Raw genomic sequence first — 144,179 nt, forward strand, 5'->3', positions numbered from 1 at the left:
GTGCGCCATTTTGCGCTATCGCGTTTGTATTTACACTGCCGAGCAAAGGCATCCGTAATAGAAACCTGACGGGAAGACCCCTCTCCAGCTCGGGAAGACCCCTCTCCAGCTGAAGTTTTTGTTTTCAGCTCGGAAAATTGGGCTGGATGGTTGTGCTTTAAATGTGACCTCAGGTAAGTTGTATTGCCAGCTTTCGTTTACACCGTTTTGAAACAAAGTCGACATACTGGCTCATTCACATTGATGGGTTCTCCACGCTCATTTGGCTTAAAGCCAAAATACTCCCACACCGGAGCCGTGGAATGTGGCTTTGAAACAAAGTCCATCTGGACTGGACGACTCTAAACGTTCTTGCTGGAGCTGTTTAGTTTTAAGAAAGTCCTATTAGCCTCGCATACGTTCGCGAGCTAACACATCTCCACCTGTGTGTGTGGAGGCACTGTTATTGACGCATACGCTCGCCGTGTACTGCACTCATTTCCTAACATGTAGATGTCGCTCTCTGATCACAGATTCGTCTTCCCTTCCCAAATTAGTGTTAGGGGGGGGGGGGGGAGGGGTGCGAGAGAGCAGCACTGCGTGACTTTCTGAAATCTAACATAGTTGTGGTTTATTCTCATGTAAACAAATTTGCGCGGAAACCCAATGGCCAATTATCGACATCGGCAAAAAAATGATCGCGGTTAAAAATATTATCGTACGATAAGTCGCTAATGTAATTATCGCGACAGGCCTACCCTCAGTACCTCTTAGTGCTTGACTACTTTTCCCGTTATGTGGAAGTGGCTAAACTGTCCAATACAACATCAGCAGCAATCACTAACCACCTCAAATCAATTTTCTCCCGTCATGGGATCCCTTCTACTGTAAGGAGTGACAACGGACCGCAGTTTTCCTCTGACCTTTTCAGCCAGTTTGCAAAAGAATGGACATTTGAACATATAACATCAAGCCCAAGGTTTCCCCAAAGCAAGGGAGAAGCTGAGCGCGCAGTCAGAACAGTCAAAAGACTGCTACAGAAAGAGCCAGACCCATACTTGGCCCTTATGGCCTATCGTGCGACCCCCCTCTCCAATGGGCACAGCCCAGCTGAACTACTCATGGGAAGACGCATCCGAACAACACTCCCTACCATCCCATCCTCACTTCAACCAGAGTGGACTGACCTGGGGCGACTGAGACGGGAAGAGAAAGAAAACAGAAGAAAACAAGAACTGAGCTACAACAAACGACACAATACTTACCCTCTGCCTTACCTCCACGCAGGAGATCAAGTCTGGGTGTCAGACATAAAAGAGAGAGGAACAGTATTGAAACCAGCTAACACACCAAGACCTGATTGAAACCCCTAGTGGGGTGCTCAGTTGAAATTGATACCATCTCACAAATACACCTGTGGCTCCAGATGCATCAGGAAACTCAACTGAGACCCCACCTGGCCGACTGCATCAGAGCCACCGACAGCAGTTCCCAAGTCCGCTGGACCTATTGCTGGGCAGCCTAGTCCTGAGCCAAGAAGATACCCAGCGAGAGAGAGAACAGTGCCAGAGTACCTGAAGGACTTTGTTATTAGTTAGCAGGTACTCCTTGGCTGTCTGAGTGGCACAAGGGGCAGAATACACCCCTCACTCGGCTGAAGGATTGGGGAATCTACCCCACCTTCTTAGAAAAAAAAAAAGAAGAAGAAATGTGATGTGATTGTGAATTCATGGTAAAGTGTTCATGTTATAGTGTTAAACAACTTCTATGTGTTATTGTTACTGAGAAGCCTGAGTTACCCGTAACCACAGACAGGGATGATTTTATTAGAAACAGCATGATTGTATCTCATCTTTTGAACAGTTACAGTAGTTAAAATTTGCTAATGGACAGTTCATATAGACAACTTTACAATACAAAGAGACATGTTAATTTCAGAACTTAAAAAGGGGGATGTTGTGTTAGGAAGTAACCGATAGGATATTTGTTGCTGCCCCCTGGAAGTTAGAGAAGGGAATGAGGATGTTGACTTGTATGGAGGTCCGGACACGCTTCAGTAAAGCTCCGAGTCAACCTACTTAATGTGTAGTCTGCTTCTGTTCCACTTACCATCAGTCTGCATCAGGTAACATAACATCCCCTTCCCCTTTAGCCTGGCAGCCCCTCCCACCTTATTCTGGGTCATACCATTAGCCAGTCTAGGGGTGACAATGGAACAAACAATCCACACATTAATCACTTACAGACATACAATGGCCATTTCCTTTATATATACACATGCATGTTTAATTGTTAAGCTAGCTGTATTTAACATTACATTTTCTTCTGTCTCCCACCTTGCCTGGATCCCCCTGGACCTTGGGTAAGCAGAAGTTTAAATTAATACCATTAAGTGGTGGTCATAATAAAAGTCACCACAGTATTTATTGAGGAAGGGTGAATTGGTGACATGTGTGTGTATATATATATATATATATATATATATATATATATATATATATATAGCCTAACACAGGGGTATATTAGGATATATATGAATTTATTTGTATTTGTAGTTTATATTTTTCAATTATATGTAATTTTAATAAAGGTTAAATATGTAATTAACTATACACGAACTGAATGAACGGTACTGATTTCACTATTTTGCTTGTACCTTGTGTCACATGTGAAGTAAGACACTAACACAAAATGTATGTCAAATAATAAAACAACAAGATATCAAATCGTCAAACTACGTTTTCACAATGTTTAAAGTCAATTTACCAACGTTTATAATTAGGATACTGGAGTACAAATTTATTTTAAAAGATACAAATTCATTTCAAAAGGTTTCCAAACAGTAAACTGCGTTAGACAAAGTATTTTGGCAATACTTCATAAATACATTTACATACATGGATTTTTATATAGTACATATTTCCCCATAAATTTTAACATAGATGCATATAAAAAATATATTTACTAATATTATTAACATACGCTCAATTCTCCATTTCAGTAGGTGGCAGTAATGGAACCGTCAGCTGGTTTGTCAATCCTATTAAACGCCGAATAAGAATAAGGAGCCTAACAGGAGAAAAGGGGCTAATGTAGCTGTTCTTCTGCTCACTGACTGTAACGTCCAGAAAAAGAAGAGGAGAAGGAAGAAAAGACCCTTCAGAAAGAATCGAAGGCTAAAGGTCCGACTTTCTCGTACAAATGTTTGAGGATACGCATCTGTATGATGTCTAAAGTCAGTGGAACAGTAGACTTAATTTCTCTATAGCATCTATTAGCTAGCTAGCTAGCTGACTGAAGTAAATTACTGTTCATGTGAGATGATGAACCATGTTTCGCTGTTCCGGTAACGGAAGTGCCGTTTGATACCGCGGTGTCAAATAAAAGATGCTATTTTTTTAATTTATATTTTGGTCACATTAAATGTGTCTTGGGACAAAATCCAAAAAAAAAAACCCACAAAATGTGACTGTGAGTACAGCCGAGTGAAGATGAAATTACAGCAAGAACAGCAATACTTGTAAGCATAACTAACGTTTACACAGCAGGTAAAAGTGGCCCAAATCCGATTTTTTTCCTCATATGTGACACAGATGTGTCATCTGTGTGTCTGTGTGAACAGCAAAAAAACGCAATTTTCAATTCCGATTTGAGATGCTTTCATATGTGGTACTGAAATCCGATCCGTATCCGATCTGCGGCGATGCGACTCAGTCTGAGCAGCCAGATCGGAATTCATGCTGAGACTCAGAAAAGACCGGCTGCAGCGCCGGAGAACAGCTTAAAGTATCCGAGGACACGAACAAAGAAGTGACCGAATAACGCCCCCTTTTTACGGCCAACTCGAGCACATTGTGGGTGATGAGTCCAGCTGTCAACCACTGGAACTTCATAATAGCTCAAGTGATGCTGGCGAAGATCCGGGAGTGACAGTTGTTCACTGGCCTTCATGACTGTTTACCTCTGGATGAGCCGCCTCGTGTTAGTATTGCTCTTTTGTGCATCCGGGTGAGTTTAGGAGCTGCTCTCTACAGACATGTCGCATACAGGTCACATTTAAAAAATAATGTGAACAGTCAAACAAAAAATCGGATTTGGTAAGGGAATCAGATTCGGTCCACTTTTACCTGCTGTGTAAACGTAGCCTAAGTAACGTTAACGCAGACCTTCAGCAGACATGTTTCATAGTGACTCCTTGAAAAAGACCAGTTGGAAATCTGCCCATAAAATGCAACTAAATAAAGAGCTACCCCAGTAAAGTTAGCTAGTTTTGTTATCGATATTTGTCTTTCGGCCCTAATAACATTTGAATGGACTATGGAAGCTAGTAAAGATTTACATTCACGATAGTACGACCCCAAAGAGTGATGCACACCTTTTCTTTTGTGGTGGGACATTTATCATACCGTTCTTTTGTGTTAATACAAAAAATAAGAGACAATATTTCCAGTAACCAGTGTGTGTATACAGTGCTGTTTTCTTACTTACTATTTTCTATTTTTTGTAAGGACTTTAAAAGTTTAAATGAATGTAAAATGTTATAATGTTATTCATTCCAAGAGAACTGCAAATGTGCTATTATATTTTCAAGCTGTCTATTTGAAGACTGCATCTAACTTGACACAATGAGTCTTTTGTGGATTTCTAAAACTTAAATTCCACAAGACATTTTCTCATCTGCACTCTCATGATTGAAAACAACCTTTTTAAATATAAACATTCTAAACAGTTAAGCGTCTGTTTAACCTTAAAGACTGTGAAAGTCATCATCAAGCCAACTGTATATCAGTATACAGGTAACATCACTTTTTAGAGGACTTTCAGTATGCTCACTGTTAGAATAAATATGGGCAAGTACATGTTTTTAAAAACACTGCAATGATCTGGAGGAAAACATGGGTGTGCACAGTATGTGTGGTCTGGAAGTGCATGCATTTTATTCCGATTGGAAGTCTTGTCTCAGTTTTTCAGTAAAAACACAAAAAAGGGCTGTGACAAATGACACCCAAACCACAAAGAAAAGGCGTGCATCATTCTTTGTGGTTGTATTGTCATGAATATGTAAATCTTTACTATCTTCTATAGTCTGTTTGCGTGTTATTAACACCAAAAAATGAATACAAAAATACGACTAACTACATCAAGTTTTGATGAACTGACAGTTGAACATCACTGTTTGCTACTAAGAGACTTGAATTAACTTTTTTTTAAAGGAACTTTTTATTTTAAAGCAAAATACTACAATGACAACATATGAAATGTTGAAACTGAGAATTTTAATGTTTTTTGAAAAATATATGACCATTTTGAATTTGAAACAACATATTCCAGAAACGTTGGGAAGGGCGCATGTTTACCACTGTGTTTTGTCACTTCTTCATTTAACAGTTCTCTGTAAGCATTTTGGGAAATGAGGAGACCAACCGCTGTAGTTTTAAAAGTGAAATGTTTTTCTGTTCTTGTTTGATATGGGATTTCAACTGCTCATCAGTTCAGGGTCTTCTTTGTCGTATTTTCTATTTCATAATGCGGCAAATGTTATCAGTGGCTGGCAGGTCTGGACTGCAGGCAGATCAGTTTTAATTGTTGTAATTTGTGTAGAATGTGGTCTGACATTGTCTTGCTGAAATAAGCAAGGCCTTGTTTGAAAAGATGTCTGGACGGCAGCATATGTTGCCAAAACATGTATATATCGTTAAGCATTAATGGTGCCTTCACAAATGTGCATGTCACCCATGCTATGTTCACTAATGCACCCCTACACCATCATGAATACTGACCTTTGAACCCAGAGAAGATGATCATGGCCATCAAATACTGGTTTTTGGCCTCGTCTTTTGCATACAGAGATTTTCCCCAGATTTTCAGAATCTTTTAATGTTACTAAGTACTGTAGAGGTTTAAAAGCAAAAGTTCTTTATTTTATGTTGAGATGTTAATCTTGAATTGTTGAACTATTTGCTCACATAGTTTTTCACAGAGTGGTGAACCCCTCCTCATCTTTACTTTTGAATGACTCTGTCTTTCTGGGATGCTTTTTTAAATACCCAGACATTTTACGGACCTGTTGCCAATCAACCACCAGGTATTTTTTTTTGTTTTGTTTTTTGCAATACACAACTTTACCAGCCTTATTTTGCCCCCATCCCAACTATTTTGGAATGTGTTGTTGGCATCCAATTCAGTATGGGCACATGTAAACAAAATGTGTCCGTTTTAACGTTTGATGTGTTGTCTTTGTACTATTCGCAATGAAATATAGGGTTTAAATGACGTAATTGTATTTTGTTTTTATTTACATTTTACACAACCTCCCAACTTATTTGGAGATGGGGTTGTAAATAAATACTGGAAGATGAAACTGAAATAAACAAGGATAGAAACTTGGAGAATGGAAAGAATGACTGATGTGGAGGTAGATGGGGCTGATGTGCAGAGATGAGAGATGGAGGACAGCAGTGTTAAGGCAGCCCCAATTCGTTAGGGATACCCCATACTCATCTGTCCCTCCTCATGCACTGATGTCAGCATGAATAGAACATGAAAGAGTAGATTCACCTGGTTACCAGTTCGCTAACAGAATATTTAGAGAGACTTTTAATTAAATTTTTATTAAGGGAATAGCAGGCTGTTCCAGAAATGTTACTGTCTTATTTATTTATTTATTTATTTCCTTTTTGCTGTAGGTATCACCACATGAGAAACAGGAAAAAGATTGCTGAGCACAGAAGTGGGGTCCAGCTCTTAACTGGGAGGATCAGGAAAGCAATGGCAGTGTACCATTTTTGTCTAAGTAGGTAAGCAGAAGGCAAATAAATAACTTATTAAATAACTATTTACATAGACCACTAGTAAACATTTATTCATTTTTTGGTCTATATTCATTCTTGTTCATTGTTCAGGGTGATGGCACTATATTCAGTATATAGGATTGTAAACTTTAAATTTATTTCCAGAAGAGATACAAGTAAAAAAGAGCAAGGCAAGCACCAAAACGTCTGGAACAGTGTGATATGGATGAGTCAAATATAGAATGGATAGAGCCACAGTACCATAAGTCATGTTTGGCAAAACCCGAACAAAGCAGAAGAACCTTATACCAGCTATGAAAAGCATGGTCGGGGAAATGTTAACAGGCTGCTTTGATTTTTTTTTTTTCCATACCAGAGAGGACTTGAAGTTAATGTGAGCCCATCTGCCAAAATGTTAAAGCTGAAGAAATGCACCTTCAAAGTAAATCCACTAAGGATTGTCCCTAGTCATTACAGAGCTGAATCCCACTGAAATGTTGTTGGGGACTTGAAATGGGCTGTACATTCAAGAAACTCTCAAATATAGCAAATCTGAAAGAACCGAAATGGTAAGCAAAAATTCTTTCCTGTAGACACAAAGCTGTTTTTCTCTAAGGGGGCAATACCAGTTACTGTATCCAATGGTGTACTTACTTTTTCAACAGAAAAAAACGACCTCACGTTTTTTTAAATTAATAATTCCAAAGTCAATTTTTTTTGTGTATATTATAGGTTAACTAAAGAGCAAATACTTATGTCCATGTGTTTTAAAAAATGTGTTCATATGCGTTCATATGCACTCATATGCGTGCGTTGCAGTCAGGACCATTAGAGGCAAGCCTGAGTCAAGTCTGGAGACTGTATACTATCAAGAGCAAAGATGGTGCCGGTGTGTGGTGACATCTCAGGTGTTCTTCTACCTGTTGTGTATATGTTTTTATTGTTTGTGTCGCTGTTTTGTCAAGTGTATATGGCCATAACTCATCAGGGAACTCTGCTTTATATTATATCTGCTTAATCTTATGTTAATCTTATGTTTATCCATCTGCACATATGCACACCTTGCTGCACATATTGCACTTTCTGCACACCTTATTGCGCATCTGACCACTCTAGCAAGCAAGCAAGCAAAATTTATTTATATAGCGCTTTTTACAACAGGTGTTGTCACAAAGCAGCTTTACAGAGCAATCAGTATTACAGAGAGAAGAGAAAAGAAAAGAAAAGAAAATCCGGGTCCGAGCCCCCATGAGCAAGCCAGCGGCGACGGTGGCAAGGAAAAACTCCCTAAAGAGGAAGAAACCTTGAGAGGAACCAAGACTCAGAAGGGGAACCCATCCTCCTGTGGTCGACACCGGCTAGCAAACATTATTAGTATGAAGAATTATAGTACAAAGTGGGAAAAGAAAAGATCTGAGGGTGAGGACTGCACAGCATTGTAAGGCAAGAAACTCAGTAGTGGTCAAACCGGTCCAGAAGGCTGGTGAGCTGCGGCACCAATCAAGGCAGAAGAGGCAACAGCATCAGACGCACAGGATCAGCTCAGCAGAGAAAGGAAAGAAGAACACAGAGTCAGTTCTGTAAAGAGTGGCTGACCACAGATTACAGTATAACAGAGCAGCAGAGACTCCAGCAGGTCTAGACCTGATAGGGAAGACTAATCACCAAAGGCTTGACTGTACAAGTAAGTTTTTAGCCTAGACTTAAAAACTGAGGCTGGGTCTGATTCCTGAACATTAACAGGAAGATTATTCCAGAGCTGGGGGGCTTTGTATGAGAAAGCTCATCCCCCTGATGTAACTTTATTAATTCTAGGTACCAGTAGTAAGCCCTTGTGATCTAAGTAGACGTGATGGTTCATAGTAGGAGAGAAGTTCACTCAGGTACTGAGGGGCGAGTCTGTTTACAGCTTTATAGGTCAGTAATAGGATTTTATAATCATTGCGAAATATAACTGGTAACCAGTGCAGGGCTGATAAAACTGGGCTAATATGGTCGAACTTTCTTTTTCTTGTGAGGACTCTGGCTGCAGCGTTCTGGACTAGATGAAGCTTGTTGAGGCTTTTGCTGGGACATCCAGACAGCAGGGCATTACAGTAATCTAGCCTTGAAGTAATGAATGCATGAACTAACTTTTCTGCATCCTGTAGAGATAATGCATTTCTTAATTTAGTGATATTGTGGAGATGCAGGAAGGCTGTTCTAGTGATATTAGTTATATATGCATCGAAGGACAGATCAGCGTCTATCACGACACCAAGATTTTTAACAGATAAGCTTGATGCAACTGAGAAATTGTTAAGTGTTAAGTTAGACAGTTTGTTTCTATCTGATTTTGGACCAAGAAGCAGGACCTCTGTTTTATCTGAGTTAAGTAAGAGGAGGTTACTCGACATCCAGTCTTTTAATTTTATCATCCGGTTTGATATATATATAATGGAGTGTCATCGGCATAGCAGTGGAAATGTATGCCATGTTTACTGATAATGGTGCCTAATTGTAGCATATATATATATATATATATATATATATATATATATATATATATAATGAATAATATAGGCCCTAAAACAGAGCCTTGTGGAACACCATACATTACTTTTGCAAGGACAGATGATTCGCCCTTTACATTAACAAACTGATAGCGATCAGTGAGGTAGGACCTGAACCAGGAAAGAGCTGTTCCTGTTACCTCTACAAGGTTTTCCAGTCTATCTAGTAAGATAGTGCAGCATTTGACACAATAGACCACTCTAAGATCAAGGAGAACTAGCAAAGACACATTTCCTTGGTCCGTGAATAATAAAAGATCATTTACAATTTTTACTAGTGCTGTTTCTGTACTGTGATGTGGCCTAAAACCAGACTGAAATTTTTCATGTAGATTATTCCTATGCAAATAAGAGCTTAATTGTTTGGCTACCACTTTTTCCAGGATCTTAGATATAAAGGGGAGATTCGAGATGGGTCTATAGTTTGATAGTTCACAGGGATCGAGGTTAGCTTTCTTAATCAGCGGTCTAATTACTGCAAGTTTATTATTGATAGAATAGGCTTGGTTATTTCTGGTAAGATTTCCTTGAGTAGACCTGTAGGAAGTGGGTTCAAAATACAGGTAGATGGTTTTGCAGAAGAAATTGTTTTAACTAGTTCATTTTCTTGAAGTAAGGTAAACGATTCCAGCCTATCTGCAGTGACTGTAATATTCTAGATTCTAGGGTCTAGACTGGCATTATAAGCCAGCAGGTTTGTGGAGTTTAACTGTGTGTTCAGAATTTTCTGTCTAATTTTTGCGATTTTATCACTAAAGAAATTCATAAAATCATTGCTGCTATAGGCTAATGGCATCTGGGGTTCAGTGACTGTTTTGTTCTCTGTTAGTTTAGAAATTGTGCTAAATAGTAGTCTAGGATTGTTCTTATTGTTTTCTATGAGAGAGGAGAGATAGACTGAGCATGCTGTAGTAAGAGCTCTTCTATAGTCTATAAGGCTCTCCTTCCAGGCGGACTGGAACACTTCTAATTTAGTCAGACGCCATTTTCGCTCTAGTTGTCTGGCAGTCTGATTTAAAGCTCGAGTGTGATCATTATACCAAGGGGCGAGTTTTTTCTGCCGTACTATTTTGCTTTTTAATGGAGCTACACTATCTAAAGTAGTTCGAAGAGGTGGTCATAGTATCTAACTCAGTAGGGTTAGATGGACAGCTGACAGAAGCTCATAACTGCAGGAGGTTTCTGATAAAGCTGCCAACTTGGAGGAAGTTATAGTCCTCTTAACCTGATAACATGGTGATGAATGCACATTACCACTAAATTGGATTTCATAGTGGTAATGTGGATAATGTGGTAGTGGAGATTAAGTAATGGTCTGAGACGGCTGTGCTCTGGGGGAGAACGGCTAAGTTAACTATGTCTACACCAAAGGTCAGTATTAAGTCTAAAGTGTGGTTGAGGTAGTGTGTGGGCCCTTTTATAATTTGTGTGAATCCCATGGAGTCTATGATAGATAAGCCTTACTTAATGCGTCGTGAGGGTTGTCAATGTGGATATTAAAATCTCAGATAATTATTATTTTACTTGAAAACATCATTAAGTCTGATAGAATTCTTGTAAGAACTGAGAATATAGAGAGAATAGTGGCCTGTAAATTGTAATTAATAAAAATGAATTTTTATTTGTTCCTTGATCAAGTATATTTATTAAAAGAACTTCAAAAGAATGTATATCCTACTTTCTGGCTCTCGCCTAAAGTTTTAGTATGGATGGTTGCTATTCCTCCACCCCGGCCGCTTAAATGAAGGCTATGCACATAGCTGTAGCCTGTGGGAGTGGCTTCATTTAGAGCATCGAAATCGTGATCTGTAATAATTTCATTTACAATAATGGCTTTAGATGTCAGGGATCTTATGTTAAGCAGTCCTAGTTTTAGACCAAAGGTGCGGTCGTTGTAAACTGGTGTAACTGGTCTGATATGAATGAGGTTACTAAGGCAAACTTTTCAAGGCTTTTTGATGTGTTGTTTTATTCGAGGAACAGACACAGTCTCAATTATATTTATACAATAAGCATTTGTAGAAGTGCTAGCAATCGGCTAATGTCTAGCAGTAACACTAGCATGATGAGCTGTAGCGATTTTATTTTTGACGCTACTTATGTGACCGCTTTGAAGTCAGTGGATGGCCCTCTCGATGTTCCGTGAGAAGACGATGGATCCCAGAGGACTAGGGTGAAGCCCATCCCTCCGGTAGAGTCTGGCTGCTCCCAAAACGAGGACCAGTTGTCCACGTAGGCCAAACCGTTGCAGGCGCACCAGTCGCGGAGCCAGGACTGCAGCACGAAGAGCCTGCTGAACCGCTCAGATCCCCGCAGGCAGGTGGGAAGAGGGCTGGAGATGACGATCCTGGCATCCGTCTTCTTCCTGGCGGTATCCAGTAGCGTCTGGAAGTGCTCCTTCAGAACCTCACTGCGTCGGTCGGAGATGTCGTTGGTCCCGACGTGGATAACCACGGTCCCGAAGGCGTCGCGTTTGGGGCTGGCGACGGGGCCTGAGGCCAGCGTCTTCAGCGCTGGCGTTCCCAGGGACCAGGTGGGGCTGGGGCTGGCATGAGAACGGCGTCTCCCGGTGTTCGAAGAGTTGAAGCTGGCACGACCACCGAGGGGGAAACTTCCCGGGAGGCTTCGAGCTGTGACCTCTGCTGAAGGAACTCGTCCTGCCTCTTCAGGAGGGCGGTGATCTGCCGGTCCAGCCGGGCCAACTCAAAGCTCAGGGCCTGGAGAGCTCAGTCCTGGGAAGACGCCATGTTGAATGGGCTGAGGAGAATCTGTGTAAGAGACAGAGAAATTGAAAGAGAGAGGGAGAAAACAAAAAGAGGGAAGAGGCGTGAGGGGTTAGCGGTCTGGAAGTAATTATTTAAGTGAAAGTTGAACGCTGCTCAATCTGAAGTTCTAAGCTGTGGTGCTCTCTGTCGCTCGCAGTGACGTGCTCCACTCTACTCTGACGTGCTACTCTAGACACTTTATTTACCAATATCTGCACATATTTATTTATTCAGTATTGTCATTATATGCCGTTACCTGTGCCTCCTTGTACAGTCAGTGTACTGCGTCTTTCATCTCAGGTTATAGATCTTATTCCAGATTGTTGGATTTTTCTATTTGTATGCATGCATGTAGATCTTTTTATATTTATTCTTCCTGTTTATATTGTTTACATCCTTATTACTATTACTGTCCTTTGTTGTGTGACTGCTACTGGCTGCTAAATTTCCTTCGGGATCAATAAAGCATCCATCCATCCATCCATCCATCCATCTGTCCATTCATCCTTACATTGATCCTACCATCCATCCATATCTGTCCTTTCATCCTTACATTGGTCCTACCATCTATCCATATCCATCCATTCATCCATCCATCCGTCTTTTCATCCTTACAATGATCATACCATCTATCCATATCTGTCTGTCCATCCATTCATCCATCCTCCATCCATCCATCCATTTGTCCTTTCATCCATCCATCCAGTTGCGTTGTTATACAGTTGAGCGCATGGGATTAAAGTCATGGATGTTCTTTGAATTTGGCCGATTTGCTATCTCTGTCGGCGTGTTCAGGCAGCTTGGCCGCTTGATTCTCTGGCGTTCTCTAGAGGCCTGGTATGTTTGGTTGCGTCCCGTTCGGTCTGATCTACATCCCTGCATTTCTTCTTCAGATCTGGAAGTATTAACTGGAATAATTTGCGAAATATCTCCTATGTGTCTCCATTGGAGCTGAAGTATTGCTCTGCTATGAAAATTTTTTCATCATTTTCAAATAAGAGATTTATGCTGAATGACTTTATATCCTCAAAAAAATATCCTGAAAAAAACGGTGCTTTGTCCTGTTATCTAACATCTTCCTATTTCATATGGTTGTTTTTTAATCTAAGATTTCAGACTCGTCATCTGTTGTACTTGATTTTGACAGTGTTTCTCAGTGGGGGATTTTAGGGGATGTAGGTGATGCTACTGATGGGTTTACATCAGAATTTTTATATATTGTTGAATCTTTTAATTTTGTGCAACCTGTTTCTGACCCGACACATAATCGAGGGCATACTTTGGATTTATTCTTTACTCTGGGGCTTACTCTTCATTCTCTTCATTTGGAAGACATGTGTTTCTGATCATGAAGATATTATTTTTCAGTCTGTCTTTCAATCTAAAGACATCTGTAAACCTAAACATATTAGACACTTTTGGTTTCTTAAGAGTCAGCTGCGGAATTTTCAATAATTTTTAATGGTTTATCTGCACAGATGTCACAGTTTGCAGATGTTACTGATTTTCCAGCTGTTTTAATAATTTATGCACAACTTTAGTAGATGATGTGGATGAAGAAGATTCATCTCAGTAAGATGGCTGTGCTAGTGAGCTAGTTTGCTAATGTTAAGGTTCAAAGCCATCCTACTTCATGTTATGAGCTGAACTATAACATTTTTTGTTTAGACATGCATATTCTCTGGAACCATTATTGGGCTTGGAACAAAGAATCAAATAACTATTATTCACAGTAGCCCTGTTCAGATTCCAGAAAACATTTACAGTTTTAAATACTGCACCATTGTCTTAACATCAAGGACACAATGTTCAAAGTCGGCCAACATGGGAAAGTATTTGCTAATAGTTGCCAACAGTTTTCTGTTTGCCTTGAGTTCTCCGCAAACATTTGTGAACAGCTGCAGTTTCAGGAGGTAGTTCTTCGTGAACACATAGGAGAACTGGACTGAGGATTAATGTTGAAATTGTTTACACAATAACATTCAACTGTTCATAGAGAACAAGTTTGCCACAAACGCTCGCCCCTTTCCCCTCCCCTCTATCAGAGCTCATCTTCTCTGCAGCGGAATATCTGCTCTGAGAGGAGAGTAAGCCTCTCACAAGCGCACAGAGAGATGCAAGTTTCAATTAAGACCTGTGATTGAAAAATTTAGTTGCAGCAGAATGTAGACAGAGCAGAATGCACAAAGCACAGACTGCACTGTTAATTTTAATTTACATTGATTTTTTTTTTTTACATTTACTTAAGGGAAAACTGATTTTGGTTTTGGTGTTTACATTTACAGCATTTAGCAGATGCTCTTATCCAGAGCAACTTACAAGAAGTGCTTTGTCTATCTAGAGAAAGTATCTTTGCTAGTTACCAATAGGTTAGAGAGAAAGACAGTCCTGTGCTCAGGTACTGCTAGACACAAAAAGTCACTGTGGATACCAAGAGAAAAGGAGCAGAGTTGAACACAGAACTCTGTGCAACACAATGCAATAAAATACAATACAGTAAACTACAATACACAGTGCAATACAATAAAATATAATATCTAAGTGCAACAAAATTAATTAATTCAATGCTCATTTAAGTGCTGTGTAAAGAGATGTGTCTGCAGTCTGCGTTTGAAGACGGCAAGATACTCTGCTGTATGGACAGCCAGTGGGAGTTCATTCCACCACCTGGGTGCCAGTATGGAGAGCATTCTTGATGCTTGTCTTCCTTGAAGTGCCTTGAAGGATGGCAGGTCAAGCCAAGCTGTACTCGAAGCTCGAAGGGCTCGTGGTACAGTTCAAGATTTCACTGTTGCCATCAAGTAGGTAGGGGCAGGTCCATTTTTGGCTTTGTAGGCAAGAATTAGGGTTTTGAATTTGATGCATCCTGCTAGCGCCGCAGTGGGCTGACATGGCTGAACTTGGGGAGATTGAAGACGTTATTTTATGTAAGAAGTTATGTTATTGCTGTTACTTTGCACATCCTTGGGTTTAAATTTTGACAGGAAAAAGATATTGGACTTTCATTTATATGTGGCATTAACAGGAAAGTTCATGAAATTAGTGTATTTTTCCATGGGTTATTCATATTTGTTGTCTTCATTGTTAGTTAGCAAATGCATAAAACAATCTCTAGTACTGGTTCTTATTTACAAGGTTCTTACTTGCAAGGCTCTACACAGTGAAGCGCCTGAATACATTTGTGAACTGTTAGTTTCACATACAAGTACCAGGTTGCTGAGAGCCTCTAATAAAAGGTTTTTTATTGTTGCTAGAACTAAACTGAAGCGAAGGGGAGCCTGTGCATTTGCTCAGTGTGCTCTTAAATTAGACTAAAGACTCATTTATTCTCTAGCTTTTTTGAGTTGTTACCATAGTTAATGTGTTTACGTGTGTCTGTGTTTAATTTCTTTTTAAACATGTGCTGTTGAAATCCTTGGCCAGCTACCAATGACATATGGTCGAAGGTCCTGGCATACTAAATCTACACAGTTTGTTTTTCATTTTGAAGTGCAATTTTGTTTTCTCAGCAGTTTGTGTAATTCATTTCTTCTGGTGATATTTCAAAATTTAAATACCTGAACTGTGGACTAAAAATGTCTTTAGCATCTATTACTCTGAGCATATGACTCTTTGCTGACTCTTGCTACAACATAAAACAGCTCCCAGACTAAATGATATGTCCACTACAATTTATGCAGCTCTGCCCAATGCCCAAGATGAAGATTTGAACCCATGACCTTAGTCGTCAAAGGCAGATGTTCTCATGGTGAACCATGGCTGTTGATTGAGCCAGTTCACAGTAGAACATATCAGATGTTTGAAGTGAGACATTTTACCATTGCTTGAAATATATTACCTGGTTTATAACTTTATCGCAACAGCGTATCCCAAAAATGTTGAGACAGGGTCGTGTCTACCCTTGTGTAGCATCCCCTCTTTTAACAACAGTCTGTAAACGTCTGGGAAGTGAGACCACTTGATGGACTTGATGCTGTCTCATTTTTGTTCTAGCTACTCAGAAGTACTGGGTGTTTTTTGCCAGATTTTTTGTTTCATGATGCTCAACAAATGTTTTTTGTTGGTGAAAGGTCTGGATTGCAGGCAGGCCACTTCAGCACCCGGACTCTTCTTCTGAAAAGCCATGCTGTTGTGATGGATGCACAATGTGATTTAGCATTATCTTGCTGAAAAATGCATGGCCTTCTCTGAAAGAGACGTGGTCTGGATGGGAGCATGTGTTGTTCTAAAACCTCTATATACTGTTCAGCATTGATACTGCTTTTCCACATGTGTAAGCTGCTCACGCAGGCACTAATGCAACCCCATAACATCAGAGATGCAGGCTTTTGAATTGTGCACTGATAACAAGCTGGATGGTCCCTCTCCTCTTGAGTCCACAGGACATGGCCAACTGTGTTTTCCAAAAAAAATTTAAATTTTGATTAATCTGACCAAAGAACACTTCAATTTTGCCTCAGCCCATTTTAAAAGGGAAGACAGCGGCATTTCTAGATCTTGTTGACATATGGCTTCTTTGTTGCATGATACAGCTTTAACTTGGATTTGTGGATTGCACGGCAAACTTTGTTCACAGACAATGATTTCCGGAAAGTATTCCTGAGCCCATGCAGTGACTTCTAGTACAGAATCGTGTCTGTTTTTACTGCAGTGCTGCCTGAGGTCCCAAAGATTCTGAGCATCCAATATTGACTGTCGGTCTTGCATACAGAGATTTCTCCAGATTCTCTGAATCTTTTGGTGATATTATATACTCTAGCTGGTGGGATATTCAAAGTATTTGCAATTTCACATGAAACATTTTTTTTTGTTCCACAATTTTTCAGACGCAGTTTTTTGCAGATTGGTGAGCCTCTGCCCAACTTTGCTTCTGATAGACTCTGCCTCTCTAAAATGCTCTTTTTATACCTAGTCATATGAGTTAGTTGCATATTGCTCCTCCAGCTGTTTTTTATTAGTACCACTTCCAGCCTTTTGTTTCCCCTGTCATTGCATTGCTGGCAGTTCTAAATGAGTTAATGTTTTTCATGAAAGGGTAAAATGTCTCACTTTCTCATTTTAGATTATTAAGAGCATATTAAGCATTGTAAGAGCCAACTTAAGTTGATTCAGGTGTCATATACTTGCTCAGCAGATTGTCAATGTACATATCAATTTTGTTCAGTCTAAGCATGACTGATAGTTTTGTGGTCCCTCGTTTCAGAATAGGCCAGATTGAACTGATTGATCCATAACTTGCAATAACACTAATTAAAAGTTGTTTGTTTTTTTCCATGGTTGTTTTGCGACCAAGTTTGAGACAACGCAAAAACATTTCAGGAAGGAGTATGAAAACATCAGATTTCCATCTCTGATGATTTAGAGAAAAACAACAGGGTTTTTAAAAAGGCTTGTATTTTCAAAATTGCCAGGCTCAGTGGAAAGCATAACACTTTAGAAACTTTCTTTGCCACAGGATAGATGTTGTAAAGCCTATGACTATGGTGTTTGGACCCCTAATAATAGCATTTCCAGTATAAAATGTAAAGTGGACCATAGTATGGTAGGCATGGCATCTTAAGGCTCTCACAACTGAAACTCTGTAGGCTGTTACTCCTAATATCAAGTTAGTTGCATTACTAGCTTCGCACAGCTGATGTAATGACTCTAACGTAATGACTCTCTGGTCTCACGTTCAAGCTACTGTTCATATGACACATGCCGCTCATCTGTCTTGTAACTAGGGCTGTCAGACTTGGTCTAAAATTAATAACACTTAGGTTTGAACTATTTGAATATCTATTTTGCAGTTTTTGTCCATGAGATGGCAAACCAATACAAGTGTTTAATCCCATTCAGTTGTTCTCTTTCATGTCCTCAGAAGCTCACATTTATTGAGTAGAAAATAACACTGAACACTGCAACTACAGAATGTAAAAAAGGTTCAGAAAGGTGTGAATATTCACTTTGCTGTTGATGGGCTTTTTAAACTGAGCTTTCACCCATTTCGGTTTATATTGTTTCAGGGCTGTGTGTATGCACATGCCTGTCACCATGATTTATCAGGAAGAACACTTTGAGGATGAACTGAATCAGATTAATTTGTATGCATGCATTTGAGATGTTCCTTCAGGTTGCTAGTGGTGGAATAATAATAATCTGTAGCTTACATAGTTTCCATACAACTTTATCTGGAGTTTATTTTTAAAACATGCAAGTGATATGTGACTCCTTTCTGTCATGCAGCACAATTAGTGTGCTGGCCCTGGCTCACGAGGCAGACAGCCATGGTAATGTTGCTTCAATATTCATTTTCACAATCGAATGTCTGGGTTTTTGTTTAGTTATTTATTTAATTTAGCAATTCAATTATATTGAATTTAGAGTATTTGCTGACACAGTTGTGACAGAGCTCACTGAAAGTTTAGTTAAGTTTGTGGTGAATATCGCCACATCATTTGACGATAGAATATTTTGGCAAGTCAATTTAGCAAACACTGTCGCTATATGCACAAATATGAGTTAAGCCTGTGCTATGCATTGGAAATTGTATGTCAACAATGTCCAGAAACACTGCTGACTTCTCTGAGCTTAAACTCGTCTGAAAAGGGCTGATGCACAGTTCAAATGTGCATTGTCATCTAATGAGTCAGCCTTTCAGATTATTTATGGAAATAGTGTATGTTACGTTCTTTGGGCCAAAGAAGTAAAGGAAAAAAGCAAAGATTGGTCATGGCATGGAGGTGTATTAGTGCCAGTGGCATAGAAAACCCCAGGCCCCTTGTAGATGCCGTCTTTTTCAGGGATCTCCTTGTTTATTTCAACATGACGATGGCAAAAAAATATTTTGAAAGTGTTCCAACAGCATGGCTGCATAATTGAAGACTGTGAGTAATAGACTGGCCTGCCTGTTACCTATTGAAAATATGGAATATTATGAAGTGCAAAAAGGTAAACAGAGGCCCTATATGGTTGTGGGCCTTGTATAACTGAAAAATCCTACTTTCAAAACTGGATCAGTTAATGTGTTCAGTCCACAAATGTTTATTAAATGCTGTTAAAAGGAAATGCAATGTATCACAGTGGTGAATGTGCTCCCAGTTTTTTTTGGAATGTGTTGCAGATATCATATTTGGAATGAGTATATATTTACAAAAAAACAAGAAAGTAAAACATTAAGCATTGTGTTTTTGTACTGTGTTCATTTTAGTTCAGGTCAACCTGAACGAATCACGGTTTATTGGCATTTCACATAAATTTCCAGCTTTTTGGGAATTGGTTTTGTATTTATTTAAAGAAAAATCATAAACGTAAAATGGGAATGCTGGATGATTAGTTATTTTCTGATGTTTTCTGCCTTGAGTTTTGAACACTACTTTTGACAGTGTGTTCTAGACATAAATTAATTATAGCTTCATTCTTGATGTTATAGAGATTTGGCAGTCTACACTTCTGTTCATCCTTCCAGACAAACCACATTTTGATTTTTGTTTTATTGAAAATTTATTCCAAACTTGTAAATATGAATGCATTTTGTAGCTAATCCTGTAACATAAGGTTCAAAACATCAGAAATGTCTGCTCTGCTGCTTCAAAAACACAAATGCTAGTTTCTGAAGGACTCTACTGCATCTCTGTGCACATATTAAATGGTAGACTATTCTTAGTTTGATGATGAAGTCAGTGAACAGCATTACAGTGGCGGCATTGCATTTCCTTCTGAGACCTCACCCCTTTGAAAGCTGGACCAGTCATGAAATACAAAAGCTGAGCTTCCAGTGAGTTGAATTTCAAGTATTTTCAGCAAGGATGCCAAATTCCACTAGTTCTATTTGGCTCCACCTAAATTTTCCATCATAATTGGTGAAATATGTGTCATCTACATTTTTCTGCTAGTCTGAGGTTTTTCCAGATATCTACTTATCTATGGTCTCAAATTGTTCAGGGAAGTCTGAAGGTAAAGAATTATTAAAAATTTTGATATTTGTGAACAGTATGGCTGCCATGTGCCAATTAAACCTGAGATTTTAAGGAAGTACGCCAAGGTTGACACCAATTATTTAATAGGGGGCGCTATAACATCCAAAGCAACTGTTTCTTAGGACCCGCTTGAACGATTTTACATGCTGAATTGTGTTATTACAATGCTCAATATACTGCCAACAGTTCAAAATGTAATTATTATTGTCTAAGACTATAATAAAGACATGACAGTTGTTTCAAATTATACATCCTGATGAGCATTAACACTTTGCAAATATATGTATGTTGCTTAAGATTACAAGAAATCTTGTAATTTGATTTCCTCAAATATTTTTAACATTGTCAGATGTTATTTTTTCGGGCCACTAGATGGAGCCAATGTTGAATTAATGAATGAATGAAGGAAATATACAATTACTTGAAAGCTTTACACTCTTTGTCTTTGGCAAAGAGCATTTCTGAATGTTATGCATTCCACCGAGCCAACTGTGCAAATACAAGTTGAAAAAAAAATTTGCACAGTTGAAAAAAGATCCTGTAATTATCTAACATTTTGAAACAAGCGTACAAAATGACAAACTGAGAGTTTATTAGGATTTAATTTTCAATTATAGTACCAGATAATCACAATTTCCCCAATTGGTGCTTTGCTAAACTACATGGTAGTCAGGGCTGTATGTACACAAATGTCTTTTAATTTCTTCTCTGCATTGTAGCCTCATGTCCACATGAAAATGGAGCTTTAAGTCACTGAGACCTGGATGGGTAAGAATGTATATATTTGAGAACGCTGACATTGCGTGCATATTTATTGCCATTTTACTTAATGAGCTTTTTTAGCTTTCTCTATCTGACAATGATGACTGGACTGTCAGTTCACAGTCAGTGATCTGTGATCTGACCACACAGAAGCTTTGTAATTTATTATTACTTTATTATTAGAGGAGAAAAACAGCATGTCTTGACTACTATGACTACTATGCAAGATCAGTTTGTGCTGTTTCTGCTCAAGAAAACATTTTTAGTTACAATGCAGAAAATCTGTTACTGTGATATAAAAAGCTCCTTTTAGAAAAGATCTGTTAAAATGTTTTTAGAAAATTTTAAAAGATTTGGAGTGTTTAATAAAAATAAAGGAATGCAAACTGTTTTTCCTCACTTGTATGATTACAAAGGTAATTTTTTACATCAACTTAAAACACAATTTTAAATCAATCTCTGTTCTTGAGAAACTTGAGAAATTGCTCATTTTCTGCTGCCCATATGACTTTTATTGGTGAGCTGTAAGTAGACATGCACTTTATTTTTAGTGCAAATAGCTGTACTGTGACAAAAACTCTTGCACTTGGGTATAAGTAGACACAGAAATATTTCATTTTTCTTTGCTTAAAATGGAACCCAAGCCTGGCACTAAGTAATAATGTGGAATGATGTTTTTATTCCTGCAGAAGATTCCTTGTCCTGCTTATGGTTCTAGGACTTATTTCAGTTGGGTTTCGAAAACTGCCTCTGTTCAACACTAATCCGAAACCTGTCATGATATTTGTAGATTCCAGTCATCGAGAGGTAAGATCATTATTTCTATGTGACACAATCATCAACATTTTCATAGAAATTTCTGAATTTTATGAGCATGTTTTACAGCATATTTTACTGTTCAGTACAGTTGCATCATTCTCTTATGCAAGTGAGTTATATTCTATCTGACATTTTTGTCAAAATTGTTGACTGTGCATGACCTTTGTGCCCTCGGACCACATAGCATGAGAAACAGTCATGATACTGTTTTAAATATAGTTACATACTTTTGGGACTTGTGACTTAACACAGTTCATCACTGCATCAAGAAATGCAACTTGAAACTCTATCACACGAAGTCCATAGTTATTTCAGGAAAACAATGCCAGGTCTGCTTGCAGTACAGGTATGTCTCCTATTGAAAATGTATGGCACATCAGGATAGCTGGACAAAGTTGACCACACACCGATCAGAAAAATGCCATGTGCAAAATTATTATTATCCTCAAACATATAAAAAGTGTAATTAAAATGAAAGGTGGTGTAACACAGTAAACATATGGTAAACATACCTCTGACTTTGTAACAGGCATCAAATTCTTAATGTGTTTATATTTATAAAATAGAATCTTTTACAAAATACAATGTTTTTTTTATACTTTTTTCGGTCATATTAACGTTCAAGAACATTTTTAAAAATCACATCATATAATCATATATACATATACATATATAAAAAATAATGTATTGGGTTTTACTGCATTGCTTGAGTCAAACAATGTCAGGTCTGAATACTGATGTCTGCAATTTCAGTATTCTTTTCTCACTCATGCTACACAACTTTGAACAGAGCCTAAAATGTAGAATGTGGACATAGTGTTACATTTATTAAAGAATTAAATAATCAATTTGGAAAAAGAATTTCAATAGTGAGATTAATGAGATTTTATATATGCGCAACGTAAAATGTAATAAATATCCAATTATATAATAAGGCATTAAGTTATCAGTAAAATATAATTACATTGTAAAGTAAGACTTTTTGTTATGTTTCTGAGCAAGGTATTAGATTATTAATTAAATGGTTTAGTAAGAAATCATAGTAGTGGGAGGTAATTTGAAAGGATGGTAGTATTGCCAACTGACCAACTTATTATAGCAAGTGACAGCTAATGTTTGCTAACTTTGGTAGCTTGTTGAGCTTAGTAGCCAGTTAGATAGAACTAAGTAACTAAATTGAGTTCTCTACAAAACAGAGCTAACTATTAAAAGCTGAGTTCAAGAATCAGCCATTGATCAGCTTTGAACTAATATCTAGCTTAATTAGCAACTTATCTAGGCAAAATTGATTAGCAAAGCAGCAAGATATCTAACAGAGTAGCCATATATATTGGCTAACTAAACTAATGTTATAAAAATACATCTAAACATTTAATTTCAGAAGTATTGGGGTTGCAGTGAAAGCCGCAATATCTTAAAACTGCACTCTACGTGGATAGAACCTTATAATTCAAAACTGATTTGTTTTGTTTTTTTATATTACAGCGTGTCCATTCCTATGTCAGAAGTGTGTTAGCCAGAGAATGCAGACCATCTTTTACAAGGAAGAAGATAGAAGCATTGTATCCTACATCATCACCTGTAGCTGAGCCCTTCTTACAAAAGAACAGCAACTTAACAGAACAAATGTTTAAATATCCTCCACCATTTGGATTTCTGGACATGCAGCACAAGCTAAAGAAAGTCTTGAATGTCATGCCTGTTTCTACATCAGAAAAGATTGGAGGACATGGATGCCGCCGTTGTGTTGTGGTTGGCAATGGGGGAATACTTAGAGGATTGGAGCTTGGACCTCTACTGAATAATTTCAGTGTCATCTTAAGGTGAGCCAAAATGTAGCCTCGTTAACAAGTGAATGTGTTTTCATTGTTATAGACTATGTTCACATTACAAGGTTGAAGTGACACAAATACAATTTTTTTCCCTTAATGTGAACCAGATCTGATGTTTTCAGGGCTAAATGGACATGCAAATTTGATCTTTTCAAATCCGACCTGACCCACTTTCATTTCCTAGATCAGATACGTATCCGTGGCCATGTGACCTTAATATAAACGTTGAGATTGATGGGGGAAAAGCACCACATTTCACCTTTTTGCCTTCATTTTGTTCAGACTGTTACTGTTCTGTTATGTTTGCTGTAAAGGCTTTTTTGCTTATGATGCATGTGACGCACGCGAGTCATTCATGTGATCTTACTGAGTAGGATGTGCACATGCGGGTCATTTCAGGACACCAGTTTATTAACATTAATGACAGATTTGAATCACTTACCTAAAGAAGTGTGAACCATCGTGTCAGAGAGGTTGGATTTGAGCAAAAATTCATATTTGAGCAATGAGGCTAGTAATGTGAACGTAACCATAAAGTGTGGCATTTAGTAATCATGTGCATGATATTATTGAATGAAAGCACTGATGTGTTACAGCTTACTAAAGTAACACAGGGAAGGCCAGGTGGAAGGTATTTTGATTATGCTGAGGAAGGATATTATGTGTTCTTAATGTTCAGTAAAATTCATTTTTAATTAAATTTGAGCCTGGTAAATGAAACTGATAATGCAGTCCAGACATCAATGGATTAAAAAACAGCAGAAAATTGTAAATACCCATGTAGTGATATTTGTATTAATACAGTAATGACTGTCATTAATTATGAATTTACAGGGCAGTTCAATCAGTGAATCAATTAAAGCCTGTGACTGGTATTTAGAACATCCAGCAATTGCAGTATCTGTGTGTGAGGTATTGCGTCTATCACTCCATTTTTTGGCACTGTAGGCAAGTATGTGGGGAGGTACAGCAAGCGAGCAAAGGCAGCACAGCAGCGGAGTGACATGAGTGAAGTTAGGAAGACCGCATTCTAGATCAGTTGCAAGGACCTGATGACACACATAGGAAGATCACCTAGGTGCAAGTTGCAGTAGTCAAGCCTTGAGATGCCAAAAGACTGAACACCTGGGTTGCCTCCCAGGAGAAAAAGGGTCAGTGTTGTATAAGAGGTGTTGTACAGGAGAAACCTGTATAACTGAATCAGGTTCACAGTATAAGCTCAGAAAGATAACCAGTATGATAACCTATAATTACACCAAGACTTCTTGCATCTTCATACAGAATGATCAAGGAGTTCTAAAATGAGACAGCAAGATCATTTCAGGTATGAATAGCAGCTCAGTCTTGCTAGGATTGAGCTTATCAAAAGGTGGGAAGGAAAGCATTAGTCGGCTGTCGTCAGCATAGTGGCAATAACAGAAGCTGTGAGTGGATCTTACATCACTGAGAGAAGACATAGACAAGATAAGAATTCTTTATTAGTCCCATAACAGGGAAATTCTCAAATGAGTGAGTGTAGAATGGAAAGAGAGGAGGACCCAAAACTGAACCTTATGGAACATCACTGGAAATCCTACATGGAGTGAATGTGGACCCACTCCATTTTACCCAAGAAGAGTGCCCCTGAACATCGTACTCAAACCACTTCCACACACAGCCAGTAATTCCAAGGCTGGTGAGGACAGACAGGAGGATCTTGTGGCTGACCACATGCTTGAGCTTCTCAGTCACTGTTTTTGTTGCAGTTTTTGTTGAGTGCACTAGTTTGAAGCCAGACTGATTGGGGTCCTGTAGCTGGTTCTTATCTCTTGCTGTTTGTGGAGGATATTTGGAGATTTCTCTCTTCAAATTTGCGAGTCACCTGGAAGGGACTCAAATCAGCCGGCAAAGTATGCAAGTATCAGTGTGGCAGACCGCTAGCTTTTGCTTTTTTTTTTTTTTTTTTGAGTACAGTAGCCGCAGATATTCTAGAATAGTCATTCCTGTAGGTACTAATGATGTCTGCAGCAGTCAGTAATAGCTAAAGAAATATTACAGAGGTGTGTACATTAGCACAGATAATGTCTGATGCTGTACCTTGAGATGCCACATAGGTTCTGTCCAATTGTCTGTTCCCTGAATAAAACAAAAGTTCACAAAGCCTTGTTAAATTCGCTCTACTAATCGAAACAATGTCAGACCAGTTGAACCACTTTACCATGACAGCATCTTTGTTCTAAAACTAGGACTGTTCAACATAAAAGCTCTTGTACATACATCATACATTAAATCATGATTTTGATGGTGTGTGCTTCACAGAAATGTGGATTAGACCTGAAGAACGCTTAGCTCTTCATCAATCATATATATATAATCACTGCTGTCAGAAGAAAACCTTGTATCTCCATTTTTCAGTTTTTGACATAATTTCAAAGGACCTGTTGCCCTTTACATTGTGTGTAAATTTCATGATGATTAGAGCAAAAGAAACAGCCCAAAATGACTTGGAAAGATATCTGGTTCCATTGACTTGCATTAAAACTACAGTTTGTTTTTTCTTTGTCCTGTAAAGTTCCAATTTTGGAGATAAAAGGTTTTCTTCCAAAAACAGCAATATATATATATATATATATATATATATATATATATATATATATATATATATAATCTCACCACCCCCACAGGCTAAAATTATGTTCAGCAACCGGTGTGGAGGCATAGCAGCCATTTGTTCGAAAGCTCTAGGTGTAACACCCAAAACAAGCTACAAATTCTCTTCTTTTGAAATTATTTTATATAAGCAATCCAGCAGCAAATAATCATTCATTTTCACTATATACAATCTATAGGCCACCAGGGCTGCATTCTGAGATCTTAAAGATGTTTTGTGACTTTCTATCAAGTTTAATAACACTCTTGGATAAAATAATAATTGTTGCAGATTTTGACAAACCACAGGATCTACTAAGTAAGGTATTTGAAGCTATATTATGTTTCCAAAAGTATTTGCTCATCTGCCTTCACACACATGTGAACTTGAGTAAGATCCCATTCTTATTCCATAGGGTCTAACATGATGTTGGCCTACTCTTTGCAGCTATAACATCTTCAACCCTTCTGGGAAGGCTTTCCACAATGTTTAGTAGTGGGTTTATGGGAATTTTTGACCATTCTTCCACAAGCACATTTGTGAGGACAGACACTGATGTTGGACGAGAAGGCCTGGCTCGAAGTCTCCGCTCTCATCCCAAAGATGTTCTGTTAGGGTTGAGGTCAGGACTCTGTGCGGGCCAGTCAAGTTCTTCCACACCAAACTTGCTCATCCATGTCTTTATGGACCTTGGTTGGGGCACTCACCATAATCCCCCCTCCACCAAACTTTACACTTGGCACAATGCAGTCAGGCAAGTACCGTTCTCATGGCAACCACCAAATCCATACTCATCCACTGGATTGGCAGCCGGAGAAGCATGTTTTGTCACTCCAGGGAACACATCTCCACTGCTCTAGAGTTCAGTGGTGGTGCGTTACACCACTGCATTCAATGCTTTGCATTGCACCAGGTGATGTAAGGCTAGGATGCAGCTGCTCGACCATGGAAACCCTTTCCATGAAGCTCTCTATGCTGTTCTTGAGCTAATCTGAAGGCCACATGAAGTTTGGAGTTTTGTAGCGATTGACTCTGCAGAAAGTTGGCGACCTTTGTGCACTATGCGCCTCAGCATCTGCTGACCCTGCTCTGCAATTTTACGTGGCCTACCACTTTGTGGATGAGTTGCCGTCGTTCCTACTTTCACTTTGTTATAATACCACTGGCAGTTGACTGTGGAATATTTAGTAGCGAGGAAATTTCATGACTGGACTTGTTGCACAGATTGCATCCTATCATGGTACCATGCTGGAATTCACGTAGATCCTGAGAGCAACCTAATCTTTCACACATTTGTAGAAGCAGTCTGCATGCCTAGGTGCTTGATTTTATACACCTGTGGCTGTGGAAGTGATTGGATCACCTGAATTCAATGATTTGGATGGGTGAGTGAATACTTTTGTAAATATTCTATATCTTAGACTGTTGGTTTGTTGATATAACTCAAAATCCAGTTAAAATTTATTACAGGCAGACTAAACACTAAATATCACTATATATCCTGAATATACCAAACATAGTTCAGGAGCACGAAAAAACTAGTCTCCCCATGTCTTTTGTTGGCTGTCAGTCAAAAGAAAATACATGTCTTGGGTGAGGGCAAAAATGAATGGGATTCTATGGGAGAAACAAGGGATGCAAAATTTACATTTTTTGTGCTTTGGTGGGCCCCCTGAGATAGTGTATGCGAAATGGCCTCTTTCGGTACAGTAGATGGTCATGCAATTTTTCACCCCATTCATTCCTATAGGAAACAATTCCACAAAATTCCATTGCTACACGGAATCCAGGCATCCGATCAAAAAGGTGTAAACAAGCGCGCATCACACAAGCAGACCGGACAATCTGGAATTGGAACAGTGTTGATATCTCAAACTGTGAGACGAGTTACGCGACAAAGAAATGACAGAAAAATAAGAATAATTGCAATATACAGTATGTGGTCTATACTTGTAGATGCTACAGTATACTTAGTTTTTTTGCTATAGGGAGTACATATCAATTTTTCAACCATTAGTGTGACAGTGTTCAAGAAGACATCCAGATATGAGAAGAATCCTGATCAGTGCCACCTCAGTACTCAGTGGCACCAGTTTCATATAAATTTTACCAATTCAATAGATCCATCTAGCCTCTCTGGCGACTAAAGCCGTACCGAGCCCCACTGGTGCCGCCAAATCCATATGGACTTTACCAAAACAACAGATCCATTTTTGCCTACCTTGACTAAAGTCGTACCAAGCCCCACTGGTACTGTTAATGTGTACTCTATGCTGCCAGTTCCATCTGGATTTTACCATAATGCAGACTCCAGATGCGAGAAGAATCCTTGTCTTGGAAGAAATGGCTGTCGGGACAACATTACAACATTTCTTCCTGAATTTGTATTAAGGCCTTTGTCTTAAGACAACTCCCAAACAAGGAGTGCATTACACTTGATGTAATACATTTTTGTTGGCGAGAAGTAAACATGAGGTCAGGGAGCGTGTTCTTCTCTGTTGTTGCTCTGTGTATCAGCTGTGTGTAACCCAGGCCTGATAGTTTTCAGGCGCCACACCGGAATTCCAGCATACCGACGTGTCTGCGAGAAGAAGAAAAAAAAGGTTCGCCTAGTGCAGGGGACGGAGGACTCAGAGCCATAAAAGCAAAAGAATTGGAAATTTATTTCAGTGAGAGCCACATAATATATTGAAACGACGACGACATCTCACTCTAGCGAACGGGGGGCGGGTGACGACGTCGACATGTCAGTCAAGCGAACCGAAACTAAATACCGGACGTTTGTGATATTCCGCCCGAACATTTTTTTTAAGTCTCAAAAATAATATACGTTAATTAAATTAATTATTTTCAAAAGCTGAGCCGCATCAGAGGGATCAAAGGGCCGCATGCGGCTCCGGAGCCGCAGGTTGCCGACCCTTGGCCTAGTGATCTGACCATAGGATCTGACACTTCTCTTGATCTGACATGCGCAGGTTTCACTGTAACCAACACCAAGGCCTAGCCTACTAGCCATTAAGCCAGTCAGAAACAGGGCGGGGCGGGACTTGCTTTGACCAAACAAATTGATAGATTCAGTAGGAAATCCCGGGAAATACACGAGCGATTTTTATTTTTATTTTTTTTTTTCCACTGTCAACGCGAAACGTATAAAATAAGCCATGGAACACAACTATATTAAGCCTGAGGAAAATGGAACTGAATAGTAATTTTAGGGCTGTAGTATTATTTATGAGTTTGTTGCACTGTAACTGTTTCAAAATATTTAAAATAAATGGTGCATAGTTTGCTATTATATTTTTAAAAGAAATGAATGTGTCCTTGTTCATGTCATTTAGTCAATGGTTAGGCTACTAATCAATTCCTAGTTTACTTTGGAGTATTGTCATTGCCACCTGCTGACCGTTCTTGGTATGGCTGTAGTATCTGTAGTCTCCTATGCTATAGAAGCAATAAGGTATGTGACTAGATAAAAACAGGTATGGATTCCTGAACAGGCTTGCTAGTCCCAAGAGTTCTGGTAATCTGCACAAGCTTCTGAAATATAGGCTTATATTGGGTTTGTTTATCTCATGTCTGAATCTTGTTCATGTATTTCAACAAAATTCAACACAATCTATCATTGAAGGGACTAATTCAAAAGCAAAAATTCTTTGACAGTAATGAAGATCAGGGTTATACATAGACATATATCTGCACCCAGGGGCCAACAAGTTATGTCTTAAGTGTGTCGCATACATAGCACCCCCACCCTGCTCACCTCCCGAGCAGAGAAAAAAAGTTCAGGCTCAGGTATTTTTCCCACTATCACCCCTGGTAACCACTGCATGCAAAGTGAATCATGTATGGGCTTTCCAGTTCTTGACAGCTGATTTTCATTCAGATCACCACAGATTATGATGTGGTCAAGATCCATGATTGCAAAAGCTTCTAACAGCTTCTCCATATTTTTCAAGAAATCTGTAATTTTGTAGCTCGGCGGTGTATAAAGAGCAACAATGGTGACTTGGACAGGAGCTCTAATTTTCAGTGTAAGAAATTCCAAATCTCTTAACACATTGAACACATTGATCTTAACACTGCAGCCTTTGAGCCTTTATGTGGCTTTTTACATACACTGCATCACCACCACCTTTCTGATTGCAAAATATCTTCTTTTCATTGAAATCAATTATGTGCATGTCTTGTAAAGAAGTAGTTCTACTAAGAGCTGCATGGCCATACCAGGTTCAGAAACTTTAAGGACACCACTGTGTCAAGTGTCATGGTTAATTGATGACAGACAAATCCCTTTTTTTTTAAACTTCTTTCTTCCAGTCTCTTAATGTACACAAGACCTTCTGCACCCTGAGGAGCTTGATACATCTCTTAGTACCTCTAATAACCTGGGGTTATTCAATTTCAAGCAGATCAGATCTACTACCATCTTTCCATCCTTGCCAGCCTTGCCAGGACAACACATGCGCCCTCTGACAGTGGCAGTACGTCAGGCATATCTCCTTAATGGCCTTGAAATGGAGCAGCTTGCTTTTTCATGTCTCCTTTTCACTCATCTTTCATATAGTCTTCTGCATCAATTTGTGTTATGCTGGGAAATAGTGCAAACATAGTTTCATAGTTGTGACTTTTCACCTCCTTGTTTGTGGAAGTCAGCTTTGTTGATGTAGGTACGAGTGGCCAGTAGATCTCTGTAACAATCGCACAATAACTCACTTTTTTTTTTTTTGACACGGAGCCGGTTGAGCAGTTCAGCAAATACAATGTCTTCATTTTCATAATTTCAGTCAATGTTATGATCTGGAATCGATCTTTCTATATGTCCAGTGTGTTGTCATCAAAAATGCAGAATGCATTTCCTTTTCCAACTGGAGGCAACTGAAAGTCCCCTACAGCAAGCAACTGCTCCAAATGGTGTCTTCAAAATAAACTGCTCCAAGTGGTGTCTTCCTGCCTTTAATCTGCTGAAGTCTCCAGTCATCTATGACTATTGTCTGCACATGAGATAAAATAACTCTTAATTCACTGACTATATTTCCAAGTCCTTGGTAAGGTGGCTTCAAGTTTCTTGGTAGTTTGAATATTGAATACAGAGTGTTTCCCGATAAATGCATCATTTCCTGTGAAAGAGGTCAGTAGCAGTGTTGGCACTGATATATTAGTTTGTGTATATCCAGTAACAGTAGGTTTGCCCTTTGTCCGCTTTTGAATGAAGCCCATGTTGTACTGAAGAGGCAAGACATTTTTGCCATTCTTTTGCAAGATACAAGATGGTAATTTGATGCAAAGTCTGCCATGCACATTGATTCAAATTCTGGGGTTTGTGGCCTGGCTTTGTATTTTTCCGGTAACCCTGTCATCCACACATTTTCAGAATGTCGATCTTTTGGCTTCAGACTCTTCATAGGTAAACTCATTTCCAGTGCATTAACATCAGTTGTAATAAAAACAAAATTTTTGTGGCAACATAAAATCAAACAATACTGTAGGATTTAGAAATTTACTGCTTTTACTTCTTTTAGGTGAACCCATAATTACTGTTAAAGAGTACTTTACTGGTTAAGGTTGATCATTAAGAAGTAGTCATTAAGAAACAGCTAGTGTGAAATTCTAAATCCCAACAAAAAATGAGTGGTCTTACTTCAAACACAGCTGAAGAATCGGTGCAGAGGAACCACGTCTGACCAACCAGCAACAAAGGTTAAAACACTGAATTCTTAACAAGTGTAGGTAATGGACCTGCTAATACCTGTCCTAACCGGGACAGTAAAGGTACAAATGGCTGAAAGCGATATAAAGTGATAGAAGTTCTTGATTTAATTTCTAAAGCCAAGTGACAGCTAGAACTAAAACTAACAAGTGAACAAGGCCTCCCCATTCTACTTAACAGAGCCAACCCTAGGAGATATCATAATGCTAAAACATACTAACCCTAAATTTGCTTGTTTCAAATACAACCAAAATCAATAGCGCAATGTTCACATTTTAACAAAAAAATGATTTTGTCCAGGAACACACATTCTAAAAACTATATTACTTGACCACATTGCTCAAATTATAGCAGAATTACAAATATAACACTAAGTATTTTTACTCATACTGTAAATGACTGGAAGAGAGCAACATGCTGCTCAAATGGAGTAACTTGACTGGAAGATGGGTCAGCTTTTTGCCCAGTAACACAGCAGGCATGGTAGCATGGCACACTCAAATCTTAATGCAGAGAGCATCTCCAACCAAGTCAAAGGCCTCATTTAAAAGCTTTTCATCAGTCGCAAGTCCACTGCATTCAGAGGTACCCAACGGAGAAGTAACAGGATCTATGCACTGGGCAGTCCACTCCACTGCCGTCAGCCTCTGCCCCTGGAAGAAGACCAGGCTCACCTAAAGCAAAACTAGTCTCCTCCGCATTTGGGTCTGCAAGCAGGACTCTATCTCGAACAAATTTCTGAAACTTAGGCTAAAAATTAGGCTAAAATTTCTGAAAATTAGGCTATGGAAAAAAACTACAAATCAGCTGTAACTGCATTTTTTGCATCTCAACCAGGAAAAGCTGAATAATTTCTTGTAAAATGTCTCTGAACATCCGACTTTTTAAAAGGCTGAAGTCAGCTTCTCATTCTCCAGCTATTCATTTGAATTTTTCTGTTCCACCTTAAATGGTGCCTGAGGCAACAAAATATAACTGCTGCACCTTTTTTTAGTCTTTGACGGTTTCCCGTTACCAACTAAACGTATCTATATTTTTTCTATTGCTTAAATACATATGAACTGATCAGAGAAAATAGTAACACCAAGTATAGTGAAATTTATTTTGTACATGATTAATTTAGCTATTACTGTTTTACATTTTGCTCCTAAATAAACTATGGAAAGAACTACGGTCTGTCATTTTTGTACTTTCCAGATATGTTTGCAAATTTGATTCCATTATGTTTTCTGAGTTTTAGAATGCAACTTAAAAAAAAAGTAATGAGGTTTACGATTACTAAAGTAATCCCATTTACAATTTTAGCAATGAGTATTTGGTAATGGATTACTTTTTTTTTTTTTGGACTACTTTGACCACCATGAAGCTTTTTGCTGTACAGTGCTGTGCAAACCTCACATTGACCCTCCTGATGATATTGCTGCAGGCACAGACATGAACCATTTAATCATAGCCATTGCTTTACTTGTTTTTCCCCTTTTCTGTATTTTTAATATTTTATACTACTATACAGTGCTCAATTTGGACATTTAGGGGTGTACTCACTTTTGTTGCTGGTGGTTTAGACATTAATGGCTGTATATTGAGTTATTTTGAGGGAAGAATAAATTTACACTGTTATATAAGCTGCACACAGACTACTTTTCATTGTGTCAAAGTGGCATTTTGTCAGTGTTGTCCCATGAAAAGATATACTTAAATATCTGCAGAAATGTGAGGGGTGTACTCACTTTTGTGATGCACTGTAAAAACTTATTCTCTGTTCATATTCCTCGTGTGTTATTGTTTTGTCTCTGGTATAGACCAGAGGAGGATGGGTTCCCCTCGGGAATCTTCGTTTCTCTCAAGGTTTCTTCCTCTTGCACTTAGGGAGTTTTTCCTTGCCACTGTCACCATTTGCTTGCTCATGGGGGCTTGGACCCGGATTTTTCTGTAAAGCTGCTTTGTGACAACACCTGTTATAAAAAGCTCTATGTAAATAAACTTTGATTTGATTTGAAATAGAGTGGTGAATTTTATTGACCTACTTCTCAAAGAAGGTGACAATGCCCTCTGAGGTAAGAGACAATGGTGATGGGGAGAAGGAACATTGAGGAGATTTTGGAGATTTTTCTCCAGTCCCATTAGTACATCAGGCATTACAGAGAAAATGACAGTAGAGTAAAATTAATTAATTATTTTGTCTGTTGTTGTCTCTGAGTATTTATAATAATTGTTGTGAAGGCATGTATGCTTCTTGTTAGTATGCAAGTTATTTTCACTTTCGCAGACTGATTTTAGTTGGAAGTTGCAGTTGTAATGCATTGATAGCATTGATGCTGTGATTAGCACTTAACATTTTGGTTATGTGTTTAGTTCTTCTTGGTCTTGTAGAGCTGTTAAATGCTGTATAGATAATGTTACTGTAATCTGATCTGTGGCACTGTTAACGTTTTGTTGAGGCCTGTGCCAGGTGATGGTTATGAAGTTAATCTTTTCTTTTGCCAGGTTTCCTGAAATGATTTTATTGTAGACTTGCACTGTACATCTTTTAACAGTCTGAAAACAGAAGCTCAAACAGAGCTTTATACACGGTTTCCAAAAGTATTCGCTCATCTGTCTTCACACTCTTATGAACTTGAGTGACATCCCATTCTTAATCCATAGCTTTTAACATGATACGGAACACCATTTGCAGCATTTGCACCATTTGCATTGTTCAGGAGTGATCACAATGGTCAGGACTCTGAGCAGGCCAGTCAAGTTCTTAAACACCAAACTTGCTCATCCATGTCTTTATGGAGCTCTCTACGCTGTTCTTGAGCTAATCTGAAGGCCACATGAAGTTTGGAGGGCTGTAGCGATTGACTCTGTAGAAAGTTGCGCCTCAGCATCCGCTGACCCCACTCTGTCATTTTACGTGGCCCACCTCTTTGGTCGCTTTCACTTTATAATACCACTGACAGTTGACTGTGGAATATTTAGTAGTGAGGAAATTTCACCACTGCACTTGTTGCACAGGTGGCATCCTATCACGGTACCACGCTGGAATTCACTGAGCTCCTGAGAGCGACCCATTCTTTCACAAATTTTTATAGAAGCATTCTGCATGCTTAGGTGCTTGGTTTTATGCAGTTGTGGCTGTGGGAGTGATTGGAACACCTGCATTCAATGACTCCTCCGCCAAGGCCCTAATTTCAGTCGTAAAAGGCCAAAATTGGTTATAAATCGCATAAAATTGGTTCCTGTCGTAAAACAAATAAATATGGCTTTGTTGGACACTCTGATCCTGTTATATAAACTTTAATGTCATAAACTGTGTTCTCTGAGGAAATCCAAAACCCAATCCTTAGGTGGGGTCGTAAAATGCAGTTTGGACCGTCGTAAATGTGTACTAGGTAGCCAATCTTAAGGGAAAGGAGTAACACTAAAAACTGTAGAAACCTAAGAAAGAGAAAAAAGAATACAATAAAACCTCAAAACTTAACAGAGTCACTATTGGTGTTAAAAACTGGTTTAAAAACTTATTTAGCTTAATGTTGAATTATAACTAAAACTAAACTGTCAAAAAATAGTAAATAGCAATTTTTTATGTATCCTAACATGAAAATAAAAATATCAAACATTTTCACATAGTGGCATGCAAAGGTTTGGGCACCCCTTGTCCATTTTTTTGTTTTTTTGTAAGTAAAACATGACTTGATTTCTAAAAGGCATAAACTTAAAAATGACAAATTTCTTCATTTTAAGCAAGATTACTTTTTTCAGTCTTTTAGAATTTCAAAATAACAAAAAAGGAAAAGGGCTCAAAGCAAACGTTTCAGCACCCTCCATGGTCAGTACCTGGTAACACTCCTTTTGGCAAGTTCTACAGTTTGTAACCACTTTTTTAACCACTTTTTGTAGCCAGCTAAAGCCATAATTGTATGGGATTAGTTTTTCATGGGGAGGTGGGGTAATGCCAGTTTGTTTTAAAGAAGGTAAAAGGTGCCAGAAACTTTACTCACTTGGGCAATTGGTAATGCTTTTATACAAATGGTGTGATGTTTGCTTCTGGAATTTGCCGGCATCCATTCTTCCATCTACCAGTGAAATGTTCCCTGTGCCACTGGCTGCAACATAAGCCCAAGGCATGATTGATCCAACCCCAGGCTTAAAAGTTGGAGAGGTGTTCTTTTCATGAAATTTTGCACCCTTTTTTCTCCAAACATTTCTTTGCTCATTGAAGCCAAGAGGTTCTATTTTTACTTCATCAGGCCAAAGGCCTGTAGGTCATTATTGTCAAGTATCTCGTAGTAGAACAGTGCACCACCACTCCACAGTCTACTCAGTCTTTCTGAAGGTCTTCAGCAGTCAAACATGGGTTTTGATTTGCTTTTCTGGAAGTCCTTCTAGCAGTTCTCTCTGAATGTTTTGTTGGTTTTCCAGACCTCAACTTGACCTCCACCATTCATGTTAACTGTCATTTCTTAATTATATTACAAATTGAGCAAATTGCTACCTGAAAAATATTTTGCTATCTTCTTATAGCCCTCTCCTGCTTTGTGGGCATCAGTTGTTTTAATTTTTAAAGTGCTAAAGATTTTAAATGTTCACATGTCCTTTTATAACAATGATTACAACAAGCCATAGCCCTAACAAGGTAGGGGTGTCAAAACTTTTGCATGGTGCTGCTTTCCTTTTTTTTTTACATTGTAAAATTGCACAAAAAATAATACACTTATCTTGTATAAAGTTAATTTTAACACTTTTTGGAGGTCAGTTTATCTCATACTTACTTAACTATTCATAGTAATAAAATTTCTGACCAGAAGTGCCCAAACTTTTGCATGCTACATTATTTGTTCAAAAATTTAAAAAAACACGCTTTACTGTTCATATAGCAAGAGGTTGTAGCAGTATCAAAATGAATATGCCAATATAACATGATATTGATAATGAAAACATGAACATTTGTGATAAAAACATTTGCTATATAAAATGTAAAAAAATCATCCAGTGAAAAGAAGCATCTATAAAAACTTTTCATTACACAAAATGCACATAAATTTAGTGTTTAGTTTCTTTGCAAACTAACCTCAAAGAACACCTAAACTTTTAGCTCAGCCTTTAAGGAGTTCTCTCTATAAATATAATTTGGTTAGCTTGCTACTAGGCTGACTAAATTTAGCTAACATTAGCAATGAGTACTGCTAACTAAACAACTTGAATAGAAGCCTGTATTTTAATAAATTGGTGCATCTGCCACAAAACAATTCGCAAGTCATTTATAGTTTATTAACTAACTAAGAAAAGGGTGGACTTTTAGCTTGCCTGGTATTCTTGTCAGCTTCTAGATCCCACCACACATGCAGCATAGCATACACTACTGCTATGTAAAAAAAATCTTTTTACACACACAGCATGAATTTAGTTAAATAAAGATTTTAATATAAGTTAGCTTGTTTGGTATCAGCTAGCTAGCTTTTTATAAACTGTAAAATTAAAATACTGAAATACTGAATAAGAACTTGTGCTCCATAACAGCTCCATAAAAAAAATATTTTCAAAAACTATTTTTTAAATTTTTGGGCATTGTACAGTCGTCTTAAAATTCCTACATATGATACACATATGAAGTTAAAAGACTCCTGTCTTGTAATAGCTGGTAAAAACAACAGGGTTAAACAACAAAACTATTGTGAAAACAGTAAACATGAATACTTAAGTCAGCTGTCCCAAGACCTCTGCCACTGTTCGAACCCTCATATGTGGATGGGGAAAGATTAACAAGCATTAAAAAAAGAACACCATGCCCTTCAACCTGAAGCAGCACAATTTTAAAAAAGGCCAAGCCTTTTACACTATATAGAGCTTAATGTGTATGTGTTCCAAAGCTTAACAGCCCACAAGGACAAACCTGTCAACAAGTGATACCCTGACACACCTTCCTTATGAAATCTTTGATGGAGTTCACAAAATGGGGCATATTAGCCTGGAATATGTAAAGCCTTATGAATGCAGCCCTACAGTGCATTATCTGTAAATGGCACAAAACAACATTGTCCAAACATTCAGGGTTATTGCAGTCCAAACCCGTAGTTAAGCCTGGATGTAGAATAGACATTGATCTTATAGGACCATTTCCACAAAACAAGTAATGCAACAAAACTTTACTAGTGATAGCCAAATACTGCAGTAAATAGATGGAACTGTTTTCAATCTGCACAGCCTGAGCACGACAGATAGTAGTTTTGTTAGATACACCTGCATCAGCATGTTTCTTGCATCAACATGTAACTTTAAAATATTTTACAGCTTGGTCAAGGAGGCCAATGAGGTGTGTAGCATTTAGTCACATTTCTCATTCTAATTCCCACTCTGTCCTCTGAGAGGCAGTATGTGAGTGTGTGGTCAGTTTTTACCCATTAAAAGAGAATAAGTAAGGCAGAACAAGGGGAAGTGTTAACATACACGCCTTGCCTCTCTAATCATCAAATTCCTTATTTGAGGAATATGAACTAAGCTTAACGTAAGAACATGTCTACTTGATTTGCTGGTAAACTTTAACTAAACCGGATGTATTGGCAAATTACATCATTTAAACTTGCTCAGCTACATTGCAAACGGGGGTCTCTCTCAGTATACTTTCAAGTTGAAATAAGGGTTGGCTGACTGATAACAAATGTCATATTATAATAGGATCTCTCTTACAAGTTAAACGGTTCTAAAGACATTGCTTCTTTATTCTTTATTTCTGTCTCCGGGAAACTTTGTAGGGAGTTTAAACTATGTGATTAGTTTCCTATTTCTGTTGTACAGTGATATAGAGATACTCTGATAACTACTGAAGTGAATGGAAACAGTGCACAATTTGAGAAGATTTTTTAAGCTGTCCCCTCAAGTATTTTTAGACAGCATTGATATTATTCTTATTATTACAGTTGTTTTTGTTATAACTAATATTGGTTTTCACATTTGTATGAGAGGAGCAAAATGTGGAGGCAAGCAAGATTTTAGAAGAAAGGGGATATACATGTGTGTGTGTGTGTCTTGGGGTTGAATGAGTTGCACTGACCATTTCATGTCAGCATGTGAATAGAAATCATGCTAAAATATCTCTTTTCTACTTGTGAGTGTGAAAATAAAGAATGACTTAAAGTTACACAGAAAATCACATGCTGCAATGCTTCCCAAACATACAGCATAAAGCCTGAATTTATACAGAAATTAAAACAATGATAACTACAGGAGGGGGTTCGAACACAGACATAGACACAAACAGCAGGAAAGTGGCAACACACTAACAGGGGAGCTATTGTTGCATCTAATTGTCATAGATTTACCTCTATAACTAAGCATTGTACATAATCAGTCAGATAAATTTTGAGTTTGTCTATTAAATAAAGCAAACATGCCCTGTTTCCGGAATAGTTGCTGGATTATTTGTGTAAATCAAAATCGTTTGACACCACCAATAACCCAATACATTTCTAAACAAATTCTGTGGGACATTGTTATCAAGCAAATTATGTAATTTTTTGATACCACATGTATTTGGGTGTCTACCATAGAAGCCTTCTTTGGTATGCAGGGTCAAAGATAAAGATTTCTTTGTTTGCATTTAATTTCTTTATTATGTCCAGTAGTGGGGCATGATGACTCCCTATGTAGGGAATACAGCCCCTGGAGGAAATGTGGCATCACATCTTACCTGCTTTTACGAACTAATAATATCAACCATCAATAATAAGTGCGCAAGACAAAACTGTGCCTAGCTGGAAAACATATACAACAGGATGGTTAAAATGTCATGTGTGCTTGTGTCAATCAGCATGCTAACAGATAACACCAATTTAACTATCAGATAAACTACAGTGATTCATTTTTACTGAAAATCTGAAATATTTTGGCGCAGTATGTTTTTTTGTACAGTTGAATAGAAACCCATAGAACTTGCTGTTTGATGCTGATGCACGTTGTGAAACAATACCTGTGGGTAAATGTTTGTTTAACATTTGACAGATTGAACAGTGGTCCTGTGAGAGACTTTAGCAGAGATGTGGGGAACCGTACCACCATCAGAATGAGTTATCCTGAAGGCAGCCCGAAGCATTGGGAAGATGTAGATCCTCAGCTTCAGTTTGTGGCTGTTGTATACAAATCCGTGGACTTCAACTGGCTTCATGCTGTGATCACAAGAACAAGAGTGGTGAGTTTATGATATCCTTTTTATTGTTGTATATATTCTTTTATAAAATATGGTAATATACATAATGCAGTTGTGCACTTCATGTTGTTTAATGATTTAGTTATTTGTTGCACACAGCTAATACATTATGTAACTTAAAACAGTAAGCATATATGTAGTTGAGAATAAACAATTCATAGTCATTTTGAAGAATTAAGAGAATGGGGCAAAACACTGTTATAATTTTTTAAATCATTTGAGCAAAGTTAATGCTTTATTACAATCAAATTAGACATTATGCAAAACAAAAATAATTCTTTACATTTCTATGTTGTTTGAACTAGAAGAGCAAAATACATAAAACAACCACCCAATTTAAAAAAAGGTGGGATGTGGTAATAAATGAAAATAAATAAATAAAAACACAATGCAATTATTTGCAAATGTCATAGACCCATATATTATTCACAATAGAACATAGAACACACATCAGATATTTAAAGTGTGATATTTTACTATGTCATGAAAAAACTAACTTATTTAGAACTTTATGGCAGCAACACACCTCAAAAAATTAGGACAGGACAACCAAAGGCTGGAAAAATTAGTGGTACTAATAAAAAAAACAGCTGAAGGAGCAATTTGTAACTAATTCACATGACTGGGTATAAAAAGCATTTTAGGGAGGCAGAGTCTCTCAGAAACAAAGATGGGCAGAGGTTCACAAATCTGCAAAAAACTGCATCGAAAAATTGTGGAACAATTTCAGAAAAATGTGGGAAAAGATGTTGGACTTACCATCTACAGTACATAATATCATCAAAACATTCAGAGAATCTGGAGAAATCCCTGTATGCAAAGGACAAGTGCACAGTTCAAAAGCCTGCACCTCTGATGGCATGGGGTTTTTGATTAGTGCCTTTGCCGTGGGCAGCTTACAATTCTGGAAAGGCATATCAATGCAGAACAGTATATAGAGGTTTTAGAACAACATATGTTACGATCTAGACAACATCTCTTTCATGGAAGGCCTGGAAACATGTACATTTGTTAACATTTTATACAGCATCCCAACTGTTTTTGGAATTGAGGTTGTATGTTAAACATACCCCCCCGGCCGTATTACGTATTTTGTTCATTTTGTAAAAAGAAAATGAAAAGAATTTAAATAAGTAAATTCAAGCTCTGCAATCATTTTAAAACATTTTTTTCTTCAATTTTTAATGAAAGTGTATTTATGCTTAACTTAAAAAAATAAAAGAACAAAAATAGTTCAATAACAAAGTAGTCAAATAGCAAGTAGTTATTTATCTTTATACTTTGTGGTGCATAAACCTTTTGCTAGTGCTAGGTAAACTTTATTAAATGTTTAGAGGCTGTCAACTTGATTGCTATATATTAAACATTTGATTTGATATGAAAGATATGTGACTAGGTGATTAGTAATTAAAGATTTTAGACTGCAAGGAAAGTGGCCATTGCATAGACATATTAACAATATTAAAACAAGCTCATGGCAGCAGGGTGGTTAGCTTTTTGGTAAATTTTTTGGCTGAAGAATTTGAATCTGTGTGAGCGATTGGGTAACAGAGGAACAGTTATGTTATAAATGGGGTTGAGCATCAGTGTTAGAATTATTACAAAATTTTGCTTACTTTATATGAAAATGTTCTACAGATAAAGCAATAATTGTTTTTTATAATTGCCTAGGGACTATTTGAAAATAAGGCAAACTGGCTAAACTGGCCCATTTACAGAAAAGTTTATTAATGTACACTTTCCCTGTAAGTCTAAATAGAATATCAAATTATAATGGGGCCCTGTCACTACTCTAACCACACCCTTGATTTAATATTGATCTTTGTCAACATGAATGCCATAGCTGGTCTCCTTCAGACCATGATCATTACAAGACATCATGGCATTACATTATCATGAAAATTCATTATTACCCTGTCTCGTGTGAATTCCACCTCATATGTTCATCCCCATGCTATTGTATCAAGTGTGTTGTAGTGTCTTCCACATAGCATGGCAGAACTAAAGCAGGAATAACACAACAGGAGTGTTAGTTATGTTTGGACTGCACAGAACTGGGGAAACCATGACACATGAAAGTATCCTGAGACATCAGCACACCTCAGACCTGAGTTTACCTTACCTTAAACATCATCAGTTTACAACTCCATTTCCAAAAAGGTTGGAACACTGTGGAAAATGCAAATAAAAACTGAATGCAATGATATGCAAAACATTCAAATCATATATTTAGTAGAGAATAGTACAAAGACAACAAATCAAGCATTGAAACTGGGGAAAGCCTGTTTTGCATTTTGATGCCAGCAACACATTTCAAAAAAGTTGTCTCAGGGGCAACAAAAGACCGGTAGTTGTGTAATACTAAAAAAATTGTGGAACATCTCACAACTAATTAAGTAAATTGGCAACAGGTGAGTAACATAATTGGGTGTAAAGAGAGCATCCCAGAGAGGCCAAGTCTTTCAGAAGTAAAGGTGTGGACATGGTTTCACTTCTCTGTAAAAGACTGCACAGGTTAATAGTGCAACCATTTAAGAATAATGTTTCTCAACAAAAAATAGCTTGGTGATTTTATTATCTGCATGACATTATTAAAATATTCAGATAATCTCTGTATGCAAGGCACAGTTTGATTTTCTTTTAGTTAAAACTCTATTGTGCAGTGATTGAAGGAGCTGTGGCAGATCATAAGACACAATAAGGTTGCTCAGATTCTATGGGGCAAGATCATTCAGCTTTATATGTCAGCTTTGTAATCAATGTGGAATCTGATTGACTGTCAGTGTATTGCTGATATTCACCAGGCCTGTAACCATTGTCTGTTCATATAAATGTATATATATATGTAGCGCCCCTTTCCCTCTGCGGTGAATACTTATGTATGTGTTTACGAAATAAGTACAGGGGCTTGGGTTCCAGGAGTAAATGTCAAATTTGTAAAAACTCTTTAGTATTGACTGGATTATGTTGCTAGGTAACCAGTAGCACTTAGTGAATTAAATAGACTGTAAACAAGGCAATATTACCCATTTTAGCTTGATTCAAACTGCAATTTAGTTTATTGTTGTGTATTTGCTCTCTCTGGATTAATTTTTTAGCAGGGATATCAGTTTAAATATTTCTTGTCCCCTTTTTGGTTCTGTTTAACAATGTAGGACAAATGGAGCAATTATGTGAACAATGTACAAGTTACCCTAAACACTCAGCCATACTCCCAAGATGAACAAAATACAAACCTTTACCTGTGTGTGGTACTAGCTCAATGAAACAAATTATTTGTTATCATATAGCTAGCATGCAATGCATATACCTATGCCGGCTGAAACCCAATGTACTTAGTGTCTGAACCGGTTGCAGGCCTGTTTCGTGGCTTGCGTGCGTGGTGGCCTTAAAACAGTAAACACACTGGCCGCTTCACTCCGTTGAGCCAACAAAATGAAATAAAAGGTTGATGATTCGAGCTCTAAGTTATCTTGGTTCAGTAGTTCGGAAGGAAGGTTTGTTACTCACGCCCGGCGGCTCCGACCCTGCTGGAGGTTGCTTGGGCTGTTGAAGGTTCTACCTGTCAGGATTAACGAACGGCTCCGACCCCCTCTTCTCAGTGTGTGACTGTTCTCCCATTGCAGTGATAAGTCCCTCATTAATGGCACAGGATACTGGATACGGACGAACGTCTGACTGTTTTAGTCAACTTCAATGCTAACCAGACTACACAGGAGCTGTACTGGAACTCGCTAGCCTACAACTGGAAAGCTGAGCTACTCACAGACAAAACATACGGCAGTTCTGTGCTGCTTAAATGCCATCTAGCTGACCGCATTTGGCAGATACAGTCACCCACTCACACAGGGCTATCAAACCGACAACCTAGGGCAGGTAATGAACTTATTTTTCTCCAAAAAACCTTGGAAAATGTCGTAGTGCCGTCACTGTTCCACACACTCCCTCTTGGTCTCCCATTCTTTCGCTCTCTCTCTCGTTCGAGTTCTCCTCTCTCCCCCGCCCCCTCCCACAGAACCAATCACTAAAGGCTCGTACAGGCTAAACATTGATCTGTCAAATTGCTTGAGACACAGAGGGTTACTGACAGGCAAGGTAGACTTGGTTGCACTGAGCACATGGCAAACTAGTACCTTCCAATCTAACTTTAAGAAAAACCGGTAATGTCAACTTTTATAAAAACCCAACTATTGTATAATTATTTATTTATCAAACTTATGTACTAGAAGTAAAAAAATGTATACTAGAAACATCTGAGAATTTTGAATTCTTTTTTCATTTTAAGGTCCAATTTCTTACCCTTAAAAGTGTGCACAGGTTGCAATAACAGTTTTATAGTAGCTGGGATCTACAGAACCTCCTTTCATGCCCTTGCAGTATACAATAATACAGCAGATGCATTAGCTGAACTTTAAATCAATACCTCGACTCAAAAATGCTGATCCTAGATGATTTTGATATAAATTGGTTAACGAATGCATCTTACAGAACCTACAGAACAGCTAAAGCCGAATTCTGCCTTCTGATGTTTACAATTTCAGCTACAAACTCAAAATCCTGGAAGACAAAATCAATGCCTATCCCAACCCATTTTGTAATTAATAATTCACCATGTAACAATTTTCAAAAAAATTTTTGTTCCCAGTTGTTAAGTGTGTTTTCCTGATTGTTTGTACCCTAAATGAATAGAAAAAAGTTATTATTCCCTATAAACTTTGCTTTTGTAGTCAGCACAATATTTTGAAATTGATCTATTTTTAAGGATATTCGCCATATTTCAAGATACTTAAGAAGCTTCTGGAATTGTGAGAACTATCAAGAAGTTTCTAGAACTGTCCAGAATTATCTAGAACTTTCTGGGACTGTACAGAATTGTAGGTAGCTGTATAACTACAGTTATATAGGGCCACTATAGCCCTTCCTGAGAGACGGAGAGACATGATCTAATTGATTGGGATTGCATAGTAAGTGGGCAACAGCCATTACAGAGAAAGGGGAATTGAACTAGACAGACAGGTGTGAATTCATTCTCTATTCAGATTCTGATAACGACAGTATTCACACTTCACCCCACACCCATTACAGGAGGAGCTTAGGAAGGACCACTACTTTCAAATGTATATATTGTGTGTTACTCTGTTACCGGGTGATCAGTCTTGCTCTGCTGAATCCTCAGTACACTCTTGTACTTTGATACTGCATGGAATAAAGATTGATCATTTTTATCGAGTTTGGAGAGACATCCTTTTTCCTTACAGTACACAGCAACTTAGTCAATTTAGATGGCATCAAGAGGTTGCATACATCCAGCAGACGCATTTTGCTATGTATGTGGCCATTTTATAAAGACAAATTGCTACTTCTGCATGGTGGACCCTTCCAAACGTTGCACTGGCAAAAATGCAACGCCTGTAACGTATCCTGACATTCCTTCATCTATTGCCCCAGTACCACACTGCCCTGAACTTCCTGTACCAACACCTCCAGACAGAGCAACACCACCTTCAGAAGAAAGCAGCAGGTCAGACACCCAGGAAGATGTTGAAGATCACGATTTCTCTTCATGTGCAGATGAGGAGTGGAAGCCATACTACCCTAACCAAAAAGACCTCAACGATCTGATCAGAGACCTTTGTCTCACCAAGTCCAACGCAATCAAGGCTCAAGCAATGGAACTTATTAGATGAAAGCGTCCAAGTCACAGGTCAGAGGAAGCGTCACCAAGTTTTTTCCACCTTCTTCAGTCATCAAGACGGACTGTGCTTCTGCAACAATGTGGCCGGTCTATTCGAGGCTATAGGTATCACCTGTAACCCGAATGAGTGGCGTCTCTTCATAGACAGCTCATGCAAGAGCCTCAAAGCCGTGCTGCTTCACAATGGGAACAAGTACCCATCTCTTCCTGTAGCTCACTCGGTGCACCTGAAAGAGGAATACACCAGTGTCAAGATGTTGCTAGGTGCCTTGAAGTATGATGAGTACGGCTGGGAAGTTATTGGAGATTTAAAAATGGTGTCATTCCTGATGGGCCTCCAAGGTGGTTTTACTAAGTATCCTTGCTTTATTTGCCTTTGGGACAGCCGGCATACTAAAGCGCACTACCACAGGCGGGACTGGCCTCAGCAGACAGTTCACTGTGGGGAAGAACAATGTAAAGTGGGACCCAGTGGTGGACCCACGCAAGGTGCTGATGCCACCACTACACATCAAGTTGGGGCTCATAAAACAATTTGTCAGGGCTCTAGATAAGGAGTCGAGAGCTTTCAATTACCTCCAAGATCTTTTCCCTAAGCTGTCTGAAGCAAAGATCAAAGCTGGTGTCTTCGTCGGACCACAAATCAAGAAGATCATAGAGTGCAGTGAATTTCCCAAGAAGCTGAATAGGAAGGAGAGAGTGGCTTGGAGCAGTTTTGCTGCAGTGGTTCGCGGCTTCCTAGGCAATCATAAAGATGAAAACTATGTACAACTGGTCCAGACTCTGATAAAGAACTATGCTGCAATGGGCTGCAGGATGTCACTCAAAATCCATATCCTTGATGCTCATCTTGATAAGTTCAAAGAGAACATGGGAGCTTATTCAGAGGAGCAAGGTGAGCGCTTCCACCAGGACATTATGAACTTTGAATGCCGTTACCAAGGACAATATAACGAGAACATGATGGGCGACTATATTTGGGGATTGATTCGTGAATCTGATTTGCAGTATAGTTGTAAATCTCGGAAAACCACACACTTCTGAACAGTTTTTGGTAATCTGTGTAAATTTGCAATGCCTATAGTGTTCTTAGTCTGACTGTATAAATGAGAAGATGCAAAATCGTCTGTTTCTATAATAAAAATTTATAATTTTCGTTGCCGTGGTCACAAAAGCGAAGTTTATGATGAATGTAAGCAATTTTTAATTTGTTTTAGACATAAGCAATTGGAATATAACATTAAAAAGCTGGGAACAAAACTTGTGTTACATAGTGTAATCAATATATTACTGAGAGAGATCTATATTTATTACTTTGACATTTATTTGATAATAATGTTTGTAGAAGACTTCTTGCTGTAAGACATGACCTACTTTAATTTACCCTTTCTCTTTTCATGTAGTAGGAGAAGCTTATAACACCATTAACACAAAAAAACAGTACAGGATAGGATAGTTAATATTTTAAGCCATCTATTTTATCAACCAGAATTGCCCATGTCCATAAAACAGCAGGATTAGAAATAATCTCTCCATTAGACAGCAACTTGTGGCCCCGGGGCAAAGTAAATCAGAGCTACTACTAATAACAAAGGGTGTTCCTCAAGGTTCAATCCTCAGACCAGTATTATTTAATATTTATATTAATGACATTGGCACCTCAATTGTTGAGTACAGTTACACTATATTCCCAAAAGTATTCTGTCACCTGCCTTCACACGCATATGAACTTGAGTGACATCCCATTCTGAAGGAGTTAGTGAGTACAAATACTTTGGCATATGGTAAGACAACAGATGCACTTTATTCACTATATTAGCAAACTTACATGAAGATTGAGGCAGAAAATTTGGCTTCCTGTATCGTATTAAAAAAAAGTATGTTTCCCAGTGCACATAAGGAAAAACAATGTTGAAGCAATACTATTGCCTGTTCTGATGTGACGTATAGAAATGCATGTGCAACTACTTTAAAATCTCTAGACTCCGTATGCCTTAAGATTCATTGCTTGTGACTACATACAGTACCCATCACTGTGTACTGTATGAAAAGATTGTCTCTGACTATGCATTAGAGCACACAGCTTCTTTTTATCTTTTAAGATTAAGTGACCCTTATTAGTCCCACAACGGGGAAATTTCACCTCCGCATTTAACCCATCCATGAAGTGAAACACCACATACACACTAGTGAGCGCACACACTAGGAGGCAGTGAGCACACTTGCCCAGAGTGGTGGGCAGCTCTATCCGCAGTGCCCGGGGAGCAGTTGGGGGTTAGGTGCTTTGCTCAAGGACACCTCAGTCACGTACTGTTGGCTCTGGGGATCAAACTGGCCCTGTGACCGGAAGACCTTTGTTTCCAACAACTTCCAGTCAGCCTGCACTGTTTTACTTGATACTTTACTTTTAATACAATTTTGGTATGTTTTAGCTATTATTTTATAAGCCCATTTGCAAAAAAGTTGGGATGCTGTGCAAAATATAAATAAAAACAAAATACATTTATGTGCAAATCAGTGAAACCCTATAATTGAAAATATTACAAAGACAACATATCAGATGTTGAAATTGAGAAATTTCACTGCTTTTTTGAAAAGCAGTGAAATGTGATGCCAACACCACATTCCAAGCACAATTGGGATAGCGGTTCATCACCTCTTCTTTTAACAACACTCTAAGCATTTGGGAACTGAGCAGACCAACCGCTGTAGTTTAGAAAGTGAAAATGTCCTTGCTTGATATAGGATTTCAGCTGCTCAACAGTTCAGAGTCCTTTTGTCATATTTTTCATAACATAATGCAGCAAATGTTATCAGTGATTGATAGGCCTGGACTGTAGGCAGGCCAGTTTAGCACCTGGACTCTTTTAAGAAGCAGCCATGCTGTTGTAATACATGCAGAATGTAGTTTGGCATTGTGTTGCTGAAATCAGCAACGCCTTCCCTGAAAAAGATGTCTGGATGGCAGCATATGTTGCCAAAATGTTGTATATATCTTTCAACATTAATAATGCCTTCAGAGATATGCACGTTACCCATGCCATGTGCACTAATGCACCCCTATACCATCATGAATACTGACTGAACTGTACACTGATAACAAGCAGAGTGGTCTTCAGAGGACCCAGTGTCCATGATTTCCTTAAAGAAGTTCAAATGTTGATTTGTTCGACCACAGAACAGTTCTTCACTCCCCCTCAATCCATTTTAAACGAGCTCTGGCCCAGAGGCAGCATTTTTGGATCCTGTTTATATATGGTTTCTTCTTTGCATTTTAGAGTTTTAACTTGCATTTGTGGTTGCAGTGATGTGTTTACAGGCAGTGTTTTTCAGAAGTGTTTCTGAGCCCATGCAGTGATTTCTTCTACAGAATCATGTTCGTTTTTAAGGCAGTGCCACCTCAGGGCCTAAAGATCATGGCTAACAAATATTGTTTTTTGGCCTTGTCCCTTGCATAAGGAAATTTCTCCAGATTCTCTCAATCTTTTAATCTTTTAATTTTTGAATTTTTGCATGTCCATAATTTCCCATTTTAAAAAACAGCTGGAGGAGCTATTTGCAGCTAACTTACATGGCTGGGTATTAAAAGAGCATTTTAGAGAGGCAGAGTGTCTCAGAAGCAAAGTTGGACAGAGGTTCACCAGTCTGTGAAAACTGCATCTAAAAATTGTGGAACAATGTCAGAAAAATGTTCCTCAGTGTAAGATTGCAAAGACTTTGGAAATCCCACCATGTACAATACATAATACACTGCTCAAAAAAATAAAGGGAACACGCAAATAACACATCCTAGATCTGAATGAATGAAATATTCTCATTGAATACTTTGTTCTGTATAAAGTTGAATGTGCTGACAACAAAATCACACAAAAATCATCAATGGAAATCAAATTTATTAACCAGTGGAGGCCTGGATTTGGAGTCACACACAGAATTTAAAGTGGAAAAACACACTACAGGCTGATCCAACTTTGATGTAATGTCCTTAAAACAAGTCAAAATGAGGCTCAGTATTGTGTGTGGCCTCCACGTACCTGTATGACCTCCCTACAACGCCTGGGCATGCTCCTGATGAGGTGGCGGATGGTCTCCTGAGGGATCTCCTCCCAGACCTGGACTAAAACATCTGCCAACTCCTGGACAGTCTGTGGTGCAACGTGGCGTTGGTGGATTGAGCGAGACATGATGTCCCAGATGTGCTCAATCGGATTCAGGTCTGAGGAACGGGCGGGCCAGTCAATAGCTTCAATGCGTTCATCTTGCAGGAACTGCTGACACACTCCAGCCACATGAAGTCTAGCATTGTCCTGCATTAGGAGGAACCCAGGGCCAACCGCACCAGCATATGGTCTCACAAGGGGTCTGAGGATCTCATCTCGGTAACTAATGGCAGTCAGGCTACCTCTGGCGAACACATGGTGGGCTGTGTGGCCCTCCAATGAAATGCCACCCCACACCATTACTGACCCACTGCCAAACCGGTCATGGCGTCTGTAATGATGCAAGGTACCCCTTAGCACATTACCACTATAATGACTGTAGACATACTCACCTGTTTTAACATACATTGCTCATACTCACCTTCAGGTCCTAAAAGAGTACTGATTGTGACTCCTTGGCTTTTACTTACCTGGGCGAGTCCACCCTCTGCAGTAGAGGAGGGGAGTGAGAACCGGTAAATACAAAGGAAAAGTGAATCATGCAAACATTGTAAATAACAGTGATTGATTACTGTTTCTATGGCCTTGTATTTTGACGGCCACATATAATGTTGTACCATATTCATTTCAACATGTAAATATGAAATGTATGGTTTATTTTCCTACCTGTGGGGGGAATGGAATAGCTTGGGGGAGGAGCTACCTGTATTTATACGGCTCCGTAACCACAGTTAGGGGGTTCTTCTTCCCCTTTGGTAGCAGTGCTGGACTACACCTGTTTGTAAGGATTATTTGAGTGACTAGACTTATGTGACTTTGCAGTCACAGTCTAATTACCTCTGTTGATTGAGGTCGTGTTTGTTTTTTTCTTTTTGTTTTAAACGTGCACCTGTAAATACACCGTGGTGGCAAAATAAAAGGTGACGGGTTAAAAAAAAGAACTTCTCTACTCCTGCCCCTTTCTTTTTCAGTGCCTAGCTGCTTGCCCTACACTACCCATAAGGCGTACCATTTTTATTCTTTTGGAGGTAATTGTGGCTACGCTTTATCGCAGAGTCGGTTTCTAACTGTTTGTGCAGACACATGCACATTTGTGGCCTGCTGGAGTTCATTTTGCAGGGCTCTGGCAGTGCTCGTCCTGTTCCTCCTTGCATAAAGGCGTAGGTAGCGGTCCTGCTGCTGGGTTGTTGCCCTCCTACAGCCTCCTCCACGTCTCCTGGTGTACTGGCCTGTCTCCTGGTAGCGCCTCCAGCCTCTGGACACTACGCTGACAGACACAGCAAACCTTCTTGCCACAGCTCACATTGATGTCCCATCCTGGATGAGCTGCACTACCTGAGCCACTTGTGTGGGTTGTCCATGAGTGTGAAAGCACCACCAACATTCAAAAGTGACCAAAACATCAGCCAGAAAGCATAGGTACTGAGAAGTGGTCTGTGGTCCCTACCTGCAGAACCACTCCTTTATTGAGTGCCTCCAATAATTTCCACCTGTTGTCTATTCCATTTGCACAACAGCATGTGAAATTGATTGTCAATCAGTGTTGCTTCCTAAGTGGACAGTCTGATTTCACAGAAGTTTGATTTACTTGGAGTTATATTGTGTTGTTTAAGTGTTCCCTTTATTTTTTTGAGCAGTGTATTATCTAAAGATTCAGGGAATCTGGAGAAAGAACGCAAAGGACAAGGCAGACAGCCAATATTGTATGCTCATGATCTTCGGGCCCTCAGGTAGCATTACACTAAACTGCACTGAAACATTGAAATTTTAAATTCTTTTTGGAAACCATGGACACCATGTCCTGCAGTCTCAGGAGAAGAGCTTGTTATCAGTGCACAATTCAAAAGCCTGCATCTCTGATGGTATGTGGCTACATTACATTAGTGCCTATGGCATGGGCAACTTACGCATCTGGAAAGGCACTATCAATGATGAACAGTATATAGAGGTTTTACAACAAAATATGCTCTCATCCAGACAATGTCTCTTTCAGAGAAGGCCTTGCAGATTTTAGCGTAACCGTGGTAAACCCCATACTGCATCCATCACAACAGCATGCCTTTTGAGAAGAAGAGTGGTGAACTGGCCTGCCTGCAGTCCAGACCTTTCACTAATAGGAAATATTTGGCACTTTATGAAACGAAAAATCCGACAAAGTTAATCCAGAAGTGTTGAGCAACCAGAATCCTACATCAACAAAAATGAGATAATATTCCTCTCCCAAAACTCCAGAAATTGGTCTCTTCACTTCCCAGACATTTACTGTTGTTGACTTTTGTTAAAACAAGATTAGATGCTACACAATGGTAGACATGGCCTTTTGAGTTGCTGCCAACTAAAGTTCTAAATGAGTTAATATTTTACATGAAATGGTAACGTGCATCACTTTAAACATCTGATATGTGCTACATGTTCTTTGGGAATACAATTTGGCTCTGTGAGATTTGCAAATCACTGCTTTCTGTTTTTATTTACATGTCCCAACTTTTTAAATGAGTTTGTACTTTCATCCTTTTGTTCTTTTTAATGTCAATGTATTATCTTACATCTTCTATTTCTTTATTTCATTAATTATGCTTTTTAATTGTTTGATCCTTTTCTGATCTTTAAGTTACTATAGTTTTTTTTGTTTTGTTTTTTTTGGGGTTTTTTTTTCCCCCACTAGGCCTGTCGCGATAATTACATTATCGACTTATCATACGATAATTTTTTTAACCGCGATCATTTTTGCCGATGTTGATAATTGGCCATTGGGTTTCCGCGCAAATTTGTTTACATGAGAATAAACCGCAACTATGTTAGATTTCAGAAAGTCACGCAGTGCTGCTCTCTCGCACCCCCCCCCAACACTAATTTGGGAAGGGAAGACGAATCTGTGATCAGAGAGCGACATCTACCGGTTAGGAAATGAGTGCAGTACACGGAGAGCGTATGCGTCAATAACAGTGCCTCCACACACACAGGTGGAGATGTGTTAGCTCGCGAACGTATTCGAGGCTAATAGGACTTTCTTAAAACTAAACAGCTCCAGCAAGAACGTTTAGAGTCGTCCAGTCCAGATGGACTTTGTTTCAAAGCCACATTCCACGGCTCCGGTGTGGGAGTATTTTGGCTTTAAGCCAAATGAGCGTGGAGAACCCATCAATGTGAGTGAGCTGGTATGTCGACTTTGTTTCAAAACGGTGTCAACGAAAGCTGGCAATACAACTAACCTGAGGTCACATTTAAAGCACAACCATCCAGCCCAATTTTCCGAGCTGAAAACAAAAACTTCAGCTGGAGAGGGGTCTTCCCGAGCTGGAGAGGGGTCTTCCCGTCAGGTTTCTATTACGGATGCCTTTGCTCGGCAGTGTAAATACAAACGCGATAGCGCAAAATGGCGCACACTCACAGATAGTGTAACTCGCTATATATCCAAAGAGATGCTGCCGTTAAATACGGTCGAAAAGCAAACATTTATAAACTCGTATCACTGTGTATCACTGTGATTTATAGCATATATATATATATATATATATATATATATGATCAGATAAGAGAGACTCCAAGTACCTTTGTGTTATATTCAGAGTTTAAAAAAGTTGAATTAATGTAAATGTTACTTTAATATTTATGTTGTTACTTAATGTTGCAATGCCATTTTGCACTTTTTGTTAGAGTTTATTTTGTTATAAAGGTCTGTTTAATATTTTGTGCAATTTTCTCAGAATCCACAGAGCCCAAGTGTGGTTGTATTTTATTTTATTTATTTGGGATATTAAAATATTTTCATATTGGAAGCCAAATGTCTGTTCTTAATAATAAAAAAAGTTCATTTCACGTTAAAATGGTGTAATTGTATTATTATGCTACTATATTATTGTTATTGTGGCACATTGTCTTAAAGCTCCTTTGGGGAGCCCAGAAGCAAGAAAAAATTCTATAATGGCACTTTAAAATGACAATATTATCGTTTATCGCAACAATTTCTGGGACAATATATCGTTCTGAAAATTTTGTTATCGTGACAGGCCTATCTCCCACTATTCAATTTTTACTACTATGATCGTTATTACTTTTTTGAGCATTTCGTGTATATTTACTATCCAACAATACTCTGTATTGGCTCAACTGCATTTTAAATGAGGGTCTCCCTCAATGTATTCAGAGTTTAAATAAAGGTTGATTGATTTGATGTATTGATTAAAGTTAATCTGCTGCAGTCTTGTTTGTTTATTTTATTGAAAGCATCGTCTGTAAGTATTTAAGATATCGAGTGTTTCTGGCTCATGTTCACTTTAGTGTTTTAATTGAATGTGCATTGAAAAAGCGCTATGTTGCCTTGTTTCTGTATCCTCCTATCATTAACTTAGACTTTATTCTTTGACCGTGTGTGTTCAACCATATACAGAGAGCCATTTATATACAAGATTTGTAGTTTTTAATGCAGTTTGCATAGTTTTAAATGTTTGTTCAACTAAATGTTGACAGCATGCAAGTTTTTATAATCAAAGTAGCATTCATTCATTCATTCATTCATTGTATTTATTAGCCTTCTGCCTTCTCCAGTCACCTTGTACTGTTGTATATTATTTAGCATGCTATAGCTGTAATAGCAATTCTTATGTAGTATTTTGTTATTCTTTTTTTTCTCCTAAGTTTTACTCCTGTTCACAGTCTATGAGTGTGCAGTTTAGTAAAGCATTGGGGGTTGGAGGCTTTATCCTGACTCCCATGTATTCATTTGATTGGAGTTTGGCTTGCAGTTGAATTGTGTACATATATACACAAGGATAACAGTATACGTATCATTCAGCCAAGCAATTTATATTAACAGTTTTAAACTGCAGCTCCAGTCAGCCAGCACTGCTTATTTTATATGCTAAACTAAAACAATCATCTGTTAAGCTTTATGATGCTTTTTTTTAGCTGTTGACTACAGTTTTATTCACTCATAATACACTCGCTGTAGTCAAGACCTCTAGATCCAAGTCAAGGCCAATACTTTTAATACTCATGTCAAGACTAAGATCAGGAGTGAGCTGAGACCAATATTAACATTTTATTTCAGAATTTAAAAAAATTGTAAATGAACTACATTGTATAAATAATTTTCATTACTAAGTTATAAGCGTAAAACACTACTTACATTACTTGTGCCATACTCGTACTTACTTTACAATGTCATCCACACAAAACAGGTGATAAAGTAAAGAAAGTTGTCTTTGTTATTACTTGTGTTAAACAGAGAAACTTTCACTTTTGATTAGCTTCCAACCCTAGCTGCTTTTGTCTGTATCCTAGCACTGGGTCTGCAGAGGGAGGGTGTGCTTATTACAGAGAGAAAGAGCTCTTTATTAGCGTAGTGCGTAGAACCCTATTGTTTTTGCTCGGATTTTTCTTCTTCTTATTATTATTATTCTTTTTCTCCTACAAAAATGGTTGTGGAGCAGAGACTGTAAGTGGTAGAGAAACCAAACTTGGTGGGTAGGTGTAGTTTGTGTGCATCTCGCCAGCGACAAAAAATGACCCCGATTGGCCAAAGGATGTCGCTATAGAGCAGCAAAACACGTTTTGCTTCATAACTCCTACACCATGAAGTCTAGAGTGAAAATACTTTTTTTGTCTGATTCCTTGCATCAAGACAAACAACTTTGCCATTTGGACCATTTAGCTCCGCCCACTTAATTTTTTTTGCTAATTTGCATAATATGCAAAACTCACTTTTGAAAACTAGTTCAGGGGTTTTCAAGCAATCCTCATGTGTCTATCAAAACGTTCAGAAGAGTCTGCTCATCAATAGTTATTAACAATATGTTGACTTCAATGAACAAGATGGCTGCCATATGCTAATTAACACTTCTGACATAGATCATAATTAATTTAAAACTCTATATGTGGAGAATGCTTCTGCCTTTTACATTGAAACTTGACATGCACATTTGGGACCAGATTATGTGGTTGCTTATCAATTTTGGTGTGCATATGTCATTAGGGGGCGGGGCCATTGCCCATTAACTGTTTCTCAGCATCCGTGCATCCGATTGAGCTGAAACTTGGCAAGTAGGAGCTACTGGACAGAGTATAAGTGGATCTTGAAGGACAATTTTAGAGATTGGAATTTAAGGCCGCCATCAGCCAATCAGGATTCAGAAGGCTTTTGACAGACTTAACAATGATCAATCATCATGAAACTTGAATGTTGGCTCTAGGTTGGCACTTCGTAACAACAGATCAAGTTTCAACGGATTTGGCCACTGGGGGGTGCTATTCACAAAATTATCATGTTATTACATGTTATTACAATACTATTACAATTTTCACCTAGTGTCGAATGTACTGCATCATGACAAATCATTTTGCCAATATATGTTTGTTAAAAAAGTGCATAGTTTTTATGTAGTCGATAACTGTTTGAAAACCCTCCTTTTCAAACTAGTCTCTGGATTTTGATCCACACCTTTCAAATTTGGTCTAGAATGATTCTGGGGCCTCTCTAGGTAAATAATTATTAAAAACAATTTGAGTTTTCTACTCTGGGTCATGTGGATCAGTCAACAAATTACTGGGGTCATGCTATTTGTAGCTCGATTTGCTATAATTCAACAATCATTAGCCAGATCATCTGAAAATGTGAAACATGTTAAAATACTGAGAGCCTTAGGGTGTGTGCTACGTTTGGTCCAGATTGGCCTTTAGATGTCACTTCAGCACTCAAAAACACTTAATAACCAATTAAATTGTTATTACAATGTTATTACAATGTTGATCAATACACACTTGGTGCCATATGACTCAGTTCACTCACCTGAAAAACTTTCTAATTGCATGTCATGTCAAAAATTGTACTGCTTGTCTGCTATTTTGCCTTATTTGTTCAAAGATTTCACTAGACAAAGGCCCATTATACAAAGATCAAAAGGTCATTTTGACCAAAACCTGGTGAATGTCTATGGTTTTAGTCCTTGATCAATACTGATATCATATTGAGGCCTTTTGACTGATTCTGACTCAGTTTCACTGAGCTGCTCTACACCTAAAGGGCCCATTGTGACTGCATTAGGCCTCACTATGGCCTACATCAAGTCAATGGGTTAAATACTGAACCAGTCCACTGTGCAAGTGGTCCTGTGTGAGAAAAGCTGCCAATGGTCAGGTAGTTCTGACATCTATGTTCTACAAACCAGTGTAGCTCAGTACATATGAATGGAAACTTTAATGTGTATGAAGACCTCTGCTTGCTGTTTATGGCAACTGAAGACCTTTTCATGATCTGAGCTCCCTTCAGTTCTATTCACTCTGCCTGCGAACAAACAGCTTGAGGCCTTTTTACGCCTGATGGGCTAAACTGCTGAGGGGCTGGTACTGCTTGTGTGTGCTTGAACCCGCTCATCGCCGCTTGCGGCTATATTTCTGTTTATTTTTGCTTTGTTGACATCTATAATAGTTCAGCTTTTAGCTCTCTGAGGCGGAGGTATCGGACTTGGCTCGTCTCAACAATTTCCAAGTTCACCTTACACCAAAAAAAAGTTGACCAAACAAAATTACTTAGTAACTGCTTGTACAAATTTTTGCGTGTAATCAACTGTTTGTTTAATTTGATCCATGAACTTGATGATAAGCATTGACTGACAAAGAGCTGGTGGAAAAGTGAGTACCTAGGTTGAAAAATTACAGGGTGTTTACAAACAAATTACAAACCAAAGTGGTGTGTGCAGTACACCATTGTGGTTGATTATATGTATACCTTCACACACACCACTTTATTAGGTATATGCCTTGTATCTATGTTCTTTTGTCTTTGATCTGTTTCTCTGCATAATTTGTTCATCAATGATCAGGACTCAAACAGGACCACAAAGCAGCTGTTATTACCATTTCATTTGCAGTACTGCAGTGGTACTGCAATGGTAGTATATGGTACTGGTGTAAGATTATGAGTTTTAAACATCTCAGTGTTACTGCTGGGCTGAGAATAGTCTGCCAACCAAAAACATCCAGCCAACAGTGTCATGTGACCAGAAAACGAGTACTTATGAAGGACTGAAGAATGACTAACACAAACTGTGTAGCAAAATATGAGCTATCATCTTTAATGTTAAATCTACAAGGAGGAGTAACAAGGTAGGTGTGCATAATAAAGTGGATGGTGTCAGTGTCAAAAATGATCCAACACCCAAATAATACCTGCTCTGTGGGGGTCCTGACTATTGAAGAACTGGTTAAAAGGGGATGAACTTCTTCACAACTGCATCTAAAATGAAGAAAAAAGGAAACAAAATTAGAAATAAACACACTCAGAGAAAACATAAAGATAAGAATAATCCTGAAAGTAGACTGTATAAAAAGTCTAAAAAAAAAACAAATTAAAGTGGGGGCATGAGCAACAGAATACCATTAAGTCACTGATTCAAATACATAATGTTGGAGATGTCATAAGCTAAAAGATGTAGTAAAATATATACTGAAATAGACAAAGAGCAATACTAAAAATTGTACTGTAAATGAAAGTACCTAAGACAAGCAGTAAGTCCTGATAAGTTGAGAACCAGAAGGAGAAAATGGATAGCTTTAAGAAGACAAAAGATTGCATAAAGGTTATACATACTAACTTCAAAAACTGAAGTAGATACAGGCAGATTTATGTTGACCAACTGCATTTTTATAAGCATTCAATCACCTTAAGGGTGCAAGACAAGTATTACATAGTTCAGTGAAAGCAGAAATACTTTTGGTTGAGTATAGTAGGTACTTGAGTAAAGGCATTCAGTCAACATTTGACCACATGGGGAGGCTTTGACTGGAGTTGGAGTGACAGAAAAGGAGAAACTAACCAGGTTGTGTGATAGACCAGTTGAAAAGTGTCTGCCAGTGGTCTAATTCCTTATGTGCACTTGATAAGCACAGTTTTTATAGCTAACAGATACACAGTGATGGTAGATAAGAACAACCTGCTTTTAGCTGCCCTAGAAGTTTAGCTAGAATTCTACAGTGTAAACTATGCCGCTATATGTAGTCTGAACGCCCCTCTAGCTGTTATGTTATTAAAGACCTTTAACTGGAACTGGAACATATACCTCCTAGCTCATGGTAAGTCTATTTTGGCAGGATAAAATATTGGGGGTAAAAATATTTCCTGGGATTTTTTTTACTTCCCGGGACCAGACTAAACATTCCTTGGCCATTTTGCATAAAGCCGCCATGTGTTTTGATTGGTACAATGACAGGAACAGCCCCATGAAGTCTCTGAATGACGTTTGACACAAATATTCAGATGTTTATGTGGGGCACATGTGAGACCTGAGAGAGGTTTGTGGAGCAAAAATAATTCTTGTGCACATATAAGTTTTGAATGTGAAGAGCACTACTGAGCACGTATAGGTTCTGAGAGGGAAAGGTATTGTTTTGCAGATTTGCTGCTCATTCAGATGACCATTGTCCTCCCAAAGGCTAACATTCCTTTCACAAACAATCTTTCTCAAATATTTTGGCACAATATTAACTCAGTATTTCAGCCACTCATTATTTTTGCTGTATCAATATCTAATTGAATACTAAATTTTGAGAAATGTTACACCCCTACTTAAAATGAAGTTGAATGAGAAAGCAAACGCCACAGCTATATCTAATAATGTAAATGTTCCTTTTCAGTCACTCTGGGACAAGCTATTTTTCTGGCAGAAAGTGCCAGAGAGCATTCCTCTGGATCCTTCAAAGTTCCTTATTCTTAATCCAGAAATCATCAGGGAGACAGCGTTGGACCTGCTTCATTACCCCAAACCTAAGCAGCGGCTTTGGGGCTGGGATCAGGTAAAGGTTCTCTCCTTACAGTACAGACATACTTGAAGCATCTACATTCTTACACTCTAACAGTCCTACTTTCTACATTCATTACCATATGTGTATTTAATACCTTTTAGTTTACTTCTAAATTTATAACCAGTGATTGGTAAGGCTTTAGTAAATGTAATTTAGATCAAATTTCATCACTCAGCCCTGGACCATTAAGTTAGTCATTGTTAATTAATTTCTTAAAGTCCCTGTGCACTTGTTTTTTATGATTTTTCCTCGAATCAGAGGTCAATGATGTCATTTTATCTGATTTGGGACCATATATTCTTGGGTAAAGATTGGTGCTGAGCTGTCAACTGATCACCATCTGGTGGTGAGCTGGATCAGACAGCAGAGATGACTGGCAGTCAGCGAACAGTGAGGGTGTATTGGGAACAACTGGGAACTGACTTTTTTCATGCGCAGTGTGAGGTAGGGGACAAAAGCTTGTTGGTGCTTGTCAGGATGTCAACCCAAAAACCTGTTGGTGGACTGGTTGGCCTGGAGGACTCCCGATTCAGTAAATGGGTAACAAAAGGCAAAAAAAAGCAGCATTGGTGGCAGTGGCAGAAGCAAAATCCGTAACAAGTGAGAAGTTTAGAGAGGCCTAGGAAAAGACTTTTGGTTGGCTTCAAAGAGGTTCTGGACAACCATTCAGTAAGATAAGATACACCCAGAAATGCTTAAGGCTCTGGATGTTATGGGCTTCTAATGACTGACACACCTCTATTAAGTGAAATATGCTATTAAGTAAAACACATTCTTTACAAATTTGATTGGTAACATGTCAAGACTGCAAGTGGATGGCTTTTGCAGTAGGATGCAACCAAGAAAGTGTCACAAAAGTGCAGCTGAACTTTGAACTCTTTCCTTACATCCTAACAAATTGCGTCTTCTCCTCTCAACTACAGTGCTGTTACAGCACTCGGACAGTCATATTTTAGTATTAGTGTATTCCCAAGCAACGAAGGTGAAAGAAAGAAGTGGGTTTCTGCAAGTTACAGCCTTGATTTAAACAAAAGTAAACTGACGGAGCAGGAGAACGCTAGCTTCCCATGCTAGCTGTTTTAAGCAGCGCTCTGTCACTCGCCCAACACGGCAAAGTGATGATACTGTAAATCAGACAAGACACAAAAGCACCTATTTCAGTTTAAACATACCTAAAAGGAGGATTCTAATTGTCTGGTGTTGATGTATTGCACTCCACCCCTCAAACTACCATAGAGAAATCCAGACGTCTGCTAGCTGGTGCCTGAATACTGCGATCTGCCCTGACATGGATGTTGTAGGAGTGATGGCAGTAAGACAATGTGATCCATCATTGACATACCAAGCCAGCTAATGTTTGCTATTCATATTAACTAAACTTAACATAACTAAACAGTTTAGCACTGTTTTGGCCACTTGTTTAGCATTTGTAACAGGATAGCCTAGCACTCGTCACCAGACAGCTAAAAATATCTTTTCTGTCTAAAATTATGACTATTACAAAAATTGCTGCTATGCTTTTCCAACTCATCAAAAACAGCTAATCAGACACTTTCTCCCACTGTCCCATTACAGACTTGTGAATTGTTCCATTGGTTGGCGAGTGTTTGTCGTGTTCGTATTCATATAGTTTAAAACCACAATTAACCACTCAGGAGCAAAAATCAGCCTTCAAACTTGAAAGAAATAATGATTTGACATTTAGCGCGATATTTATCGAACTATATGAATTTTGTTTAGCATGATAACATTTTGGCCATATCGCCCAGCTCTAATTGATGGCAGATATGTACTAGCTACTAATTAATGAGTTTGATTGTGATGGGTTGATTCCAAACATAGCCACATTCCCAGTTATAAAAGGCAGTGTAACTGGATTATTTTTACTTTTTTTAACCCACAAATATTTCTGATTGTTTTTCACTTTAATTTATAGATTGAAATTTCACATTAAAGTTGGAAAAAATTCTGACATGATTTATCTTGTTTTATCTTTGTTGTTCACATAACCTGCTGTTTTATAAGAGTCTGTAGAGTTTCATATCCCCTTCATTTGTATGCCATTAAGTAAATGGTTTACAATTCATATTTTCTGCATTTTGTAATGCATTTAAAACAATTATATAATTAGGAAACACTTCAGCAATGACTATATAATGACTATTAATGACTAGTTTCTGTTCAGTTGTAATTATAAGATGTTAATTGTTCATGTCAAATTGTGGAATTGTTTTCTTTACAGTGTTATTCTGTTTTTCTTGTTCTCTGTGGTCTTGTGTTTCTCTCTAGAATATTCCTACCTTAGGGGTCTCTGCCCTGAACTTGGCAACGTATTTGTGTGACGAGGTCAGCTTAGCAGGCTTCGGTTACAACCTCAGCCAGAAGGAGACACCACTGCATTACTATGACAATCTACCTATGACCACCATGCTGAAGCAGGCCATGCACAATGTGGACCGTGAGACAGTTTTTCTCCAGAGACTTGTAGCAGAAGGCAGCATTTCAGACCTTACAGGTGGGCTATACTGTAGCTTCTGCTCAAGCTGAAGACACTTTGCAGTGACTAACATCTGTGTGTACAAACACTGTTTATGAAGTCAGAAAATTCAGACAGGAATTTAGGGAGACAATGACCAAATCAAGGATATCTCCACTTTTTGTGGTTATTACCCACCCCTAGCACTATTATAAATTATTTCTTGTCCAGGTTAGGAAGTATTCCTGCCTTTTTCGTGCAGTTGTTTTGCATGAAACCACACAACCACTCAGAATGAAAATAGGGAAGTTTGCTCCAGAAGAAGAAAATCGATTCCTTTCTCATTTACTTTATTACCTTATAGTAGCATATTTCTTTATAAATACAAGGGGTGTAAGTGTTTTGAACCAAAATCCTCGGTTCTGTATGCAATACAATTTTATACATCGTTTTCAGATGGCAGTAAAAATTTAATAGCAAATTTCTAGGGGTTTGTATGGTTTACAGATGTCAGACACATCATGCTCCATTTGCAACATGCCATAAAACATTACAGGCACTGACAAGAGAAAACAGTTGAGCTCAAATTAAAGTTTGGAACAATTTGAAAAAACAATTCTTAAAAAAAAGTCAGATTGGTTGAGTTTGCATTACATTTGACTGGATCATCTAACTATCAGTTATGAAAGGAAGCATACTACATACCTGCTACAGCCTCTCTTTATCTCAGAGATTAAAAAAATAAATAAAAATTGCAGGGGAGATAAACACAGACATAGCTAAGTGGGACCTTTTACAAGGCCAAGCCACAAGACCTGTCTGAGGAGTCAAGATCAAGACTTTTTGTAGTTGAGTCTGATTAAAGGCAGAAACCAGGTTTTTTTTTTTTTTTTTCAGAAAAAACTTTCCAAATGAAATTCGTTTGTAGTTAATTGTACATTCATTAAGTATACATTATATATCTTAATACATTTATTTTATATTTTAATACATCTTGGTATGATCTATTTTGTAATTTTTTTTTATAGTTTTATTTCAAAGCAGGAGCAGCAATCACAATAAAAATAAGATGGTGACATTGATAACATATTCCAGTCCTTGCTTCAGATTTTGTTGTTTTCTCCCAAGTTAACAAACCAAATGCAAAAATACAAGGGAACAAACCAAAAAGCCCACACAATCCCCATTGTGCATTTACAAAAATCTGCTTGTGTCAAACAAAACATATACATTAGCACCCACCCGTACAAAGACGCCAAGACAAACGCACCAGACATGACCAAAAGACAATACAAAGACAAATACGTCTCTACATCAACATTTATACATAGGGACAGACAAACAAACCATAGTGACACCATAATAATTTAAATAAATAAATCTAATAATAATAGTATAAAATAAACAAAAACGATAATAATAATAAAATAAACCTAACTAATTTTCTTTATTGTATTTATAATCAGTTAGTGGGCAGCATTGATGGCGAATCAATATACGACATGAAAGAATTCCACTTGGAAAAGAAGGAGTCAGTATTACCAGTATTATCAGTATTTCATAGTATAAGCAATTTTCTCCAATTTGAGAGAATACATCACATCTTGTAACCATGATTTAATAGAAGGTGGTTTTGAAGATTTCCACGGAAGCAAAATGCGACGTCTTGCCATCAAGGATGTGAAAGCTAGAATCACTATCTGACCTCGGGTGAAGGTGGATGATTGGGCAGGAAGGCCTAAGATTGCCAGCAAAGGGCAGACATCTAACCCAACACCCAGAGCTTTTGACATTGTATCAAAGTAGTTCAACCAAAACCTCTGCAAAGTGGGACAGTAGAAAAACATGTGGCTCAAGTTACAAGGAGACATCAAACACCTGTCACACTGATCGCTAATTGTGTTGGGATAAATTTTAGACAATTGTGATTTGGATCGGTGAATTCTGTGTAAAACTTTTAATTGGATTATCTTAAGTCTTGTGCAGGGCGTACAAGTGCACCCCGCACAACTTGCCCTATTCCACCAGAGATCTGAGATAGAGAGGCCTAATTCACCCTCCCAGGCAGTTTTAGATTTATTTGTGGGTGAATTCTCCCAGTCCATAAGATGTAAATACACCCTGGATATAAAGGATTTCAAAAAAGGGTTCACAGACAACAGATCATCTCATGTTTGCTGTGTGGGAGTATTCAAAACATCTGGGAAGAGGGAACGAGCACAATGTCTGATTTGAAAGCATCTGTACTGATGTGAAGAGGGCAGGCTGAAATCTGCAGTAATATCTGCAAAAGTTCTGAAAACGCCATTCTTGAAGAGGTCGCTAAAGGATTTTATACCCCTGTCATGCCAAGTAGTGAAAGCAGCATCCCGTGATGATGAAATAAATAGGAGATTGTTCAGAATGGGCATCAACATGGAGGGAGCGGTAAACTTAAAGTGTTGTCTGAACTGAGACCAGATACGAATTGTGGATAGTACTAATGGGTTTTTGGATAACTTTGAGGCTTTAAGTGGAAGAGGCGCGGTAAGTAGTGCAAGTGGGGAGGAGAGAAAGAAAGATTTGATTTCTAATTTGCACCACAAGAGTTTTGAAGATTGGAGCCAATGCAATATTTTGTGTATATGGGCTGACCAGTAGTAAAATAGGAATTTGGGCAGGGACAAACCTCCATCCGTTTTAAACGTCTGCAGAGTTGATTTACTCACTCTTGGACACTTCCCATCCCAGATAAAAGTAGTAAAGAGCTGATCTAGCTATTTAAAAAAGGATTTAGGTAAATAAAGTGGAATAGATTGAAACAAAAATAAAAATTTAGGCAGTACATTCATATTTATAGTGTTAATTCTGCCTAATAAGGATAAAGGAAGAGATTTCCACCTCTGTAGATCCAATTTGACCTTGTTCAGTAATGGAATGAAATTGCTGTGGAAGAGGGAGGGTAGAGTGCGTGAAATTTGTATTCCCAAATACTTAAAACCTGCTGGGATCAATTTGAAGGGTATGTTGGATTGATCCAGTGATAATGCCAATGTATTGACTGGATAACATTCGTAGTTTCACCTTGTACCCTGAGATGGAACTGAATTCATTCAAAATGGACATTATAGGTTTCAGGGAAGTAACCGGGTCAGTCACATACAGCAGTAAATCATCAGGGTATAATGATAGTTTTAGCTCGACTCCAGTGCGGACAATACCTCTAAAAGATGAGAGAGATGTTAAGCAATTGACAGAGGTTCGATGGCTAGGGCAAAAAGTAATGGCGAGAGGGAGCTTCCGTGTCTAGTGCCCCGTGTCAATGGAAAATATTCTGAATTAAGTTCATTAGTGTGTACACTCGCTTGAGGGGCAGTATATAGCAGTCTTATCCAGGAAATGAATTTCTCTCGGAATCCAAAGAAATGTTCGCTGTAGAACATCAAACAAATAGTTCCATTCAACACGATCGAATGCTTTTTCTGCGTCAAGAGAAATGATCAATTCAGCAGAGTTAGTTGAGTGATCCATGAAAATGGCATTTAGAGACTTCCGGTTGGACTCGGTTAACGATGGCAGCATAAGCCACTAGCTCCCATTTACCAAACGGGAAAAAGAGCCCCCAAATCCACAGTCGACTAAAACTACGCCTTTTATCCAGTAATGGAACGGGGAGGGAGAACTCGAAGTCAGAGGAAGACCAAAAACAACGACAAACAACTGACAGTTTGAGAACGAGGGAAACATGTCGGAGGCAGACGACAGCGGTGCTGATGGCGAAAACATGGAAGCTGAGGTGGCGGTAGCAATTCGCTCGGGGCTAAAAGAAGTTGTCAGAGAAATACAAAGTTTTAAAACTGAACTTCGTTCTGACCTAGCCGCATTTAAAGAGGAATTCAAAAAAGAAATGAAAGAAGAACTGGAACATTTCAAGCGAGATATCAATCAGAGACTCACAGAAACGGCGAAAGAGCTAGCCTCACAAGCTACCAGAATTGACGAAGCGGAGTGGGCGAAATTGAATTGTGGAGTGTGGAGGCAAACGAGGCTCTCCTGGAAACGTTAAAACAACAGAGAAACTGACAACAAGAGAAACTGAAAGAACAAGAAGGTAGAAGTAGACGAAACAATATCCGCATTTTTGGCTTACCAGAGAACGCAGAGGGTGCCTCTGTGCCTGTGTTTGTAGAGCGGTTGCTGAGAGCTGAACTTTCTCTGCCCAGCGAAATGGAACTGCAAATTCAGCGGGCACACAGAGCCTTAGCACCGAAGCCAAACTCGGATCAGCCCCCGAGATCCATAATCGTGAACTTTCTCCAATACACTGTAAAAGAGACAGTCTTGAAGAAAGCGTGGCAGAAAAAGATCCAGTATGAGGGTCGGGCGCTTTCTTTTGATCACGACTACGCGATGGAGGTTATTCATAAACGTAAGGAGTACATCAGGATTAAGAAAGCCCTGAAAGAAAGAGGCATCCGTTTCCAAACACCTCTAACCAAGATGCGCATCCACTGGGAATCCGGCCTGCGAACGTACGGGAACACGAGAGAAGCGGCTGAGGACGCGAGGAGGAGAGGGATAGAGGTCGCGGCTGAGGATGACGCTGCCGTGGCAACAAGCTGGAAATCACAGAGTGCCATCAACCACCGATCGAGTTAAATTGAAACTACAAGAATTTCAAAGGAAATAAGTCATGGACGGGACATACAACATGGGCAACAAAGGCCAGGTAAGAAGAAAACATAAGGATGAGAAGATTAGATGAAAAGACTTATGCCTGACTGGTATGCGCTAATATAACGCTACACATTCAAAGTCTGTATAGTTCCAAGTTGGACGGTCTGCTCTGTAAACAAGTTAATGTTTGGTTGGGAGCGATCCTATGCGAGTTGAGTTAGACTTTACTAGAGTGTGTGAGAGTCGGTGGCTGAGAAGCCCACCTCTTACTGCTAGGGAGGGGCCCTTATTTTTTATGAGACGTTCCCCTTGGCCCACAGACACGACGTGGGAGGTGCACAAGAGATGCACCCGTCTTTGGAAGTCACTCTGCTTGTCTTCTTTTTCTGTTTTCTTTTTCATATTTTCTGGTTTATGAAGATCCCCAATGTTTTCTTGGTTCACTATATGTTGTACGGTTGCCAGGGCCATAGAAAGAGTTATACATCTAGCAATAACATGAGTACTATAAAATTGGTGTCATTGAATGTAAATGGCATGAATAACCCCATCAAAAGAAGCAAAGTAATCCTAAAAATGAAAAAGCTTAAGGCTTATGTTATATTTATGCAGGAAACCCATTTAACAAAAGAGGAACATGAAAAGCTGAAAAAAATTGGCTATAGAAACACATTTTATAGTTCACACAAACAGAGCCATAAGAGGGGGGTAGTAATACTTATTAAAAACTCAGTCACGTTTGAATGTTTCATAGAAATTACAGATAAAGAAGGGAGATATGTTATTGTTAAGGGAAAATTAGAACATGAAATAGTGACACTGATTAATATATATGCTCCACCAGACAGTGATAAATGCTTTTTCAAATCCCTGTTTAGAATAGTTGCCTCGGAATCAGAAGGCCTTGTGATTTGTGGGGGGGGTCTAAATATAATATTAAATCGTAATATGGATACCACAAGCTCTAACAGAAACAAAATGCACATTACCAAATTCATGAACACCATTTTGAAAGAACAAGGAATGGTCGATGTTTGGAGGGAACTTCACCCTTCACCTTCACTGGAAAAAGATTATACATATTACTCCAACCGACATAAAACACACTCAAGAATCGACTATATATTTATGAATAGCTGGGAACTACATAGGGTAATAGAATGTAAAATTGGAACAGCTGATATATCAGATCATAACACTGTACATCTAGATGTACACTTAGGTAACAGGCAGAAAAACACTACCTGGAGGTTAAATATAGGTATTTTAAATGACAAAACAATAATTGATCAATTTAAAATAGAAATTAGAAGATATATTGAGGAAAATGACACAGGGGAAACAGATACAATAATTTTATGGGACGCGCTCAAGGCCGTTATTCGAGGGAAATTGATAGCGATTACGTCACGTCTTAAACTTAAACAAGCAACATATTTTAGCCTGATTGAGAAATTAAGAACTTTAGAAATACAATACCAGAATACTCGTCAAACACAATTTCTACAACAAAAGAGGGCCACATAACAAGAAATAGATAATATTCTAAGAGAAGAGGTAGAGAAAAAACTAAGATCAAGGACTCTCATTCCAGTCAGCATCTGTATAATCCAATGGAAATTGAGAATGTGTTTAAGGAATATTATAAAACTTTATATACACAACCACTTGCTTCTAGCGAAGTTATGATAAGACAATTCCTCAACTCTCTAGATCTACCGTCCATTGGTGAAATACAAAATGAACAACTTATGGCCACTATTACTCAAAAAGAAATATATGAAGCTATATCCAGACTCAAAGCAAACAAATCCCCAGGTAGCGATGGCTTTCCAGCAGAGTGATATAGAACATTTAAAGAAGAATTAACCCCTCTACTAGTTTCTTCTTTTAATTGGACGCTTAAAAAAGGGCAACTGCCACCATCTTGGAAGGATGCAATAATATCATTAATTCCCAAGGAAGGCAAGGATCCAGAATATTATAGTAATTACCGCCCTATTTCAGTTCTTAATGTGGACTACAAGATATATACCTCTATTATAGCAAAAAGATGTATGACTTTTCTGCCAGAGCTAATTTATGAAGATCAAACAGGTTTTATTATAGGTCGCCAAACACAAGACAATATTAGGAGAACTCTACATATTATTGACTCAGTGCAAATGATAATGATAATAATGATAAGCCTCGATGCCGAGAAGGCTTTTGATAGTGTGAATTGGGGTTTTCTATATTTAGTGTTAGAACGATTTGGATTTAGCAAAGATTCAATTAAGTGCATCAAAACTTTATATCAAAATCCAACAGCCAGGATAAAAATTAATGGTAGTCTAACAGAAAGGATAACGCTCAAAAGAGGTACTCGGCAGGGATGCGGCTTGTCACCGCTCCTATTCTACATATATATTGAACCCTTAGCGCAGGCTATACATCAGAGTAAAGACCTACAGGGAATTACTATAAAAGGACAAAAGCATATTTTCAGCCTATTTGCGGATCATATCATAGTTTACGTAAGGAACCCTAATACATGCTTCCCAAATCTGATGGAATTACTGAGTATATATGGAAAACATTCAGGTTACAAAATAAATGTTCACAAAACACAAATCTTGGCCTTCAACTGTACGCCCTCTCAAGAAATCCAAAAGATGTTCCAACTGAAATGGGAAGCAAAAACAATAAAATACCTTGGTGTGTTTTTAACAAGAAACCTCTCCCAGCTTTTCAAAACAAACTACAACCAGATCCATGTACAGATCAAGAGAGATTTGGAAAACTCGTCCTTACTACCTCTGGATTTTAGTTCTAGAATTGAAGTAATTAAAATGAATGTAGTTCCCAGACTTTTATACCTATTTCACTCACTTCCTATTAAAATACCCCAAGAAAGTTTCAACAATTGGGATAAAATGATTTCCAGATTCATCTGGAATAGAAAAAAGCCAAGAATAAAATACTCCACTTTACGTTGCCCAGGGACAGGAGTGGGGTGTCACTGCCAAATCTTAAAGACTATTTCCAGGCAGCCCAACTGGGACCATTACTTAAATGGTGTGACGAAAATTATTATGCACGGTGGAAAGACATAGAGAAGACTGTATTGCAATTTCCAATCCAGTCCCTTCTTGGTAATATGAAACTTACAAAGACACTACAAGATTCAATAGACTGTATTAGTATTCATACATTAGATATGTGGTTTGATTTTATCAAACGATACAAATTAGGTAGACACATAAAACTATTAAGTTGGTTTGCCTACGATGAGAGATTCAAACCAAGCTTAATAGATCATAGCTTCAGACAGTGGGCAACAAAGGGCGTGACAGCAGTCTGTACAATTGTTAAAAATGGACATCTAATTAGTTTCCAGGAATTAAAAAAGAGTTATGGCCTGGGGGATAGAGATTTCTTTAGATACTTACAAATAAGAAACTATTTTATAAATGAGTTACAAGGTGAGCAAATTTCAAAGTCTCTTAATGCAGTCATCGATGCTGTTGTAAAAACATATAGTGGAACAAAACTAAGGGCAACATCTCATCTCTATCATAGCCTGAGAGAATGCAATGCCTCCTCCACTGTATATATAAAAGTTAAATGGGAAAAGGAACTTAACATCAATATTACAGAGAAAGAGTGGGCTAAAATGTGCAGGGTGCCACACTCTACTACTAATTCAAGAATATGGAAAGAATTTGGGTGGAAAAATCTGACTCGATATTTTATAACACCTGAAATAAAGAGTAAACAAATTGGGCAACATCAACCATGTTGGAGACTCTGTACAAATATGGTGGCCAATCACACTCATGTCTTCTGGGAATGTGATAAACTACATTCTTTCTGGGAGAAAATAAATGATGGCATCAAGGACATTTTGGGCTACCCAATCCCCAAAGAATGCAATGTTATATCTTGGCGATATAAATAACTATGTTTTAGACAGTGATAGGTATTTAACAAAGATTTTGCTGATAGCAAGCAAGAAAGCAATAACGCGAAATTGGGGCAAATCGGACGCCCCACCCACTTTTGAACAATGGGTAGAAATTGTTAGAGAAATTTATGGATTGGAAAAAATGACTTACCAGCTTCGACTGAGGGGAATAATTTTTGATAATAACTGGTGCAAATGGACAGTATACGACGTCACAGAAACAAACAAGGATGAAAAAACTGGAATAAAAGAAAAAACTGGAATAAAATAACTGTTAAACATACTGTAATCTTTAACACACAACCTTTCGACTTTTGGCAACCTTGGTGGATTTAATATTTTTATACTCTTATTTTGTTATGACATTATTACTGATATCTTTTTTTTGTTATTATTTATATATTATTTTATTTATTCATTTATTTATTTTTCTTTTCTTTCTTCCGTTAAGGAAACAGAGATCTTTAGCACTATGGATGTTGTTATAATTATCATTTGTATTTGTGTCTTTAATTCTTTAAAATGTTTTTTGTGCATATTGTGAAAAACAAAATCTAAATAAACACTTAAGTATCAAAAAAAGAGTTTTAAGAGTGAAAAAAAAGGCATTTAAGAGTGTCCGGATATTGAAATAGAGCTGGCGTCCCATGATAAAGCCATTTTGATCGCATGATATAATATTAGGGAGTACCTGCTCCAATCTCAGCGCCAGGGCTTTGGACAAAATTTTTACATCTGCATTTAAAAGAGATATAGGTCTATATGACCCAAATATTTGTTTGTGGTAAGGTGCCAGAAGATAGAGACTCGTTGAAAACTGCTAATAAAAGCGGTACTAATTTCACAGCAAACTTCTTGTAAAATTCGATGGGAAACCCATCTGGGCCAGGTGCTTTGTTGTTTTGCATGCTCTTAATAGAAATTTCAATGTATTTTTGGGTCAGTGGTACATCAAGCTGATCAGCAAATGATGAGTTCACAACAGGGAAAACCAGTTTGTCTAAAAAAATAGAAATCTCAACACCAGATATAGCCTGTGATCTGTTAAGGTCAGAATAAAACCATTTGGAAGATCTGTTGATGGAGCATGAGTCTGAACATTGCTCATCATTCTGGTCTTTAATACAGGGAATCAGACGAGATGCCGCCCGTCTCTTCAACTGGTGAGCCAACAACCTAGATGCTTTTTCCCCATGTTCATAATAATTACTATGTGAATGTAAAAGAATCCTGGAGCGACGCAAGGTCCTGTTCCCCATCCGTAAGCGTTTCATTCAAGGAGGCTCCCGGGCTGTCATTGCAGTGGACAAACTCTACGTTAACGGTCAACTCTACCGCGACATTAATATCACACCATGGCTGTACTAATCAGGTGATCTGTATCAACACAGACGCCTTTATCCGAATACTTTAACATATCACCTTTCGACTAGTATAATAAGACATGTCTAAGAAAGAATCATTAATGCCGGTTTAATAAGCAGAGTGCCTTAAATAACACAAATGTTTTCTTCTTTCTTAAGATGTATTTGTTTTTCCTTTTTTTGTTGTTGTTGTATGTGCACTTTCATTTTACGTATCACCTTTTTTTCCTCCCCCTCTCTCTTTCAACACCCACACAGCGATTTGTTCATTCACTTTAAGCTATTTGTTCACACACACACACATACATACAGGCATATCTAACAGACACACACAGAGACACACAGCACACACTCACACAAACATACAGGAGACACACACAAACACAGCACAGACACATAGACATACACGACCGATACATGCAGGCACAGACACACACACACAGACATATAGTGCAGATACACACACAAAACATACAACACAGGCATACAGCACACTTATACAACACATACACCTCTAGTAAACATCCAACACTCAAACAGCTAGTTTTAACATGAGTACACTGAGGTTTGTTACATGGAATGTACGTGGAGCTGGTTCGAGGGAAAAGAGATTGAAAATTTTTAATCGGCTAAGCGACTTGCAAGCAGATATTGTCTTTCTACAGGAAACACATATGTCCAAAACACCTACATACACACTGACCTCTCCTCAGTTCCCTCATGCGTACTCAGCCTGCTACAACTCAAAACAAAGGGGGGTGGCCATACTAATTAACAGAAGGATAAACTTTTCCATTAGCAACAATATAACAGATCCTGAAGGTAGATTTATAATACTTAACTTGTCGATTCTAAATATGCATTTATGTATTGCTAATATATATGGGCCAAATGTTGACGATCCCTCCTTTTTTCATAATATTTTCACTGCACTCTCTGATCATTCTGACACCAAACTAATAATAGGAGGAGATTTCAACCTGGTGCTTCATCCAAATATCGACAGGCTCAGTACAGCAATGAGTCAAAGGAACTGGCAGTCTGCAGACACTCAATATGAATATATGAATACAACAATATATGAACGACTTTGGGCTCTCCGATGCGTGGCGTTCACATCACCCCACTCTACGGGATTACACCTTCTTTTCAGCAGTGCACCACTCACATTCTCGTTTAGACAACTTCTTAGTTAGCAATTCTATTATGATCGATGTCACAGACACTCAGATTCATCCTATCACTATCAATGACCATGTCATCAATGACTCTCTCTCTCTGGCACAGAAAAGAACCACATTAACACATAGGAACTGGAGATTAAATACATCATTACTTAAAGAACAAGATTTCATTCATTATTTCAAAAAGGAATGGACAACATATTTAGAAAATAACGATCTGCCAGGAACATCACTGTGTGTTCTTTGGGAAGCAGGAAAGGCAGTAATGCGGGGGAAGATAATATCCCACTGCACACATAAGAAAAAAAAAGAAAAAACACAGGTATTAGAATTGGAAGAAAAAATAAAATCCTTAGAAGCTGCCCATGCTGCTTCACCACAAGAACACACAATGAGCAAGCTGAGAAAACTCAAACTGGAATTAAATGAAATAATAGACAAAAAGACACAATTTTTACTGCAAAGGTTGCGTTGGCAGAACTTTGAACATAGCAATAAATCCGGAAAATTCCTTGCTAACCAGCTAAAGCTAAATAAAGAAAAAACAAATCTCTTCTATTAAAGTCTCAACTGGAAACATTACTCATGACCCACAACAAATAAATAAAGCTTTTAAAGAGTTTTACAAAGCCTTATATTCATCACAGATTAATCCATCTGACGCAGCTATTGAAGAATTTCTTAATAATATTAATCTCCCCAAGCTGAAAAATGAACAAGTTGTTGCCCTGGATTCACCACTTGCTTTATCCGAATTACATGAAGCCCTGCAGCATCTACCAAATAGCAAAGCCCCAGGCCCAGATGGATTTCCAGTAGAGTTCTACAAAGAATTCTGGTCTGTGCTTGAACCAACCTTTTTTAGAACGGTAACTCAAATTCAAAATGAGAACGTACTGTCCCCAGACATGAATTCTGCTAACATTATCCTACTTCTTAAACCAGGCAAAGACCCTACACTGCCTTCTAGCTATCGCCCAATTTCACTCATAAATGTAGATCTTAAAATTATTTGCAAAGTCCTTGCCAGAAGATTAGAGAAAATCACTCCACTTATAGTACATCCTGACCAGACAGGTTTTATCAAGGGTAGACAATCAGCAAATAACACACGCAGACTAGTAAACATAATAGATTACTGCACAATTAACAAATTAGAGACAACCATTGTATCTTTAGACGCAGAAAAGGCATTTGATCGGGTAAACTGGAAATATTTATTAGCAGTTCTACACAAATTCGGATTTGGTTCATCCTTCATAAACTGGATCAAAACCTTACATAGCTCTCCTAGTGCACGTGTTAGGACAAACGATATCACTTAATAATAATAATAATAATACATTTTATTTAGTAATGGCGCCTTTCAAAGCACTCAAGGACACCTTACAACGGTTAAAAGAAGAATGGTAGAGTATAAAAGAGGATAAAAAACAAATAAACAGATAAACAAATCAACATACATTCAAATACTTTCAACCAGACGAGAAACAAGACAAACAGAAAAGTGAAGATGAGGAACACTTCACAACACTTCACATCACTTCACAAAGCTTCACTCTGCAGAGGGGCACCAGGCAGGGCTGCTCACTATCACCCTCACTTTTCGTTATCTTCATTGAGCCATTAGCAGCAGCAATTCGACAAAATACAAATATTAAAGGAATTAACACAGAAACTACAAACCACAAGATAAGTCTTTATGCAGATGATATATTACTTTTCCTAGAAAACTCCCAAGCTTCTCTCCCGAATACAATTAGACTAATAGATAGCTTCTCTTCTATATTAGACTATTCCATCAACTGGGGAAAATCAACAGTTTTGCCTATAAACTGTAGTTTCCAGAACACGACCACCATTCCACTACAATCAGTTAATATTAGATATTTAGGCATACATGTCTCTGCTAGGCTTTTAGATTTAGTGCAGTTAAATCATATCCCTTTACTGAAAACAATAGAAGATGATCTCAAACGTTGGAACGCCTTACCTATATCACTCATGGGGAGAGTCACTACCATTAAAATGATGGTTTTACCAAAAATCAACTATTTATTCTCACTAATCCCACATAAACCCCCTGCTGCTTGGTTTAAGTCCTTAGATTCAAACATCTCACAATTTTTATGGAAAAATAAGCCATCAAGAATAAGTCTGAAAACTACAAAAGCCGAAAAACAATGGTGGTTTAGAACTACCAAATTATTTCTTAGCCAATAGATTACAGTACATTTCAAAATGGATCAAACCTGACTTACTAGACAGTCAATGGTTGGACCTAGAACAAGCATTCTGTAGAAAAACAAAACTCTCAGACTTACCTTACATTAGCTCTAATATTAAGCGCCACGACGCTTTTAAAAGCCTCAATATAAATAGCTCACTGACAGCCTGGTGGGAATTTCTAAAACTAACTCAGTCTCCACTTATTTCATGCAAACTAACACCCATTTGGAACAATCCAGACATTTGTCAGAATAAGAAAGTACTAAATTTCACATCATGGTGTGAAAAGGGAATAAAAAATTTAGAACATGTTATTAAGATGGAAACTTTGTCACATTCCAGGAACTCATATCAGAATATGGAATAAACAACAGTAAATTTCTTGAATATCAACAATTGAAATCCATCATTCAAGAGAGATTTAATCTCAACCAACTAAATTTGGAAATATCAACATGGGTAACTGAATTTTTTAATTTATGTACCCCTAAATTATTATCAAAACTATACAAATTATTGTTAAAATTTGATGACTCAATCTCCCTCCCGATAGCCAAATGGGAACGTGTTCTTTCTATCAATCAAGATCAAAGCTTTTGGACAGAAATATGTTCAAATATCTTCAAAATAAGTAAAAGCCCCAACTTACAACTTATACAATACAAAGTCCTTCATAGAATACATTATACAGGACAAAGGATGTTCCAAATGGGCCTAGCACAATCAAACATATGCACCCACTGTACAGCCAATGTAACCGATAACTATATGCATGCTATATGGGATTGTAGGCCTGTTCAGGTGTTCTGGCACAGGATATGTATAGACTTGTCCACGTGGCTTAAATGTTGCATCCCAACCTCACCCAGACTGTGCATCTTAGGAGACGTCAGTGAATTGGTTATGGATGCAAATACATCACACATAGTTCTCACTGCCCTATGCATCGCCAAGAAAACCATCCTCATTAACTGGAAGCAAAAAAAAGATCTACATATTGCTCTTTACAAAAATTTATTATTTGATCACATTAGTCTGGAAAGAATGTCTGCTTCCTCTAAAAACCAGTTGGAGGAATTTAACTCTCTTTGGTTCCCACTGATCAATTCCACTAGTTAGTCGGGGTGGTTGGCTGTGGTTTCATCTCCCGGGTGGCCTAGTTGGTGGCTGGGAATTGACTCTGGGATGACTGCTTGTGTCAGTAACTTCCTGAGTAAGCTGGGGGGCCTCGGCGGCTGACCTGGGGTGTCTGTGTGCTTGCCCTGGTTGGTGGTGGATGGGTGGGGGCTCGGGGGGCGCTGCCGTTTTGCCTCGGGATGTACAGTTGTGCTCAAAATAATAGCAGTGTCTTTAAAAAAATGAGTAAATGTCAAAATTCTTCTAACAAATTGTACTTTAATGAACACAAATGCATTGGGGACACAGCACATTCTATTCCAAAGCAGGACAATTGGGAAAAGTAATTAAAACTCAAATAATAATAATGATATTTCACAGAAAGTCAGAAACGTAATGTTCAAAAAAATAGCAGCGTTGACATCTTTTCTTGGAAACTCAAAAATGTACTGCACAAACTAAGAAATTCTTGATAAGTCAACTTGGTTGAGTATCCTAAACTAATATTTTGTTGCAAAACCACGGTTTCTGATAACTGCTTCACATCTGTGGTGCATGGAGTCAACCAATTTCTGGCAACGGTCAACAGGTATTGCAGCCCAGGCCAATTGTACTATATTCCACAATTCCCCTGCGTTTCTTGGTTTTGCCTCATGCACTGCATTTTTTTATGTCAGCCCACAAGTTTTCTATGGGATTAAGGTCCGGGGATTGTGCTGGCCACTCCATCAGCTGAATCATGTTCGTTTGGAACCATGCTTTTGCTCGCTTGCTGGTATGTTTTGGGTCATTATCTTGTTGAAAGGTCCACCTCAAAGGCATTTCCTCTTCAGCATATGGCAGCATGACTTCTTCCAATATCCTGATGTACTCAAATTGATCCATGATCCCTGGTATGCGATAAATAGGACCAACACTGTAGTAGGAGAAACATCCCCATATCATGATGCTTTGGGCTGTGTTTGGGTCCGGGGGTGTGTGCGGGGGGGGGTGTGTGTGGATGTGTGGACATCCACGTTCGCACGGGCATGTGGTGTTGTGTGGTTGGTGCTGTTGGGCGGGCTGCTCTCTGCGGTGGGGGAGGTGGGGGCTTGTCATCATGTGAGGGGGGGGGGTCATCCCTCACCCGTTTCCTGCTCCCTGCCGGGGCGGGGGGTTGGACGCCGGTGCGGGGGCTGGGCCAGGGGCATTCCTGGCGTCCTGGGGTTGCTGCCCGGGCCCCCGCCACCCCCGCCACGGAGGGTGGCCTGTACAGCGGTGCCGGTCATGTGACATTGTATGGTTGGGTGGGTGTGGGCGTCTGTGCGCCGGCGCGCATTCTTCCCTGGTGTGCGCCCTCGGACTCATGTGCAGCCGTGCATGTTCCTCCCGTGTGTGCGCCCTCCCGCACATGTGCACGTTCGTCCCATGTATGCATCCATACACAAACCGGTACTGGGTGGGCTTTCCATTCGCCCCCACCTCATCTAGGGGGACCGGGGGGTGTATATATGGGTGGGTGTGTGTACATATTGGGGTGATATGTGTATGTATATATGTGTGTGTATGTATGTATGTAGGAGTGTGTATAGGTTTGGAGGTATGTGTGCGTAGGTGTATATATAGGGGTGGATGAATATATGGGAGTGAAAGTATGTAGGTGTATATATGGTCGAGGATGTATATATGAGGTTGAGTGTATGTGAGGACAGCTGGTTCTGGGTCGGGGGATTGCTGTCCCCGGTCCTCTCCCGGCTGCTCCCCTGTGGTTGCTACTTCCCCCCCGGATGGGGGACGCCTTGGGGCTTCAGGGCCTGGCCTGGTACTCCGGTGTGATGGTTGGCCCGCTCCCCTGGGTGGTTGGGTTCCTGGGCGGCTCAGGGCCCCTCGGCGGGGATGGGGCCCTGCTGGGTGGTGGGTAGCTCTCGGGCGTATGAGGCGCTGGGTCTCCGCTGCTGCCTCGTGATGGGGGGGCATCCTGGGGGCGGCTCTGGTTCCTCTGGTTCCCCTGGACCTGCGCTCCGTGGCTGGGGGGGGTGCTGTCCAGAGTCCCCCTCTCCCTTCCGCTGGGGTGGGCATGCAGGGGTCACTGGGAGATGCGGCCCAGGGTCTCCACTGCTCCTGGGGGGGCCGCGGCGGGCGGGATTCCCTGGTCTTTCTCTGCCTTCCTCTGGCCTCTGGGGAGATGTTGTCGCAGCTTTCTGTCCTCGCTATTGAGTGCATCTTGTGACAAATTTATACTGTACTGCACTCACAAACACACACACCCAACCCTCACCCACATACACATACATCACAGTCATTTGTGCAGTATTTCCAAGTGCTGTACGTCTCAGGTACACTTTCTTCTCTTTTCTCAGGAGCAGCAGTTGGTGAACCATCGGCGTGGCATTTGCGCTGTGTTTTATCTGCCCTTTTGTTATTTCTCTTTTTTACTCCCCCCCCCCTTATCTCTCCTCTCCCTTCTTTACAGATTCCCCTGGCCTGTCAAGTCTGGCATGATGTTGACACATTTCATTAAAATATCAAATGTATAAACAAAATGAAATTAAATAATTAATAAATAAATAAATAAATAAAGAAACACTGACAAGATGAGCCTATAATCTATAGTGCTCATTTTGGAAAAGTAAATTTGTTTGGACCATAATTCTGATTGCAAATCTGCCAGACAAGACGGGCAAAAAAAAATAAAATGTGGCAACCGATAGCACCAAACAAGTGGTGGTGGAAAAGGGGAGAGAGAGAAGAAATAAATAAATAAATAAATAAAATAAAAAGAGGGGAAAAAACACTACATACACAAAGGTACCTACACACATACGCAAACACGCATATACACACAACAGCAACAACAACAATAACAACAGGAACACGGACACCCCATAACATAGTAGTAAACTCCAAAGGGAGTCAAACCCAGTTGAGCAACGCCTCCGATAGAACAGCACCAGACAAAATGTCTGGGCTCCGCATATGAGCAATTCTGAAACAAATTCCGTACGAACTCACATACACACATTTAAAAGTGAGCTCAAACAGCCATGAACAATTATAAAATAATTTCACCCTGTACACAACAATGTGCGCGAGAGAAAAAGAAAGAACTCAGATAGTGCACTCCACCTATTCTAAATTCTTACAGCCATCGATTTTATGAATGGAACTAGTAACAAACAAAATATTGTGACACATACGCAAATCAACAATAGGTTAAAGCATGTCAAAGCCGCCCAGTAAACAATAAGCGATATAAATAAATGAATGTGACTATGGCGTCTTAACAAAGCTGGTGATACATCACCCAGCCATCGTGGTTATGAATCGTTCGGCTTCGCCTGCAGAAGTAAACTCGTGTGACTTTCCCTCAAATGTAATTCGAAGTCGAGCAGGGTACAATGCCGTATTTGACCCCGTCCATTGTCCATTTTGCGGACCTCGTTGAAAGCCGCCCTGGCTTTGGCTACTTTGGGCGTGAAGTCAGGATAAACGAAGAATCACATTCCTTGCAGAGGAGATTCGCTGGCAACTCAGAGCTTCTTTAAGGATAACAATCTTCAAAATAGTGCAATTTCACTATTATTGGGCGAGGGGGCTCGTTGGGTTTTGGACGGGGTGCTAGTGAATGATGTGCTCTATCCACAAGTGAACTTTTATCCAGGGAAAATGCCTCTCTCAAAAGTTCAGACACGCTGGAGTTGGATAAGATGAATCGCGAATCGTTTTCCGAATTCCAACAAGTCTAATATTTTGTCGGCGTGAACGAGCCTCCAGGTCCTCGCATCTAGCATCGTTTTTTGCGAGATCTCCCATGAGAGATTTAACTGTAGGCCTGAGATCCACCACCTCGTCTGAAAGACCTGACAGTGAAGTCTCAACCTCCGAAACGGTGCCATGAACCGAAGCAATGTCGGCCTTAAGTGCGGCGTTATCTCGGAGCAGTTCAGATCTCATTTCCTGGAGCTCCACTCGAATCTTGGAATGATATTCCTTTGAAATTGTGTGAAACTCTGCGATGATTTCAGTTTTCAGGGCAGCAAGCTCTTTAGCCAAATCGAGAGAAGCGGAACCGTTGCGTGGTACAGACGCATCAGGCGAGGCCGAGGAGGAGGCGCTAAGCGCCGAGCCAATGAGAGGTTGTGAAAAATTCGAAGTTTTATTTAATTTCGGTGGCATGTCGGCGAATATAAATGGCGCAAAAGATGAAACAATGTTCAGTACAGCGTCTGCTATGAAAATAATCGAATTTGGAGTGAGTTGAATAGTATTTATAATTTTGCTCTGCAGAGCCCGCGTGTTCTGAGACCTACACCATACCGCCCGGAACCGGAAGCCCTATTTTGTAAATTTTAACATTAAATTTTATATATATATATATATAACATTAGTAATTGCTATATTGGAATCAAACTTTGCTTTGAAGAAGAAATGGTGAGGATATTCTCTGTTCCTTTCTTCTTTAAAACTTATTCAGAATCACCACCTAAGGTCAAATGAACATAAACTAATTTACATCCGTTTTTATTATTAAATGAAAGCATAGTAATAACAACATTACAGTCTGCTCTCAGTGGCTGTTTGAATTTAGGAACCAGTGAACATTAGCAAGCGAATAATACTCGGTTAAACCATTCTATACAGTGGTTTTCAACCTATGGGCTACAGTCCCCCAGTGGGCCATGGTGGTACTGCAGTTCTGCAAATTTAATTTAAAAAATTACAAATATGGTTGATTATTTGCATCAATAAAACATTATATGTAAAAAAGCTCATTGATCATTCTGGCAAACAGCTAGTTATGTTCATATTTTCAGTGCAAGCAAAACCAATAGGAAACCCAGCAGTGAATACACAGCACTGGGCTTCATGTGAGTGAGAACTGAAAACGGCCAACTACAGCTTTGTGCTGTTTGCTCAGAGGTTTTTTTAAATTAAACTTAGAAGAATATGTATCTAAACTTGCTGAAGTGAGTCAGAACTCTATTTGCAATTTTCCTTTCTTCAACCTGGCATCCAGCACTCAGTAGCTTCCTAATCAGATTTCTCATTAGGTTAGTTGGGAAAAAGTTGATGTGATGCAGAGTGTTTATTGTGAGGGGCTAAAGTACTCTGTCTGGCTGTTATGGGACAGGGTTTTTTTAAGAGGGTAGAATGTGTGAGGGACAAAAGTTATGGTGCTTGTTGAATCACTGAGGTCGATTGACCGGCATTTTTCCTGTGTGCTTCAAGTAGCGATGGAAAAAATTGGCGGGAAGGGCAAAGGAGACACTGAAAGACTACGTACTCAGACAGTGGAGACACTGAAAGACTATGTAGTCAGACAAAGGGCTTATGAAAACAATCACAAACCCAATACAGTTCTACCCTCGTTCACGAGAGGAAACACTTTCTTCTTGCAATCAAGGCTACGTTTACACAGCAGGTAAAAGTGGACTGAATCTGATTTTCTCACCAAATCTGATTTTTTGTTTGGCTGTTCACATCATCTTTTAAATGTGATCTGCATGCAACATCCGTCTGAACAGATCAGCTCCAATATTGACCCATATGTGCAAAAGAACAATACTACAACAAGGCTCATCCAGTAGTGATGTTTGATACCACCGATTTCCTTTCTGATCCGATACTGAATAAAATTCAGTCTGCTATCGGTGATATCGATCCGATACCAGTACTTTGTGCAAATACAACTAATGTGTCTGGTAAATGTAAAAAAAGTATTGTATTTCAAACCATAGCTTCATAAAGAATACAAGACATCAGAGTAAATTATTTATTTACTTATTTTAAACTCAGAATTAGACTGATTGTAAATCATAATAGATACATTTTATAGATAAAATGTCATTTTTTATCCATCTTTTCTAGTATGTTTTTCAAAGTTCACCATGGCTATTTTATCGCAAATGCTTTAATGCTTAAATTTAATGACACCTATTCTATGTAATCCACTTTAAATGATCAATTCTTTAGGAAACCTTACCTGAATAAATCTAGGATTTTTTGCCTATGCGAAGTTATCTCAGTGATGTACATTTTACTACTTCAAGTTATTTGTTGAAGTGTGTATTTATTTCGTTACTTATATCATAAGCATATTTATTCATTTGAACAGCTCCAACAGCAACAGTGCTTAGCGTCACTTAAAGCTCCACATTTTCTCCCTTTGTACCTGGATAGTGCCTGCCTGCAGCACCGAAGTACTCCGCCAGAGGCGCTTGTCTTGCCCTAGCAGCAGCACCTGACACTGTGCTCTCCTTTTATGTCCGCCTTATCATAAATGCCTCGTATTCTGTGTTGAGAGTTAACCTGAGGTGTTTCATAAGGTTTGCTGTGTTGCCACAACTCCTTACGCACTTACCCAGTTAGAAGAAAAAGTAGTTAACACCAACCACGTATCATTTAGACAAGATCTCAATAGTTTAGTTACTTTCCATTGTGTTCCTGTTAATGTTATACATTAACTCAAATGACTCAAGTATCAAAAGTATCAATATTTTGATTTGAGAATCAATTTTAGAGCATAAAGATCTGGTATTGGAGGTATCGATATTTCAATATTGATCCGCACATCACTATCGTCCAGAGTCATGATGGCCAGCGAACACTAGTCGAGTTCGTTTCGTTTCGTTTCCACGAGCATCACAGGAGCGATTATAAAGTTCCAATGGTTTGACAGCTGGGTGCTTGAGTGAAAAGGGCGCGTTATTCGGCCACTGCCACTTCTTTGGTTCATGTCCTCGGATTCTTTCAACTTTTTTTGACGCTGCAGCCTCAGTCTCCTCCAGCTGCATTCAGCCATTTCGTTCGAAACCTCTTTGAACACAGAGCGGCTGCGATGGTTTCTAGTAATTTTTTAACTGACTGGGCTACTTCTTTGGCTCCACCTTACAAAAGCTTACTACAGAACCTATACTGCCACCCTGTGGTTTACTAGCAAATAGCACATGCCAAAATTGCTAATAAAGAAGGATGAGGATTCTTCCCTTGGCCCGATGATCATGGCCCAGCTTTTAACTGCTGCTGTACCACTTTTCCTTTTAAGTTAGGATGGAGCAGATCCAATATGGAGCACAGACAGTGATCTACCTGTGGTTGCTTGAGGCATTATCCGATAACTATTCAGTTATCTAACTATTCAGTAAGTGCTCTGGACACTCAGGTTTCAATGCTTCCTTCAGTTGTCTTTTTCAGAAGTTCCTTAAATGTTTGCCCTGCCCTTTCTGCAAGTCCGTTGGAAGAGGCGTGGTACAGAGCTGTCGTAACATGGTGCACGCCATTTCTGGTCATGAACTCTGCAACATCACTACTAGTGAAGCATGTCCCGTTATCCGTCACCAGCATTTCTGGAATGCCGTGCTGACTGAAACTCTTCCTCAGCATTCCATGGTGACAGAAGTGGAGGAGCTATTGAGTGGGTATGCGTCCATCCACTTTTAATGGGCATCAATGAGTATCAAGAACATTTTTCCCAAGAAAGGTCCAGCATAGTCTGCATGTGCTCTCCTCCATGGCTGTTCTGGCCATTCCCAGGGATGTAGGGGAGCTACTGCTGGACGATGACTGCTTTCTTGGCACATGGGACATCTTTTCACCAAAGTTTCAATGTCAGAGTCTAGTTTTGGCCACCAAATGTAGCTGCGTGCTAAGGCTTTCATTCTGGTTATACCAGGATGTGACTGGTGTAACTGCTTTAGCACAGTTTCTCGACCTGGTAATGGAACAATGACTCTAGCACCCCATAATACGCATCCATCATTGGTACTGAGTTCTTCCTTTCTCTGCGCAAATGGTGCCAAGTCCGGATTATTTACCTTGCATGGCCAACCCCTTAGTACGTACTCACGCACCAAGGCCATCACCTTGTCTCTAGCTGTCCATTTTTTAACCTGTCTGGCTGTAACCAGGGGCATGTCCATTTGATCCAGCAACAACACTCTCTCTTCATCCCTGGAGTGCTCCTCTGTCACTGGTATCGGCAGTCAACTGAGTGCATTGGCATTACTGTGGTCCTTGCCTGCTTTATGTACAATAGTATATTCATAGGCACGCAAAGTCACCGACCATCTCTGGATCCTTGGAGAGGCCATCTGAGGCACTCCTTTCAACTCATTGAACAATGAGTTTGATACAGATCAAACTCATTGATCTGTAACTACTGTGAATTTTCTCCCATACAGATAGCTGTGAAACTTCCTTTCTCCAAAGATCACTGCTAGACCTTCTTTGTCCAACTGGGAGTAATTCTTTTCAGCAGCATTGAGTGTTCTTGAAACAAACCCAATGGGTCTCTCCGAGGCCCATGGAGAGGCATCACAAGCCAGCAGTAACTCTTTACTTGCATCATAATGCACCAGCACAGCTGAAGTCTGCAACAGGGCCTTGGCATTTTTGAAAGCTGCTTCCTGTTCTTTCCCCCATTTCCATTCTCTGTCTTTCCTCAATAGTTCGAGCAAAAATGGTGGAGAGATTCGGCAAGAATCTGTGGTAATAATTCAGCAGTCCTAGAAAAGCCTTCAACTCTGTCAATGTCTTCAGTGTGGGTGCCTCTTGGATAGCTTGAACTTTCACAGGGTGCAGCCCTGTGGCATCTATCCTATGACCTAAGAAACCACTTCCTTTTCAAAGAAACTGCACTTATTCCTCTTGAGTCTGAGACCACTATCCCCCAGCCTGTGCAGCACTTCTCCCAGGTTACTGAGGTGTTCCTCTTCTGTGGTCCCAGTCACCAAAATGTCATCCAAATAAACCACCACTTGTGGAATACCTTGTAGGATGTTCTCCATGGTACGCTGAAATATGGCAGGGCACCAAAGGGCAAACGGCAGTAGGTGTACAACCCTTTGTGGGTGTTCACAGTCACATATTCCTTAGCATCCTCATCCAACATAATCTGCTGGTATGCATGGCTCATATCCAACTTGGAGAACCTTTCACCACCCGATAGATTCGCAAACAAACCTTCAACCTTTGGTATCGGGTATTGTTCTAACTTGGAGACTTACAGTATTCACAGTAAGTTTATAATCGCTGCAAATTCGAACAGCACCCCCTGGTTTGAGGACAGGGACGATTGGAGCTGCCCACTCTGAGAACTTGACTGGCTCTATAATCTTGTCCTCAAGAAGCCGTTGGAGGTCCTTCTCCACCAACGGTTTCATAGCATATGGCACTGGCCTTGGTTTGTAGAACTTGGGTAGAGCTTCCTTATCTACATATATTTGTGCTTTAGTGCCTCTGAGTTGACCCGTCTCTTCTTTGAAAACCTCTGCGTGCTTTTCAAACACTTCCTCCAACGTCAGTTTCCCTGTAGGGCCTACTTTATTCACTGACTGGATCACTATGTGCAGTTGCTGCAACCAATGTCTGCCCATTAAGTTTAGTCCTGTTCCCCCTACCACCACCAGTGGTAGAGACTTTGACATGTTGTTGTGATGCACTGTTACATCTGTCTTGTCCAGCACCTCAATCCTTTCTCCGGTATACGTTTTGAGCACCAGGTTGCATGTTTTTAACTCAGGAATGTGTGACTTCTGCCAGAGCTTTGAGTATTGCTCTCTGTTCATTACTGTCACTCCACAGCCCGTATCGACTTCAAACGTCACCTCCATACCATTAACGCTGAGTTTCTTCGTGATGGGTGCTACTTTGTATACACCATGCTCTTCAACACAGTAAATTGTGTGCATCTCACCTTGTTCTCCTCACTCCATCTCTCTTTCTTCCTTTAGAAGGTGAGCTCTCCTGTCATTGGGTACTTTGCTGTGATGAAACCGACCCCGTGAACCTCCAGTCCTCTTCTTATTATGGTCTGGGTTCAGCCCGTCTTTGCTGCGACATGCCTGCTTAATGTGGCCCCTCTTACCACAACTGTGGCAAATCTGGTTAATGAATCTACACTCCAGAGGTTAGTGTGGACCTTTGCATCTATAACACACCAGCGCCTTCTTGAGGTCAGACATCATGCAATGGACCGCTGCTTGGGCTTTGTATGTTTTACCCGAGTCTTCCTGGCCATGACTTTGCAAATCTTTAATTTTCCGGTTGGCAGACTCCACATTTCACAGTACTCTTCCCGTGTATGTGACTGTGAGTCAAATGGCGTTACTGTGCCTACCGTGGCCATTTTTTGCTGCAGCTTTTCCATTGGTTACTGCCTTGCAAGACCTTCCTGTGCAAGGAAACAAACAACAAAAAAAAACTTTTTCAGCGTGCTCCAGTTTATCCTCGTCATCAAATATGTAGCGTATTTTGTTGGACACTCAACAAACTCAGGAGAGACAAGAGGGAACTTCGTACTCCGCTTTTATTGTTGCATCACCCAGCCTGTTCTACTTTTTAGCTGGAACTGACTGGGCTACTTCTTTGGCTCTGCCTTACAAAAGCTTACTACAGAACCTATACTGCTACCCTGTGGTTCACTAGCAAATAGCACATGCCAAAATTGCTAATAAAGAACAGTTCTCTATATGGGCGATGATAAATAATTGTCTTATACCCCGTCTTTAAAAGCATATGTTACCCAAAATGTAAGTAAAGCCCAGTGAGGAGCTGAACTTTTCCTTTCTCTGCTGTCACTATAAAACGGGGACAGGTTGCATACAGAGCAATGCTAGTACCTGTTAATGAAGCAAGTATTTTTTTTTTTTTTTTTTTGAGGGTTGTCACATTTCGTAGGACAAGATTTCAGCCACTGCCCTTTGTAACTCCTTTCTAAGGTGTTAGGCTGACACTCGAAAATAAGGGGTAGGGGTAAAAAGAAGGATTGGGCCTAAGTTTGTCTTTTCTTTGTTCTCAGCAGAATTATTTTCCCTTTCTTTTTGTCTTGTCTTTTCTTGTTTTGACTTTCCTCGTATTTTCTCAGATACAAACCTTGGTGTTGAGTACTGTACCATTCACCCCTCTGCAAAGGTGCAACAGAGCACTGTGGGCTTTTAGGCTGAGGCCAGTAGGTGTCCTAATTAGCGCTGGTGATTCTCTGGCTTTTTACTGCACTGCTTTGGCCCCCTGCTGGTGGCACAGGCTGACCCTTCACACTGGCCTAATTCTTCTATTAGAAAAAAAACACAGCAGTCTAAGGGTTTATGTCCCTTTTAAATTATAATGTATTAATTATATTAAAATTGCTAAAAGTACAGCAGAACCTAAGCTCTCAGTGCGTTATTATTCTTTTAATGTTAGCAAAAATAAGCAGTTTATAAATAGTTGAACATTTTAAAAAAGAATACATTCATTTCCATGAACACATAACAGCATAAAACATTTTAACGCCACTGTTATATTTTTAAGAGCTTTGAACTCCAGTCATAGAAGTTTAAAATGGCGCCTCATGCATGTTTATGACATGAGTGAGAGCCAAAGAGTTGCTGCATTCACCAACCAGCACTCAGTAGCAGTGAGTGTAGCAAAACCCAACAGTGGTATTAAAATGTTTTATGCTGTTCTGTGTTCTGTGTTTGCCAACCATGACAAAATTCATCATCATCGTTGTTAACCGATTGTGAACAAGACCCCGAGATACTTAAACTCCTCCACCGCGAATGCTTTCCCCTTACCTGGAGTGGGCATGCCATCTTTTTCCGGGCTAAGACCATGGATTTGGAGGTGCTGATCTGCATACCAACCGCTTCACACTCAGCTGCAAAGTTCTCCAGTGAGCGCTGGAGGCATCCATGTGATTCAGCCAAAAGGACAACATCATCTGCAAATAGCAGAGATGCCATCCTCCGGCATCCACAATATCCAGAGCCTTAAGCGTCTCCAGACAAGTCTCATCCACTCCCGTGCCTTGCCACTGAAGAGCTTGCCAACCACCTCTACTAGGGAAATGGAGTTTGACACGTCAGAGGCCTCCGGCCCTGACTCCGTGAGGGAGGCATGTTTCCCGGATTAAGTAGTTCATCAAAGTGCTCCTTCCACTGACCAACAATATCCTAACTTGAAGTCAGAGTTTCTCCACCCTTGCCGAATACAGCTTGGGCGCAGCCACACCGACCACTCCTGAGTCGCCAGACAGTTGTCCAGAACCTCTTTGAAGCCGACCGAAAGTCTTTTTCCATGGCTTCACCAAACTCCTCCCATGCCCTGGATTTTGCTTCTGCCACCGTTGCGGCTGCCACCTTTTTGCCTGTCGGTACCTATCTGCTGAGTCTGGAGTCCTTCGGGCCATCCACTCCCTAAAGGCCTCTTTCTTCAGCTTGACGGCCTCCCTCAGCACTGGTGTCCACCAGGGGGTTCTTGGGTTACCGCACCGACAGGCACCCACAAGCTTTTGGCCACAGCTATGCCTGGCAGTTTCCACAATGGAGGTTTTGAACAGGATCCATTCAGACTCCATGTCCCCTACCTTTGCTGTGGGAGTTAAAATCATTCCGAACAGAGGCCTCAGACAGTCGTTCCCAGCACACGCTCAGTATTCGCTTGGGCCTACCGGGTCTGACCATCAGTCTTCCCTGCCATCTGATCCAACTCACCACCAGATGGTGATCAGTTGACAGCTCAGCACCTCTCTTTACCCGAGTGTCCAGAACAAATGGTCCCAGTTCAGATTAAATGACAGCAAAGTCGATCATTGACCTCTGACCCAAGGAGCTCTGATATTATGTATACTTCTAAACATCCTTGTGTTTGAACTTGGTGTTCATTATGGACAATCCATGCCTAGCACAGAAGTCCAATAACAATTCACCATTCGGGTTTAGATTGGGCAGGCCGTTCTTCCTAATCACACCTCTCCAGGTCTCCCAGTTATTGCCAACGTGAGCCTTGAAGTCTCCCAGTAAGACTATGGAGTCTGTATGCAGGACGCTTTCCTGAACTCAACACATCTGATTCAGCTTAGGACTTGATAATCAGTTGATAAGCAGGATCAGGTGTTTTGATATAAGTAGTAGTTGAAACCATGTGGAGCTGTAGGTCTCCAGAGACAGGGCTAATAAACTCAGATTTGACAGCTGTAAAGCTCACCTAGCTCATTAGCTCTTTAACAGACACAGCTTTGCTGGGTAGCACTAACAAAATAAAGGTGCAAACAGTTTACCTAATATATTTCAATTTCCAATTTTACACAGGGTGACATAAGACCCTGAGTGTGCGTCACAAATATATTAACAAACATTGCTCATAAGGTGGAGTATGTTGGTGCAATCCTCTCTGGCAGTACTACACTGAGTATGAAAGGCTCCGCCATGTTCTAAACAGATCACCAGATCAGGCTAGTAAGGATAATCACAACAAACAATCCTGAGTTTGTTATTATACGTTAAAGATTTCATCAACTTTGAATGTAGCTTTGCCAATCTGTTATTAGAACCAAAACATCATCAATTAGTTTTATTTTTAAATAAATGTCTTTTTTCGGCTCTTTTTCTTCATTTTCAGGTCTGAGTTGGTAACTCTAGCTAAATCATACAATATGAACTGATCTATGACCCATAAACAGGTGTCCACTGAACCGTTACACCCCTAATAAATACGCTATTACAACATCTGTTATAAATTTCAGCTTTCAGAAGTATGACTTTTCATACAGTTATACATTAGTACAGTATTAGTGTAGTATTTCAAGTAAAATTGCACTAGTAGCCGTAGATTCTGTATTTAAAGGGAGAGATTTCTGATGGAGTCAACAGGCCTTTGATATTGTGACAGTATGCTGTATGTCCAAAAGTTCATTATAAGACATTCGTTTGGTCTTTAAATTTAAATTTTCTACTGGCTATGCTTTACAAGCTATGTAAGAAATTAATTGCCTGTGTCATCAATTTGTGCTAGTAAACCATTTGAATTCACTAACTGAAGAGGTGTAGGTTTTACTTTATACTTTTGGACATATAGTGTCTTTGTAGCTGTACTTTATGCTGAAATGTTTTATAAATATTTGTTACATAAATAATTGTTTACAATTATGCATTACAGTTTAAGTTCCAGAGTCATGCTTTGAGATAAGAGTTGCAGAAGGCAATAATATACTTTCTCCAAAAAAAAAAAAAAAATCAAAACAGAATATGTAAAAACTATATCTTTCAGGCTGTCCTGTATCCAGCCTCTCCCTTTGTGCATCATTTCATTTGTGTCCTCTCTTTAAAATACTTTTTTATTGCAATGGATAACAGTCAATGTTAATTTAATGAACATAAAAAACAATATAGGCTTAGGTTTGCTAGATAGCTGATATAATACTGTAGAATTATTAGATTACAAAACTCATGTGATTTATTTCAATGCGTTATGATTTGTGGTGCACTTTTTTTTCACCAAGTTTCTTTTGTTTACTGCTGCTACTGCTCAATTTCTGCTTATTTAAATTATAATATGAACATTATAAAAAAAGAGGCACTACGATTTTTTAAATCAGTTATGTGAGCTTTTATTAATTGTGTACATGAAAATGTATTTCTGAAATTGTCTTTACTAAATAATTGAAACTGAATAATTTAGTTTTGAAATCTGCCTTGCAAACATTGGTATAACTAAACAGAAACTGAAAGATCCATCCATCCATCCATTTTCTAAGCCGCTTCTCCGTCAGGGTCGCGAGCGGGTGCTGGAGCCCTATCCCAGCAGTCTTCGGGCGGAAGGCAGGATACACCCTGGACAGGTCGCCAGTCCATCGCAGGGCGGGCAGACAGACAGACAGACAGTCACTCACACACTCACACCCAGGGGCAACTTAGCATGTCCAATTGGCCTGACTGCATGTCTTTGGACTGTGGGAGGAAACCGGAGAACACGGAGGAAACCCACGCAGACACGGGGAGAACATGCAAACTCCACACAGAGAGGACCCTGATCACCCAGCCGGGGAATCGAACCCAGGCCCTCCTTGCTGTGAGGCGACAGCGCTACCCACCACACCACCGTGCCGCCCCTGAAACTGAAAGATGTCAATATAAATCTAAATCACTAGATATGCGTTCATTGTTTATGGTGTTCATGTGCAAAGGTGTGAGTAAAAAGGTGTCAAGTGTAAAATTTGTAATCTTGTACAACTGTAAAATGACGCATCAGTAAAACTATATTTTCCTTCTGACAAGAGTATTCTGTCTGTGTTCTTTGGAGCCAAAGTTGGATTCATAAGAAAATCTGCAAAATGTAATACTTTATACAGCTATATTTGTTACCCCACATTATGATTCAGCCTGCTATAATAACAGACTGCTGTCACAACCTGAACATATGTCTGAGTTACTCGACTACATCACTGGAAATAATCTGTACAGGAAAACACTAAAGCTAAAGTTCTGAGAGCTGAGACTGATCACAGCACGCTCTGAATATTTGCTACTGAATATTTACACACCTTTCTGTGAACTGTATAAGGAACAAGGTTTACATTAAACTGCATGCGTTTCAAGGTTAGATAATTACATATGACATCCTAGTTCATCTGTTTCCAGTAAAGTATTTCACAACCGCTGAAATACTGTGCAGAGGTTGTAATTGTTTAATTAAGTTCATTTTAGAGAAAAAAAACTGAGCATCTCACAGCCTTCAAACTATATATTTTCACTGATATCTGTTGAGAATGTTTACACCGTTAAAATCAGCCGCAACATCAGCAATTTACCCAGCTTTGATTTTTACTGTATTTCACTAGAACGTTGATCACTTCCTACAGAATCAGACATTATTACTGTATTTCACAGTTAAACAGCTGCATAGCCTCTCACAGTTAAAGACAAACTCCAAGGCAGAGAGAGAGAGAGAGAGAGAGATAGAGAAGAAAGATACAGGGAGAGGGGAAAAGAGAGAGACACAGAGTTTCATTCTACTCCAAAAAGCACCATTACAGGGAAAACTCTACTCAATCCCAGTAACAAGAGTAAATGCAATTCGTTACTTACAGCTCCTTAGCCTTCAATAGCAGATGCTTTTGTGGTAAGACACTAGTGGCCCATGCCTTTTTTGCGACAATTTATTGATGGAGAGCAATAAAACCAAGCACCATTTTAGGAACTTGCTCCCAACTTTTAATTATTATGATTATTGAGGAATATAATTGAAAATTCATTCAGAATACACCTTCTGATTGTCATTCTATACATGTGTCTCAAGTTTGGTTATAATGGGGCAATATATATTTGTAGCCCTTTAGGTCAGAACAAGCCAGGTCACACCAATTTTTTAAAATCTTGCAGCCACATTGTTTCTAAAAGTCATGAGGTTTTTAGTAATTACTTCTCTTCAGACTTCAGACCAATTTTAGGGTAATGTTATACAAACTCAATAAGTAGTAAGGAAACATAAATTTTTAATCCTTAGTAACAGATTAACTAACTTTTAAAAAGACTTGTAATTGCAAAAATGTCAGACCTGGTGGATTGCAAGACTTGCTTTTCATCAAGTTAAATACAGTAAGATATATGATTGCATAGACATAAGGTTTTGAAGTGCATTACTTGCAGTTACTGTTGAAGCTCCTTTTAGTAACAGGATAAAATATTGCAATATTTCATGATTTAGTAATCATGGATTTAAATCATTTTCCTGTGTAATTTAGGAACATACATATACTTGCAATGTTTTAAGTCTTTATGAGTTTTGTGGTTTAAAGCCATTATTTTATTCTTACTTTAATCATAGATACACTATATTTGAAAAGTATTCACTCACCCATGCAAATCAATGAATTCAGTTGTTTCAATCACTTCCATGGCCACAGCTGTATGAAACCAAGCACCTAGGCCTGCACACTGCTTCTACAAACATTTGTGAAAGAATGGGTCGCTCTCAGGAGCTCATTGTATTCCAGCATGGTACTGTGAAAGTCCAGTCATGAAATTTACTACTACTACACATTCCACAGTCAACTGTCAGTGGTATTATAACAAAGTGGAAGCAATTGGGAATGACAGCAACTCAGCCACAAAGTGGTGTAGAGCGCTGCCACTGGACTATAGAGCAGTGGAGACGTGTTCTCTGGAGTGATTAATCACGCTTCCCCATCTGGCAATCCGATGGACGAGTCTGGGTTTGGCGGTTTCCAGGAGAACGGTACTTGTCTGACTGCATTGTGCCAAGTGTGAAGTTTGGTGAAGGGGGGATTATGGTGTAGGGTTGTTTTTCAGAAGTTGGGCTCGACCCAATATAGTGTAGGTATAATGATATTTTAGATTTTTGGCATTAGATTGAGCATCGTAGGTGCCAGCTGATTCAAGCCAAATTTCAAAGGCTTCAGATATCTATTATGTACGTACATATCAAATTTGGTCACAGTTAGAGCATCACTGATGTCAGAATAAAGTTCTTGTGTCAGAATAAGCTAAGCAACACTGAATGACATTGCAGTGATACTGCACCGAAAATGCAAGACAAATAATTATTGATACTGAGACATCACGGTTGTTTTAAGACCAAGTTTGAGAGGATGCAGTAAAAATCTGAAAATATCACTTTTCAAACCTTGATGATGTGCTGGAAGACAGTTTTTTTTAAAAAAAAAACTTGTATTTGCAAATTGTCTGGCTCAGTGTAGTATAAAACATTTAGACACTTTCTCTGCTACAAGATGCCCTGCAATGGACTGGCAACCTGTCCAGAGTGTATCCTGCCTTCTGCCCAATGATCGCTGGGATAGGCTGCAGCACCACCACCCCCGCGACCCTGAGGGAGAATCGGCTTAGAAAGTGTGTGTGTGTGTGTGTGTGTGTGTGTGTGTGTGTGTGTGTGTGTGCGCGTGCGTGCGTGCGTGCGTGTGTGTGTGTGTGTGTGTGTCTGTCTGTCTGTGCCACAAGATATATTAAAACTAGCATGACTGAGATTTCAGGACACCACCCCTCCTTCTTACCAGCAATTAGCCTTGACATAAGTCAACTTTTACTATGTTAATTCACAGAGAAGCACTGAGGCAGCAGCTCTGTGGTGCATCCAGAAAGCCTACTAGTAACATCTGTCTTTCTCTCCCTATGTCTCTAAATATATAAATATATAATATACTGATTGTTGTTGTTAGTGTAATATCTCCATATCATTATCATCAGTATATTTGATTTTCTACAGTAAATTAAAAATGTTTGCACTGCGTGTATTAGTTTTATCATATATATATATATATATATATATATATATATATATAATCATTATAAATACCGTTTTTGGATACAGTTATACAAAATTTGCCAAAATCAGGTCGACAATATTAGCATTGTCTGCCATCGTGTGAACCTTGCTAGCTGGCTAGTTCACTCCGACCTAGCCAAAAGTATGAATGACTGATTGAACGAACTAACGAAACTAACGGAACTAACGAACAACTCCGGGGGCGGGACAAAATCGTGGCATTTATCCAATGACCGGTGAGTTTTGAAGCAATGAAAAAACCCACTCCATGCAGTCCCGTTGAAGTGAATAGATGCTCAGCTTCTACAGGCAAATGCATTGACACTACGTGATAAGTAGCTGATTCTGAACGAACTCGTCTTCGAGATTAATTATTCTAATTATAACTTTTTAAACACGATTCTACAAATTTTCTGTCACACTGTAGGATCGGTAACATAGACACTCGGGTTGTAACTTCAAGTTCACCTTCAAGTTGTGTCCCGTAAGGTGCTTTGGGAGCTGTAGGAGCTTTCGGTGGGCATGGGGGTTGGTGCTTCCAACGCATTCCTTATCATTACCAAGACAATAGGCGTTAATCGCTTCACAGCAGGGGAGTGGGCTACATGGGGCTGCTTTCCCTTATGAAAATTTTCGTAGCTTTAGTCATTCTAGTGTTAAAGCATATTACTATTTGTCAAGTTGAAGATTGCAATATGCAGTTACTGCTGCCAGCCCTGATTTGGTGGCCAAGATGTGTTTAAGTGAAATTGCCATATTTCCTGTTCCTAAAAGTAAATGCTGACATTTTGAATAAGTTTGCATTAGATTGAGCATTAGAGGCGATTTTGTTGACTACTTTTAGTGAAACCTGGCACGCTTCATCTGGTGGTGGCGTGTATAGTGATTTCAAATGATCCCAATCAGAGAATCACAGGTTCTTATGTCCAAAAACATCAGACTGAAGCGATTGATGTCTTGCTGCATTAAATTCAAAATGTTTGTAATAATTATTTACCTACAGACTCCACAGATTGTTTTAAGACCAAGTTTTTTTTTAATGTTTTTTTTATTGATCATTTTCAATGTTACAGTAACATACATTCTTTAACCCCTACTTCCCAAGCCATCTAACCCCCCTCCCTATGCCACCCCCTCTCTCCTATAAATGTACAAGTGAACATGTAGACATTTTGATCAGTAGTAGATTAGCGTAAAAAAAAACAAGCATTAATAATGATACTGACAGTATTGCTGACTATTAAATTAAATAAATAAAACAATAAATAAGTTAATTAAAAAAAAATCAAAAACAAACAAAAGAAAAAACTGTTCAAATCTATTAAGCATTCTGCTTCTATTCACTTAAATTGGACAACTTTTTAAAGTATGTGATAAAGGGATCCCAGACCAAATTAAACCTGTCTGCCGATATATATTGGTTACCGGTTTTATCTTTGGTCAGCATCTCACCATTCTAAACATATATGCCCCCAATGAAGACTGCCCTAGGTTTATGTCTCGTATGGTTCTGCTATTTAACCAGCATTGCAAAGGTTTTGGACTTATAGCGGGTGATTTTAATTGCATTTTAAACTCTATGCTAGATAAATCCTCTTCCGCCCCTATGTCCAATCCAAAGTCGTCTCATACACCCAGGTTCTTATGTCAGAACTCAGGCTTAGCAGATGTATGGCGAGAACTACATCCTGTGGATAGAGACTACACATTTTACTCTAATCCACACAAATCTTATTCCAGACTAGATTATTACTTTATTCCATTCACTTTCATACACAAGGTAAAAGAATGTCGGATAGGTCCTATTGTGTTGTCAGATCATAGTCCAGTATATTTAAAGGTTGACCTTAACTTAACAATCCCAAGGACCTCCAACTGGAGGTTCAATTAATCTCTTTTGAAAAATGAATCTTTCTGTTCTGACACTCGAGAGAAAATATTACAGTACTGGATGGAAAATCAAGATTCTCCCACTTCTTATGCAACCAAGTGGGATGCTTTTAAAGCCACTTTGAGAGGACAGCTGATCGCATATACATCTTTTCAGTCCAAAAAACGAGCATTAGAAAGGGAAGAATTGGAGGCAGAGGTCACTTATTTGGAACAACAACATAAAAACACTCCAACTCAATCCATTTGGAATCGACTTATTAGCGCCAAGTTAAAACTGAACATGGAATACACGGAACAGGCTAAAAAAATTCTATTTATTACCAAGCAAAAATATTATGAATCCGGGAATAAGCCTAGCCATCTATTAGCGTATCAACTGAAAAAGCTCCAGAATGACAGAACTATAAATGCGACCCGGACATCATCTGGTATTGTTACTCATGATCCCTGCTTGATAAATAACTCATTCCGTGATTTTTACAAAATACTTTACTCTTCCGAGTACTCAGACTCAGAGGATGAAATAAAATTCTATTTAGATCAAATCTCACTCCCTAGTGTGTCAGAGTCAGACAGAGATTCTTTGGGTGCCCCATTTGCTCCGGAGGAAGTGTGGGAAGCTATCCAGTCCATGCCTTCTGGAAAATCACCAGGTCAGGATGGTTATCCCTTGGAATTTTACAAATCATTTTGGCCTGAGATAAATCCCATTCTTATGCCTGTTCTTGATGAGATGCTGGAAAAAAACATAACACCTGAGACATGGAGCCTGGCTACCATCAGCCTGTTGCTAAAAACAGACAAAGATCCGCTAGAATGTTCATCATATTGGCCAATTAGCTTACTTAATGTAGACTTTAAGATTATTGCAAAAGTATTGGCACGTAGACTGGAATCTCTGCTCCCAAAGCTAATTTTTCCAGACCAGACCGGATTTGTCAAAATGAGATATGGACCAGATAATGTACGGCGATTATTAAATATTATTGATCACATAAATAAAAACAAAATTCCTGCAATGATTGTATCGCTAGATGCTGAAAAAGCATTCGACATGGTGGAATGGGGGTTTTTATTTACAGTTTTAGAAAAGTTCAACCTCGGCTCTAATTTTATTAAATTTATTAAACTTCTATATTCAAATCCCATGGCTTCAGTCAATACAAACAATTTGCTATCTGACAAGTTTCCAATTTATAGAGGTTGTCGTCAAGGGTGCCCTCTCTCCCCTTTATTATTTCCGTTAGCGATAGAACCTCTGGCCCAGTTAATTAGATCAAGGGTTGACATATCAGGCCTAACAATAGACAAAGTAGACCATCGCATATCCTTATATGCAGACGATGTATTATTATATCTATCTGATCCACAGACCTTAATGTCAGCAATCTTTAATACAATATCTCAATATAGTAAGTTTTCAGGATACAGAATTAATTTCAACAAATCCATGGCAATGTGCGTCAATATCTCACCTACAACTATGCTAAATTACTCACTTCAGGTAGTAAAATCCTTTAAATATTTAGGAATCATCATCACATCTAAGCTTCAGCAACTGTTTGAAAGAAATTATCCTTCATTAATTACAAGAATTGAACAAGATTTGGCCAACTGGTCTACATTACCTATTTCCCTTTTTGGGAGAATCAATGCTATCAAAATGACTTTACTTCCCAGACTGAACTACCTATTCCAGAACCTTCCGTGTTATTTGCCCTCTGTTTTTTTAAGAGAATCAACAATTTATTCTCAAGGTATGTTTGGAATAATAAAAAGCCACAAATTAAATTATTGACACTTTTCAAACCCAAAGAACTGGGAGGGGCATCGTTACCTAATTTGCAACATTACTATTGGTCTGCCCAACTAAAACATATGATGAGCTGGTTTATGGACAGAAGCGACTCACGCTGGCTAGCTATAGAATCCTATTCGTGCCGACCAAGACAACTTGCCTCATTGCCATTTATTTACAATTTTCATAAGATCCAATTTGCCATAGATAATTATTCAGTTCTTAATACGCTTATGGCCTGGAAAGACATTAGAAAATACTTAAACATCCCATCTGATGTATCTTTATGGTCCCCATTGGCCCTTAATCCTGATCTTCCTCCACAGATTAGAAACATTGGCTCCTTGAGTTGGAGATCAAGAGGAATAATAAACTTCTCTCAACTAGTCAAAAAAGACATATTTAAACCATTTGAAGAAATAAAAAAACATTTTGAAATACCGAATAAAGAGTTTTATAAATTTTTACAATTAAGACATTTCTTTGAGTCTCTGAAAAACGAGGGTAAAATACGAATGGAGCTTACAGGCTTAGAGGAACTGTTACTGTCTTCTAACAGCCTCAAAGGCAAGATTTCAGCCTTTTATAGACTGTTGTCAAGTACGAGCGTCTCATCCTATAACGCATTGAGGACCTTATGGGAACGTGACCTTACCGTATCTTTTAGTGATGATGAATGGTGTCGGGTATGTAAGCAGACATTTCCTAAATGCACTTCTGTAGCTCAACATGAGCAAAATTTCAAATTTATTCATCGTTTTTATTTAACACCTGTTCGTTTACATAGGATGTTTCCCAGCTTGTCCAATCTATGTTTTAAATGTAAAAGTGAAGTTGGCTCGGTTATGCATATGTTTTGGAACTGTGATAGAGTTCTTAGCTATTGGAAGGAAGTTCACTCTGTCATACAGAAGGTGTTCGAACTAGATTTTGAATTGTCACCTTGTATCTACCTGTTGAACTTATACCCTGATAGCTTGAACACTGATATTGTTTATGCATTGAACACACTTCTGTACTTGGCTAAAAAATGCATTCTATTGCTGTGGTCTAAATCTGAGATACCCTCAGTCAGGATGTGGTTTACACAGATAACTTAGTTTTTACCTTTGGAGAAACTGACATTTGATCTGCACCATAACTCAGGAAAATTTTGGAAGATATGGTCTCCTTTGTACGTATATTTGGAAATCTAAGCATACTCAATCCATGACTTATTTACTTGTCTCTATGTTCCCTTGTTTGTAATTCTATATGCCCTGCTCAGTTGCCTTATATGTCGTAAACTGTATGGAGTGTGGCCTGATATGTATTATTTATTTTTATTGTTATTTACTTTTATTATTTTTTTTTTTCCTTCTTATTCTATTTTATACATGCATCCCTGGAAAAATCCAATAAAAAGATTAAAAAAAAAAAAAAAGAATGTTATAAAACTGTGAGATCAGCCCTTTTGAGTAAACAGGAACTGCAAACAAGCGTTCCCAAGGTAATTCAGGTGGTCGTCCTGGAAACGGGACAAAGAGTGTCTGGGCACAGTGGCGAATTTGAAAGTATCGAAACATATTGGTGTGCAAAAGGTTGAATTTGGAACACAATCCGGAGAAGCTGTGAAAGGTATCCTCATCATATAGGTCCCTAAAGGTAGTAATTCCCAATCTTTTCCAGGTGCCAAATGTGTGATCTAGTCTAGTGGGAGTAAATAGATGGTTGTTATCTATCGGGCTTAAGGTTGAAGCTGAAAGGAAATTAAACTGTCGGCGGAACTGTATCCAAATCTTAAGCATGGCTTTAACTAAAAGATTAGAAGAATATCGGGAAGGATACAACGGGAGGGAAGAGAATATTAGTGCTTTCAGAGATGAAGAGTGGCATGATAGCGATTCCAGTACACACCAGTTAACATCTGATGCATTAACCCAGAAACCAATCTTGTGTATGTTGGCTGCGAAGTAGTAAAATAAAAAGTTTGGTAGGGCTAGACCCCCCTGGTCCTTGGGCCTCTGTAGAGTTAACTTACCAACTCAAGGAATTTTACCACCCCAAACAAAATTTATAATTGCTTTATCAAGGGTCCTAAAAAAAGATTTAGGTAAAAATACCGGAAGACACTGAAACAGGAACAGGAATTTGGGAAGAATGTTCATTTTGACACTTTGAATTCTACCAGCAAGTGATAGGGGAAGAGTACTCCACCTCTGAAAGTCCTCCTTCATGGATGACATAATAGGGGAATAATTAGATTCTTGAATGGAGGCCAATGTACGGGCTATATGAATACCAAGGTATCTAAAACCATTTTGAGCTAATCGGAAGGGAATATTGGTTTGAGATAATTGGACTGTAAGAAAATTAAGAGGAAAAAATTCGCTCTTATCAAAATTTAACTTATATCCCGAAAAGGAGCCAAACTCTTTTAAAATGGCTTGCGTAGCCGGAATTGAAAGTGAGGGGTGACTAATATAAAGCAAGAGGTCGTCTGCATACAATGAAACTTTGTTTTCTATGTTATAGCGTATAATACCCTGTATGTCTGACGATTCTTTAAGGGCAGTAGACAGAGGTTCCAAAGCTAAAACAAACAAAGCCGGGCTTAATGGGCAACCTTGACGAGTGCCCCGTTGTAAAGAAAAAAAAGGAGAGAGAACAGAATTAGTACTAATTCTAGCTGAAGGGGAAGTGTACAGAAGTTTGACCCATGAAATAAAATTGTTCCCGAAGCCAAACTTGCCTAGGACTGAAAAAAGGTATTCCCATTCTAAACGGTCAAATGCTTTTTCAGCGTCCAATGAGACAACCGCCTCAGGAACTTTAGAAGAGCTGGAGGAGAGTACAATATTTAAAAGTCTAAGGATGTTAGAGAAAATATGTCGCCCTTTAATAAAACCAGTTTGGTCATCTGAAATAACTGATGGAAGGACTGATTCTAAACGTTTGGCCAGTACTTTCGCAAGAATTTTGTGCTCGTTACAAAGCAGGCTGATGGGTCGATAAGAACTGCATAAGGTTTGTCTTTTTTCAGTATAAGAGAGATTGTTGCCTGAGTAAGAGTTGGGGGAAGATGACTATTTTCAAGTGATTCCTCAAACAGTTCCAGGAGAAGAGGCGATAATTTTTCTTTAAACTTTTTATAAAACTCTATGCCAAAGCCATCTGGGCCTGGTGTTTTTCCGCTACTCATAGAGCAGATTGCATCTGTAATCTCCTCTAGTGTAATGGGGTCCTCTAGATTCTGTACAGTGTCAGGGTCTAAACTAGGCAGTTTTAATTTATTCAAAAAAGTGTGTATAGTATCTGGGTTGAGGCAGCATTCACTAGAATAGAGTGTAGTGTAGTATTTGACAAAAATGTTGTTCATTTCTTTGGGATGAGTTACTATATTGTCTGATGAATCTCTAATTTGGGGTATTAATCTGGAGGCAGTAAGCCTCCTCAGTTGATGGGCCAATAGTCGACTACCCCGATCACCAAACTCATATATCCGACCCCGCAGGCGCCAAATATAAGCCTCCGCTTTCTCTGTAGCGAGGAGATTGAATTCCGCCTGAAGGTCTGTGCGTGATTTCAACAAGTCAGGGGAAGAATTTTCAGAAATTGTTCTGTCCAATTCAATTAGTGATTTAGAAAGGTTCTCCATTCGCACCCGTCTAATTTTGTTTACATATGATGAGGATGAAATTATTTCTCCCCGAAGTACAGCCTTCAGTGATTCCCATAATGTTGCCTTAGAAATCGATTCTGACCTATTAGTAGCCAAAAAGAAGTCAATGGAGTCTGAGATCTTGGAACAAAAAAATTTTGTAAGAAACTGAGGATTTAAACGCCACTGAGGAGGATCTTTATAATATAGGCCAAGCTTCATGTCAATTTGAAGAGGAGCATGATCAGATATGACTATAGCCAAATAGTCGACAAAGGTAACAGAGTCGAGGAGCTCACTGTTAATAAAAAAATAATCAATACGTGAATAAGATTGATGAACTGGTGAAAAAAAAGAGAATGATTTGTTGGAGGGGTGCAATGTGCGCCAGGGGTCCACACAGCTATTATCCTCCATAAAGAGGGACAAATACCGAGCCATCTTAGAAAGTGAAGCCGTTTTTGCGCTAGATCGATCTAAAACTGGATTCATAACGCAATTTAAGTCACCACCTAAGATAAGTTTGTGGGAGTCAAGGTTTGGGAGAATAGATAAAAGCCTTTTCACAAAGTTCTCATCGTCCCAATTCGGGGCATAAACATTGACCAGTATCACCTGTACTTGGAACAGTTGGCCAGCTACAATGACATATCTTCCCTCCCGATCTGAAATAATTTCACTTGGTATAAACTGAACCCTTTTATTAATTAAAATAGCAACTCCCCTCGCCTTTGTGTTATAATTAGAGTGGAACACTTGATTTATCCAAGATTTACGCAACTTATTGTGTTCCAAATTTACTAAGTGGGTCTCCTGGAGGAAAACAATATCTGCACTCAAAGTTTTGAGATGGGAGAAAACTTTAACTGTTTTGGTCTGGGATTGTAAGCCTTTAACATTCCAAGAAATAAATCTTACTGGGTTATGTTGTCGGTCGGCTGTCCTTAACATGTACATAGAAAAAGGGTAAGACTAAGAAGCAATGCCAGAGACAAAGATAGAGAGGTGGTACCATAGCAAAGTGGCCAAAAAAAAAAAAAAAGAGGACAGAACAAAAGAACACAAAGAGAGACCCACCCCAATCCCACAAAACACTCCCCGAACCACAACAGACCTCAGACTTCTACTTCCAGTAACGGTATCCTAAGCCAAAATTGGGCGGCACGGTGGCGTGATGGGTAGCGCTGTCGCCTCACAGCAAGGAGGGCCTGGGTTCGATTCCCCGGCCGGGTGACCGGGCTCCTCTCTGTGTGGAGTTTCCATGTTCTCCCCGTGTCTGTGTGGGTTTCCTCCGGGTTCTCCGGTTTCCTCCCACAGTCCAAAAGACATGCAGTTAGGCCATTTATGTAAAATGATCAAATTGTAAGTCGCTCTGGATAAGAGCGTCAGCCAAAATGTCGTTAATTAAAACTTTACAACAAAATCCCGATCCCAACTACCCACTCCCCAGGACACTGGAGTGAAACAACTGCAAAAGAGAACATTATATAACAGACAAGTTATGAGCCAAAGCAAAGACGGCTTAGCAATGACCCGGCTTAGATGTGCTAAGGTATAACAAGTATGGCTGCTTATATACAACTACACCATAAGTGACTTCGTCAGAGATCAACCTTATCAAATTAAGAAGGCTCAAGCTTCTTCTTCAAGTGGATCAATATATTTAGGCAAATTTAAAGCAAGAACACTGCTTCACAGGCCCTAGGTTCGATCTATGCCCAGTTTTGCGGTATCCACTTCAAGTAATACCCAAACAGTTAACCTGTCAAAAGAATTTGGCCTTTATCATAGTCAGTACCCTCAAAGATGGCCTTCTCTAATCGTTGCTGACCTGCCCTTTAAGGTGTCTGTTTGTCGCAAAACTTCTGTGCAGCTTCTGGAGTATCAAAGAACCTGGCCACTCCATTCACCATCACTCGAAGTCTAATGGGGTAAAGGAGTGTGAAGCGGACTCCTCTCTGAAACAAAGTTGTCTTGACTGGTTGGAACGCAGCTCGTCTGCGGGAGAGCTCTGTGCTGTAATCAGGGAACAACCGCAGTCTATTTCCCTTATACACGAGTTCGTCCCTGCTTTTCCTCATCACCTGCTCCTTGTCTTGAAAGCTATGGAAAAGGACAATCATAACCCGGGGTTTTCCACCAGTATTTCCCCCTGCAATGGTTGAACGGCCGAGTCGATGGGCTCTTTCAATAACCGGCTGACTCTGACACAGACTGGAGCCGAACAGCTCCGTGAGGACCCCCGTCACAAACCCGATCGGATCAGTTGATTCCAGCCCCTCTGGAATCCCAACGATTTGCAGGTTGCATCGTCTCGAGCGGTTCTCCAAGTCGGCTAGCTTCTCCACTAGTGAAGCGTTTGAATGCTTGAGCAAGCAGCACTCCCGCTCGAGCCGCTCCAGTCGGGTATTGTGGACAGTCAGTGTTGACTCCAATTCAGTGACATTGTGCATGTGAGAGTCAAATGTCCGCTCCAGTGACTCAAGTCGTTCGCGAATCGGTTGAAGTGATTCATTCAGTATTCTGATAGTTTTCTCCATTTTTTGGTCTAGCTGTTCGCTAAACGCCGTAAACCATCTTGGAGGGGTGTCATCGTCGAAAGATGAGCCTGCAGTGGGAGCGGGAGATGAGTTATTTTCCAATAAGATCGGACGCTCTCCAGTGCCCGGTTCTTCGCGAGGTGCGAGGCCGGAGGAGGAGCTTTCCGGCAGCGCTGGAACCGTAGCTGCTGCCGGTGTAGCCGCGTCAGTACGTCGGGAAGTTAGCATAGTAGTGGAGTCAGATGAATTGGGCTTAGAACCAGCCCTGTCTCTCAAATTTCTTGACATGACCAATGTAAAATGTTTCTGTGGCCCCAAAATGTGCTTTTTAAACACCGAAAAGGCAAAAAAGTCGTCTGTTTATTACCAGGATAGCCGTGCCCCAGGGAGTCGGTATAAATGCGTCTGACTACGCCACCATTAAACCGGAAGTCAAGACCAAATTTAAGACAATTTGAATAGTTCTATATGAAAAAAGTCAGTCTCAATGAAAAGCATGATGCAATTTATTTTTATCCAAATGAGATTTATAGGACTTGTTTTTGTTGAATAGCACCACACTATGGTGATGTCAAACTTCATAAGCTATCAGAGAATGCCTTAGAGAGATTGGACACATCATTTAATGTTTGTAATGATTGTTCAATGCTAAGCCCTGCCTGTTGCAATCTTATTGGCCAAAGAGGTCCAGTGGTTGAGTCACTCCTAACAAGTCACTTATATAGTGGCCCAACGTTTCAGCATGCAAAGTGTCAGCTCAGTCAGCCAAGCAGATGCTCAGAAACATTTTTGGCTATTATGGTGCCCCACAATTGAATAATTGGTGTAAATTTTGGTGGGTCCCCTCAAAATCAATCAGTGTGTATTGCAAGACTTGTGTGTTACTAAGTTTGATGAGAACTGGTTAAAGCAATCCTAATTTGTAGCAATTTTTTGTGAATAAAGCTAAATCCAGAAGGGCATAATTGGTACGTGGTGGCCATATTGTTTACAAATATCAATTGTCTTTTAATAATTCTTGACCTTTTGTGGTCATATTTTGCCAATTATTTTAATAAATTCCAGGCTTCAGCTTAAAAGGTTTAGCGTAGCATTTATGTGCAAGTACTTTGACTGGAGATCACACATTTCATCAGGTATGGGCCAAAATGTAAATTGTTGCTCTATAGCACCACTATAGCCTGAGTAGTGGGGAGGTTTTAAGGCAGACCCTCTAAGTTTGGTCCCTGAGGACTTATCGTGTCTTCTCCCCAACAATACACCATTTGTTAATTCTATACAGATGTTTCAATTTTGGTTATAATCAGACAGATGCTTATGGATTTGTAGTGCTTAAAGTCAGAATAAGCTAGGTCACATCGATTTGAAAAAATATTGCTGCCACACTCTGCTTAAAAGTTATGTTTTTAATAAATATTATCTTCAGATTCTTCTAAGACCAATTTTGAGGATGTCATGGAAATGTATTTAATAGTGTTGAAATATGCCTTTTGAGCTATTATGCTTAAGGATGATTCTAAATGTCACAGTGGCTGAGAGGTAGCGGGATTGTTTTGTGTCTCAGGAGATAAGTGGAAGTGACCTCGCTATAAGAACAGAAGCAGAGTGTGAAGATAGAGGCGGCAAGGCAGTGGCGCCTAGCCGCAAGGCTACGGGTCGATTCTGGATGTTTTGCTTGGCTGCTCGCTGTAAACAGGTCGTATAAGATAAACATGTAAGAGAATGGTGTACAATTGAGAATAATGCTGACTAATGCTTACTGCCATGAAAGGAACGTAAGGGCGGGGGAATGACAGAAGGGTATAAGAAGCACAACACACAGCTAGGAAAGATATAGGAAAGGGAGAGAGAATCCATTTTTTGTCATGTTCGCTTTTTAATAAACCTGTTACTCACTTTGATAAAGACTCAGAGGCTCAAATTCATTTTTTGTCACGATTTCCACCACAATTTGGCGTCACGAACAGGATGAGCAGCGGACTGCGGCGAAGGGAGGAGAAGTGAAACACCCACCGAGGACGCTCTCTGGCTGAAGCCGGACCCAACAGCAGGGGAAAATCCCACAGAATAAGGGAGAAGTACCGTGGGGTGGGTGTGACTAATCATCCCTCCGCACGCAGTCCAAGCCTCATCAACGAACGAATAGGTGGTGAGTGACAAGTTTAAGATTATTTGAATGTTGTTGAATTTTATACCCCTCCACCTCACCTAAAGCACTCCGCCCTGGACAAAGTTTAGTTGCATGACGGTGTAACACATTGCGTGGCAGTCAGGGCAGGATGCTCGATGGCGCAATAAGAGAAGACTAGCCTGGTCAGAGCGAGGCCTCTATTGATAGACGTATCTTTAGAGCAATAGGTCCGGACCTTGGGGAGGAGTGCATAAGTAATATCAATAGTACAGGGTGCTGATTGAGTATTAAGTAGGGATAAAGGGAGGTGAGACTTGGTTGTTGGGGCCAAATTTCTCTGAGTCGCCAAATCAAGTGAGAGAACAAAATGGGATCCCAATTAGCTGTTAGTTTAATTGTTTTAATTTAGTTTAATTAATTTAATTCCGGGGCGGCATGGTGGGTAGCGCTGTTGCCTCACAGCAAAGAGGGCCTGGGTTCCCCCGGCCGGGCGACATGGGTCCTCTCTGTGTGGAGTTTGCATGTTCTCCCTGTGTCTGCGTGGGTTTCCTCCGGGTTCTCCGGTTTCCTCCCACAGTCCAAAGACATGCAGTCAGGCCGATTGGATGTGCTAAATTGCCCCTAGGTGTGAGTGTGTGAGTTTGTCTGTCTGCCCTGCGATGGACTGGCGACCCATCCAGGGTATATCCTGCCTTCCGCCTGAAGACTGCTGGGAAGACCTGCCCGCGACCCTGACAGAGAAGCGGCTTAGAAAATGGATGGATGGATTGATGGATGGATGGATAATTTAATTCCCAATTAGTTAAGGAGTTAAAGTTTAACCCTAAAGTCCATACTGCAGCTCTTTTTAGCAAATGAGCCAGGATTATGGTACTGACAGTGTAATGCATGTTCCCCTTTGGATCAAATATTTTGGATTTCCAGCAAATGAACTCTCCCTCAGCAAAAAAAAAAAAAAAAACAGCAAATGGTAGTTTAGTGTGAAATATTTGAATAAATTTAAAGAAAGAGTAATATCACCACCCGTGGGATGTCCACGGGCAGTAATCAAACACTGTAAAAAACATAAAAAGAATATGGTTAGAGCAGCAGGGTTTTGGCTGGAAGAGGCCGAACGGAGGCAGAAAGAGAGGGAGGGGAACTAACCCTGTGTCTCAGTGTGTCTCAGTCACGCTTGATCCTGACCTCGATGCCGCCCCACCGAGACGACCCCGACCAGGAGAACCAGCAGCACCAGAACCAGAAGAAGAGCTCCCACCACCACCACCGGAGATGCTACAACCACCTCCACCGCCATACAACCCACCACCGCCACCACCTGCAACGCCTAGCCCATACGCACCAGCGAGGGCAGGCCTGGATGAGATCCAACAGAGCGCGTCAGCGGCTCCGCAGACCAGCCCATCCCCAACCGGCCCTGGACAGCAGCAGCCTCCTCCCGTGTGGTCACCCGTGGCTGCACACACCAGGAGCCATAATGAGAACATAGAGGGGAGTGAGACATTCACTGGTATGCCCACCTCCCCAGGAGGCTGACATCACCATGGGAATGTTCTTACAGCAGTTCAGGCTCCGAGTGGATGTTTTCCAATGGTGGAAGTTGCAGGACCTGAAGGCCCATTGTTAGTCCACCAATACTGGACTGAAAAGGATATAATGGAAGCTGCCTCTGGTTTTTCTGACCCTCGACAAGTAGGAGGACGAAAGTTTGGAGAGGAATTTGAGGACTTTGTTATGTCTTGTCGCCCAACTGCGAATGAGATAAAACGCATCTTGTTCAAGAAGCTGGGGTCCGGTTTCTGCAAGATCGACCGGAACTGGCCAGATGGAGACATTCGCCAGCTGACCAACCGGACCCCAACGCTCCCTATCAGAATATGATAAGGGGTCTGAGAACTCGCCTAGAGGTTGCTTTCCCTCTGCATGTGAACACGGGGAAGATAGCAGCATGTAAGCAGGAAGATGGAGAGACTGTCCAAGATTAACTAGTCCTTGACAAGAGTGCACACAGATTACAGCGGGCTGGAAGCACCTGCTAAAAGAGCGAATGATGCAGAGCACGTGGACCCATGGGAAGCAGACAGCCTCTCAGCGTCATTGAGGACCATGCCAAACACCATGAAGGCCTTCTCAACTCAGAAACAAAGAGGAGAGAAAAAAAAAAATGAGCAGACACGATGGATCAAGCCATCATGTGCAGCAAGTTGCAGCCCTCTCCACCAGAGCTCCAGGCCAAGGAGGCCGAGGGAGAGGGCAGGGGAAGGGTCGAGGACGAGGCAGATGCAGAGGGAGAGGATTCGCTGGCAATGGGCCAGCCTTCCAACCAAGTGTGGATCAGATGGGTGAATGGGAGAATCTGTGCTATAACTGCGGCCAACTTGGACATTTTGCCAGAGACTGTCCAGGACAGTCCACTCAAGAGAAGTGACGGGCGGAGGAGGGGCAGGATGGCGAGGCGGGATCCACTGACACACCAAAAAGGGAAGTGCCATCTTCTTCTCCCTATTTTTCATTAGTGCAGCAGCTGACAACATGCCCTTTAAGCATGCCAAAAATAACGTTAACGGTACAAGGGAAGGATTTGGAATTTTTGGTAGATAGTGGGGCAGGCCATTCGGTGATTAGAACGAATGACCTTCACTGTGACACACAGCAGGGAAAATCTCAAGCATTAATAGGTGTGGGGGGAGAAGTAGTTAGAAAGTGTCTGTGCCTCTCCAGTGCTCTCTAAATGGCAAAATGTTTTCGCATTGTTACTTAATATCTTTCATTTGCCCGGTAAATCTGTTAGCTAGGGATCTAATGTGTAAATTGGGATGCACTTTGATTAGCTCACCAGAGGGACTAGCCATAGATTTTCTAGAACAACCATGCATGGTTCAATTAGCATCAGGTGTCCCTGGATACGTTTACATATGGCACTGTGTTGATGAACAAGGGTTAAACATTTTCTGTCAAAAGCCCAACAAACAGTTTTAGGATCTTTGCAATGGAAAACTCAAGATGTGCATTGCACCTCACACATCATTCGAGGCCCAGATCATGATTATGAGAAACAGTTTTTTAAACCAATGACAGAATCCCTTGCCACTACAGCACTCATATGGAGCGACAAAATGGCGGCCGCCCTAGTTTCACTGACAAAAGCTCAGAGCGAACTGTTCACAGTAGGTAATTCGTACCCACACATCTCCCTAGCCAGATTTAAACACCCTCCCATGGCGAGACTTTGGACCATGGGCTTTGAGGGTGGCCAAGGCTAACGATTGTACTGACACAGAGCGCCCTAATGTACAGTACAGCGCCTCCACGAAAACGTGGAAGTGCCCTTTTCAATGCAGATTGAGAACGGAGCGCACTGTGGAGCTATTTGGCCCCCCTCCATTGGTGCGGCTGCCACGCTCACAGAGGAGGAGGAACTAGAACTGGCTTCACTTCATCCTCAACTGTGGGCGTCCAGTAAATATGATGTGGCACTAATTAGGGACTGTGAACCAGTTGTGATCACTCCCAAATCAGCATACAGACCCAGGCAGGCCCAGTATCCTTTGAAGCCTGAGGCAGTTGACGGCATTAAGCCTGAATTTCAAGCACTGCTCCAGACAGGGGTAATAGTTCCATGTCCAGACTCACCAGTAAGAACACCAATCTTCCCAGTAAAGAAACCCGGCCGGGATGAGTGGAGGTTTGTTCAAGATCTGCAAGCAGTAAATGCAGCAGTCCAAGCCAGAGCCCCAGAGGTTCCAAACCCCCACACCATTTTGTCCCAAATACCCACTGACCACACCCACTACACAGTAGTGGACCTGGCCAATGCGTTTTTCAGTGTGCCAGTGCACCCTGACAGCAGATTCTGGTTTGCATTCTCATTTGAAGGCAAGGAATACACATTTACATGTCTTTGTCAGGGGTATTGCGAATCACCTACCATCTATAATGCGGCCTTGAGAGATAGCATGGCTTCACTAACACTACCCGAAGAGGTGGTGCTGGTTCAGTATGTGGATGATTTGCTCCTGAGCGCCCCCTCACGGGAGCTCTGCAAACAGGCAACCCAGCAGTTGCTGCAGCATCTAGCCAACAATGGGCACAAAACCAGCAAAAACAAATTGCAATATTGCAAGCCAGAGGTCACCTTTCTGGGCCACATTATCACCGCAGGCCAAAAGCGGATGGCAGCAGACAGAATACAGGCGATTTGCCAAACTCCCAAACCAATGAATAAGAAACAACTGTTGTCTTTCCTTGGTATGTGCTCATATTGTCACATAATTGTCATTCCATCTTATGCTGAGAAAGAGGGGCCCCTTAGGGAAATCATTCCAACAAAAAGCACGAATACCACACGCCTGCAGTGGACTGAGCAGGCTGAGGAAGCTTTCACACAGCTCAAGATAGCTTTGCAAAACATGCCTGCTTTGGGTATACCTGATCCAACAAAACCCTTTGTACAAATGGTGGATGCGAAAGGCATCTATATGACGTCAGTCCTCACACAAAAACATGGGGATAAGTTACGCCCAGTGGCGTATTTCTCCTGCAAATTGGACCCTGTAGCCAGGGCCTACCAGTTTGCCTTAGAGCAGTGGCAGCAGCAGAAAAGGCTCTAGTAGCCTCTAGAGACATAGTTGGGTACGCCCCCCTCACTCTCAAGGTTCCACACTCAGTGCATAACATCTTGCAAGACCAAAGGGTTGTACACCTCTCCACACAAAGATGATTGCGTTACCATACAGCTTTGCTGGACCTGCCCAATGTTACGGTGCGCCATTGCACCGCTCTAAACCCAGCCTCACTTCTGCCTAACTAAAGCCTGTGAACTCACAGAAGGCAAAACGCTCACGGTCTGGACGGACTCCAGATATGCGTGGGGCGTGGCACATGACTTCGGTTACATGTGGAAACAAAGGAACTTTCTGACAAGCTCTGGCACTAAAATAAAACATCACAAATTCATTAATGAATTACTTTCTGCCTTATTGCTACCATCACAAATTGCAGTAGTCAAATGTGCAGCACACACTTCAGCAGATGACCCTGTCAGTAAGAGAAATGCTTTCGCAGACCATGTGGCAAAACATACTGCCTGCACAGATCCGATCGCCGCCACACAGCTTCTTGTAACAGATCAAGAGAAACCTACACTGCAAGACATCCAGTCCTCTGCTACTTCGTCAGAGCAGGCTCAATGGTCCAAATCAGGGTGTGTTAAACAAAATAAGGTATGGGTACACAATGCTACAGACAGACCATGTCTCTCTAAAGCATACATGAAAGGGTTAATTGCTATTGCTCAAGGGAGGAGTCACATGAGCAAAGGGGGGATAATGGATATGATAGCAAGACACTGGTATGCACCTGGACTCTCCACACTCACCCAAAATTTTTGTTCAGCATGCTTAGTATGTGCACAAAACACACACAGACACACACAACCTCTGTCACAACAGTCTGTGGGTCATCCCCCAGCGACAGAACCGTTCCAACATTGGCAAATTGATTTTGTTGAATTAACTCCAGCAGAAGGGAAAAGGTTCCTCCTGGTCTGTTTATGCATGTTCAGCAAATGGGTTGAGGCTTTTCCCACAGGTACCCAGGATGGCGAAGCAGTGGCCAAAGCATTCCTCAAGGAAATAATTCCCAGATGGGGCCTGCCACAATATGTTTCAAGTGATAATGGTAAACCCTTTGTATACACAGGCTTGAATAGCCTGACCAAGTATCTAGGAATAGATATGAAAAAACATTGCAGCTACCACCCCGCCAGTGCCGGGGCAGTAGAGAGGACTAATGGGACCATCAAAAATGGTCTTCAAAAAATGACACATCAACAGGCCTTAATTGGGTCAAATGTCTCCCTCTGGTCCTTTGGCAGAGTAGGACCAGACCACAAATGAGAACAGCCTAAATGCATTTGAGATAGTGTTTGGCAGGCCTCCCAACACGGGAATAGGTCCACCCCCACTCGATAACCAGTTGCTTGACCACTCTCTCACGTCCTACTGCGTCTCACTTTATGAGACGCTTCTGTCTGTGTCTAAGCAGGTGAAAGCAGTACTACCTCAAGCTGACCAGCCCTTCCACGACTACAAGCTGGGTGATTGGGTGCTGATCCGGGACCTGAGGAGGCGGAGGTGGAACCAGCCCAAGTGGAGGGGACCTCACCAAGTGCTTCACTTGGTCACCCACACTGCAGTCAAGGTGGAAGGACGAGGAATGTGGGTACATCACACTCACTGTAAGAGGGCTCCAACGACACCTGAGGAAATGACTTCAACATGATGTACATCACACTGTTGCTTTGCCTCGTCTCCCTGGCAGGAGCCTGGGAGACCACTGAGAAACAGTGTGGAGGTAACAGAGCCTGCATGATGTCTGTTGTGGCAGCTAATGCTGTGGACCCCGACAGACATTGTTTAGTATGCCACAAGTTTACCGTCCCATGGGTTCCCACACCACTAGACAATGCTACGGCTGCTCCACTGATCCAGAACATGTCAGACTGTGGACTGAACACAGGGGTGGGGTTCATGTTGAATGTTTCCCAAGAATATTTACTGACTGGGCAGATGCCTGTATGGGCCACTAATGGCACCCAAGCTATCGCACATAGACCCAATGATTGTGAAACTAATGGTCCCAGGTATTCACCTCAGTTTCAAAACATCTTTTTCTGCAATACCCACTTATAACGCTACCATGTGCTTGTGTTCAATAGGTGTCCCAGATGGCCCCATCTTAGGTCACACGGTGCCGGTTCAATTTTACTGCCCTAAATCCAGAAAATACTAATTGTTCTGTCTCTACTGGTAACATCACCCATTATTTCCAGTCTACTAACTGCACCCTACTCATGTACACCCAAACCTCAGCCCGGTAAGCTGGGTCTGTGGTCAGTCGGCCTACACTGGGTTCCCAATTGCATCGTGGTATAACTGGAGAGGGTGCTGTACTCCCGCCATAGTAGTTCCCAATTTAGCCGTGTTCCATAAGCCCGTTAGGACTAGGCGAGGTGCCCCAACTTACAATGGATACACCCTCGCTGACCCCTGGACCTCTCCAGGGACAGCTGTGGGGTGGTCTGTGTTCTTGGGGGGAGGCACAGCAGCAGCCTTGAACAAGATAAATGGCTTGGCATGGCAGATACTAGTCTTGGCCAATGAAACAGAGAAAGCTCTCACCTTAGTGAATACTGAGATGGCTGCAATTAGACAAGCCGTGTTGCAAAACAGAATGGCTCTTGACCTCTTACTGGCTAAGGAAGGAGGGGTCTGTAAGGTATTGAACACCTCATGTTGTTTCTCACTCCCAGATTATTATAGAAATATGTCTGATCTCATTGCTCACATGCGAGCTAGCATTCAGCATCCACCAATCGCAGATGACTCCTGGTTTAGCTGGCTGACATCTCTGATGGGCCCATGGGGACGCTGGATTGTTACTATGTTAATACCATTTATATGTGTGCTACTTCTTGTGATATGTATTGCTCCCTGCATCTCTAATTGCATTTCTGCCATGATTGCCCACTCCTTTACTGCTCAATATCACATGTTACAGATGGACTTTGAGGATGATGAAAATCACCCTTCTTCTGATTCTTTGAACTTGCAACATTTGTTTAATGAGGGAAAGTAAAGTTTAGAGGTTGATTTAGAATCAAAGGGGGAAAATGTCATGGAAATGTATTTAATAGTGTTGAAATATGCCTTTTGAGCTATTATGCTCAATGATTATTATGCTTATGATTCTAAATGTCACAGTGGCCGAGAGGTAGCGGGATTGTTTTGTGTCTCAGGAGATAAGTGGAAGTGACCTCGCTATGAGAACAGAAGCAGAGTGTGAAGATAGAGGCGGCAAGGCAGTGGCGCCTAGCCACAAGGCTACGGGTCGAATCTGGATGTTTTGCTTGGCTGCTCGCTTTAAACAGGTCGTATAAGATAAACATGTAAGAGAATGGTGTACAATTGAGAATAATGCTGACTAATGCTTACTGCCACGAAAGTAACGTATGGGCGGGGGAATGACAGAAGGGTATAAGAAGCACAACACACAGCTAGGAAAGATATAGGAAAGGGAGAGAGAATCCATTTTTTTGTCATGTTCGCTTTTTAATAAACCTGTTACTCACTTTGATAAAGACTCAGAGGCTCAAATTCATTTTTTGTCACGATTTCCACCACAAGGACAACGGATAAAAACACAAGTAGTTGTAAGAAACCATCACCATTTAAATTTGTAACAATTGCTGAACAACTGTACATATATTTCCTCCAACACAGAGAATTTGTCACTCATTTGGACCTTTCATGGAATCTGGTGGCAGGCAGAGTGCCTACCACCATGTAAACTCCCCATGGACCATGGCTTAGCCTGGTGCGGCGCTAAGTATGTATTCCTGCAGGCTGGAAAACTCCAGGCCAGTCTTAGCTCCAAATGGGTTTGTCTTCTGGGAAATGCTTTATCATTGGTCTAAAACAAATGTATACAAAGAGACTTAACTCTAGCAGGCCCAGTACTCTTTACGGTGTTTTGTGTTTGACTCGTCTAAAACTCAGCTCTTATTTCAAAGCTATGAAACCTTTTAATGTCATAGGATGGTTTCAGGAGAAACTCAGTGAAATCAAAATGTTGGTCCATAAACCAGCTTTATTAGAACTCAGAACAGAACAGTGGACAGAAATGGGAAAAACACCATCCTCAGGCTAGGCCAGACTGTCAGCCTTCGCAAAATTAACTCATCAGAGTGAGCTTGTAACATACATCAACTTGATGCAACCTGGACACATCATCAGTGATGTTGGTGTAGGCTGCAGTACCTTTCCCCTTTTTTACCCTAAGCTGTCTGTTAATTTGCTGTACAGGAAGCAGGAAGTGACAGTCCTGTGTTGTGCCTTGTGAAGGTAAGATGTTTAGTTCTGCATCCAGCTAAAATTATTGCTTTATTAAGCCATCCATGTTCAGAGTTTGTTAAAAATGCTGAAAGATGTATTGTGACTAACCTACAAAGAGTATTTTGTTCCTTTTGTGAAAAGATGCATGTTATTTTCTCTAATCTAGTAAAATGTGTGTCAGTAGAGGCAGCCACATTAACAAGCATGGTTATAAGGCAGTAGAGGCTGTTTTGCATAGTATGGATCCATTGTTTGTTCTTTTATTGTATTCTATTAATTTTCATATAACTATCTAAAGGAAGTGACAGTCTTGTGTTGTGCTTTGTGAAGGGACAGTCCTGTGTTGTGCTTTGTGAAGGGAGGACTGCGCCATGAATTTGTGCCTAGCTGCTATTGAGGGTCATACGAATGCCAGCCTCCAGGTTGTCCAAAGTGCTGCATGTGAAAAGCCAGTTGTCGAATAAACTGCTGCTACTGTGCTGCGTTAAAAGAACTCTACTCATGTCCAGTCTCCCTCCTTCCCCAGAAGACACAAAATACACAACGCAGAGGCAAAAGTGCCATTGAGGGTGGGCTGAGTGGGTGGATGGTGGTGCGCACGTGACACAAGGGTTACATCTTTGGTGCCATGACCCGGATTGTAGTCAACAGTGCACTTACGACAAGTGGAAAGGGACCTCATCGGAAAAGAAAATGATATCCTTTGGACTTTTAACCCCTTTTATTATTTTGAATTGACTAGACAGCACAGTTGATGACAAATGTTCCGAAATGCTGATAAACCTGTTGAGTGTATATAGACAGTGATAACTTTCACCCTTTGCTGTGTGCTATAACAAAGTGGTTACAAAATTAGCCGATCAGTGTTTTTAATTGTCTGGGATTTTTTTTGTATTAATAATTCTGCTTTTATACTGGCAAGCAGTTTTGTACTGCGACCGTTAATATATATATATATATATATATATATATATATATATATATATATATATATATATATATATATATATATATATATATATGTATATATATATGTATGTATAATACTATTTAGGTTTTTATTCTGGTAAAACAAAATGCACAGACATCAGCTTTGTTGTTTTGTTGCTTAAGTAACTATTTACAGTTCATTTTGTTCCTTAGCCACACCAGCCACATATTGACAGTATTCAGCACACATTTAGAATCCATTTAAGTGTCTAATCAGACCCCACCAAAATAAAAATGGCTAGTGGTGACACCCCTTACAGACCAACGCTGTATGACAACGGCTCAGCCCTGAAACTCTGTGGCTCCCTGTCAGCCATGAAAAAGCCCAGCCTGATGTGGGCAATGCCAGATCTGATTTGGCAGTATGTTTCATCGAGGATACAGTTCCACTGCAAGCGGTGGGTTTATCCATAGCAAACCAGCCCAACTCCTGTAGCCATCCCAGTCCATCAGGGTCCAATCAACAATCATGTACATCCAGCAACCCAACAGTTTCACTACAGTTCTCAAACCTAAGCTACTCCTATAGGCCTCAACATGGGCCAGCCTCAGTTGAGTATCCAGGGCACACTGCCACCCATCAGGCCCATGGCAGTCCTCCAGCCAGCCTCCATGACCCTCAACAAGTCCCAGCCCCCATTCAGTAGCAGGCTTGCCCCCACAGCATCACAGTCAGCCCCAACCTCTCTGTAGCTCTCCTATCAATCGTTTGCCTAACTCAGACACCTATCCAGTACCTTGTTTAAATGGCTCATTGCAAACCTCTGACAGGCCCATTCAGTCATGTATCCACTTAGACACACTAAATTAGAAATGTCCAGGTGTTCAGTGGGAGTGCTGATTGCTCTTGGTAGATGACTGGGGACATGCAATATCTTTTGAATGCTGGAGGCCTCACCCCTGACCTCAGCTTTGCTACAGTGGTTTATCATCTAAGCAGAGAGGTCAGGAAGCTGGTTCTAAATTTGGCCACCCATGAGCAGACCCCAAGCAGAGCATTTGATGAGCTGAGAGCAGAATATGGTGATATCCAGTCATCTCTTGACACACTTGCTGATTTCTATGAAAAGTCAGGTGAGACCCCATGTTCATATGCCATTGCCTTGGAATCCATTCTTTGCACTGTGGAAGAAACACAAAATGGTGGTTACCCTTTTGCTGACAGAGATGGAAAGCTGACCCATCAGTTTCTTAGAGGATTAAGCAATGAAGAGGTTTATATGCATATTGCTCCAATGAAGCCGAGGCTAATAAGTTTTCACTCCAGTCTGAACTTTATCTTGCCAGGGAATCAAAAAAATTCCTGTCACAGCCCAGGGCAAAAAAGCCAATCAGTCAAGTTCAGATGGTGTGTACAGAAAACACATAAAAGCCTAAACAAGAGTTTCCAAGCAAGCGTTACTCGCTTTACTCAAATTAGCTAAGTTAATAGCTTTGGTGAAAAAACTGGCAGTGACGAAGAGCAGATTTCCAGAACGGTGGCATTGGAGTCCAAGATTGGTGCTATACCACATTCAAACCATGTGATAGCCCCCCACAAGAGTGACAAAGCCACTTTTGTGTGTTTCCATTGTGGCAAAACAGGGCATGTGGCTAGAGTGTGTAGGGCTGTTCTGACCAATGAAGCTCTTCCTCGGGGGAGATAGTCAAGTTGGCCAGCACTTAAACACCTAGAGCCAGTGGTGGTAGGGGCAACTGTGGGCATGGTTCCCAATAATGTCCCATAAGGACATTGAACAGTAAGGTGCTACTCCTCTAATTGGCCCAACCAATGAAGGTGAAGTCATAGTAAAAGGCATGAACTGGAAAGCCTTAATTGATTCTGGATCACAAGTAACAACAATTACAGATGGGTTCTGGCGCAGACATCCTGAACTGCATTCTCAAACGCTCCAATCTACAACGATTCCTATCGAGGGTCATGGGGGCCAACAGGTGCCTCATCTGGGCATTCTGCACATTGACTCCCTTGAGAAGTCTTATCAGTTTCCCACTTGTGACAATTGATCCACTGTCCCATTATTGATAGGCACAAATGTAATACATGCTGCACGAGAACACCTTAAATTTAGACTTAACATAGAGTATCTGTCAACTAAGAAGCAATCTCACCCTGAATGGTACTCCGCCCTCGTAGAAATGGAAAGAGCGGGGTCTGATAATGGAACTGGTAAAGTGGGGCCTGTGAGGTATACTGGATTGAGGGCAAAGGTTGCATCCCACTTCGATGGGCTCAAACCGTGCTCGCCAGCCATTGTTCCAGCACTCCTCCACTAGCTCAGTGTACTTTGCCCTCTTCGTCTCGTTGGCCTCCTCGATGCAGTCTTCCCAGGGTATGATGAGTTCCAGTTAAACGATTTGCTTGGAGGTCTCTGAGATGAGTAGCATGTTTGGCCGCAGTGTTGTAGTGGCGACAGTTTCTGGGAATTTCAGCTGCTTCCCCAGGTCAACTTTCAACTCCCAGTTTTGTGCTGTTGCTAGCAGGCCAGATGAGGTGGCCCTGGCAGCTGATGTGGTGATGATTAGGGTGAGAGATAGGGTGGCATGCTGACCACAAAAAATGTTATGATCTCATGGGTCCTTTATTGACTGAGGTTAATTGATTAATTCAATGAAATATTATGAAAAGAGTTGTTTGTTTTTGATAAACACAATTAAAAGTAACTAACACCATCTCTGACATTCTTTGGCCCCCAAAAACCCTCATCTATAATAATTAACTGACTGTATTTCATTTTTATCTATTAAAAAAAAAGTGAATTTGCACAGATTACCTTTAGGCTTATGTAAAAGAGCAAACACACTGGTAGAATACATAATTTCATTATTCACACAAATGCACATCCACTTGATTTTAACATGACATCTCAAGGGGAAATAATTACATTAGGCTGTAGATCAAACTCAGATCTAGCCTTTTAACTACTCTACATTTTAGATTATGTAAAAAATCAAGGAACACGTTTCTGTGACGACAATTCAATGCTCAACAACCAATGGTGGAGGACTCTAGACTCTTGAGCTATGGCCCACCAATTTGGAGTTACCCCTCCCATTTAGAGATTTTCCAGCCAGCAGTAATAACCAGAGAGGAGAATTACCACTCTGTAATGTCTCCCGAGTTTCGCAAACGCTAGAGGGCACTCCCAAGAGAGTCCAAAATGAATGGGTTAAGATGGAACATTTGAGCAAAATCATAGTTTATAAATGCTTAAACATTTTAATGTAAAAGAATGCATTAATTTCCTGAATTTAGAAAAATATAAAACATTTTAACACCGCTGTTATATATTATGTTAACTCGAGTAATATGAGTTCAAAACAGCATCTCATGTATGTTCATGACGACAGTGAGCACAAACATCCAATGAGCTGCTCTGTTTGCCAACCGATCAGCAGTCAGTAGCAGTACCGCCCGCCTCCTGCTGCCCGAAACACATTTGCTGTAGGAAAAAAAGGAAATATACAGGCACGTTATCTTTGCTTTTTTAGAGAAATACATCCATATACTTTCTAAATTAAAGGAATATTCTTAGCAATTTATTAGAAAATATTTTAATTTTTCAGTTTCAGCCATTAAGCTCCATTTTCTCCCATTAATTCAGGACTCACCCTCTGGGTATTTGCAGTCCTGTTTTTGATGTAACAAGGAAGTAGTAAGTGGTCAGGCTCCTTAAATCTGGAAGGCTCTGGACATGCCCTACTCGCACGGCGTGGAGCAACATACCTCCTGGTGATCCATGTCCTGGACAGCCATAGCAGCAGTGCATGGAAGACTGGCATCTAGCCTGGTGCTGATTGCCTGAGCTCTAGCCAGCAGGGAGTCGAGGAGATCCTCAAGGTCTGATCTGGTAGAGCGCAGAAAATCTTCCTTCGAGTTAACAAATCTGACTCAGCCGCACACAGCCATCACACCCAGCTGGAGAGCTGAGGGGAGGCATGGTCCAAAACAACTCGTAGGTTAGAATAAGCAATCTGTCGTTTAGGGAAGACTGGCATCTAGTCAGTGCTCCGACGGATAAACAATTAGGACTAAGAACAGGCTAAAAGCAGAACAGCTTGGCGGGGCCCGACACTCTACAAATGCTCAGCACTGCGACCTGACAAGACAAGTTACAAAATAACATGCGTTAGATTTTGCCACATGGATCGTGGAGCAAGTTTAGCAGTATTTTGTTTTTCTGTTTTCATAATGCTGAGTGTGAGAGTAACAGAACACTTTGCAAAACATTTGATCAATCAACAATATATGTACGGTATAAGATTCATACATTGTTTGCATCAAAAATAGTAATAGTATTGTAATAACACGTATAAATGTATTTATTTTTATGAATCGCGCCCCCAGTGACCAAATCTGTTGAAACTTCACTGGTTGTTAGAAAGTGGTTACATAGAGACACCATTCAAGTTTCATGATGATTGGTCAATATTAAGCCTGTCAAAACCTGCTGATTGCTGACTGGCTGATGGTGGCCGTAAATTTTGATGTGTGAAATTGTCCTTAGAGAGTCACTTATAGTCTGTCTAGTAGATGCTATGTGCCAAGTTCAGCTCAATCAGATGTATGGATGCTGAGAAACAGGTAATTGGCAATTGCCCCACCCCCTAACATGCACACCAAAATTGAAAGGCTTATCATGAATATGCCTTTCAAGTTTCAATGTTTTTCGCTGAAGTATTCTCGAGTTATACAGTTTTAAATGAATTATGAACTCTTCAGAAGAGGTAATTAGCATATGGCAGCCATACTGTTTAGAAAAGTCAAGATTATTTTGATAATTATTGAGGAAAAGATTCTCCTGAATTTTTTGACTCTAGAACCATGAGGATTGAGTGAAAATCATAGGACTAGTTCACAAAAGTAGGTTTTGCATATTATGCAAATTAAAAATCAAAGTGGGCGGAGCTAAGCGGTCCAAATGGCTTGTTGTATGGCTTGACCCAAGGAATCAGACAAAAAAAAAAAAGAACACATCATGGTGTAGGAGATATGAAGCAAAACGTGTTTTGCTGCTCTATAGCACTTTTCTGCAGGTTTAGCTCATTAGGCCTAAAAAGGCATCAAGCTGTTTGGATAGGTAGAGTGAATAGAACTGAAAATGATGTAAATTCTTCAAAAGGCCTTGAGTTGTCAAACAATGAGCAGAGGTCTTTATACACATAAGTTAACATTCATATGTACTGAGCTACACTGGTTTGTAGAACATCCAAGAGGTTGTCAACATAGATGACAGAACTACATGACTAATGGCAGCATTTCTCACACAGTAACACTTGCACAGTGGATTGGATCTATATTTAACCCATTGATTTGATGTAGGCCATAGTGAGGCCTAATGCACTCATAAGGGGCCCTTTAGGTGTAGAGCAGCTCAGTGAAAGAGGGTCAGAATTTGTTAAAGGCCTCAATAGGACATCAGTATTGATCAAGGACTAAAACCATAGACGTTCACCAGGTTTTGGTCAGAATGACCTTTTGACTTATGTATAATAAGCCTTTGTATAGTGAAATCTTTGAACAAATAAGCCAAAATAACAGACAAGCAGTACATTTGTGAGTGAACTGAGTTGTATGGCACCAATTGTTTATCAATCAACCTTGTAATAACATTGTAATAGCAATTTAATTGATTTTTAAGTGTTTTTGAATGCTGAAGCCCCCCCTAAAGGCCAATCTGGACCAAAAGTGGCATACACCCTTACAGTCTCAGAATGTAATCAACCTTCAAGTTTGGAGATGATCTGGCCAATGACTGTTGAGTTATAGCAAATCAAGATAGCAGTGCCATGACTGCAGTAATTTGCTGACTGATCCACATGACCCTGAGTAGTCAACATGTTTTCAAAAATTGTTTACCTAGAGATGCCACAGAGTTATTCTAGACCAATTTTGAAAAGTTTGGATCAAAATCCAGAGACTACTTTGAAAAGGAGGGTTTTCAAACAGTTATCGACTACAAAAAAACTGCAGTTTTTTTAAATAAACATATATTGGCAAAATTCTTTGAAATGATGTAATAAATGTGTCAGTTTGTGAAAACTGCAATATTTTAATTTCATGAATAGCATCCCCCAGTGTTCAAATCTTTTGAAACTTGACTACATGGATACATGTAGACACCATTCAAGTTTCATGCTGATTGGTCAACGTTAAGCCTGTCAAAAGCCTGCTTAATTCTGATTGGCTGATAACAAGCACAAATTTGAATGTATCAAATTGTCCTTGTAATAACACATAGCTTGGGGAATAGATGGTGCATGCAAAGTTTCAGCTTGATGGGATGTATGGATGCTGAGAAACAGCCATGTAGCATTAACTCCACCCCCTAATTACATATGCGCATAAAAATCGATAGGCCTCCTCAGAATCTTTGAATATGTGTGTCAAGTCTGAAATGTTTTGGGTGAACGATTCTTGAGTTACAGATTTTTAAAATAATTCTGAATTAATTAGAATTTATCCAGAAGGGTTCATTTGCATATGGCAGCCATGTTGTTCAGAAAATTCAAAATATTTTCAGTAATTATTAAGGTTCAGGCTCCTCTAAATTTTTGGAGACCAAACACATGAGGATCGGACAAAGATTAGACTAGTTCATAAAAGTATGCACTACGTGCTTGAACCCCAATAAGCAAAACCTGAGCAAATACAGTAGGGTCCTATGCACATAGTGTACAGTGTACTTGAACCCTAAAAATGTGGGCCTTACAAAAGGAACTGGGTATGAAAAACAGCCCAATGCTCTTCAGAGATGTTAGCTAACAAATACTGCTATCCAAGGTCGCATCAACTGAAGCAGCATTTAAAAAAAAAAAACCCACACCTTTTCATGATCTGGTACAGCGGTGGGTAGAGTAGCATGAATCAATAAGTAAAAATATTGAAACTTGCATAAAATAACTACAAGTAAAAATACCTTCCCAAAAAACTGAGTAGAAACACTAGAAAATTGAGCATCTGTGTTCTTTTTTTTAGGGATTTGTTGGTCTAAAATACAAAGCTCAAAAGATTTAAACACAAAAATGGAATTATTTCATTATTTTATTAGTTTAATTATTATCGACCCACCACCAATGGGAGGGGCAGTAGTAGGGGTTCGGTGCTTTGTGGATCGGGCAGTGTCCGAAGGCGTGGGCCTTGGCATTCTGATCCTCGGTTGCTGAAACTGGCTTTTGGAACTTGGAACGTTACCTCACTGTCGGGGAAGGAGCCTGAGTTCGTGCGCGAGGTTGAGAGATACCGGCTAGATATAGTTGGGCTCACCTCAACACACAGCTTGGGCTCTGGGTCCAATCTCCTTGAGAGGGGCTGGACTATATTCTTTTCTGGAGTTGCCCATGGTGAGAGGCGGCGGGCAGGTGTGGGCTTTCTCGTAGCCCCTCGACTCAGTGCCTGTATGTTGGGGTTTTCTCCGGTGGACGAGAGGGTAGCTTCCCTACGCCTTCGGGTTGGGGAACGGGTCCTGACTGCTGTCTGTGCTTATGCACCAGTTCAGAGTACCCAGCCTTCTTAGAGTCCTTGGAAAGGGTGCTTGAAAGTGCTCCTCCTGGACACTCTATTGTCCTACTGGGGGACTTTAACGCTCACGTGGGCAATGACAGTGAGACCTGGAGGGGTGTGATTGGGAGGAATGGCCTCTCTGATCTGAACCCGAGTGGTGTTCGGTTTTTGGACTTCTGTGCAAACCACAGTTTGTCCATCACGAACACCATGTTTGAACACAAGGATGTCCATAAGTGCACATGGCACCAGGACACCCTAGGCCGCAGTTCAATGATTGACTTTGTAGTCGTGTCATCGGACTTGCGGCCATGTGTTTTGGACATTCGGGTAAAGCGAGGAACTGAGCTGTCAACTGATCACCACCTGGTGGTGAGTTGGTTCAGGTGGTGGGGGAAGATGCCGGTCAGACCAGGCAAGCCCAAACGTATAGTGAGGGTTTGCTGGGAACGTCTGGCAGAAGAACCTGTCAGATTGATCTTCAACTCACACCTCCGTCAGAACTTTGAACAGTTATCGGGGGAACTGTCAGGCGACTCAGAAGGGGAAAGCAGTGTGCTACTAGCACTGTATATAGTGGAGATGGTGTGCTGCTCACTTCAACTGAAGACGTCATTGGGCGGTGGAAGGAATACTTTGAGGACCTTCTCAATCCCTCCGACACGTTCTCCAGTGAGGAGGCAGAGTCTGGGGACATGGGAATAGGCTTGTTCATTACTGAGGCCGAAGTCGCTAAGGTAGTTAAGAAGCTCCTTGGTGGCAAGGCTCCAGGGGTGGATGAGATCCGCCCTGAGTTTCTCAAGGCTCTGGATGTTGTGGGGCTGTCTTGGTTGACACGCCTTTTCAACATTGCGTGGACATCGGGGGCGGTGCCACTGGATTGGCAGACTGGGGTAGTGGTGCCTCTTTTTAAAAAAGGGGACCGGAGGGTGTGTTCCAACTACAGGGGAATCACACTCCTCAGCCTCCCTGGTAAGGTCTATGCAGGGGTAATGGAGAAGAGAGTCCAGCTTATAGTTGTACTTCAGATCCAGGAGGAGCAGTGCGGGTTCCGTCCTGGTCGTGGAACACTGGACCAACTCTTCACCCTCACCCTCCCACATGTGGTTTGTGGATCTGGAGAAGGCACTCGACTGTGTTCCCCGGGGTATTCTGTGGGAGGTGCTTCGGGAGTACGGGGTATATGGCTCTTTGCTACGAGCCATTCAGGCCCTGTACAAACAAAGCAGGAGTTTGGTTCGCATGGCCGGCAGTAAGTCAGACTCGTTTCCAGTGAGAGTTGGACTCCGTCAGGGCTGCCCTTTGTCACCGATTCTATTCATAATTTTTATGGATAGAATTTCTAGGCGCAGTCAGGGGATGGAGGGTGTCCGGTTTGGTGACCTCAGGGTCACATCGCTGCTGTTTGCAGATGATGTGGTCCTATTGGGGACATCAGGCCGCGAACTTCAGCTTTCGCTGGATCGGTTTGCAGCCGAGTGTGAAGCGGCCGGGATGAGGATCAGTACCTCCAAATCCGAGACCATGGTTCTCAGACGGAAAAGGGTGGAGAGCCCTGTCTGGGTCGGGGATAGGCTCTTGCCTCAAGTGGAGGAGTTCAAGTATCTCGGGGTCTTGTTCATGAGTGATGGTACAAGGGAGCGGGAGATTGACAGGCGGATTGGTGCTGGGTCAGCAGTGATGCTGGCTCTTTACCGGTCTGTTGTGGTAAAGAAAGAGCTGAGCCATAAGGCAAGGCTCTCGATTTACCGGTCGATCTACGTTCCCACCCTCACCTATGGTCATGAGCTTTGGGTAATGACCGAAAGAATAAGATCGCGAATACAAGCGGCTGAAATGAGTTTCCTCCGCAGGGTGGCTGGACTCTCCCTTAGAGATAGGGTGAGAAGTTCAGTCATCCGGGAGGGACTCGGAGTACAGCCGCTGCTTTTTCACATCAAGAGGAGTCAGCTGAGGTGGTTCGGGCATCTGGTTAGGATGCCTCCTGGACGCCTCCCTCGGGCGGTGTCACAGACAAGTCCACCTGGGAGGAGACCCCGGGGAAGACCCAGGACACGCTGGCGTGACTATATCGCCCAGCTGGCCTGGGAGTGCCTCGGAATCCCCCTTGGAGAGTTAGTGGAAGTGGCTGAGGAAAGGGAGGTCTGGGCCTCATTGCTTAGAATGCTGCCCCCGTGACCCGAACCCCGGAGAAGCGGAAGATAATGGATGGATGGATGTAATAGAGTAAAATGATTCTTTTACTCACTTGAGTAGAAGTAAAAAAAAATTTTGATTTGAAAATATCCAGGAGAGTAAAAATCTGTTTTTTTGGGAAATCACTTTTGGAGGCGTGACGCCACACTGCTCTACAGTAGCAGACTTGTTAAAATACCTTGCAAGTGCTCCAAAACAATTTGAAAGTGATTTTTTTCCACTGAGACACTTTATTATATTGCCAGCTCTGGATACTTTGAGTAGTCCTACACAATGAGCGATCAGCACATATAAAATGCTAAAATAAAGACAACAAAAGTACCTAATACTGCTATATCTTAAAAAGATAAGCATTCTACGAAATTACTCATACTTCTGTTTAGACATCAGTGGGCAGGATTTTATCTCCATAAACAAAATTTTAATATAAACTTCATTGTAAATGGAAAAGCACAATAGGACAGCACATACTTAATCACAGACAAATTACTACTATATTTACTACTGTTCATGCAACCAAGACTTCTATGCCAGGGGAATACAAATTAAGTTCCATGGGGGGCAGCAATACAGTGATCACAAATGTACTTTGTTATACTGCAAAAACACAGCATTTGAGAACATGAATGCAACTCAACAGTTTACATTCCCAAGCACTTCATTTCCTTCACAACTGTAAAGGCTCTACTGTTGTCCCTCCTTTTTTTCTCCAGTCTCTGTTCCACTTGAACTGCTGCCATCTCTCTCAGATGCCATCTAGAAAAAATCACAAGTAATAAAAGATATATTAACTTGTGACTAGACAAGTAAATCAGTGCAGACCCATATTAACAGAATTAAACTAACTAAAGCAACTGGATCTTATGAATACTGTGAGTACTTGCATTTTCATTAATATAATAATGCTTGTTTTGTTATTTTATATTGCTTTATCTTGTAGGAAAGGAAGACCAGAAAGACCACTTGTTTCAATGTAATTACCTTCTTGTAAGCCATCTCAAAGAGCTTTAGAGATGCCTGCTGTAGACTTGTAGCAGCCTGTTTGATGGTCTCGCCAGTCTCTGTGTCCTTCCGTGACAACAGGTCTCGTACTTTAGCGATTTCATCTCTCAATTTGTTACACTAGAGAAAGACAATCAAAGCAAATTACTTCATGAGCTTTGCACAAAAATAAGTATACATCATTTAACAAGTAATTATACACCCCGTTTACCTCATCCATGGGTAGCTGATCCTTGAACTCCTCCATTTTTGACTCTGTATCATGGACAATGCCTTCAGCCATGTTGACAGCCTCAACACGGTCCTAGGGAAACGAAATAAATTTTTTAAAAGGGCACTGTGAAGTTCCTTCTTTTTGAGTAGAAAAACATGCCAAACAATCAACTAACCGTTTCGTGAATGTGAATGACATGTTTAAAATGAAATTCCTGTTGCATTAAGTACTTATATCTCATAAATCATAAATTATTTTTTGGTATTTGGTGATTTTTTTCTTATTTAGAACATAAAATAAAAGCTGAGAAGGCATAAATAAACTTCTTTGCATTTACAAGCTGAGTACGTTTTCATTTGTGAAGTTAAAGCAACATTCAAAATAGGGCTAAACGATTAATTGCATTTGCGATAATCTCGCAATATTTTAAAACGAGATTCTCTAACCGCACAGGCTGCGATTTAAACTGGTCACGTGACTTGGGAGCGAGCCGAGCCGAGGACGAACGGAGCAAACCCGAGCAGGAGGCAGGGAGGTGGAGAAGTGAAGTCAACACAGCGCACTTTAACTTGTTGCACAATGGCTTCAGGCTCGACAGAAACTGACACAACTGAAAGTCTAATACCAAAGTGGGGCAGCACATCAGTTGTGTGGAATTACTTTGGCTTTAAAAAAGATGCTGCTCAACGTCAGGTACTGTGCAAAACGTGCCTTGCTACTGTTGCTACGACGCGAGGTAACACTACAAATCTTTTTCAGCATTAAAAAAAAAAACACACCACAAAGCCTCGTATGATATTTGCAAGGCTAAAATGCCAACGACCACTGCTGCATCTTCAAATACGCCAAGTACCAGCTGACAGGGATCACTGACCGAACTGTTTGAAAGTGTAACTCTTCATGGATATAATTCGAAGCGGCACGCTGAAATAACTCGGGCAGTAACGGAGTTCATAGCGAAAGACATGATGCCCGTTAATATAGTGAGCAAGCCCGGCTTCATGGCTTTGTTAAACACACTGGAAATGCCCTCACGCACATATTTTAGCCAAGTTGCTATACCTGAGCTGTATAAAAAAATGCCGAAACAGAGTTTCAGCTGAGCTGAAAACAGTGGAGTTTTTTGCCACAACAACTGATCTGTGGTCCAGCCGTACACATAGGAGCCATACCAGAGTTTAACGGTTCATTACATTGATGAAGATTTAAATAAAAAAAAAAAAAACCAAACAAACAAAAAAAAAAAAAACGCATTTTAAATCGCAATCACAATTTATAGATAAAAAAATTGCAATTAGATTATTATCCAAAATCGTTCAGCCCTAATTCAAAATTGAGGATGCAGATCACTACACCTTCCTGCACTCTATGAAACGACCCCCATTGAGGACAGCATGCTCCACCGAGCCCAATTACAACCGACACCACCGCAAGGATGTTTTTTGATTTCTCTAGGGGCTTCATCATCCTCCTCCTCCTCCCTCTTTGACTGGGAAACAAGCTCAGGGCAATGTAGGTTTTTATACTCTGTCGTCTCCTGGAATGTGGACCACTTGGCCACAGCTGTGAGGCTCTGGAATGTGAGAAGTGTCCGCGACAGTGGCGGTAGTTCTACATCTGGCCAGGTATTAGTCCTTATGTTGAGTCTTTTGTTTTAATATTAAGAAATTTGTCCCATTTACTCCAAAGTTTAGAAGACCTCTCCTTCTGCAGCCTCAAAGATAGGGTTATGCGTTCCATGTGCTGAATTTCTTTGACTACGTCCATCCATTGCTCAAGAGTTGGGGGTGATGTTTGCTGCCATTTCCTTGTAATGGCTTTTTTGCTGGCTGCTATAAGGATTGGGAATAAATACTTATCCTTCGCCCTCCAGTCTCAGGCATGAGCACCAAGTACAAAGTGGTACAGTTATATGGTATGTCCAGCTCTAAGATTACAGATATTGTGTCTCTTACTTATTTCCAGTAAAAAAGTAGTACAGGACAAGACCAGAAGATATGAGTATGATCTGCAACCTTTTCACAATTTCTCCAACAACAGCTGCTTTGTTTTAGATGCTTTACACTTTGTTTGGGGGAGACAAAGAAGTGACTAATTGACTCTCAGCAAAATTCCCTCCAAGATATGGCTAATGTGGTTACAGATTCTATCCCATTCCTCATCTGTGATAGTGACTTCAAGTTCCTTTTCCCCATCTATTTTTAATATAGCTGGTTGAGATCTTCATAGAAAATGAGATTCATATAATTTAGAAACTATTCTATTAACTATTACTTTTTTACAGGCATCTACAAAAATCTCTACTATTGGTGAAATATTCAACTTTAGAACTTCTGCTCTAAAGTAATTTCTAATCTGGAGGTACCTATAAAAATCTTGATTCTCCAAATTAAATTCCAATTTAAAATTTTCAAATGATTTTAGGTTGTTATTCTGCAACATAACAGAGTGGGGAGATACACCTTTAGCAGCCCATTGTTTAAATCTACCATCATAACGGACAGGCTCAAAGTGAATGTCATATCCTGGCCATGAAAGAAGCTTAACGTCTCTATGTAAGCCAAATTTATCTATTATATCTGACCAGATCTTCAATGGCACACGAACCCACTGACACTACTGTACTCCCACAGATGTAATCATTTCTACACTTCTTAAGGCTGCTTGGAGGGGAAAGCTGAGCAAATTGGTTTCAATAATTTTTCCATTTGGATTGGTAATTAGGATTACACCAACGTAATATTGGTCTCAACTGGGCAGCAATGAAATAATTCTTCAATATAGGTAGTGCCATACCTCCCTTTTTCGTAGGAAGCTGTAATGTTGTGAATTTTACCCTGGGACGTTTCGCAGTCCATATAAATATAGAGATTAGTTTATCCCAACTTCTAAACTCTTGATCTGGTATTTCTACAGGCAGGGACTGGAATAAATAGAGTAGCCTTGGTAGGATGTTCATTTTAATGGCTTCTATACTGTTGCTAAAGTCAACAGGGACCATCTGTTCAAATCTTCCTTCATTTTGGCATTGATGGGGGAATAATTCAATTGGTATAAATTTAAGTATTTTGGTAAATTAATCCCGAGATACTTAATCTGTAAGGAAGACCATCTAAAATTAAATTTGGTTTGAAATTCTTGTGTAAGGTTACAATTATATAATAGGATTTGTATTTTGTGTGTGTTGAGGACATATCCGGAGCAAGACCCAAACATTTTAAGAAAATCCATCAATACTGGTATGCCAACTTCTGGATCTTGTAGAAACAATAGCACATCATCTGTGTACAGACATATTTTATGTTCTACTCCCCCTATTTGTATACCTCTCAAGCCTGTATTCTGCCTTATACCCTGAGCTGGAGGCTCAATATACAGTGCAAATAAGGAGGGAGATAACACACCCCCTTGGTGTGTTCCTATTTCTAGTTTAATTCGATCTGATAGGGAACCATTTATCTTAACTATCGCAGTAGGTGAGGAATACAAGGTCTGAATGGAATTTATACTTGATTTATTAAATCCAAATTTACTCAATACTTCATAAAGGTAACCCCACCCAACCGAGTAAAAAGCCTTTTCAGCATCAAGATACTACCGCTTTTAAGTTCCTCTGGTTGATATGATCTGGAATGTGTAACGTCCTTCTGATGTTGTCCTGCACTTGTCTATTTTGTTTGAAGCCTGACTGGTAGTTATCTATTAAATCTGGAATTACCTTTAGTAGTCTTTTAGCTAATATAGAAGAATATAATTTATAATCTGTATTCAGGACCGCAATTGGCCTATAATTACTTACATCCATTTTGTCTTTGTCTTTTACCTTTGGTATTACTGATATAATCGCTTCATTACATGAAGGGGGGACCTCTCCATTTGCTAAAACCCAATAAAAACAACGAAGTAAAAGAGGGGTTAGCTGTTCTTTAAATATTTTATACCATTCTGATGGGTCTGTACTGGGAGATTTGTTCCCTTTCAGACTGCCTATAGCTAAGTTCTTCTAACAAGATTTCTGAATTTAAAAATTTGTTCTGTTCTTGACCAATAGTGGGGAGATTCAATGAATCAAGGAAATGTTTTATCGACACCATCCCTGCATTTTCAGGTTGTGTGTATAACTTGTGATAATAGGTCTCAAACGCCTTTAAGATCTCTTCAGGTTTAGAAGTTACTTTCTTAGTTATTGGATCCATTATCTTTGATATATTATTTACTGATTGTTGTTTTCTAAGTCTCCAGGCTAATAATTTAGTAGCTTTTGGTCCCTGCTCGTAGTATCTCTGCTTTAGGAATCTATGTTTTTTGTCACTCTCCTGATCATAAATTCCATTAATTTCTTGTCTTATTTTATGTAACTTGGGCAATAATTTCAAATCTTTAGTTAGGCTATGTTTCTTTTCTATGTCCTTTAGTGTAGTTTGTAATTCGTTTATTTTTGCCAATCTATTTTTTTTATTGATGACATTTTTGATATTATTTGATCTCGGACCACTGCTTTCGCAGCATCCCATAGTATTGAGGGAGAAATGTTGTCTGTATCGTTCTGCTCCAGGTACGTCCCCAACCCATTTTTAATAAATGCTATAAATGATGGTTCGTTTCCCCACATTGAGTCTCCATAAATGCTTTTTAATTAGGCTATCCAGGGAGAAGGCAAGGTAAATTGCGCAGTGATAAGTCCTTCTGACCTATAATACAATCCTTAACCCTCCATCTATCAGGGCCAAATCTAAAAAAAAAATAATCCAATCTACAGTATTCAAGGTGTCATGTTGACTAGAAAGTATAGTCTCTCTGTGATGGGTTAATATTTCGCAACGTGTCTATTAATCCCAGCTCCTGCATAACTTTCCTGATCTTCATCTTAAATGGGCTTCTCCTCTGTTGATTGGTACTGTCAAGTTTTGGATTTAATATTAAATTAAAATCCCCAGCACATACCAATATTCCTGATGTCTCAGTAGCAACTAAGTTAAATATTTTGTCAAACAGGGTCCACCGCTCTCCAGGTGGAGCATATACATTACAAAATGTAACCTCATTGTCGTCAATTGATCCTTAATTTCTGAGGTACACTCAAAATAAACAGAGAGTTAGAAATTGCAGAATTGCAACACCTCGTCTACCTTGTTTGAAGGATGGAAAAAAGGTATTTCTATAACCAAACTAAGTTTTTCATGTTCGTCATCACCTAGATGTGTCTCCTGCAACATAACTACATCTATCTTCTCTTTCCTCATTTTGGACAATATCTTTGTTCTTTTAATGGGACTATTTAAACCATTAACATTAAGGGATATGTTAAGATGGCGATGCATAACCATTGAAAGATAAAATTATATACAGAAGATCGCCTGTGTAATGTACCAAGAACAGTGCAAAAACAAAAACATTAAATAGAAAAGAAAGTGGGAATTCCAATGTTCAGTGGCCGTTATGCCCTTTTGCCTTACAGGGGAAAAACCGAAAGTTGGATCCCCTACAGGTGTGACTAGATAGGAGAACCACTCCTAGAGGATAAACAATGTTGGGGGGGGATACCCAATCAACCAAATAGTAAATCTAAGCGATAACAGAATCTCTAGTAACTCCGAAACTCGAAATTCCGTCGGTACTCCCCTTTTTTCCCAGCCTTTTGCCGCTTTGTCTCCGTTTTCATAGGTAGTCACTCCGTCTTTCCAGAAGACCCGCTGTCGCGCAGGAAAGGGGGTCTGAAAACGGATCCCCTTACCCTTCAATGCCTTCCTGATAGGGGCGTACTCCTGTCTTTTCTTCAAAACCTCCTTAGTGTAATCGTGGTCAAAGAAAATGCGCTTGTTCTGACAATAGATGGGTTCTTTCCACACCGCTCTCAGCACCTTTTCTTTCACTGCAAACTGGAGGAAACCCACTACTATGGATCTTGGAGGAGCACCTGCAGGTGATTTTGGTGCCAAGGCACGATGAGCTCTTTGAATCCCCAGCGGGGTAGCATTGTCTTGTAGGAGCGGTATCATCAGTTCTTCCAGAAATTTCTGGACCGAGGAACCTTCTGCGCCTTCAGGTACTCCGTAAATGCGCATGTTATTTCTTCTCGAGAAACCCTCCAGTTCTGTGATTCCCTTTTGCAGGCCTCTTTCCTCTTTCAGCGTGTGTAGCAAAACCTCCTTAACCGCTACGTTCCATGTTTCGGATTCTCCTATACGCTGTTCTGCCTCAGACATTGTGGTTGAAATGTCGTGGAGTTCTTCCGTGACATCCTTCAGCTTCTGGCACATGTCCTTCTGCATTTCCAGCAGTTCTGCCCGTACATCTTTTTTGATTTCATCTCAAAAAACGGAGAGTGCTTCACGCAGTTCGCTGCTAATCGCCTCCATCATTTCTCAAAGGGAAGATTCACCTGTTAGCTGCATTGCGCTAGATCCTACCGGAGTTTCCAAGTCCGGTCGTAAGTTACTGTAGATTTTGCTTTGCAGAACCCTTTTCCTTTGTTTCCCCCTGACATTGCCTGTGCAGTTGTATCACTTAAATATATGAAAGACTCGAATGTCAGGGGGAAAATTCTCCATCGATTCGGAAGCTCTCCCTTTAGGCTGCCATTTTAAATCTTGCCGAACCGGAAGTCCAGTTCACCCATCTTGAAAACCTCTATATGCACGTCAAGCAAGAGTGAGGCAAGTTCTGATGCATAGGTTTTAAATAACTGCAAGTGGCTCTAAAAAACTAAATACCTCCTCCTCAGTGGAGACAGAAGTTGACTAATATCTGTTGTTGCAGTTCAAATGGTGCCTCCAGGAGACCTCATGGTGGAAATAATGCATGATATGCATCTAACGAGCAGACTTCTTGCCTTATCCCCCGACTAAAAATGTCACTTCATGAACAGAAAGAACTCTACTGGGATAATGAGCTATTATAAAACTGTGATATTTAAAAATATCAATATAATGGTTTATTAAGTTAATAATAAATTGGCTGACTCAAGCCATTGTGTGAAACCAGACATTTCAACTGTTTCCACCTTTCTAATTTTACTGTCCAAGTCTAAATTATTTTGCACTTATGTCTTTAATATGTGGGGCATACTGAAAAATATATTTCCCTTAGAACTGCTTTAAGTGCTTCTCAAACTACCCCTGCAGAAGATGCTGAAGCCAGATTAATTTCAAGAGTTAATTTGTGTTCTTAAAGAATCTTGAAGAAGCAAGGAGTTAAATCTCTAAAAGTCACGCCCAGGTGGTTTCATGATTGCTAAATGTCAGTTAGCCCAAAAGTTTTTCCACATCCTCTGGACAGTTAATAGAGCTTTAGGGGATCGATCCTTTTGCTGCTACGATTCAGGACTGGATCCATTACCAAATTGAGATCTCCCCCAAGGATAATACTGTGCATCCCCATTGCATCTTCCCTTCAAGATCTACAAAAGAGGCAGGATCATCCTTGTATTTCTGCTACAATAATCAGAATTCTTCCCCCCCTCAATTTTAATTCTAACCACTTATTAGTCTTATGACTCCCCTACTGTTACTAGATCCCACGCCGTGGAGCATGTCCAACCCAGCCTTAACGTAGTCTTGCTGATTCTTCGGATACTTGTGCCAAGTATAAAACTATAACTGCAAACCAGGCCAAGGACAGAAAAAAAATCAGATACTTCAATTGGGCTTGCTCTCTCTGGTTGGACAGAATGACCCTCTCTCTTCCCCCTTCATTCAGCACGATGTTAGCTAGCAGAGGCAGCTCCTAACAAAACTGGTGGCTGGCGTTCTCTTCCAAGTGCCTTTAGCCATCCAGCGACATTGCATTAGCAGCAGTTCACAGCAGTGGCTGGCTTCGCATGACTTGGAAGCTTGAAGTTGCCTTCACCCTCCTAGTGCTGGTGGTACTGTGTGACCAGAAGGTTCCTAACTAGAGGATGGAAATTGAGGATCCCGGCCTGGGAGAGGGGCTCCTCGGTGAGCGCCTGGTGGCCGGGCCTTTACCCATGGGTCCCAGCCGGGCTACATGGGACCACTCTCCCATGGACCCTCCACCCATGGGAGAGACGTTTATGGGGGTCCGGTGCATTGTGGATTGGGTGGCGGCCGAAGGCGGGGGCTTTGGCGTTCTGATCCTTGGCTACTGAAACTGGTTCTTGGAACATGGAATGTTACCTCTCTGGCAGGAAAAGAGCCTGAGCTAGTGTATGAGGCAGAGAGGGACCAACTAAATATAGTTGGGCTCTGGAACAGACTCTCTCGAGAGGGGTTGGACCTTATTCCATTCTGGGGTTGTCCAGGGTGAGATGCGTCGGGCAGGAGTGGGCTTACTCATAGCTCCCTGGCTCAGCGCCTGTACGTTGAGGTTTTCTCCGGTGGACGAGAGGGTTATTTCCCTGCGCCTTCGGGTCGGGGAACGGGCTCTGACTGTTGTCTGTGCTTATGCTTATCCGGCCTTCTTGGAGACCATGGAGGGGGTACTGGAAAGTGCCCCCTGCGGGGACTCCATTGTCTCCCTGGGTGACTTCAACGCTTACGTGGGCAATGACAGTGAGACCTGGAAAGCTGTGATTGGGAGGAACGGCCTCCCCGATCTGAACCCGAGTGGTGTTTTGTTATTGGAGTTCTGTGCTCGCCACAGTCTGTCCATAACAAACACCATGTTCGAACACAAAGGTGTGCATAAGTGCACATGGCATCAGGACACCTTAGGCCACAGTTCATTGATTGATTTCATAGTTGTGTCATCGGATTTGCGACCGTGTGTTTTGGACACCCGGGTGAGGAGAGGAGCGGAGCTGTCAACCGATCACCACCTAGCGTTGAGTTGGATCAGATGGTGGGGGAAAACACCAGACAGATCTGGCAGACCCAAACGAGTTGTGAGGGTTTGTTGGGAACGTCGGGCAGAGGAACCCACCAGAAAGATCTTCAACTCCCACATCCAAAAGAGCGTCGACCGGCCCTGTTCTGTGCCTCCATTGTCAATGCAGCCGATCAGAGCTGTGGCCGCAAAGTCGTAGGTGCCTGTCGTGGCGGCAATCCCCGAACCCGCTGGTGGACACCTTGGGTAAAGGTAGCCGTCAAGCTGAAGAAAGAGTCCTATTGGGCCCGATTGGCTTGTGGGACTCTGGAGGCAGAAGATGTGTACCGAAGGGCCAAGCGGATCGTGGCTTCGGTGTTGGCTGAGGCAAAAACTCGGGTGTGGGAGGAGTTTGGTGAGGCCATGGAGAAAGACAGGCACCAAGAAGGTTCTGGCAAACTGTCAGGCGCCTCAGGAGAGGAAAGCAGTTCCCGACCAATACTGTATACAGTGGGGCTGCTAACTTTGACTGGGGACGTCGTTGGACGGTGGAAGGAATACTTCAAGGATCTTCTCAATCCTGCCAACGGTCCTTCCCTAGAGGAGGCAGAGCTTGGAGATCCGATCAAGGGTCCGTCCATCACTTGGGCTGAGGTAACCAAGGTGGTTGGAAAACTCCTTGGTGGCAGAACACCAGGGGTGGATGAGATCCACCCTGAGGGCTCTGGATGTTGTAGGGCTGTCCTGGCTGACACACCTCTGCAACATCGCGTGGACATCTGGGGTGGTCCCCCTGGAATGGCAGACTGGGGTGGTGGTCCCACTTTTTAAGAAAGGGTGTGTTCGAACTATCGGGGGATCACACTTCTCAGCCTACCCGGTAAGGTCTTTGCAGGGGTACTGTAGAAGAGAGTCCGACCGATAGTTGAATCTCAGATACAAGAGGAACAATGTGGGTTTCGCCCAGGTCGTGGAACACTGGACCAGCATTTTACCCTCACCAGGGTCCTGAAGGGTGCGTCTACATGTGTTTTGTGGATTTGGAGAAGGCATTCGACCGCTTCCCACGGGGGATCCTATGGGGAGTGCTCCGGGAGTACGGGGTGAGTGGCTCGTTGTTATGGGCCATTCAGTCCCTGTACAAACAGAGCAGGAGCTTGGTTCGTATAGCCGGCAGTAAGTCACACTGGTTCCCAGTCAGGGTTGGACTCCGCCAGGGCTGTCCGTTGTCACCGATTCTGTTCACAACTTTTATGGACAGAATTTCTCGGAACAGCCAGGCGTCCAGTATGGTGGCCTCAGGATTTCACGTCTGCTTTTCGCAGAAGATATGGTTCTGTTGGCACCATCAGGCCGGGACCTCCAGCTCTCTCTGAACCAGTTTGCAGCTGAGTGTGAAGCGGCTGGGATGAAAATCAGCACCTCTAAATCTGAGACCATGGTCCTCAGTCGGAAAAGGGTGGAATGCTCTGTCCAGGTAGGGAGTGAATTCTTGCCCCAAGTGGAGGAGTTTAAATATTTTGGGATTTTGTTCACGAGTGAAAGAAGGATGGAGCGAGAGGTTGACAGGCGGATTGGTGCAGCGTCTGCAGTAATGCGGACCCTAAACCGGTCCGTCATGGCGAAGAGAGAGCCGAGTCAGAAAGCGAAGCTGTCAATTAACCGGTCAATCTATGTTCCGACTCTCACCTATGGTCACAAGCTTTGGGTAGTGACCGAAAGAATGAGATCGCGGATGGAATAATGCTCCCAGTCAACGTCTCAATTTTTAGATCTAGGCTAAATACTTACTTGTTTCATCATTGCTTTTGGACAGGTTATCAAACAGTGCTCTCCTGTGTGCCAGGGGTTCCTAACCATTTGCAATTCACAGCCAACACAAGTCCAACAACTTATTTTATAACCCCAGTTCCGAAAAAAAGGAGCACTGGAGTAAAATGGAGCACTGTAAAATGTAAATAAATATACATAAAACAATGCAATGATTTGCAAATCTCAGATCCATATTTTATTTAAAATACAACTTAGAACATAACAGATACTGGAAGTGAGACATTATCATTTCATGAAAAATATTAATTCATTTAGAACTTTATGGCAGCATAAATTTTACGGCATCCCAAAAAAGCTGTGACAGGCCCATGTCTACCACTATGTAGCATCCCCTCCTCTTTTAACAACGGTCTGTAAACATCTGGGAAGTGAGGAGACCAATAGCTGGAGCTTTGGGAGAGAAATTCTTGTCTGATGTAGGATTCTAGCTACTCAATAGTCCTGGGTCTTCTTTGCTGGATTTTTAATTTCATGATGCGCCAAATTTTTCTATTGGTGAAACGTCTGGACTGCAGGCAGGCCAGTTGAGCATCCAGACTCTTCTTCAGCAAAGCCATGTTGTTGTGATGGATGCAGTATTTGGTTTAACATCGTCATACTGTTCAGCACTGATGGTGCCTTTGCAGATGTGTAAGCCACCCACACCATAGACACTGATGCAACCTCACACCATCAGAGATGCAGGCTTTCAAACTGTGCACTGATAGCAAGCTGGATGGTCCCTCTACTCTTAAGTCTGCAGGACTTGGTGTCTGTGGCTTCCAAAAAGAAATTATAATTTTGATTCATCTGACCATTCTGCCCCTGTCCATTTTAAATAAGCTTTGGCCCAGAGAAGTATTTCTGGATCGGGGGACTTCTGCTCTGGCTGTGAATTGAGGCTTCTGCTTTGCATGATACAGCTTGCATTTGTGGATTGCATGACAAAGTGTGTTCACAGACAATAATTTCTGGAAGTGTTTGAGCCCATGCTGTGATTTCCAGAACAGAATCATGCCTGTTTTTAATGCAGTGCCACCCGAGATCCAGAAGATTATTAGCATCCAATATTGACTGTCAGCCTTGTCCCTTGCATACAGGTATTACTCCAGATTCTCTGAATCTTATTATGTACTGTACATGGTGGTGTTAGTCTTCACAATTTCACAATTTCATGTGGAGGAACATTTTTTTGAAGTTTTTTGCAGATTAGTGAACCTCTGCACCATCTTCGCTTCTGAGAGACTCTGCCTCTCTAAAATGCTCTTTTACTACCCGGTCATGAGTTAGCTGCAAATTGCTCCTCCAGATGTTTATTATGACCACTTACTTTTTCAGCCTTTTGTTGCCCCTGTGGCAACTTTAAGATGTTTTGCTGCCATCAAGTTCTAAATGAGTTCATAAAATGATGAAATGTCTCACTTTCAACATCTCATGTGTTCTAGGTTCTAATGTGCATCTATGAAATTTACAGATCATTACATTCTTTTTTTATTTACTTTATGTTTATATACACATTACACAGCATCCCAATTTTGGAATTCAGGTTGTAAATGCAACCCCAAGCAAAACTAAAAAGTAAAACCAATAAGAAAAGCTTGGATAACCTTTCTTCTTCTGTCCTCTTCTGCATACTTTTCTGCATTCTTGATCATGTTCTCAATGTCATCCTTACTGAGGCCACCAGAGGATTGGATGACAACTGCGTAAAGATTGAGAAACAAATGAGAATTGTCTACTTGAAAACTCTTGAAACAAAAAAAACAAAACAAAAATGTCTGGGGCAAACTTGAAATTGAACCCATATGAAAATTAATTGAAAATGTTTTGTATATTGTTGGTATATTACAATAAATATACATTACTTGTTTTTCAAATAAACTAATATTTTCAATGTATTTGTTGTTTTATGGAAGAAGTTGACCTCTTACTCTGCTGTTCACGTCCAGTGCCTTTGTCTTTAGCAGAAACATGCACAATTCCATTGGCATCAATATCAAAAGTGACTTCAATCTGTGGGACTCCACGAGGAGCCGGGGGGATGCCAACCTATCACCAGCCATAGATTTCACAAATTAGTGATAATTAACAAATAAAAAAAAAAAAAAAAAAAAAAAAAAAAAAAAAAAAAAATTACCACCACATCAAAATAAAGTGAAAAAACTAATAATATGACAAAATATTATTCTAACTGGCTTTAAAAAAAGATTTTAAAATATAAAGATTAACAATACATAATTTTTGTAAAGATGCAAACAGTCTACCTACAAATTCAAGCTTACCAGAGTGAACTGTCCAAGGAGCTTGTTATCTGCTGCCATCTCCCGCTCACCCTGGCAAACTTTAATTTCAACTTGTGTTTGACCATCAGCAGCTGTAGAAAACACCTACAAAGTATAATGGAAAGATATGGTTATGCATACTTTAGATTTCAGATAAAATTGTTCATTACTTGTACAAAGCTGAATATGATGACATTATCAATTCTGGGTCTTGCTTAAATAAAATTTAATAATCAAGCATTAAATAACAAAACCTCTGCACATTTTGCCCACATTACATGCACTTCACAGGTCAAACTAACGTTTGCTCCAATCTACAAACTCCTTTTATCATTAGTTTGTGAAAGATATCTTGACTGACCTGGCTTTTCTTTGTGGGAATAGTTGTATTCCGGTTGATCAGTTTGGTAAAGACACCTCCTAGAGTTTCAATGCCCAGAGAAAGTGGAGTGACGTCCAGCAAGAGCACATCTGTCACATCCCCAGCTAGTACGCCTCCTTGGATGGCTGCACCAATAGCTACAGCTTCATCTGGATTTACAGACTTGCTAGGAGCACGGCCAAACATGTCCTGAACTGTCTGCTGAACCTAAGAAGTGGACATGGAAAAAGACTTTTTAAAAGATTTTTTACTTTTGCTGATAGATTTTCCAACTATCATTTGAAGGAACACATAAGGATAATCTCTAGAAAAGGAACCTTGGTGTGCCAGATAAAGGTTAGGCCACTCTGGGTTTGTAATTACAACGACATGCTATGCGAATTATAGACTGAGCTTTGACCTTGCTGTTTGTTTTTTCTAGCTTTAACTGAAGCTTCCATCCAAAGTAGCTTTTATAAAAAGCACTTCTAAAAGTTTGGCAATGTAGGCTATACAAATGGAATTTATTGATAATATTTTAAGAAAGAAAAAAAAAGGCAGTTGAAATCTGAAACATCACAAAACAAACAAACAAACAAAAAAAAAAAACACATTTATGCACAAATGTAGTGTTATTACAGATTCCCCTCATGCACTTCTCACAAGAAATACAGACAGACGGGTATAAGTGCATAATTCACTCATCTGTGAGAGCACCAAAGAGAAAATGAACACATTTCTGGAGCACCATGTGTCTTTTAGGTTCCAATCACTTCCATGGCCACAGGTGTATAAAGCCAAGCACCTAGGCTTGCAGACAGCTTGAACAAACATTAGTTAAAGAATGGGTGGCTCTCATGAGCTCAGTGAATTCCAGTGTGGTACCATGATAGGACACCACCCGTGCAACCTGTGTAAGTCCAGTCATGAAATTTCCTCGCTACTACATATTCCAGAGTCAACTGTCAGTGGTATTATAAGTGGAAGCAATTGGGAACGACAGCAATTCAGCCATAAAGCAGTCGGCCACATAAAATGACAGAGCGGGGTGAGCGGACGCTGAGGCGCATAATGCGCAGAGGTCGTCAACTTTCTGCAGAGTCAATCGAGATAAATTGACTATAGATCTCGAAACATCATGTGGCCTTCAGATGAGCTCAAGAGCAGTGCGTAGAGAGCTTCATGGAATGGATTTCATGAAAACTCTCAATCAAACCTATTAGAGAAAGCAGGTTTTCTGGATCAGAAAGCTTTAAATACCGGAAGAACACCTGCCACTGTAAAAGAGTGTGTTTTTGCAGAATCTAAAAGTTTAGGGACGTCAAAATAATTTAGGAAACTATCAAAACCTGCACATTTAGTAAAATGGATATCTAAACAAAATTCTTTAAAAGCAGCTTTTATTCCATTTGGATCAGTAATAAGGCTGCCACATTTAGACTTTTATTTTGTAAATAGCCTTTTTTTTTTTTTTAAAGTGTAATTGTAAATGCTTTGCAATTGTCTGCTCAATAAATGATCAGGCTTATTGCCAAACTTGAAGTACTTGTTTTAATCTGAGCAATAAAGGATTCAACCTGCTTACTCAAATGTGAATAGTACTCATTTGAGATAAAGGCTGAACAATACTTCTAAATATTAACACAAATTTCGTATTAGCCGATATTGATAACTATCACAATTAAGGTCAAAACGTTAAGGCTGTTTTTTGCTCCAGAGTGATCAAAATTAAATCAATCAATCAGATTTGAGCAATAAGTGATTTGAACATACCCAAACATTAGCAGGCTCTATAAATAAGTCATGGATCACACTGCCTTACTCCCATCACTTCTACCACACCTATGTCAGAGCATATGACAGTATTCAAAGCTGGCAGCATTTGCATTTCTCTATTCTGTCGTGGTAGTTTGAGGAGTGGAAGAACTGCAATATCTGACATTTACTTTATAAAAACCATTAACTGCAGTGAGTGTGTGTTTCTCTTGCATCAAACAAAACAACATCCTCCTTTTAGTTAAATTTAACTGAAAGCGCTTTGTCTTTTTTTGATTTACATCATGCTGTGCAGGTGACACAGCACTACTTCAAGTTAGGCAGCTGCTAAAAACAGCTAGCCTGGGAAGCTAGCTTTCTCCCACTCTCCAATGCCACATGTACAGGCATCTACAGCACCCTTTTGTTTAAATCAGTACTGTAACTAGCATGAACCCAATTTCTTTGACTTGTGCTGCTTGGGAATGCACGAATACTAAAAAATGACTGAGCTCTGCAACACGGTAATAGAAAGCTGCTAAAGCTTAAGATATTAGGACAGACATAGGGCTGGGCGATAAAATGATAATGATAATTATAGCAATATAATTTTTAATCGCTCTATCGAGAAGAGGTTTGATAAATTTTTTGATATAATACACCATTCTCATTTCATCTTCCACGTTCTAGCAAAAGCCCTGGTGTTTTCTACTTCAAGGAAAGACACACTACTCTGCTGTTGCCAGGAGAGGGTGCACTTCCGAGTTTTTCATCATGACTAGAGAGGGAGGGGGCGTCGAGTAAAAAAGGGTCATCAAATATACTTTAGCAACATCTGAAGTGTGGAGTTATAAATTCCCTGTTTGAGTGGAGCGGCCAGTGATCTGTTCTCCTGTGACTGAGTCAGGCGGTCACTGGGGCAGTAAAATATTTTCGAAACTGGCCACTGAATCTTGGCTCCAAAGTGTGCAACACAACGCGAAAGCGCTGGTTCTCAATGACTAAGAAATGGTGGTCACTGCAGGTCTCATAGCAACAAAGTCTCGCTTAGCCAACAGCTACGAAAACACAAATTTAAGACAAACATTTGGAGACGAACGTACTTATTCACATTTATAAGCACATTTGCATCCTGGAAAGTTAAATCTGCAACAAGACACTGTCAACCCGGCATACTGAGCCGGCTAATGTTAAACTAAAAAGTTGTGAAGATGAACTTGCTTCTCTTTCAAAGCTATATTCGGTGCCTCAGGCAGAAATTAAGGCGGAACGGGAAAATTCTAACAAGAAGGAGATGGGAGGAAAGCCACTATAGCTGAGCTAAAGCTTAAAGCAGAACAAAGTGAGCCTGTGTTTTCGTTCATTATTTTTAGCCTGTAGTAGGACATGCGCACACACTGAGACATACTGGGCATTAAATGTTGTGGCTCCCAAGGTGGTGTGATTTTTGTTGAAAGGACAAAATGGCTCTTCTTAGCATTTGGGTTGTGACTCCTGACCTAACCTGGCTTTATTGCAGTGTGCCTTCTCACTCATCCAGTAGTGTTTTTGTTATGTGATGCCACAGACTATCCGGGCACTGCAAAAGTTCTGCTTTTTTATGTATCTAGAAAATCGATTTTTGACATTTATGAACCGATTCATAATCATTAATGTCCGCATCACGATGCATCTAAGAAGCGAGTTTTTCCCCATACCCCAATATGAATTTTGTTTTTTCGTTTCTGACCATATCGCCCAGCTCTAGACAGACACGAGT

At 40.2% G+C, this 144,179-nt stretch overlaps 2 protein-coding genes across 9 annotated transcripts in view; one reads left to right on the forward strand and one right to left on the reverse strand.

Annotated features, from left to right (window-relative positions):
- Nucleotides 1-3,008: 3,008 nt before the first annotated feature.
- st3gal5 (ST3 beta-galactoside alpha-2,3-sialyltransferase 5) lies at nt 3,009-114,311 on the forward strand. Of its 8 annotated transcripts, XM_017682197.2 has the most exons (9): nt 3,009-3,161; nt 6,666-6,776; nt 21,497-21,614; nt 23,112-23,449; nt 39,778-39,964; nt 59,468-59,626; nt 61,925-62,150; nt 71,842-71,876; nt 72,336-72,428. In XM_017682197.2, the coding sequence occupies exons 2-9, from the start codon at nt 6,676-6,678 to the stop codon at nt 72,354-72,356; spliced, it is 1,185 nt and encodes a 394-aa protein (XP_017537686.1). In that variant the 5' UTR covers nt 3,009-3,161; nt 6,666-6,675; the 3' UTR covers nt 72,357-72,428. The 8 variants fall into 8 exon arrangements, with proteins under 8 accessions (XP_017537686.1, XP_017537689.1, XP_037396448.1 ...); XM_017682200.2 differs by lacking the exons at nt 71,842-71,876; nt 72,336-72,428 and adding an exon at nt 112,693-114,311; XM_037540551.1 differs by lacking the exons at nt 71,842-71,876; nt 72,336-72,428 and adding an exon at nt 107,806-108,192.
- Nucleotides 114,312-126,441: 12,130 nt separating this feature from the next.
- The window catches only part of hspa9 (heat shock protein 9), a 31,238-nt gene continuing 13,500 nt past the window's right edge, over nt 126,442-144,179 (reverse strand). Inside the window, exons 11-17 of the mRNA XM_017682202.2 lie at nt 140,666-140,893; nt 140,305-140,409; nt 139,954-140,071; nt 139,630-139,724; nt 127,445-127,537; nt 127,213-127,353; nt 126,442-126,987 (exon numbers count right to left, since the gene is read on the reverse strand). Of these exons, the coding sequence (XP_017537691.1) occupies nt 126,916-126,987; nt 127,213-127,353; nt 127,445-127,537; nt 139,630-139,724; nt 139,954-140,071; nt 140,305-140,409; nt 140,666-140,893 (852 nt within the window). The 3' untranslated portion in view covers nt 126,442-126,915. The remainder of the gene's footprint in view (nt 126,988-127,212; nt 127,354-127,444; nt 127,538-139,629; nt 139,725-139,953; nt 140,072-140,304; nt 140,410-140,665; nt 140,894-144,179) is intronic.

The sequence above is a fragment of the Pygocentrus nattereri genome, chromosome 8 (genome assembly GCF_015220715.1).
Source record: "Pygocentrus nattereri isolate fPygNat1 chromosome 8, fPygNat1.pri, whole genome shotgun sequence".
Lineage (NCBI taxonomy): Eukaryota > Metazoa > Chordata > Actinopteri > Characiformes > Serrasalmidae > Pygocentrus > Pygocentrus nattereri.

Bases quoted from the DNA above. Each gene is read 5' to 3' on its own strand.
- st3gal5 (XM_037540550.1), top strand. From the start codon at position 109,983: ATGCAGATTGAGAACGGAGCGCACTGTGGAGCTATTTGGCCCCCCTCC.